Source organism: Sparus aurata, chromosome 21, assembly GCF_900880675.1.
Source record: "Sparus aurata chromosome 21, fSpaAur1.1, whole genome shotgun sequence".
In the NCBI taxonomy this organism is placed as follows: Eukaryota; Metazoa; Chordata; class Actinopteri; order Spariformes; family Sparidae; genus Sparus; species Sparus aurata.
In genome coordinates, this window is record NC_044207.1 from 14502019 (window position 1) to 14642390 (window position 140372).

A 140372-nucleotide genomic window follows, 5' to 3' on the forward strand; every position below is an offset into this window, starting at 1 on the left:
CATAGTTGTCTAGGAGAAATGAATGAGACGCTACTGAGATCTCTTTCCCAATTTTCGTTTCCTCTGGGTACTCATGGCAGAACAAGAAGCCATAATATTCTGAGGAGCTGCCCAGGCCCAGGTGGCAATTCTCGCTCTAGTTATGTGTTAAGTTGTATTTTATTTTGTTAGGTCACATTTCACCAGTTTACAGTTCAGTTCAATAGCTGTGTTATCTGTTATCAGAGGTATGTGTCATGGTTGTGTTATTTAGTTCCTGTTTTATTTTGTAGTAGTTTTTCTCTTGTGTTCTGTTTCTTATTTACTTCCTGTCTTTGTCTTTGCTCACACCTGTCATTTTGTGCCACACCTGTGTCTTGTTGTATCAATTGTTGATCCCTGCCTCCTAGTGTCCTACCCACCAATCTGTGTTCTCCTCATTCCTTCCCTTTTTTGGATTTTTCCTGTACTCTTTTTTTGTTTATATAACCAATGCTTTGTTCAAACTGTCTCGGCCTATGGTCTCTGCATTTGGGTCCACCCACTTCACCACCCCCAAAACCTGACAGTATGTGTATGTGTTACAAAATGACAATGTTGCAAATATTATGTACAGTAAGTAAGTAAATAGGTGTTTGGCCCCACTCACTGATAAAGTAATTACTTGAAACAAATTATTATTATTATTATAGTATTAAGTCTTTTAATTATAAATCACACTTGGATGAATGGGTCATTTTTGACCCATGTGTGTAAATTTGATGTAGTAATATAAAAACAATTTTTGTGCATAAAGTATGACAGGAAAAATTGAAAAAATGATTAGTGGTAATCAAAAACATGATATTTAAAGCATACTTGGAATATTAAATCATGATATTAATTAATTTCAAAAGATAGAACAAAGAAAAACTCAGGCAGCATGAAATAACCTGGAAAATGAATGCGGGTCATTTTTGACCCATGTTGTGCATTAGAAGGGGTGCGCATATGTTGCGCATCAAAGGGTTAAGAGGGCTTCAGTGTTGTCTGACCAGTCCAGATTGTGATATTCAACATTTTTCTCATTATCAGATCGGTGTTTCTTTGTTGTTGTTGTTGTTGTTGTTGTTGTTGTTTTTCATCTGATCGCAGATTAAATGTATTTAAAGCTGCTATGGCTCTGATGCAGCATGTAAACCTAAAAGTCAGTGGAATAAAAACTACAGTGTGGGTCAGTGGAAGTATAAAGGAGCAGGTCAAGTAGAGTACAATTACCTCGCAATTGTACTTAAGAACAGTATTCGAGTCAATGTACCTCCATCATTGAAATTGATTTTTATGTTTTTTGAATGAATATGAAAACATTTTGGACATTTATAAACTAAACATTAGTTTTAACACACCTTACTTGATTTATTACTGAATTATAGAGAAAAACAACTCCTTTTTTTTTTTTTTTTCTCCAATGGCATTGGATGAAAAAAAAAATATGTAAATCTCATTTCCAGTAACGGGGATCGCTAATTACCAAAATTGTTTTGTTTGGTTGATACAGAAAATAATCATCCTCAAATACAACTGCGATTTAGTAAAAACAACATAATGTAGCGTTAGATTTATTATTTTTTACTGCTTTTCACGATGCTGCCATTGAACATGTCAGTTAGGAACCCGATCAAGAAATACGACTTTTTAATGTTTTTTTTTTCAACGAGGGTGAACTTGTGGGTACACTGGGTGTGTGCCCTGGGCTGGAGCAGGAGCATGAGGAGGAGAGTTGAGACAGATGTGAATAACGGTGCAGACATTTGATGCCTAATTTGGTTTGCTGGGCGGGGAGCTGCTCCTCTGAGCTGCTAAGTGAAGTCTGAGAGCTGGGGAGTTTCACTCCACGACTCTCCACCGCTGGATGTCCCAGAGAACAGAGACTATCCGCAGCCGAGCATCAGAAAAGGTAACCAGCTCTTACATAAAGATGATTTCATGTGGTAAAGAAATGTTCTAGGAGCCGAGCTTGTGCAAGGGAAAGACCTCACCCAGCTGCAACTTGTTGCATTTTAGCATGTTAGAGGAAATTTTCACAGTGTTTATAAAGAAATAGAGCTTTTATTTTGACATTTGAAACGAGTTGGGATATATTTAAAAAGCGAATTTAAAATATATATTTTTTTAAAAAAAGGACTATAGCCTAGTTATTATAAGTTTCTCCTTGAGGAGTTTGAAGCAAGAATAATTTTTTTTATATACTTTTTTAGTATTTCATGTGATAGTGTTTTGTGTAATTTTGTCAAGAATTGCATAATGTTTTGTTTTTTTCTAAAAAAGTTCTGTCAAGTTTACTAGCCTGTAGTGTGGTGGTGTGGTGTGAGCTGGGTGCGGCTGGCGGCACACCCACTTCCACTGTCAATGAATGAACCTCTGCAGCAGCTGTCACAGCGACACACATAGTGTTTTATGAGGACGTTTACTCTCTCTTTCTGTGTGGCAAACATGCCTGAATTATGCTGAGGACACTGATTTAGATTCCCGCCAACAAGTTCCTCATTGTTCTTCATTTAAATGCAGAGCTGTGTCCTCTCGGTTGAGTAGGTGTGGCGGGTTGGTCTGGCCTGAAAGAAAGGTGATGACCCTTGAAAAATCATCCGTATCATGAGGGAGATTTGGTGTCTTGTGATGGTCACACACGCTGTGTCAGATTTTTTCTCGAGTCTTGGGGAAAATGCAGAATACTTGGCCTTTTGTTTTATGTTCAAGAATTCTGTCATTTTGCCTTCGAAACAACAGACCGGGAAGGTTAGCCAACAGAGCTCGCCCTGTGCTTCAACCCATGAATCCCCTGTAAGTGGATTATGGGTGAAATCGAGTTATGATGTTGTGTCATGACAACCAAACAAGCAGCACACATGACCTTTCGGCCCGAGACGAACAATTGCATCCTGAACATCTCGGTTTTTAAGACATTTGTTTGTGTGTGTGTGAAAAGTGACTGTGCGGGGGAGCATGAAGGATGGTGTCACATCCTGCTGCAGGCCTGATGCGGGGCCCTATTTTCAGCCACACTTGGGGAAGTGCCCCCCGTTTGTGTGATCCTGTCCTGTTTTCATGCTGGGCTGTGAAAGGACATTTTTTCCACACTGGGCTCTTGTGCTTTATTTTTTGTTTCATTCCTCTGCCATTTTCCTCTCCCATTTCTTTCCTGACTTGATTCCATAAGCGGCAAAGTTAATGGTGGCAGCGGGAGGGGCAGGATTGATTTTTCCATTACGACCCTCTAGTATACGTTTATTTTGAGTGGTTTACATGAAGCATAATTGGTACCCTGACTTTAAAGCTGGGGTGGGAGTTCTGAGGTGGGAGGAGAGAAGGAGAGGATGACTGATGGAAAAAAGAGGGAGTGGCTGCCAAATTAGACTATGAGGAGAGGAAATAAGTTGGCAAAAATGACAAAGTTACCAGTTGTTCGGCTGTAGCCAGACGGCAGCACATCTGGAACACATCAGTAAGTTGGAAAATCTTACAAGAAATAAGGGAGGCGAGGGGGGGAGGAGTGGTGAAAGAGAGGGGCCCGTGTGGTGAGTCACTCCGCTGCTATTCCACTCCATCACTGTGTTTAAACTATGTGTCCTTCTGCGGTCGAGGCACAGGGCTTCCCCCGTGTTTCTCCCTCATTTTTTTTTTTCTTTTTCACTCCCCTCTACTCCCTCCTGACTTCATGTGAGTCATCCTGCAGGAGTGTAAAGGGGTCTCTTTTTCCATTTCTGTCTCTTTTCTATTCAAACCAAGCCACCAGTTCAGCTTTTCTCGCCTCCCCACCCCTTGACTCTTTAATAAGTGTCTAATGGAGCTGTGTAAACAGGCCCGCTCTCCTTGTTTATAACTGTCTCTCTGTGTAAACTGGGAACAGGGAGTGAAACGCTTTATGGAGCCAAGTGGGTGATGGGTGTCAGGAGGGATGGAAGGGAGGACAGCTGGTGTGGACAGGGGGTTTCTGCACTGTGAAAATGACCAACATGTCTGGATCATGTTTGGATCATTCAATGTCTCTTGAAGGCTTAAATCTTCGCTTTTCCGAATGCAGATGAGTAAGTAGCGAAAAATCTTACCACTGTTGAGTTTGATGTCAGAATACGTTCAGCAACAAACATCAGCTGTCATCAGAATCTGTCCCTCACGATAAATCAGCAAGAGCTTCTTTAAATAGACACTGTCATGCACTTACATTCAGTAGGAATCCAGATGAAGAGGAGGTAGAGGAGGAAGAGGATAATGGCAGCATCCTCATTAGATCATGGCGTGATGCAGCTGCACAACAAGGGTTCCGCTTTGAGTAATTTGTATTGACTGGAAAAACCCTTCACTACTCTGCAGTAGGTGCAGTTAAATGCACCCATGTCACACTGGATCTCATGTCTCCAGGGCCTTCTGAAAACATGACATCAGCCATCAGTTCCAGACAAATTTGAGAGAGCAACAAACAAGGTTGCCAGCAAACATAGCATAACAGGAGCTGAGAAATGTCAAATAATTCCTAAGCTGATCACAAACAGTTTGGATGATGTAATGGAAAAAGTTATTTATCAAGTAAAAATGCTTGGTTTCAGACTTGCATGGATCCCAAGTAAATTATTGGCGATAAAAACACACATTTACTCAATCCAATATAGTGACTCAAGGGGTTTTGTTGCTGTAGCCTTACTTGGTTTGGTAGCCTATGATTAGTAGTTTATGGTGGCTAATGTTAGCTAATGTTTGCAATCATATGTAACCGTGAATTACTTTTCCACTTAAACTACCATAACATTTTACTACTGTCTAAAAAAAAATTGCCTATTAACTTTGATTTTTGAGATTTCCTCTTGTATTAGCTTTGACATTTAGCAATGTAGGAGGTTCCAACATGGGGACACGTAGCCTTGAACAAGATGCACTGCTCACTGCAAACAACCCTAAATCCTGTATTGTGCCTCATTACACAGAGGCACATAAATTCCCAAACAAAATGGTGACAGGAAGAAATCCAGACAAGCAGAGATACACTCCTGAAGAAGCTACTTGTCACTAAGCTAGGGGAGAAAGTAATGCTAACAAAGGAAAGAGAAGATGAAAAGGCAGGACATATATTGCATTAAATATTACTTACTAAACAATCAAAACTAAGTTTGAAATAAAACATGTGTAAGTATTATTTGTTTAATAGTTTGACAGCCAAGCCTAGGCCAAGATGCGTCAGAAGGTGCCCTCACTTCTAACAGCCCTTAATCCTGTTTCGTACACTATGTTAGATAGAAACATACAGATTTACAATATGACGCAGTGACATGAAAGGCCAACCAAAACATGGCGGCAGAAAGAAATCCAGAAAAGAAGGGAGAAACTTCTGAAGAAGCTACTAGCCACTAAGCTAGGAGGATTTTGCAGACAGGCTTCTGAGGCTATACTTCTATTGCTTCTTTTATTTCCTATGTTCAATAACAATAAATATTATGAAACATTCAAATGTGAACGTTTTAAATAAAACTTCTCTTGGTATTATTTATTAACAGTTTAATTAACTTAATTAACTAAATGTCCGCTCAGATAATGTATTGTTCAGGGCCTTGAAAATGCGGCTTCCTTTAACAAATATCTGAACTGAAGGGCTACTAGCACTCCTTTCAGAGCCTTGTTCAGATTTAGGATACAGTATGTTTGCAGTGTAGATAGGGTCGCTGGGAGTGGATCATGTAAAGAGGGCCATGTTTAGAGCATGATGACAGACATGCTGTAGGGTCGCTGGAGGTTGCAGGGCCACACGCGTCACCGAGGACCTGAGCCTGGAGGAATGTCCGAGTGTAACAGTCTGTCCTCGGCGCAGGAATGCTGTTGAGAAAGCAGTCTGGAGTTTGATACGAGGAAGAAGAAAACAGTAGCGTTCAGCAGATGATTAGACCCGATGTAAATGTGACCACAGTGGCGTCATTATTTGTTGACTGCATATTCATGGTCTCACTTATTGTTTCAACCATTCATGAAAAAACAATAACAGCATTGTGTGTTCGAGAAAATGGTGTGTAGGAGTACATAGCCTGTTTGGCATGGATTCTAACTGTTGCCCTCATGTTTTCATATCTTGTACTTCATCTACAGCTGCATGAAAATGACATAAACTTTACAGAAATCCTGCTTACTAATCCTTTTCACTGTCTTCTCTTCTTACAGTTTTCCCTGCCTTCCCTGAGTGGCTGATGGTAAAAATCTGAGGAAGTGACTCTAGAAAGGAAGAGGAACATTTTCAACTTGTCTCATCACCGACTAGATCTCGCATCATGGCTATAGTGCTCCACTCCAGCCCTCTCCTATGGACGCGGTTGGCAGCCATGGTCTTCGCCTGCGTGGCCTTCTCCGTTGCCGTACATGGCGGCAGGCTCTACCACGGCACTGGAGACTGGTGCATCTTCTGCTGGGCCTTCAGTTTCGCCGGGACTCTGCTCGTCATCCTGGTGGAGCTGTTCGGTCTTCAGGCTAGAGCCCCTGTTTCCTGGAAGAACTTCCCTATCACCTTTGCCTGCTATGCCGCCCTGCTCTGCCTGTCCGCCTCCATCATCTTCCCCCTGTACTTCCTCAAAGGCTCCACAGGCCCAAGTGAACTCCGCGACTACCGCATTGTGTCGACCGTCTTCTCCTGCCTGGCCACCATCGCCTACATGAGCGAGGTGAGCATCAGCAAGGCACGTCCAGGTGAGGTGGCCGGCTACATGGCCACAGCCCCCGGCCTGCTAAAAGTCTGCGAGACCTTTGTCGCCTGCATCATCTTTGTCTTCGTCAGTGACCCCGTGCTGTACGACCGCCATGACGCACTCAAGTACTGCATGGCCGTCTACTGCATCTGCTTCATCCTGTCGGCGGCCATCATCATGCTATGTATCGGCGAGTGCACCGGTTGCCTCCCCTTCCCGTTTGCCCGCTTCCTGTCTGCCTATGCCCTGCTGGCGGTGGTCCTCTATCTGTCAGCGACCATCATCTGGCCCATCTTCAACTTTGACCCCAAGCATGGCGGATCTAAAAATAGGCCCGGCAATTGCGGCACCGCAATAGGGTTGTGTGTGTGGGATAAGAACATGGCTGTTGCTGTGCTCACTGCTGTCAACTTCATCCTCTACCTGGCCGACCTGATCTACTCCACCCGCCTGGTGTTTGTCAGTGCTTGAGGGATGAGACACGGTGTTAGGCCAGCAGTATGCTCCAGATAAAGTTTAATTTGGCATGTTCTCAAAGGCTGTCAAATACAGTGCTGCGTTCGAACACGACTCTGGTCTGTTTGTTTAATGGCATCCGACCAGGGTGGAGAAGCTTGTGGATCATGATGGGAGCAAACTGTAGATTAGTCACAACTAGTATTTTATTGTAGTGAGGAAATAAATTTGACAAAATGGGAAAAGTATGAAGTGTAATCTTGTGTTTTTTAGCCCCAAACTCACAGTTCTGCCTCTGCAAACCTGCCAAATTTGATTTTGTGTAAAGCATACTGCCAGCCTGAGAACTGCAACAAGACAGGGAAGAGGTGGAGGTCAATGGCTATGTTTACACGTACAACAATATTCCCTTAAATTACTGAGGCTTTCTGTTCATGTGTTAGACCAAGTAAATGTCAAACCATGCATCCAGTGACCTGGAAAGATCATTATCTTGGAATTTGAGAGACCTGAATGTGATTGCTGGAACATGCTTATTTTACCTGAGACATTTCACAGTTTTAATGGCCGATCATTACCAATTCTAATACTCCGAATACAAGATAGTTTCATGTGTACAGAGTATGTATGTATGATTATGATCTGGATGAGAGTACGCTCTTACAAGAATCACCTAACAAGGACACAAGCTAACGCCTAAGATATGTGTGCATGTAAACATAGTCTGTAATGACAAATGAAGAAAAACCAAAGAAAACGGCGGTTTATTGTTGTGTTTTTGTCCATTTTTTTTCTGTAAAGTATATTTCAGTGCTCTGCCTTAAGTTTGTTTCCACAGCCCAGTCACCAGGATTAAATGTTAGCATTTAACGTTTCTGCAAGCCACAGATACATCCAAGGTCAACATTTAAACCAGATACATCATGTCAATACACATTATAATGGTCAACCACAGTTTTTCTAACACTTAACAAGTGTTTTTTGTGCCTAAACGTAACCTAACTATAAGCACAGTGTTGTGACAAGAGAGAAATAGAAATGCTCTTCTAAAACAAGAGTAGTTGCTACATAAAGAAACTTAAGTTTTAGCTTATCTGTGGTTTTGCTGAAACGTACTTAGCTAACATTTTTCTGGCGAATGAGTTGGTCGTCAATTTGATGTCAGGTATAAAAAGTCTGCCCAGCAGTCTTTCTGTTTTTAACTGCATAAAGACAAAATTTTGAAAAAGAATGAACATTAGCTGTATGGAGCAAAGGTTAGGTCAGCTGTTGGAGAAAATACATTTTGATGCCATGCAATTGGAGATCCATGAAAGTTAAAGAAAGTTAAATTTCATATTTTAGTAAAGGAATTGATTTTTGTGTTTCTCGACTGTATGTAAAGCAGCTGATCAGATTGTATAATTTGTCATTTGTCATTTTTACACAGCTCCAATGTTTTAAGACTTGAAGTAGTGCAGCATGCCTTCCATGATGTTAAGATTAATGCTAGGCTGGCTTTTTGCTCCTGTCATGATATATGTGTATCTGCATCTGCAAGCTACAATCAGTGGCAAGAATAAATATGTGGGAAGAACATATGCAAGATTGTGGACTTAAGAAAAGTATGTTAAAAGTGCACTTCATGTTAATAGTTTCAATGTCTGTTTAAATTTCTGTTGTCTCCAAATATAAATGGATCTATTAATCAAACCCACACCACAAAAAATAAATTCATACACATTATCGATTTGGTTTATTGGTTTTGCACTGCTGTCATAAATTCTCAGAGAAAGAGACCTAAAAAGATGCTTCTCTCTCTCTACATGTCATTCGTGCTATATTCTTCAACTTTTTTGTATTCCACTGTTCCATTTCTAGTGTGCATACCACAGTATTGTAGGAAAACGTAATCCAGTGTTTCAATAAAACCCCATGGTAAACAGATATAAGTGTGCTTGTATTATTTTGGGTTTGGGTTTGGTTGAAGGTGCCATATTACCGGTTTTTATCAGTTTACATCAGCTTGTCCACCACTTTGAATTGCCATTACATTAAGTTAATTCTTGCTCCCCAGATGATGAATCTCATTGACTTTGTTCATCCCCGACTTCCAGTGCCACCTAGCCCAGGCTGACATTTTTATTTTACAGTGAAACTTGTTGAGAACTACTGGATGGCTTGCCATGAAACTGTGGAGATATTAAAGATCTAGATATTTATGGTACCCAGAGGATAAATCCCAATGAGCTGGGGATCCTCTGACTGAAAGCACAATCAGCAGGTCAAACTTTTCATGTATCCAACTAAAATTTTCTCAACCTCTACTTGATGAATTGGCCCAAACATTTCATTTGTGCTCCCCAGAGGATGAACCCCACTGACTTTGGTAAACCCTGACCAAAAAAATCACCATGAAGTTGAAATTTTGAATCATTTTGACACGATATTGATTTGAAAGCTGTCTGTAATTCTGACATATACATTCTACAACAGCTTTCACTTTTCACAAGTGATACAAATGGATTTACTTTAAAAAGAGCAAGGCAGATTGTTTGAATTGAAAGTAAACGGAATATAAATCAGCATTCGGTCTGTGCACATTATTTATATTTCCCTGTTTACTTTATCTCTCGTCACACTGTCTACTTTCCCCACCTTCACCCTTCAGAGACACATTCCCTCCAGCTGCAGATCCCAGTACAGCCTGCTGGGGCTGGAGTGTGTCGTAGAGCCCTAGAGTCTCGACTGTCAGGAGCTACTACTGACTACGGCTTCTGGGGGGCAGAGTGGAACCGAGTAAACATTTCAGGCACCTATAAATCTACGGCCAGGAAAGGAGACGGCAACGACGCCCCGCTCCATCACAATGACATGACATGTAGTTTATTTTGGTTAAGGAAGGGTTGTATCCTTCAGCATGGGAACATGGCTACTACAATAGCAAGTCCAGACACTGGAAAGTAAGGAGCTTTTAGTGTTCCATGACTCACATTTACAATTGCAGATGTTCCTATTTTTATTACAAATATTCAAATAAAGTGTTGTAAAATTAAAGACAGAGGAAAGAGAAGAGGAGACAGAAGAAGAGATAACAGATCTCACACCTTAGTGAGTATTAGATTGAGTGATTTTGTTAAGTACCATGCTCATAAAATACATACAATTATGCTTATATTGATAATTGTTATGTGCATTTGCAAACAAGGAGACCACTTATCTGTGGTGTATACTGTTGTTGATATGATACTCTGCTTCAGTATCTAAATTAATTCTTGGCCGACCCACTCTGACCCATAAAAAGAACAAAGAGTGTAAGTCATGAGCACAACAATGGCTTGATGCAATCTCAAATGAAAGAGGCCACAGCCGAACGCAGCATCGGGTTTCCACTCTGTAAGCGGATTTGTTGTTCTCAAGACAGCCAAGAGTCTAGTGTGCCACAACAGGCACACTTGAGTGACAAGACAACACTAAACCAAAACAACATGCGGCTAATTAAAATAGACACACGGACATGATGAGTGGTTGGAAAGGCCCGACATTCCTTCCCCTCCTGTCCTGCAGATACAGCTTGTAGCTTTCTGCTGAGCTCGAGTCTGGAATCACCTTTTCCTTTCCAGCCAGGGTCTCCCGGGTAAACAGCTGTGCTAGCTGTTTAAAGTAGCAACTGACGTCATTTTAATGGGTTGTTTCCTAATATGCTCATTTTACTTCAACACATTTGTGTACTCTGACTCTCTGCTGAGTCTTGAGTGTATTGTAATGTATTCCTTACAGTACAGGATCTTTTGATTTGCACGGGTTACAAAGGGGAACTTAAATACATAAGTGTCAGCATATATATATATGCGTCATCATGGGGAGAACAAAAATTGTGAAAAAGCTATTTGTGGTTTTATAGAAGGGGTCATGTGGGGGACTGTTTTTTTGGCCAGGTGCAGTCATTTCCTCTTTGATGGTTGCCTGGCAACTTCACTGCAACATAAGAAGGAAGTTACTGCGCCTGTTGTACGTAATAAAGAGCCAAAGTCCCATTAGACCTTATTTCAGAAAAACTTTGTATGGCTGTGAACGGAGAGAGACAAATTATTAGTGTGAACCTGTTCTAATTGTCATGAATCACACATATGCTGTCTGTCAGTTTAAGAGGTTTTTTTTCCAAATCAAGACAGTCATAGTTTTGTCATCAAATTAATGAAATATAAGACTCTGAAAATACGTAATTGAAAAGACTACACAGCCAACAGTTGCATCAGTGAAATTGACTCATTGAACAGTCACTAAAACCTGTAACTTAAACCTTGTAGAGCTGGTCCTGTATTTTAGCAGCTCATAGAACTGACAAACCAATAATATATCTTTTGATTTTTGTCTTTGTTAGTTCCTTCTCTGTGCCAAGTTGGAGGCCATGTTGTTGGTGATGTCGTGTTGAGCAAGACGATGTAGTTTAATGAGTGGTTTAACACAAAAATAGATGATATCTTACTTTAATTACGACAGACTGCAACTTCCATGACTCTGAAGAATTATCTTTTTAATTTGACGAACATCATATGAGTGATTCATGATGCAAGTCAAGCGGGATCAAAGAATCATTTGTCTCTCTCCTTTCATTACCATACAAAAGTTTTCTGAAATATGGTTCCATGGGGCAAACCGGAAGGGGCGTGGCTTCAGCTCTCTTTCCCACATTCACACATTCCCACAGCATTTTTCTCTGACCTCACACCCAGGATGGGAAGCTCAAAAGTCATACTGCTGTGTTCTAGGGTCATATAACCGTCATTTCACTACTTCCTGGTGGATTAGCAACTGTAAAGACATTACCATATTTCAAGGTAAAACAGTTGATAACCATGAAACAACTGCTAACATTAGTATTGCTGTTTTATACTATTTTGAAGTGTTTTGATACAGTTCAATTCAGAAAAGTGAAAATTAGACCTTGAAATACTGCAGAATATTGATCATGTTCTCAGTTGCTGATTGAGAAGACGTAAAATGATAATGAACAATTTGTCAAATTTCCTACTTATGCCTACTGCCTACAGCAGCATTAGCCTGCATTATTCCAACATTCAAGTCTCCAATATTGGAGGAAAATGGCATTCACACTTATAAGTTGTAGTAAGCTTAATATATATGTATAAATATTTTTTTTTCTTTCATTCTCTAAACTAAACCTGGGCAAGAAACTGTTCCTTAAAATCTGTCTTCTGTGAGTCTGCCAAATTTTGTGAAAGTTTAGTCCTAAACCCTAAAATAATAACAAGCACTAGAATAACCCTCATCAGTCTGTGAATGCTGCAGATTGTTTCCCGACTGGCCCAACAAACATGCAGTAAATTACTTTAATGTGATTCGTCTGTGTTGTCCATCCTGTCTCCTACATCTGTTGTGTAACATGATACTGAGAGCAAGACTGTGCAGGCAGACATACAGCTAATGTTTTAAAATCACCTTCCTCAGTAAGATTCTGGTCAGCAACATCACAGAACCACATGGTAGGTAAAATAATGCCATTTCCATAAGGATTGTGGGAATTCAAACACAAAAAGCTTACATTTGTGCCTACATTAGCATTTGTCAGCTATTAGTATGGGTACTATTAATGAAATGATCAATATTATATAGTAATATAAGTATATTATATTATAGGTCTAATAATTTGGGTTTATTAACATACCAGAGGTTAATTCAAAAACTGGAAGTGAATGAAACTGTGCATTTCTGATGCTCACATCTCATAAAGGGCATTTAATTGGGAATACATTCCAGCAAAAAAAGTCCTTTTGAAAATAATGCAATGTTTAATGTTATTGATTACCAAAACATTGATTTCAATAATATTCATAATACACAATAAAAGCACTTGTGCCCCTGTAGCCCCTGCAGCAATGGCGCACAAAGTAGCTACAGTACTTGTACACAAGTAGCCTAAATGTACTTCATGACAATCCACCACTGCTATTAAGTCGCACAACAGCAGGCAGCAGCAGCCTGACATACCTCAGTGATCCTATAGTTAGCTTGTCTATAGGGGCTCCATTTTACCAGTGATGGAGGGTAGATTTAGCACTAATGGTCATTCTGTTATCACATCAGCTGTTTATGATCTAAAGAAGGCATTTCCATTAATGGTCTACTTGGCTGCTTCTTCATGAACCTGCATGTGTCACTCAGAGACTCAGAGAGCTCACTGCATGATGTTTGAGATTATACCTCCCCCTAGTGACTCTCACAGGGTGTATAGAAGAAGAAGATATGATGTGAGAAACAATCAGGGCTTAAGGCAGGATAAAGGCTTCCTTTTGTATGTACTATGCCTGATTCTTGAATCGAGATATGAAAAACAACATGAGGCAGTGTTTCCTGGAGCAGGGTTTCATGACGTCAATCAGCAGCTGTAAACCAGGGTGACCTTGCCTATCTGTTCATATTCTGGGAAAATACAGATAAAGTTGTGTATTGAGAGGCCACGTAAGACAGAATCGACTACACTGCTGCTGACTATGACAGAATTTGTGAGACTTGGAAAACGTGGTTTATCCTTGAACCCACACAGACACATAGTTGTGACTTAAGATTGTGTTCGGGGCAAATTAATTACTTTCAAGTATTTTGTGGGTAATAAAAAAACAGTGCCTATTAGTTCACACCGGGTTTAGGATTACTATTTTAGTTTAGTTTTTATTGTTTCTATAAATTTGTGTACTGTTAGTTACTGGGTTACTTTTTTTTTTTTAAGTTTAACCCTGATTCCCCCCAAAATGGGATGCTTTGTAAACCATGAAAAATAAAGCAGAATGTGATCATTTCCAATTTTTTTTTATATATATATATACTCAAATGAAAACAGTACAAAAAAAAAAAAGTACATTTACTGGTTCTCACCATCAACTTCATTGCTTTTTGTGAATATATGCTTATTCTGAATTTGATGCCAGCAACATGTTTTAAACAATTTGGGACAGAGGAGACTGGGAATGTGCATGCTCAAACACACACAACTTTCTTGGAATTGTGGTTGTACTATCAAAGTGTTAATTTGTTGAATATTTTGAAAAAAAGGATGAATATTGGATCCAATAATTGACCAAGCCGCCCCCTTATATACAAAAGGCTGGGGGGTTCCAGTTACTAATTACCAGTGTTGCAAAAAGTACCCAAAAGGCATACTTGAAATATTACATTAGTAAGAGTGAAAGTCACCCATACGAATAGTAATTGAGTAAAAGTCCTAAAGTACTGGATTTGACATGTACTGGAGTATCAGAAGTAATTTTTTGACTATAAATAAGTATCAAATGTATGTAGTGAAGACATTTATCTGATAATCAGCATTTATCTAATTATCAGAGTCAGTGTTTTTTATATGATTGCAGATAAATTAAACTAATTTACAAATGTGTTGCTTTGGCTCTGATGGAGTAATCTGCAAAGTAACTAGTAACTAAAGTTATCAAATAAATGTGGGACAGTAAAAAGTACAATATTGCCTCCAAATAAAGTTGAATAGAATTATAAATTAACATAAAGAGTACCTCAAAGTTGTACTTAACTACAGTGCTTGAGTAAACATACATTCCATTCCATCATTGCTAATTACCAGTTAAAACATAATCCAAATCTCACAATGAAAACCCCAATTAAAGTAATTTAAGAGAAAGAGAAAATAAATATCATAAGTTTTATTTAAACTTAATAATGAGTTGGTCTATTGTAAGAATACAGTGTTCCAGAGAAGTAAATCATTCACTTGTTTGTGATCCCCTTTTTGCTCAATGTATCTTTAGTCTGATAAAATCTTTTTCTGCAACTTTAACAGAACAGTTACTTTTTCTGTATCCTAATTGCATTATCCTGTTACGTGTATTCTGTTACTCCCCAAGCCTGATTATATAGTATGTATAATTTACCTTTACTTGCACTTTTGCTACTTAAGTTAATTTAATATAACATTCTGTAGGACCTTTACTCGTATGGGCGACTTTCGCTTTTACCAAAGTAATTTTTTAACACAATATCTTTACTTTTACTCAAGTATGACTTTAGGATACTTTTTACCACACTGTGATCACCTGGCTCAGTGGCTAGTGCTTGTATTTACCTTCCATTATTTCTGCACCATACGCCTCACATAAACTTTCCTGAGCGGCAGCCAGAGAGAAAATCTGGAACTACAATAGTCAGTGTCATGAAGGAGTTATGGCTTGTGATTCCAACATTTAGTTCTTCTTTGAAGATGTTCAAAGCTCTATGGCAACTATATCTATCCCTTACCATGAAAGCTTTTTTGGTCTGGAGCTCCCAACAGGCCCTTTTACGGTCTCCCTGATCCATTTAGACCCATAAAACTGTCAAGAAAACGTATAATGCTACTTTAGCGTCTTTTAGTTACAATGGTGCGTTTTATTGCTTTTTGCTTTTTTGCAGTACTTAAACGCTTTTGTCCAACGTACACATATCGGAAAATAAGAGCCGTGAAGTTTTACAGCAGGTTGAACAATGTCTCAAATAGTTGCTGATTTAGGGTTGTTGAAGCGTCCCGGTACCGAGTCCCCCCAGGTGGCACTGTTTCTTCAAGACATTAAGACAAACCTGCTCTGCTTAGAGAGGATCTAACAAACTATTTCTCATTGAGACCTTTCAAACAGCTCTAACAGTCCCAGCCGAGTCACATCATCCCTTTCGTGAGGTCAAACTACCTTTTGTCTCAACACTTTACCTTTACACCAGACACAGACTCAACATCTACTGAGATACAATGAATCAGAAACACTGTCAAAGCCTGATTTGTTGACTTATTGATCCATAATGTCTTTGTTTACAGACAGTTTCTAAAATGTTCTCTACCAAAAGGTTATTTTATTAAACTACTGCACAGAAATCTAAAAAAAAAGAATAAAATAAAAAAATGCTGCTTTTTGGCAACACAGGATCCTAAATTCTGTCGCCATTACTCAGAAAATTTCCATCCCATCCAGGAACTGAGCAGAGAAATGTGTTCTTACTGCGGGACGGATTACGTTTAATCAAAGTAAAGACAAAATCGTGGAAAGGTTTAACTTGAAACAAAGGAAATCTAATTTAATACTTATGTGGGATCATAGAAGCCACAGAGAATAGCTTGTGTATCAAACCATTTAGTTTTTCCATAAGTTTGAAGCTTTTTTCCGTCAGTCCCTTTCCTCTATTCTGGATTCACCTCGTATGCGTGTTTATTTTGGTTTTTGCAAGAAAAACACATCAAACGCGAGCACGTTCTTGTATAATTTATATTGAAAACATGTTAAAAACATTAGTTTCCCTTTATAAAACAATAACAATTTACCTGTGGTCAAAATTACAACAGTGTCCTGGCAATCAAATTCCCCCGGTCAATATCGCATGTAACCGGAGCGATGCACCTTTATACCGAGTGCATAATGGATTCAAAGTTATGCTGAAAATCAGGCGGGGATGAGCTGCTCTGAACTCAGTTTGGCTGGTTGTCCATCTGTGAGCCTGACTGGTACGACTGGATGTCCTCCCCGATGAACTCCGTCACTGTGGAGGGAGAGGAGAAGATCACAGTCCTGTTAAACTCCCCATCCACCTCAGATACTCAGTGTCAGTGGTGCAGTCAACTTATTACATTACGTATCATTAACATAAAAGTTAAGGTTGCCAAATGGCTTCTTTAGCAGCTACAGATCACTGGCGACACTTACTAAGAGCATTAAGTTGCGTCTTTTCTGACTCGATTTAATGGACAGTTCACTCCAAAATCCAAAATACATACCTGTAATGCTGTTTGTGCTTTCTTTCATTCTAAGGTCGATGTTACTGGATCACCAATCAATTAATATAAACAATCTGATCAACAGATACTACACATTTGCACTTAATAAGATAAAGATAAATGCATCAACTCACCTTCTTCAAATGTGATGTGGTGCATAGAGGCAGAGCTGGTGAACTCCAGGGGGCAGTCCTGGATCTTGGCATCCCTCTCTCCCCCATGTTCTATCCCCAGCACCCTTCCCTGGGGGTCCCAGCCATCGTAGTGGGAGTAGGGTGCTGTGCACATGTCCTGATATTGGTTGTTGTTGGAGGGAGGGGACGGACACACCTCCTGAGGATAAGCAGAGTAGTGGGGGTAAGGAGAGGTGGGGATGGGAGGCAAAGGGGAGGTCGAGATGGGGCTACCGGCAGGAAACGGGCTGAGAGAGGAGGAGTGGGAGGGAGAGGGTGAGGAGGACAGGTAGGGTGAGTCCAGCCAGGGGGAAGGGGAGGGGGAGGGAGGCTGTGGGCCACGGTGGTACAGGGGAGGGAGGAGCTCAGTGAAGCCCAGCTCCAGGTTCTCAAAGCTGGGGTGACGCTCGGACAGGGCTGCCCTGGACCCGCCGGGCTCCTCCACCACAGCGTCGGGTTTGGAGCAGTACTCCTCGTGGTAGCCCATAGTGGGGCAGGGAGGGGAGTATGTGGAGGGGTAGGGGGGCAGGTGGAAGCCCAGTCCTCGGTCATCAGCCACATGGAAGCCCCGGTCCATCCTGGGCTGAACCCCCACAGGACACACAGATCCCCCATCCAGAGGCAGCACAGAGGGCCGGGACAGCAGCGGGTCCTCCTCTTTGAACATTACTAAGAGGAGAGAAACAGGTTAACTGAACTGTGGAGGCAATGTTTCTATTTACTGTATTCTGTTCTCTCCAATGAAGACAAAGTATGTATCATACTAAGGCTTTGATTTTTTCTTCCTTTTTTTCTTATTTTAAAATGGTACTGAATATAATACATTTTAGGAAGAAGGAAAAATAAAATAAAAAATACAGAGAACAATAAACAAACACATCTTTTTAAAAATCTTTTTATGTAAATGTCTAATGACATTTTAATTTACACTGAGGATATATTTTTTTTAAAAAAGGTAGATTTTAGTGGTGAAACTAGAATAAAACCATGTAGAAAAATTTAAATTCATTTCTTCCCTTTCTTTCAAAAATTGTAGAGGGAAATATATGTATGTTTATATATAGACAGTATATAATATATTGAATATATCAATAAATTGTATATAGTTATATATTTTACAACCCCCAACGCTAACCCCCAATCGCCAGATGTTGGTAATTTACGCTTTTGTAAACCTCTGACATGTTGGAACTTTTCTTTACGTCTGATATTCAATGTTATGTTGTGACAAAGATGTGCAGAACTAGCTTAGGTTTCAAACATGATCATATTTCTGACCTGGTTCAATTGCCAAAAACACGCCTGGAAAATATCCAGATGTCTCATTAACAATATCCAATTTCTGGCTACCAAATGTTGAAACACCATCTTGTGGCCTCTCGCAGTGGCCTCAGTGGTCTCAGTGGTCTCTCGCCCGCCATCACATCCCCAAGTCAGCTCATATACATGTAATCGGAACATGATATGACACATACTGTACAAATGTTGTTGTGATTAAAATGTACAAATATTAAATATATCTGAGGTAAAATCACTATAATTATTCTGGCAACTGAGTTGTTTTTTTGTCTTCAAAGCTTTTCACTTTTGATCCTATTTGTGAAGAAAAGCTCCAGTGAACCTCAGGGATGTTACTGAGACTGAACAGGACAGAGAGGAGAGAACCTGTAGATGAATCAGGTGAGACCGCATACTCACTGGGGAGATACTTGAAGCAGTGAGTGCTGCTCCGTTTCCTCTTCCCATTGGAGACATAAAGACTAACCGACATCGGCCGGCTGATGGACAGGTCGCTGTAGGCGGGGACCCTCACGCACAACAAACACTATCACAAAAAAGAAGGTGTGGAGACAAGACCATGACTTATGTTACAACTTGAGCGGCGATATAAAGTTCATGTTGCTCTGAATTGGTTCTGTAAGGATTTTTTAATCGTATCATTCAAACGCTACATTACCTCGTTGCTGTTGTCACGGTCGACATGTGCCTCCTCCTCCCACTGTAATTTACCATCTAAGAGATAAGAACATACAGTAAAATTATGTGTGACCTAGACACAAACACACACACACACACACACACACACACACACACACACACACACACACACACACACACACACACACACACACTACCACACACACACACACACTAAATCAATTTGATGAACATAACTTGCTCTTGCTGCAAAACACCTAACACTGAAGGTTTTGTTTAAGATTTTTTACTGAAGTAAAAGTAGCTCACTGAATACTTACTTTACTTAATACTAAAGTTTAGAACAGCTATGTCAGAAGTAAAAGTGCCTCATTCGAACGGGCACAACATAAATAAGGGATTTAAATGTATGTGTATGTGTAATTTACTGTACATACACTATATTGCCAAAAGTATTCGCTCACCTGCCTTGACTCGCATATGAACTTAAGTGACATCCCATTCTTAATCCATAGGGTTTAATATGACGTCGGTCCACAATTGCAGCTATAACAGCTTCAACTCTTATGGGAATTTGTGACCATTCTTTCAGAAGCGCACCTGTGAGGTCACACACTGATGTTGGACAGGAAGGCCTGGCTCTCAGTCTCCGCTCTAATTCATCCCAAAGGTGTTCTATCAGGTTGAGGTCAGGACTCTGTGCAGGCCAGTCAAGTTCATCCACACCAAACTCTCTCATCCATGTCTTTATGGACCTTGCTCTGTGCGCTGGTGCACAGTCATGTTGGAACAGGAAGGGGCCATCCTCGAACTGTTCCCACAAAGTTGGGAGCATGGAATTGTCCAACATGTCTTGGTATGCTGAAGCATTCAGAGTTCCTTTCACTGGAGCTAAGGGGCCAAGCCCAGCTCCTGAAAAACAACCCCACACCATAATCCCCCCTCCACCAAACTTTACACTTGGCACAATGCAGTCAGACAAGGACTGTTCTCCTGGCAACCGCCAAACTCAGACTTGTTCATCAGATTGCCAGTTAGGGAAGCGTGATTCGTCACTCCAGAGAATGAGTCTCCACTGCTCTAGAGTCCAGTGGCGGCGTGCTTTACACCACTGCATCCGATGCTTTGCATTGCATTTGCTGATGTATGGCTTGGATGCAGCTGCTCAGCCATGGAAACCCATTCCATGAAGCTCTCTACACACTGTTCTTAAGATAATCTGAAGGCCACATGAAGTTTGGAGCTCTGTAGTGATTGACTCTGCAGAAAGTTGCCGACCTCTGTGCACTATGCGCTACAGCATCCGCTGACCCCGCTCCGTCATTTCACGTGTCCTACCACTTCATGGCTGAGTTGCTGTCATTCCCAATCGCTTCCACTTTGTTATAATACCACTGACAGTTGACTGTGGAATATTTAGGAGCGTGGAAATTTCACAACTGGACTTGTTGCACAGGTGGCATCCTATCACAGTGCCACGCTGGAATTAGCAGAGCTCCTGAGAGCGACCCATTCTTTTTACAAATGTTTGTAGAAACAGTCTGCATGCCCTGTTGTCTGCAAGGATGTTGTCCTTGCCTTTATACACCTGTGGCCATGGAAGTGCTTGGAAAAACTAATTTCAATTATTTGGATGGGTGAGTGAATACTTTTGACAATATAGTGTATGTGATATACTTCTTGCCGTGTAAAACTGACTGCTTTAAAATGGCTTTCATGGAAAGATCAAGGTCAGCACACACTGTATTGAGATGTATCAATTTTCACTGAGCGGCTAAATAAAACAAAAAAAAGAATAGAAAAGAAGCTCAAATGGAGTGCCTTAATATGAATCTGCATATTATTGGCATTCATTTTAATGTATACTCAGTCTCTGTGTTCATGTCTTATTTTTCTATTTTTGACTGCATTTTAGTCAGGTATTCTTCAAGACATTTGAGAACATATGATCACAAACAACATTAGAAAACTCTGTCCTCTGTGGGTCTTTACCTGTTCCTCTTTCCATGAAAAGGACTCTGGAGATTGGCAGGAAGTTCGAGCCGCTCAGCAGCAGCTCCTCCCCTCCCTCCACTGAGCAGGAGGTGAGACTGACAGACTCAATGACGGGCAGCTCCTGAGCTGAACGCTGGGCTGAAGAAGGAAGAGACAGGCGAATTAAACCTCAGATGTGCTTCTTGTATGAAGTGTCAAAAAACGTCAAGACTTCGGTGAACCCAAGCGGCGACGCATGCCACAAATCTGACACATAGCAGCTTTAACAACCTCTTTGCAGATCATGTGACCATAAAACAAGCTACTCACAGCATTCAATGGGCAGGGAGGCGACCTGCAGAGCCAGGACTCGACCAGGCGGGGCCAAAGGGGGCGCTAGAGGGAGGTGGGTGCGAAATACCAAACGGACACGTGTGTTCTTCCTTCCAACGTCTGTTTCTCCTTTCCTCAGCTCGATGTCCGAATTCCTCAGCTTCAAAATCCCGGCACAGTCGATGCTACGACACAAAGAATCATCTTGGAAAACTTTAAATTTATCAAGAGAGGTGCTGATTAACCTGTTTGTACAACATCCTGTTTCACTTTTATACAGTTAAACTGTACTATCAGTTATATATATATTTATATATCAATTATAATACTGGTTGTAGTAGGTATTCAGTGCCTTACGTATTGGCATTTAGCAGCTGTTGTTCAGTAGTCACATTCTTCAACCTCCAGTAAACTTGAAACTAGAGTTCAAGGCTGAATAACAAGCACAAATCAAAACTCTTGGAGAGTAAAAGCTTCCGGTCTGCTCTACTCACAGTGCAGTCATGTTGTTCTCAGGGTTGAGGGGGATGTCCAGCAGTTTGGTCCCCGCCTGGACGCTCTCATGACTGGCAGTACCCACCATCTTCCCCGTCACCCTGAAAGGTGAAGAAAATGTACAGACCACAATTCCTGAACAGGACAGGATGAAATGGATCAACAACACATTTGACCGTTGATCCATCATTTAAGTCATTATTCAAGCAAAAAGTCTAAAATGTACATCTTCCAGCTACTTAAATGTGAAGATCAATATCTTTGGATTTTGGACAAGCTTTTGTTCTTATCCTGAAAATCTGGCGTAAGAAATTTCCTGGACCAACACGACAAGCAGCTGGCGGCTGGTTACGCAATGGTTAAAGCCACATTGGTCAGATGACGAATAGACAGTATGCTCTGTGGCCTTGAATTTTAATGTTTAATAGAAGGATGCTTTGTAATAAGTTTGGTTTTTAAATAGAAGAGTACCTGTGAATCTGATAGAACGGATGTGGCCTTATCGATCGGTCGTCAGCTGTTCCGACGAAGACCTGAAGGGAGAGCGGCTTCCTCTCTGTGTATCCACACAGCTGCACAGAGAGACACAGTGTGAGGGATGGAGTCAAACTGTGAGGAGGCCAACGGCAGTGAGCCGCAACACGTATGCTCAGACTTTGTTCCAGTCTTATGAAAGCAACATTTCTACTTCAGCTTCAGTGGTGTTAAAATAATCACATTATAAAAGCATCTAGATTGTGAATAAATGTTTCAGCAGCTGCCTAAATCTGCAGGTTTGGGTTTCACCTTGACGATGGGATGTCCTGTTGGTGCAGCTTTGACGGCTCCTCTGCTGCCCTCTGTCTCGTAGTGGGCTCTGTGGTGTGGACGGGGCTGCACCTCGATACGCAGTTCGTACGGGTCGAACTGGGATGGCAGTGGCCAGTCGAGTGGCGGCAGGGCGTTGGACCTAAAGGTGTGTTATATCAGGGAAACATAGACAGTTGTAGTTAGAGTGGACATGGAGGGAGCACACCAGATGCTGATGAATATGCATCTTTGTAGGTCAAATAATGAGATTCACATATCATTTACACATGACAGGTGCAAACCAGACTTCCAACCAGACAGCTAAGGATGATTAAGTCACCTGGATGAATAAATATTTAACAATACAATTAAATCCCATATCATAAACATTCAGGTTGATATTTTTATTTTGGGTGTCCGCTAGAAAATGTTTACATGCTTTAATGTTCAAAAAACACGCAATGATTTTGCTCATACTGTCAATTGCTGCAGCACCTCTATTCACCCTCTGTTTGACGCTCCTGTCTCTTTAAGGCTCCTCTCCTGAAAAGCCCATTCTGCTCTGATTGGTCAGCTCTCACAGGCCTGAGCAGGCACCGCACACCGGGTTTCTGCATCAGCTCTCAGTGAGCTACTTCACTTGTCACAGTTAGTTCCATACAAACTGCTAACAGTATTTACCGCACGTTTTTTGCTTAAAGTGTTTTCATTTGTTTCGATAATCACCCCACTAGCTAAGTTAGCCAGTCAGGTATCCTAGCTGGATACTATGAATGTGGTAGGCTAACCCAAAAGTAAGCATCGCCTTGGTTCGCCTGACAAATAAACATAAGGATGTTGATGTTTAATGTACTCAACAATCTCTGTAGTCTCATTTGCCAATTGTTAGCAACTAAACACATAAGCACCTTATAATTAAATTGTGGGACATTTAAGGATGTATTTATGTCATCAAAGCCCCCATCAAAACTAATGTCATTTATACATCTGCGGTGTATCCTTGCCTGAACAGAGGACTGTGGGCGCTGGCTCTGGTCCGACCCCAGGCGAGAGCAGGGGGCACAGAGAGGTAGTCCATGCCCTGTGAGGGGATCTCTCTCCTGGGCTGCTGGGTCTCAAGCAGCAGGCAGGGGGTGCTGTGACCTGGAGCCTGCTCCTGGTCCACCTCCCTGGTAGACAGCTGGAGAACAAAAACCACAGCACAGTACTTTAGTGGGAAGCTATTTTTTTTTACCTACTATTTTATTAATCTTCACCTGTTCCAACGATGTCTTCCTGGTTTTCTGGGGGATGCTGAGCTCACAGCTGCTGGGCGGAGCTTGTGACAGAGTGATGGAGTCTCCACCGTCCAGGTTGCATCCCTGCAGATCCTCTGAGTAGCTGCCCCTCCGGGAGTTACAGGGTGAGTCCAAGGGGGAGTTTCTACGCTTTTTGCCCCCGGGGGAAGTCGGCCTCGAGGACGGCGAGAGCCCAAAGTTGATGGTGGCGTCATTCAGCTCCTCCTCCTCCACCAGCAGGGAGTCACAGCTGGAGGCGGGACTCAGCCAGCCACGGGAGGAGGGGCTGGAGGCGGGGCTCGGGCTGAGGGAACTTGGGCATCTGTCGCGGTAAGAAAAGGGATCCAGCAGGGGGAGGTAGAGGCGCTCTCGGTCCCACCCGCCACCGCTGCCCATGTCCCAGTAACTGGAAATGGTGGGTGTTGGGTCGTCCTCAGGGGAGATGGTGGTTATCTGGATGCTGGGACACTCGACCACACGAGACTCTGAAACCTGAAGGGAAGAGGAGAGTAAGACAGAGATACCTCAATTTTTCTCATACTGACTCAGCGTGAATAGACAGAAAGTGATGAATATTTTCATTTGGGAGTTCCTTCTGCCAAAGTAAGCTGCGTCAAGACATCACCTTGGCCTCCAGGAAGCTGAGATGGACATTTTTCAATGTTGTCTAACATAAAAGAAGAAATTAAAAATACATTTAAAAAAAACAAACAAACGACTGCCACATGAAACTTTCTTAGTTACAAAATCATTTCATTTTTAGCAGTCAAGACAAAACTTTTAGGGACACTGGATCTTTTTATTGACACTAGAAGCAGTCATTTATCTCACATGAAACATTCCCGATAAACTAAATCTAGCACAGTGAGTGTTTAGTCACCTAATATCTTGTAGCTAAATGTCGCCTGGCATCGACTCTAGTATCCCACAAGATGGATTGTTTAAATTACTGTTTTAGGTAATGCAGTTGTGAACAGGAACAATTTCAACATCATGTAAACACCCTCAATGTTTGCTTATAACTTGCTCTCTGGATTTTTTTATTCAACATCAAGTAAAATTGTGACATCACTATATTTTTAGCAGCTGGCTCTCAGATCTTTTATATTTCACTTTAGGCTCAATGCGACAACAAAACAGAGATTTCCATGCTTGTAACTGGAAAAAAAATCGAAGGTTCACTGCAATGGATTACATTGGGTTTCAAGACTCCACTAAAACTGATTTGATATTCAAAAATGTCTGTACCATTGACTGTATAAAAAGATTGCCCTCGGTAGCTGTAGTTTATAGGTCATAAACCATTCCAAGCAGGTGGAAAAAGGGCAAAACTGAAAACTTAAAGTACTAGTCATATAAACTCTTCCAAAAGATAGTTTCTGTCATTTTCTTTATATTGTTCTTGTCACGTCTTATATACTTCACTATAGGACCTGTAAACAGGTTGTCTCACCTGTACGGAGCGAGCTGGCAGGCTTTCATAGGTGCCACTAAACTCTCTGGAAGGGGCCCGCCGCGGGGGCGGGGAATGCATCCCAGCCCGCTGATTGGCCGAGGGTGGCGGACTTGGGATGCTGATTGAATGTCCTGCATGATTGGCTGCCGTGTGATTATCTGTAACTGATAGAATGAAATCATCAGAGTGATACTGGTATCATTACACATGAGAGCACCACAGTATGCAAAGAAATGCTGATAATCAAATGCTGCTAATAAAGAGTTTACAATGTGTTCATATTAAATATACACCTTTCCTAAGGCAAAAATGTATTTTTCTGGCTTCTTTCTCGTGAAAACTTTAACTTTTTGTTCTCATGTTCAAACACGCTGTCTTTTTATATCGCATCTTGTGGGTTTTTCGGGGTCTTGTGACCTCCCATTAATCTTTTCTTACAACCGCAAAATGACAGTTAGTTTCGAAAAACCCGCTGTGCTTTTACATCTGGCACGAGAAAGACTCATGAGATGTCAATCATACTACTATAAACACAATTTGTGGTAAGTGCAGATTCATTTTTTATCATCAACATGCCTACATCATTCATTGCACATCAATTTTCTTTATTTACAGCTCTGTAATTGTTGCCATGCAGAAAATGCATGCAACTGGAACGTTTCTTCAGAAAGTGCGCAGTCAATGTCTTCGAGGCATCTGCAGCAATTTATATATTCAAATGTAAAGAAGTAGTTTAACATTTTGGAAATACGCTTTTTCTTTTATTCACTTTCTTGCTGAGAGATAAAAGTATTATGATCACTCGATCATCAGTGTGGTAAGCAAAAGCCAGGATGTGGTTAGCTTTTTATAGCATAGCTTAGCATAAACAATGGGAACCAGGGAAAACAGCTAGCCTAGTTCTGTCAATAGACAACAAAATCCTTGTAATAGCACCTATAATATTTTTCTTGTTCATTCACCCTTTAAAAAAAACCTTGGTGTAAAAGTTACATGTTGTGGTTTTAGATGGGGTTCTGTGCACACTAGCTGTTTCCCTCTGTTTCAAGTCTCTATGCTAAGCTAAGCTAATTGGCTTGTGACATGAGAGCTGTATTAATCTGAACTATCTACTTCTCTACAAGAAAGTGAACATTTCCCAAAGTGTCAAACTATTGCTACGTTTTCATGTTGTTATTATTTATTATAAAGAAGAGCAGTCTTTATATTGTGATTTATTTCACCTCAAACCATTGAATACATATTCGGCATGTAAGGCAGAACAACACAGAACGTGTGGGTGATTTATTTTATAATGGTACATTTCTTTAAAAGTGGCTGTGTACTTGTAAATTATAAGTTTGAAACAACATGACATAGTAGGGTTTGGTTTTATATTCGATAATCTCACCATCAATATGGCAACAATTTACTAAACAGCCATTTTAAACTCCACTTTGAGCGAGAAGAAGTATCTCAATACATTTCTTCCGTGTATCAAAAATAGTGCAGTAAAGGGTGGAGTGGAGTTTACTTTTTAATCACTGATCCAAATCTTTCACTTCTAGGAAAGATAACTCTGCTGCTTATCTTGATACTGATTTTGTTCATCAAATTTTAGGAAACAAAAACTTTTTGAACCTTGCCAAACAATTATCCGAATGAGGACACGACCCCTCAAGGCCACGGTCCCCGCCATAAAATTTCCCCAGCGTGGTGTGGTCAGCCTCCACGCGGAGCCAAACAGTAGTTACTCTGTAATGAGCGAGGCTCCAACTGATCACTGCTTCTGCTGCAGCGGTGGCCCATACACGCAATTTTTGGGCAAAGCGGACACACAATAGCAACTGCCAACAAATTAAGACTTGGGGTAAAAAAAAAAAATCTCTTCAAATGTTTCCTGGCAACAAAAAATATTTCCAAGTGATTAGAGCTGCAGAGCTGAGGCAACTCTTCTGCTGGTGGATTTTTCACATGAAACAATGATTTAGATGTTGGTGAACAGACCAGCGGAGAGTTTATGAGCCAGCAAACGTACCTAACACTTATTGAACACAATAAAACTAATTTCATCTAACATACTGCAATATTTTATTCTGTGTCCTGAGGTGAACCTCTCTCAAAAAGCGTTGCTTACATCAGGTTCACAAGATGATTAACAGGAAAGCAAAGCAAGAACTACATGTTTTTGTTAACCTGAACACAAATGTTTACTGTAGTTTCTACATCTCTGCCCAGCTGCTGCTTTTTTTTTTTTCCTATTTACAACATTAGGCCACTTCTAACTTGTTAGGAAACAATCATTTGTTTGTGTTCAGCCCAGCAGAAGAGTGTATTACTATCAAAATGTACCTGACAGTAACTGTAAACAATCAGTTTTTCTCTTGGGAAGCCTCCACTAAAGTTTGACTGATAGAAAATAATATTTATATACTGACCAGTTCTGGACAAGCTAAATCTCTTGCCAAGTTTATGTGTGAAGTTCTTTGTAGCTATTAGCTCATTTTAAACTAGTGATTAACTACAACTTTTTTTTTTCATTCAGTGTCTTATATATGTTTCGTTGCATGTAAAAGTTCTGGAAAGTTAGAAAGGTCAAACAACTGAAGCTCATCTCTACCGCAGAAACTGCTCCTCAAAAGACTCGTCAGCAGTCCCGCCTTTATTTCTGTGACTTTGTGACGTCACACTATGTCACAGACTAAAGTATTCATGCCAAGTGGCTAGTTTGGCACATGAAAATGTATTTAGCGCAGCTGCTCTGTTACTGTTTGCAGTGCTGGGTCAGGTGTGTGAAAGCGGACCAATCAGAGCAGAGCGGTTGTTCAGGAGAGGGGCCTTAAAGAGACAGGAGCTAAATCGAGCGTTTCAGACAGAGGGAGAATACACAGCTACAGCACTGAATGCATTTCTTTTTAGCACTAAAGCATTTAAACCTATTGTAGTTGTCACCCAAAATAAAATGATGAACCTGAAAATGACCAAAATATGTCTCCTTAAAGGAATGTCCTATAGGAAAGACTTCAGCGTTATTTAATCAAAAGCAATCAGCTTCGCAAACAGGAAACTACTGTAGCATCCTCAGCTGTAATACACCTTCAAAAATAACATCTTAAGGAGGCCACATTTTTAAACTTAACTGCCAATCATTTGTAAATGTAGGTACGACTTATTTATGTAGAAATCTGTGTGTTAAGATTGAGTAGGAAACATTAATTAAGGTAATCTTACTGCAGTATTTTCTCTTTCAGTCCATATTGTTAACAAAACATCAGCATTTTGAAAAGGTTGTGACATGAGACCAGCAAATCGTGAGATGATGAACAGGACAGGAACGCAAAAAGCTAAAACTATGTCTATTTTGACAGATTTTCCTCCAACTGACATATTTTTCCTGTAAAGAAAATAGCAAGCTTTGTCTCTTCAGGACTTTATTTGTGTTTCGAAGAGTATATTACAGTTACCAAGATTTACCTGACAGTTATTAACCACAGTGAGTTTGTTACTTTGGGGAGCCTCCTCTTGAGGCTAATGAGTTTAATCTTCTGTCATACTTCATTCTGTGTCCTAGGTTTAACCTCTCAATAGGAGTGAGAATTAAACCAAAATATATAAGATCTATAAATATATCTATCTTTCATACCAACAACCATTGCTTTTAATGTGAATTGATGCTGAATTTCAACTCTTCAGTCTCTTTATGAAAAATCATTTCGTTGTTTGTGTCAGTTTTATGTCAATTGTTTGGGAAGCCCAATCTTGAATCCAACAAATCTAAACGGGTCCATAGTTCTCTGTTGTGAGTTGAACCTCAACAAGAAATTATTTTAATCATTGGTTCCTAGCCCGTTAGTCAGGTCATAATGTGATATACATGACTGGATGCATTCCTTTTGCCTAACTTTTTTCTAATAGTTGCTTTTTCATGTGAATTACGGAATAACTCCATCAAAGCCAAGACTGACTTCATATATAAGCTGATCGTGTATCGGAAATGCCTCCAATTCTGCCTAAAATGCAAGATCAGGTATCAGCAAGTTCATAAGTCCATGCATCGATCTGACACCAGATGATTTATTAGAAACAGGAACCTGCTACTTCCCAGCAGCATACTGTACACCTGTCAGCAACCTAAAGGGATAGTTTGGGTCCTCTGATAGGAGACTGTATGAGGTAGTTATCCCTACTCAGTGTATTTCCTGCAGTAGATGGCTGTCAGCTCTCCCCTTGTGTGGACAAGCAGTGCACAGCGCTGGCAGGTAGCAGGGCATTGTACTGCTGAGACCGCACCAGCAGCAAGACGTAATTTAGCCACCTTAAATAAATCCTACCTTAAATATATACATCAGCGTAAGTGTACGCTCATCTTTTAGCTTGAACTTTTTTGGTGTGTTTTGCTGTTCCCTCAATCATGCTACATCAGTATTCCAATGCACAGGTGGAATGTAGTGCCAAAGAAAAAGGCCGATTAACGCGAAAGGTAAAGTGCCACAAATCTTAAAACATGGTGAACACCTAAGCAGATAAATATATTTTAGGTGGCTTAAATGCATCTTGCTGTTAGTGTTGGTAATACACTGACTAGGGATAAGTATCTCACACAACTCCAAATCTAAAGACCCGAACTATCACTTTTACTAATTATTTTTTTTAAAGCATTAGCAAGAAAACAAGTTTTGTCATTTTCAAGCATGTCCACAACATAACATCCATCCAGGTAGTAAACAACCTAGCAAAAGAAATGATTTTACGAATATTTCTTTATGTATTCGTTCAGTTATCGTAACAGTATAGGGAAGGAGAAGCTGGTACAGGAACATCTCTAATACAGACTTTAAAGGTGCCATTTGTAAGAAAAGTTGATTTTTGAGACTCCATTCCCCACTCGTCAAATAATGGCGGAAAACCTAGAGCGTCATTATTTGACAAGTTGAGAGAGAGACTCAAAAATCAACTTCTCCTACAAATAGCACCTTTAAATTTGGGTAAAACAGAGCACTGATATTTGATCTGATGCTCCATCTCTACAGACACCCTGATTGGAGGCACCAGAAGAGAAAAAGTGGGATCGGTAATGATCTCCATTCAACCTCTCCGGAATCTAAAAGTTGTTCAAATTGCTTGAATTAAAGTATGTCACTGTTTGGTTGAAGTGGTGACAAATCGAACCAGTGACACAACTGCCCAAGAGAATTATAAAAGTTAAAAATGTGTATCCCTCCTTTTCAGGGGAACCCGCTGGCTCGGCCTAAAAAGTTTTGTCACATTGTGTTATATCCAGAGATGTGGAGGGCTGGAGAAGAAACTCCGAAAAGTACAACTACATCACCTAGAGTGAAGAATCGCTCTGCTGTTTCTCCTGCAGTTACTTTCATGCCTTGGGTGTGGTAATACAACTGTATGCCAGTGTGGGCGGGAAACAAATGAGCGAGTGGATGTGAGGATATGAGGTGTGTGTGTGTGTGTGCGTGTGTGTGTGTGTGTGTGTGTGTGTGTTTGTATGTGAAGAACTAAGGAGATGAAGGTTGAGGGAGAGAGGGAGGTGTGTGTGTGTGTGTGTGTGTGTGTGTGTGTGTGTGTGTGTGTGTGTGTGTGCGTGTGTGTGTGTGAGTGAGAGTGTGTGTGCGCGTGTGTGAGTGTTCAGTACACAAAGGTTGAGGTTCCTTCCCAGATGGCAGCTGTTAACTCTACTCACACGCACAGCTGATTGGAAACACATTGAGTCTGGGGCTGCACGCACACATGCACAAACACACAGATGCATACACACGCAAATCTGGAACACACTGAAATATGCACACGTGCACACAAAACAAACACACAATAACAACATACTCGGGCTCGCATGCTTACAGATGGAGGCACGCACGCACATCACATGCAAGATCAAACACACACACACACACACACACACACACAGAGAGAGACACACACACACGCATTCACACATAAGCACAGCATGCCGATGAAAGCTCGCGTTATGGCACATGCAACTGATCCTATGCGCACGCACATATGCGCACGCGCATTTAAGTTCCCATGCATTAGGCAGCCTCACTGTCAGGCCGCTCAGACCTCCTCTATCTACTGCGTCCCTCCACTCAAAGCATCCAATAAATGAATCTAACCCAGACTGCTGCTGTTGGAGGGGTCGAGATTCAGCAGGGCCACCTCACTTTCGTCCCCGGGAACGGAGCTCTCCGGCTCGGCTGTGCGCACCGGAGATGGTCCCTGGCTCTGCCGCGGCGGGTCCTCCTCAAACACCAACTTGAACTCGAACTCGCCCTCCTCCCAGCCCGAGCCCGGCGCGGCCCCCATCGCCCTCCCGACGGCAAGGACAGGATACAGATAGAGTGATACAATCTTATCTCCCTGCGTCGGATTCAGCGAGTCCAACGTGCCCGAAAGTTTCCCAAAACTCGACTTTTTTCCCCTATGTGCGCGTCATTGCGCAAATATCCCTCCTCCTGGGAAGGTTTAGATGTAACTTCGGCAACTTTTCCACGCTGTTTCCACACGATGGAGGCAGCTTCTCGCTCGGATTTTTGCAACTTTTTCAGCCTTCATGCCTTGCCTTCCAAACCAAATCTTCTCCCAGAATGCCTCAAAGTCTTTCCCGACACATATCTCCCAGATGAAGCCGCGTCTTTCATTCTCGCTCTATCGCCATCCACACAGCTCCTTCATCTTCCCTGGTGGAGACAGAGAGAGGAAAAAAAAGTTTATCAAATATTTTTGTCGTCCTTTACCCTTAATTGCCTTTGGGTGGGTTCCTCGGCTCCAGTTGGTCCGTTGCTCATTCCCCATAGGACCTCATGCCTGTCAGTCATGAATCCCCCCTGCCCAACCTCCCTCCTCCTCCTCCTCCTCCCCTCTCCTCACTCACTCTGGAGGTTTCTCTTTTAGTCACTTCACATTTACTTTAACACACATTTCAATCCCTGCACATGTGGCTTTTCATCACAGTTCACATCATATTTTGCATCGTCCGCACATCCGAGGATTCATCTCCACTTCATCTTCACCATCCCAAACTTTTTTTTTCCACACATTTAAGTCAACAATATGATTATTATTCCAATCATGAGCAGGACTCATGGCAAGCCGCTCGCTGTCTCCAAAACCTGCCAATGTAGGCCGGCTGCACGGCCACCAGGGCTGTGATGTTAGTGATGTCAGTTAGTGAACATAAGAGGGCTTATTTCCTGTGGCGATGAACATGACAGCCCCCCTTTTTTGGCTGTCACTCTCCCCTCTCCTCCCCCTTTCCTCTTCTTTTTTTCTCTTTTACCCCACTCCTCCTTCCTCCTTCCTCCTCGTCCCTCCTCCTCTTCGGTCCCCCCCTCCCTCCCCTTCCTCTCCACCAAAGATCTGTTTCTCATTATCCTCTGTAGTCTGCTCTCTGTCTGAGTCAGGAGACGAAAAACTTAAATAAACACACTCTCTCTGGCTCTCTCCGCCTCGGTCCAGCTCCTTATCCTTCCCCCCTCTCCCTCTCTCTTTCTGTCTCTCCTCTGTCCTCCTTCCTCGCACTCCTCGGATTCTCACAATCATTAGGCGTACGTTGTACTGGCGTGTAACTGGGGGCTTGTTTCACTCTCCCTGTCATCCTCCTGGGGTTGTGTGGGCAGGCCTTGGATCCAGGACTGATCTCAAGATGTTGCAGTCTGGTCGGGGAGAGAAAAAGTGCTACCAGCAGGGTCGATGCAAGACTTTTGGGGCCGAAGGCAGAATCTGATAAGACATACTCCTATCAAACCCCCACATGGCACTTTACAAAATTAAAGAGTTGGTTTGAATTTCCTAAACACGGGGAGTTCACTTTGTTTTTCTGGAGTCATTCGGGTTATTTAGGGGCTCTGTGGTGACTGAGGGCTCAGAAGCAGCTATTCATTTTGCTACTGGCTACTTTGTAACTTATCTGCCTACCATTCAGACATTATGCATCCGTAATATTTCCACATTATAGTGTGGCAAAACTACCAGACATTTGATGATGATAATGTTGTAACCTATGCAGGTGACCTACCTGTATAATCCTCACAACGGTGTAGGCCACTTGCAGCTTGTCGGCTGGTGGTGGCGGTGGTGATGCAGAAAATTACCAGCTGTAGTTTACCCAGTAAACACCCCTGCCTCTTCGGCTCACATCTGTGTCTCTAAGCAAGGTAGAGTGGACAGGCCAAGTGTCCACACACCTCCATACACACTCCTGCAGCTAAAAGCGGCTCCAGATGATGGATTAAAACCAGGAAAACCAGGGTTTAACTCTGTTAAAGACAGACTGCCAAAAGCTGAAGTGGTCAGTGTGTTTACTGGGGAAACTACAGGTCACAATAGCCTGCAAGGAGTGGTGTCTTAATGTGCACTAAAACAAAGTCAAGTTTATGAAAAACTAAAGTGAAGATCATTTTGCTGAACAAAACGTAATTGCAGAAAATAAGTCCTTGATACTTATCAAGGGCTTATTTTCTGCAATTATTTAAAATCTAATAAGCTTTGTTTTTCCAGCCTACAAAGATGTATCCTGCCTATAGCACTCTTTACATTTTACTACACGTTAATCAATCTGCAACTTGTAAAGTTTGAATTTTTAACTTTTTTTTTATTCACATGTGGGGTATTAACCAACATAATTTATGTAGTAGAACAAAACGTGAAAATCTTTTGTTTTCAGGCTATCCATAAAACCCACTGACTTCAAGAAGAGGGAACCTGAAGTGCAAAAATGCTAACTTATTTCAGGGTTCCAGGACTCACTCCTGCGACACTCTATGAATTCCATAATTTTATACAAGGTAATGGCGCATTTGATTCAGTCGCCTTTCACTAAAACCTTTAGTTAGATCACAAAGTCATCTAACTAAATAAACACCTGCTGACAACGACATCTGCATCACGTGATACTGAGAGTCAAAGTGAGTGTGAACGGCTTTCCTAACTTTACTGATGCTTTACTTTTCCATACTTTTTCTCTTAATCATGAACTTTGGAAATAAGGGAAGTTGGGCCAGAAACCCCTGTTCAAACTTAACCAAAGCCGGCAATAAGAGTAACTGGTTCTGGTGGGAGAAAGATACATCATCAAGGTCAAGGTTCAAGGTCAATAACAGGGTTGCACAGGGAAATATACTTGTAGCCTCCTCAAAACACACAGAAAATGTAAAAACAAATATTAATTTTGAACGAGAATAAAATGATAATCAGGCACAACAATAGAGCAGAGAGTTGGAATATTGGTGTACCTCAATAAAGCTGAACCTGTGTTTGAGAACCGGTGCAGGTTCCATATGTATGGACATTTTCAGTGGTTGAGACACAGTGTCTCTCTGGAAATGGAAATGTTTCGTGGAATTGTGAAAGTGTAGAGTTGAATGGCTAATAAATTGTTGCGATGTGATGTATGAGTGCAACACACAGGAGGAACTGCCGAGTGTCAAGTTTATGGGAGGAGGAGAAACAGAACGTCTCGATTCCTACAGTCGTGGCGCCATCATGTGGTGAATGGCAAAAGAGTTTTACTGTAACTTTCCACAGCAGTTGGGGCTGCTTCCATTAAATGTCATTGTGTAATTTGTGCTCCAGTGTCGTTTTTCCTGTAAACTCAAAAACAGCGGAACATTTTTCAGACATGTTAACAAACAAACATTCAGGCTTCAGGCGAATATAATGATATTGGCCTGCCAAATATTATCATCGCTAGGGTGGGGGGAAAAATATTCCTTTCAATATCTAATTATAGTATTTAATTGTATATATTTCATGTTGATTAGTGGTATCAACAGTATGAAAATCCTCTGGCATTTCCCTTTGGTATGACTGCTGGCACGGCTGCTACCTCTGCCTGGCTACTGTTCCAAGAAAAAACAACCATCAGAATCTCAACTGGACCTGTAAACCGTGATCCTAGCAATATGAAAAAGCTGAATAAAACACCTGGTTGTATTTATAAGCAGGCAGGTTTTGTAATTTACTGATGTAGTAGAAAGAACGGTTTTGAGCCGTCTCCAGCCCAGGTGGTGAGGCGAGACACATGCCAGCGCAGGAACAGACTTCGATGCACCACCGGTGCTCTCAATCGAGTGAATACCTATTAGTTCGCTCTTGTTTTATCTTGGTTTGTATGTCCTTCCCCTTTCACCTTCTTTGCCTTTCTTCCAGCGAGGGTTTTTTTTTATGTGGAAGTTTCCACAGTTGTTCCAGTTGTTTCACCGTCACCTGGGGATAGCGACCAGGGAAACAATGCCTCATCATGTTTGAGTTGTGCATTGGCAGACCCCATTTGTCCTTTGCTTTTAATACTGAAAGCAGGTTTATAAGGAACCAAACTATTCGTAAGTGGTGTAATAGTATTTACTACAGAATGATAAGTAAAGAGTAAAATAAGGTTGTCTACCACCAGTTTAAGGTCACATTTCACCCTTTATAATCGCTGCAGTGAGAAAATAAAACATTTGATTCATTTAATTCCTTAAACATATTATTCAAGACACCTGAAGTCAGTATATGTGTTCGTTTAACACCCAACATATCTACCTCGTAGGACTTCTGATGAAGAAACACCTCCAGAAAATCAAAGAACACACTTCAGGGAGCAGGTTAATACCTGTTTTTTCTTCTGAAATGATACCACGGATAAGACTGCAAATACACTGCCAACAGGAGCCTTGCCAAAAAGAAGTTGAGGGATGAACAACGTGCATTTTCTGGAGGCGTTTCTTCATCAGAAGTCATATGACGTAGATACAGTATGTTGGTTTTACCAGCATAGTCTGGCACCAAAGCGAGGTTTGGTAATACAATGACCTTTCCTTCTTTTTTAGGACCCTTGGTTTGTCTCAGGTAAAAGAAGCTATGCTTGCAGCGCCCTAAGATGGTCCGAGCCAAGAGCCTGTGCTTTTTCCTGTGACCAAAACCGACCTACTCAAGAAAATAGTTCCTATATGAAACTGCTCCCATAAGGGTCTGTGGATTATCTTAAGTAACCATGATATCTGGAAAGAGACATTGCTATTGAGTTGTTCAAATGTTATTTTTGGCGCTTTGAGCATCACAAGTCTGAGAACTCAAACATCTCTATAGCGGATATTTCCAAAACTGTCCAACTCACAACACAAGATGGACCAGTTCTACTGGTAAGAGGAAGAACATGTCATTTTGATTTGGGGGTAAACTGTCCCTTTCAGAGCCCTTAGTTCACATTTTTGAGCTTCTTAGTGGATGACATATAACTATCAGGTGAAGTTATCTGTCCATCTCCACTGTGTAGGAGGGAAACTACATGAATAGGAGCCATGATGTCACTGAACATGTTCGGCAGACCTTCCCTGAAGGAATGCTCATCCTGCTCATCTTCAGATTTGGGCTTCCTCCTCATTTTTCCGCTTCTTCCAGCATTCCCGTCAGAGCTGGAGACCTGTATGAACTAGTGATTGTGTGTGTGTGTGTGTGTGTGTGTGTGTGTGTGTGTGTGTGTGTGTGGGTGTGTGTGTGTCGAGGAGAGGCCACTCAGACAGTCAGAGAGGACAGTCAGTTGGATAATTGAATCTGAAACACATCGCAGAGAAATGTCGCGTCCAGAAAGGTCTGTAACTCTCACCACCTTGATTTCTTTGACTTCTCGCAGCTGGAATTTTTACCAACTTTTGCCTCTTTCCCATTCTTTCTTCCATCTTAAGATAATAATTTACTTTTCTTGACTTGAATTTCAAAACTCTGGACTGCAAGCTCGTTCATTGCTATCACCCTACTGGCGGGAACATAAGCAGTGTTGTGGTGATTTTCTTCCCATTCTTTTCATTAGTTGTTGTTGACCCAAACTATTGCTCTACGTTGTCCAAAATCATTTACATGCTGTAATTAACCCCATTTGTTGGTTTCTCTTGCACAAGTTGAATTGAATTACATCAGATTTTTTTTCCCTCAGCACACATTGTCCATCACAACAGTATATCTATGGCGTAAATTCCTTGCAACGTGAGGTAGTAAGTTGCCTATTTCTGTGGTTTCCTCTTTGGGCTGGAGCAGCTTCGTCATAACCTGTTTTTTATCATTAACAGCTGACATTTAAGTAAGTCTTCTTTCATGCACTGTGGAACGTTTGGAAGTAGCTTTTTAAGCCTTTTTAAATTTCTTCTAAAATATCCAACCTGTTCGTTTTTTTTACTACTTTACAACTACTAGTTATTTCACAACTATCGTTCATTATGTCAAAGTCATTAAAATACTTCTTATAAAAATAAGGATCATAATCACGATTCATCATAATTTTAAGATAAAGAAACTCATGAGGTAGTCATGAGAAAGGCATCAACATGTTACAGTATGGACATGGAAACATATTAGAATACAACCAAAAAAAACAGAAAACCATAATATTGTATCTGACCCAGTGGCCACTTGCGGTATTGCAGCAGAAAAAATCCCCACAGAGACATCTGTAAAGTTGTTGACCCAACACCTCAAGCTGCAAACAAGTTTAATTATGCCCCTTTCTATATTATGAATTGTGATACATGGTCATTTTTTATCTGCTTAACTTTCCTTGAGCTGAGAAAAGTGATTAAAAGATGTGTGACATCATCACAATGCAAAGTCTGGGGGCTGAGCTAGAACACGTGGGCCAGGGGTGGCATGCCTGGAAGCTAGAACATTTTTGTTGGAGGGCAATTCTCATTGGTTTGAATGGGTGCAAAGTTTGCATCTGGTATCTCGTTCATCTATACAAATCTTTGGGACTCTCTGAAAGTCTGCAGAAAGTCTGCTTAAGGCTCCTTGAGGAGTGGAAGAAACAACCCTCAGCACTTGCAGACAGCAAAGTCTGTGAATATGCAGTGCTGAAGCCCCTTTCCTTTTAGATTACTGACAAACGTATTGAGGTTCTAACTTTTGTCTCTCCTCTTCAGGATCAAAACTTCTTTCAGCATGGACATCAGTAATAACCGTTCCTCTGTCCTGGACGGAAACCCTGAGCATGACAGCATTGTGAGCAATGACTTCTCCACCACCTTAGGTGCCTTCATCCTCAGCTTAGTCTTCCTCCTGGGCGTCCCTGGCAACCTCTTCATCGTCTGGAGCATCCTGGCACGCATCCGACAACGCTCAGTCACCACCCTCCTCATCTTCAACCTGGCGTGTGCCGATGGCCTTCTCATGGCCCTCACCATCTTTTTCATCGTCTACCTGGCCAAGCAGACGTGGGTCTTTGGCGAAGTCATGTGTAAAGGCCTGTTCTACCTGTGCAACTCCAATATGTACGCCTCCATCTTTCTGATCACGTTAATGAGCGTGCACAGGCTGGTGGTCGTGGTGTTTCCGAGGAGAGTGTTCACTAAGCTTACCAGGGCGTTTGTGACAAGGGTGATCGCGGGCATGTGGGTGCTGGCGTTCCTGTTTGCCATCCCTTCAATTGTGTTCCGAGAAGTGAGAGAGGACAAAGATGAGAAGAATAGATTTAGATTGGTGTGTGCACCCAATCACACCCTGCCTACATATGTAAGTACACTAGGGCTGTGGTTATGTCCATTACGGTAAATGCATTACCAACTGATATTTTAGAACGAATTCACATCCTTGGCCCAGCTTGTGAATAGCAATTCTTATATTCATACAGACATAACTGTTTTTTGACTTACTTGTGAAATTGTGTAGTCTTTTTTTTAAAAAAAAGAATGGACAATAAGGATACCTGGTGGAATCCTTTATATCCTTTATATCCTTTACATTTATACACACACACAAAAAAAGAAACGTAACCGTATCGGTCATTCCCCACACAGCTTTTTGAGTGATGATTGCACTATACAGCAGCCTTTACAGTGTCAATGATTTGAACGATAGTCAAATCATCCGAAGGTAACATTAATGTGTCAAGTTTACACATTAAATGCTGGATATGCAAAATGCCTTTAACTTAAGTGCATTACATTGGCAGCTTTCCTTTTGAAAATTGCCTAATTTTCAGTGTTTGATATTAATCAGATTACATTTCCCTTATGTGCAATCCGATGATTATATTACTAATTATCAAAATGCTATATAATTATATTTAATGACTACATAAAGTAATCTGGCCCAACCCTGGGAAGAGATTATAAAGATATTCCATATTTTCAGGATGTAAATCATTTATGGGTGAGAGAACAAGACCGGGATTTATTCACGAAAAGCTGAAATATACCAAAAACCAGGAGAGCCAACGAAAATGAGTCCAAGGACCAAAAACAAAGTAGTAAATAAAACAGCTAAACAAAGTGCAACAGAAAAGCAATCTGTGACCATTTTAGAGGATGTTCATTTTTTGGTCCTTGTTAACCCTGCTGGAAAAACCAGCATAGACCAGCATGTTGTGTTTTGGTGCTGGTATGCTGGTGACCAGCATCCCATGCTGGTGCTGGTATGTTGATGCTGGTATGCTGGTGACCAGCATCCCATGCTGGTCACCAGCATGGGATGTGTCAACAACTTATTTCATATTGCAGAGTATGAGGAGGAGTGAATTTGTCTGTGAAAATCCAATACAGGGCACAGAGTCAGTGAGGTTGTCACAGAACACCAAGTTTATTGAATACAAGCTTCAAACCTGCAAGATGTTGGGCTCATTTGAGGGCACCTGAAACAAACTGCACTATAAATGCAACACTTTGTTTGTTGCTTCCATTTCTCTCACAAGTTTAAGTTAACAATTGTATAAAGTTTTTCGTTTGTATGTACACAAAAGAATTTCTTCTTTCAGATGTTGAGCACACATTTGTTAATATCCAATAAAATAAGCCATCCAGCTGACAGGTGTGGCAAATCAAGATGCTGATTAAACAGGTGTTCCCTGCCCATGCTGTTGCATGGGATGCTGGTGACCGACATACCAGCACCAGCATGGGATGCTGGTGACCAGCTTCCTCAGCAACATCACCAGCAAGACTATGCTGGTAGGCCATCCAGCATGGAAATCGTGCTGGTCTATGCTGGTTTTTTCAGCAGGGAAATCGACTTCTTATTGTAAAAACAGTAATTTGACAGTGTTGAGAAGGCGTTATACCGCCACCTAGTGACTGCTTTTAAAAAGTGTTTTTCTGTTCTGAATAAAGACATGTGAAACAACCACAGGTTATGGGCCCAGGAGCGTCGCTGAAAAGCCATTTTGTGATATAAACAGTGCTGTGGGATTCACAATGGAAGATAAACTGTTAGTTGACAAGCTGAGCGGACCAGAGAACTGGGTTACATGGAAATTTCAGATGGAGCACTTGCTGAAAGCAAAAGGACTGTGGGGCATTGTAATGGAAACGGATGTGCGAGCAGCAGATGCTAATGCTAATGCACGAGCTGAATTTGAACGACGGAAAGAAAAGGCATTTTCTGTCTTGGTGCTGAATGTAAGTACACCCCAGTTGTACCTGATAACAAGCTGTCAGATTCCAAAAGAAGCCTGGGATATCTGAGGACATTTTGAGAGAGACACTCTTGCAAATAAACTGTTCCCAAAGAAGAAATACTTCAGATGTGAAATGAAGGAAGGAGAAAGTTTAACTGAACATTTAAAACGAATGAAGGAATTGACTGACCAGCTTGGAGCAATAGGTGCTGTAATTCAAGAAGACCAGATTGTAACTCTCCTGGGTAGTTTGCCATCTTAAGCTATGCTACAATTGACACTGCATTAGAAAGAAAGATGGACGACTTGACACTGCCGTTTGTTCAGCAAGCATTAATAAATGAAGAACAGAAGCGAGTGCAAACTGATGAGAATTCTGGTGGTGTTGCATCTGGTGGTCCATCAGCCGTCAACACAAGTTCGTGGAGATATGCAGCCTAATTCTAAGGCAGTGGGAGCTGACAGATCCAGCTCATGGAGATGTCACGAATGTGGAAAAGAAGGTCATATAAAATGTGGCTGTCCAAGAAGAAAAGGGAAAAATAAAATCCACAAGGCCAAAAGCGTGATGTGTGAAGATACTGAAGACTCATCTGAGAGTGCTTTTGTGGTTAAAGAGACTAATCAGAATGACATGTCACAACAGGCTCAGTGGTTGATTGACTCTGGAGCATCAAAGCACATGACTTACGACACCCTGACGACAGGGTGGTGGATGCACTAGGACTTGTCAGCATCAAACTCAGAATGACATTCAGAGTCAGTGATGTATGTTCCCAAGTTGTCCGGGAATCTTTTCTCAGTGGGAGCTGCTACCAGAAAAGGAAATACAATGCAGTTCAAGAAGTCTTGCTGCTATATACGTGGAAAAGATGGAGCTCTTCAAGGGATGGGAACACAAAGGTCTGATGGGCTATATCAGCTGGATGTCAAGGGAAGTTTGCCTGTGTGTCACGGTGCATCAAGTGCATCAGTGGCAGCCAGCCTGTGGCATCAGCGCCTGGGTCACACCAGCAAGTTTAAGGAACTCAAAAATCTGGTAAATGGAGTGGATTTTACTGCAGAGAAAGAAGCTACCTGCTGTGAAGACTGTGTGGAGGGCAAGCTGTCTAGAAAACCACACAAGCCAGTGGGAGAGATTCGCTCCAAACATAAGTTGCAGTTGATTCATAGTGATGTCTGTGGACCCATGCAGACTGAGTCAATAGGCAGAGCAAAGTACTTTGTGACTTTTGTTGATGATTATTCTAGATGCTGCAAGGTGTACTTCCTGAAACAGAAAAGTGAAGTTCTTAGCAAATTCAAGGAATTTGAAAAAACATTCTCCAATGAGTGTGGGCAGAAAGTCACAAGGCTGAGAACAGATAATGGTGGGGAATACACATCCAGTGAATTTTAAGAATACTTGAAAGCTCAAGGTATCCACCATGAGATGACTGTACTTCACACACCTCAGCAAAATGGTGTTGCAGAAAGAAAAATCAGGACACTCATTGAAGCAGCTAGAAGTATGCTGTCTCATGCTACGTTGCCAAACATGTACTGGGAAGAGGCTGTAGCAACTGCAGCTTATATACAGAATAGGTTGCCCACATCTGTTCTGAAGAAAGAGACACCTTACCAGAGATGGAGTGGCAAAAAAGCTGGACATGTGTCACATGAGAGTATTTGGCTGTGTTGCTTATGCAATTGCCCCAGACACAGAAAGAAGAAAACTGGACAAGAAAGCTGTGAAGCTTCGCTTCATGGGATATGCAAACAATGTAAAGGGCTACCTTCTGTTGGAGGAAGAAAAAATGAGGATTCTCATTCATCGGGGTGTCATCTTCAATGAATCAGACTTCGGCTTGAAACAGGAAGTGGAAGTATCTTGTTCAGAGAATGAAATATCCATAAATACAGATGAACGGAGAACATAAGCTGACGAAGCCAGTGTCAGTGAATCTGCTAGAGAAAGCAGCAGAATCAGAAAGCCTCCAAAGAGAAATTAATTTGATGAGTTTGCTGTCATGTGTGTTGTGTTACAGAGCCAAGCACACTAAAAGAAGCATTGATGAGTCCCAATCCAAAGGAATGGCAGGAGGTGGCTGACTTGAGTATGAGTCACTGCTAGAAAATGAGATGTGGGACTTAGTGGATTTGCCAAAGGATCGCAAAGCCATAGGATCAAGGTGGGTGTTCAAAGTCAAGTAACACAGTGACGGACGAGTGGAGAGACACAAGTGTAGACTCGTTGCTAAAGGCTACTCACATGTATGGTGCTGACTATGATGAAACGATTCAGCTCGATTGGTACATTACTGTCATTTGCTGTCCAGAATGATCTACATGTGCATCAGACGGATGTAGTAACTGCATTCCTAAATGGACAACTGGAGGAAGAAATCTACATGGAGCAACCAGAGGGATACATCGAACCAGGGCAGGAACATGTAGTGTGCAAACTGAAAAAGTCTATGTATGGGCTGAAGCAGTCTCCTCGCCGCTGGAGCAATGCTTTCACAGAGTTTATGAAAGACATTGGCTGTAAACAGAGCACATCAGACCCATGTGTGTTTGTAAGATCTCGACAGGAGCTAGAGATACTAGTTGTGTATGTTGATGATCTGATTTTGATCATAGAATCAACAGAAAGCATGGATGAGTTGAAACATGCTCTCAAGAAGCTCTACATAATGAAGGACATGGGGGAGCTGTCCTATATCCTGGGTATCTCTGTTGTCCAAGACAAAGCAAAGTGTCTTTCTTCATCAGAAGCATTACATTGAAACCATTCTTCAGAAGTATGGAAAGAACAATGCTAGTCCCATTGCAACCCCTGCTGCCTTCTGAAGTTGAGAAAAGATGATGGTGTCAGTAAACCAATGAACCCAAGCACTGATCAGTCCATGGTAGGTAGTTTACTGTACACTGCAATGGCCACACGACCAGGCAAAGCACAAGCAGTGTGTGTGTTGTCAAAGCGCAATGCAAATCCAAATGCTGCACATCTGACGACTGTGAAGAGAAGTATGAGCAGGCAGAGTCAGGAACTGTGATTGGTTTCTCAGATGCTGATTGGCCGGAGATCAGGATGACCGTCGCTCAACAACCGGTAATATATTTTTCTTGAGTGGAGGAGCAGTGAGTTGGTTCAGCAAGAAATAGGCAACTGTTGCACTTTCAACAGCAGAAGCTGAGTGTGTTGCACTCAGCCAAGCAGCTCAAGAAAGGTACCTGGCTGAAGCGATTGCTGACTGATCTTGGAATAAGTGATTCGCCAACAGTGATCATGGAGGACAATCAAGGAGTCATCGCAATCGCATTGAATCCTGTCAATCAATCAAGGACTAAACACATAGACATTCGCTACCGTTACATTCGTGAATGTGTGCAGAATGGGCAAATACAAGTGCAGTATTGTCCAACAGTTGATATGAAGGCAGATATCTTGACCAAGCCACTGACAAGACAAAGGTTTGAGTACCTCGGAGGAGAGATTGGGCTTTACCTTGTTTAAGTCTGCTTAATATGCTTACTGTACAGTTTACTGTTCAATATTTTATGGAAACTGTAAGCGAGGTAAAAGGAAATAAAGAATTCTTACAAGTTTGAAAGGATTTATTATTTTGGCATTATTTGTGAGGTCAAGTACTGATCTTAGTTATGGAAATTGCTTAAGTGCTTAAATGCCAGTGTAAAATTAAGTGGGAGTGTTGTAAAAACAGTAATTTGACACAGTGTTGAGAAGGCGTTATACCGCCACCTAGTGACTGCTTTTAAAAAGGGTTTTTCTGTTCTGAATAAAGACACATGATAATTCTGGTGGTGCTGCATCTGGTGGTGCATCAGCCGTCAACACAAGTTTGTGGAGATATGCAGCCTAATTCTAAGGCAGTGGGAGCTGACAGATCCAGCTCATGGAGATGTCACGAATGTGGATATATTTTCCTGTGACCAAAACCGACCTACTCAAGAAAATAGTTCCTATATGAAACTGCTCCCATAAGGGTCTGTGGATTATCTTAAGTAACCATGATATCTGGAAAGAGACATTGCTATTGAGTTGTTCAAATGTTATTTTTGGTGCTTTGAGCATCACAAGCCTGAGAACTCAGACATCTCTATAGCGGATATTTCCAAAACTGTCCAACTCACAACACAAGATGGACCAGTTCTACTGGTAAGAGGAAGAACATGTCATTTTGATTTGGGGGTGAACTGTCCCTTTCAGAGCCCTTAGTTGACGTTTTTGAGCTTCTTAGTGGATGACATATAACTATCAGGTGAAGTTATCTGTCCATCTCCACTGTGTAGGAGGGAAACTACATGAACAGGAGCCATGATGTCACTGAACATGTTCGGCAGACCTTCCCTGAAGGAATGCTCATCCTGCTCATCTTCAGATTTGGGCTTCCTCCTCATTTTTCTGTTTCTTCCAGCATTCCCGTCAGAGCTGGAGACTTGTATGAACTAGTGATTGTGCTTCTCTGTGTGTGTGTGTGTGTGTGTGTGTGTGTGTATGCTATATGCTATGTGCATGCGTGTTTGCGCTTGTGTGCTCAGTATGCATGACACAGGAAGCTTGTGCAAGAATTTGAATCACCTATTCTCCTCTGCGCCGCCAGATTATGCAACAGTTGACTCACAGATCCTGAAAAGTGCCTCGGGAGATGGAAATGTGCATTTTGATACTTGACAGCGGGACGTGATCTCAGGAAAAAATGCATGTACGTTTATAAACATCCTGTCATGCATATAGTGTTAAAGCACAGATCCTTAAGATACACTCCACGGGATGATCATATATGGCGATTCATACAGATGACTTCTGATGGAGGGGAGAGTGAGAGTTTGAAGGAAGGACACACCTCTCTGCCTCCCTCTCTCTTACCACAGCGTGTTGCAGCCTGTGTCAGGATGTGATTCAGTTTATTATGGGCTGAGCTCACAGAGGCTGTCGCACAAGGGACGGGAGAGGCCTCTCAGACAGTCAGAGAGGAGAGCAGCAGTGGGATAATTGAATCTGAAACACATCACAGAGAGACATCGCGTCCAGAAAGGTCTGTAACTCTCACCACCTCAGTTTTCTTTGACTTACCTCAGCCAGATTTGACCAACTTTTGCCTCTTTCCCATTCTTTCTTTCATCTTAAAATAATAATTAACTTTTCTTGACTTGATTACTTGCACAGAGTAATTTTTGACAAACCTGTGACTCATTATTTCAAAACTCTGGACTGTAAGCTCGCTCATGGCTATTACTCTACTGGCGGGAACATAAGCAGTGTTGTGGTGATTTTCCAATTCTTGTCAAACACTTTATTTTACATTTCATTTAGTTGTTTTCCCAAACTATTGCTCTACGTCGTCCAAAATCATTTACATGCTGTATCTTTACCCACTTTGTCGGTTACTCTTGCACAAGTTGAATTGAATTACATCACATAATTTTTTTTCCTCAGCACACTTTGTCCATCACAACAGTATATCTATGGCGTAAATCCCTTGCAACACAGAGATTTGCTGATTTCTGTGTTTTCCTCTGTGGGCTAGAGCAGCTTCGTGATAACCTGTTTTTTTATCATTAACAGTTTTGTTGTCACTTCTGAGAAACAATACTATCACCTGAAAGCATCAACAAATCGCTACGACTCTTGCATTTTTTGTTAATGATGTAAGACGGGCCTTGATTCGCTTTGTTTACTCTCTCACTCTCTTATAAAGCCATCAGGGGAAACATAAACAGTTTGCTTTCGTGGGACCAGAGCAAGGAAATTGGTACTTAATAAGGAAATAAGGACATGATGTTCTCATGAAGGGAAATCTGGTTATGCAGAGATTGTCTCATCTTTGCACCAATTAAATTCTCTAATTTTCAATACGATGGTCAAGGATACAACCTTCTGGGACCTCTGCACTGTATGAGACTGATTTTCCATTGTGCTCAATGAGAACAGGCCCAATCAAGAGATAGAAATTAGGACAAGGAAAAACAAGAAAAGTGAATTGAAGACTGTGTCGAAATACTCTTCTATGAAACTGTGCTGCCAATGTTTGGCGTGTTTTAGCATGCTGCCTCTGACTTTAAGCTACGCTGTTGCCTACAGGGTCTGATGTGAATACTTTAGAGTCTGCGTCAGGATGGCAACCATCCTCTAATTCTAGAAACAACTTGTGTACCCTGAGTGAATAATGTTTTGGTCACCAGGCCCTAAGCCCGTGCATTCTGTGGTAAAGGTATTTTCCATCACTTTTTTCCCCTTTTTTACTACCTCTTTTCTTTATTCACAGTTAGAAGCCATTTCCCTAAAGAGTCAATTCCTTTTTAAAGCTAGTTCCTGTTGACCTTCAAGACAATTGATGCAACAGTGGTCCACAACGCAAAAGCGTGCAGACATCTAAGTGTCTGCCCGCCACAGTTTTATCAGAAGTTGTTTTTGAAGCCGACTGTTGCGGATGGCGACAGAAGAGCAAAGATCTTGCACACAATATTTTTAGGAAGCCTTTAAAAGAGATACTGTCTCTGAAATCAGGTTTCGGTCTCAAACTGGGCTTTTTGAAAAAACAACTTAAAAAAAAATACTTAAAATAGGTTAAGTTACTAATAATACGTTGTTTGCAGCATACTTCAACATATATCTGATTAGTGTTAAAAGCAGGCAAGCGACCACCACAGACAAAACCAATTCTACCATCAGTCAAGGAGAGATAAGATCCAACAGAGGATAAACAGCTGACATTTAAGTAAATCTTCTTTCATGCACTGTGGAAGGTATGGAAGCAGCCTTTTAAGCCTTTTTTTATTTCTTCGATAATATCCACCCTTGTTTTTTTTACAACTTACTTTACAACTACTAGTTAATTCGCAACTATCTTTCATTATGTCAAAATCGTTCAAAGGTTTCTTATGGAAATGAGGGTCATAATCATAATTAATCATAATTTTAAGATAAAGAAACTAGGAAGACATGAGGAAGGCATCAACATGTTACAGTATGGAAATTTTAAGGAAAAATTGAAGAATTTAACCAAAAGCTGAAAGGAAACCCTAATATTGTGATGAATATAAAGAATACAAAATATATCTGGCTGTCAATTATCACCCTAATATTGGGGGAAATGTATTGGTATCTGTGAAATTACAGCTGATAAATAGATACAATAATAATACAAAGTCAAAGTTCTATTAACTTAACAAGCGCAGCATCTACACACTGCCACACAGTGGGTGGTGGTTGGCCAAGAGAAAGAAGGAGAAGAAGAAGAAGTACATCACGCAACACATGTTTAATGGTTCATAGAGAAGGGGAAAAGTCTGCAAGTTTTAACACAACAAATGTTATTAAGCTGTGGAAGATTACATCATTCAAATGTGTGACATCATCATGATAAAAAGTCTGGGGGCTGAGTGGGAACACGTGGGCCAGGGGTGGCATGCCTGGAAGCTAGACAAGTTTCTTTGGAGGGCAATTCTTATTGGTTTGAATGGGTGCAAAGTTTGCATCTGGTATCTCGTTCATCTATACAAATCTTTGGGACTCTCTGAAAGTCTGCAGAAAGTCTGCTTAAGGCTCCTTGAGGAGTGGAAGAAACAACCCTCAGCACTTGCAGACAGCAAAGTCTGTGAATATGCATGAGTGCTGAAGCCCCTTTCCTTTTAGACTACTGACAAACATATTGAGGTTCTAACTTTTGTCTCTCCTCTTCAGGATCAAAACTTCTTTGAGCATGGACAATAACCGTTCCTCTTTCCTGGACGGAAACCCTGAGCACGACAGCGTTGTGAGCAATGACTTCTCCACCGCCTTAGGTGCCTTCATCCTCGGCTTAGTCTTCCTCCTGGGCGTCCCTGGCAACCTCTTCATCGTCTGGAGCATCCTGGCACGCATCCGACGACGCTCAGTCACCACCCTCCTCATCCTTAACCTGGCATGTGCTGATGGCCTTCTCATGGCCCTCACCATCTTCTTCATCGTCTACCTGGCCAAGCAGACGTGGGTCTTTGGCGAAGTCATGTGTAAAGGCCTGTTCTACCTGTGCAACTCCAACATGTACGCCTCCATCTTTCTGATCACGTTAATGAGCGTGCACAGGCTGGTGGTCGTGGTGTTTCCGAGGAGAGTGTCCGCTAAGCTCACCAGGAAGGTTGTGACGAGGGTGATCGCGGGCATGTGGATGGTGGTGTTCCTGTTTGCTATCCCTTCAATTGTGTTTCGAGAAGTGAGAGAGGACAAAGATGAGAAGAATAGATTAAGACTGGTGTGTGCACCCAATCACACCCTGCCTACATATGTAAGTACACTAGGGCTGCGGTTATGTCCATTATATTAAAATGCATTTCCAACCACTGAAACGCTAATAGTAGCGAATGGGCTGTTGCACAAGTCTAACAAATCATTATCATTTCGCCACAAAAAGATGAAGGTTAGTGAAATTCTGGTGGGACATCGGGCCATTTTTCATGGATAAACAACATATTAGACCCAACCCATTGGCTGATGTTTGCATTCAACCACTTCATAGCTAACAATACTGTTTGATTAAAGCCAGTGTGTTCTACTTCCAGGCTGATATTAATGGGACCAAGATGTGTGCTGATATTTTAGAACAAATTCACGTCCTACCTGTTGTATAGTGCACCACTATTAAAACAGAAACAGAGCTAAAGTCACACCCTTACGCTACACCCCATGGGACCTTATTTTGGAAAAACCTTATAGTTAGTGAATGGAGACAGATAAATCATCTTGTATCCCTTTTGAGTTGTGCCATGAACTACAAATTGTCACACCTTTAAGCTAGCATGGATGCTAACTAAATATCTGTCTGCTCAAGAACAGCTTGTGAATAGCAATTTTTATATTCATACAGACATAACTGTTTTTTGAAATACTTCTGAAATTGTGATGTCTTTTTTAAGTATTGCACACTAAGGATACCTGATGGTCAGATGTGTCATCAAAAATAAGCATACATTAATATATAGAGGGGAAAATGTATAACTGTAAAACAAATCGGATTTTCCAACCCTGAAACTTTTTTGCAGAACAAACTTATGCCATCAAAATCCTCATATCTAAAAGAAAAAGAACATACACTTTGTTTCACAATTCACTTTTCTCTTTTAAGATGTATCTTTGTTTGATAAATGCAAACATTTGGTAGGTTTTCTTTTTTTTTTTTTTGCTGTCATCTTGCCCTGCTCTGTTTGGGCAGTTCCATTCATGTCTACAGAAGAGTGTGTAATCATTTCAGTGAGCACATCTGTTTTGTATCCCTGTGTGTGCAGGTGAGGTTTCAGTATGCCTTTGAGACGGTGTCAGGATTCATTCTTCCTTACACAATCATCATAATCAGCTACGTGCTCATCCTAAAACGCCTGAAGCAGACCAAGTTCCGCAGAAAGGTCCGCAGCGAGAAACTCATCCTGGCTATCGTGGTTATGTTTGGCCTGTTCTGGCTGCCATACCATGTCATCAACATGATACAGGTGTGTGATGGCACATGAAATACTCATTTCTGATTTAAGATCAGTTACCTGATCATTTGAATGAACACTGAGTCTGTTTTGATCAAGGTGGCAGCTGAGTGGTTCGCTGAAGATTCACCCCGAAGAGAGTTGTGAGTAATAACATTTTCACCAACTTATTTTCATTGACATGCAGTTCTTTCACAAAAGAAACTTTAAGAGTTACTCATTCTTAATATTAACACAGTAGTCATGTTTATCTACTATTTAGTCATCTTGTGTCCCTTGTATTTGTGTTGTCTCTGTGTTCGTTATTTTGGAGTCATTTTGTGTGTCATTGTAGTTCCATTGTGTGGCTTTGTGGCTTTTTAAAAAAATCTTTTTGGGGGGCCGTTTTGTGTCTTGCAGTTGTTTTGTCGCTGTTTTCATTTTGTGTGTCCTTCTAGTTATTCTGTCTCTTGTGGCTATATTGTGTCTCTTTGTAGTTGTTTTGTCAGGGAATCTTCAGTAATACATCTTTGAGAATACTTAGTATTTCATAGTCAAGTGAAGCAAAAAAAATTGTATTTTCAAACATACAGTATAAACACATTATATAGTTGTAGCTGAGGTCCAAACCACTCTGTTCATCTGCAGGTTGGAACATATTCATAAATCCAGTCGTGCAGTGACCTCGGCTTTGGCCTTCATCAGCAGCTGTGCCAATCCTGTCCTCTACACCTTCGCTGGGAAGTCCTACATCCGGCAGAACGGCTTCGCCTTCATGGCTCGGCTTTTTGAAGGCACATCTCTGGACTCAACAGGAACCAAAAAGAGTCGGGTCTTGGGTACAGACAATGTGGGAAACAGCAATGTTGACTCAAGCAGCCAAGTAAATGCTACTTCACTCAATGGGATGTGAGTGTTGAATGAACTGTGTGCCTAAATGAGAGAAAATGCATAGAACTACATATGGAGTGTGTATATTTTGGGTAAAGCAAGATTTGTGAATGACTTTGCTGTTATTAAGAAATATGGACAATGCCAAAGTAGCAGCTCAGAGCTGACCATCAGGTATTCTGTTTTGTAGATAGTTTGTGATGAATGAAACAAAGCTTTGGCTGAATGTCAGTGGTGCAGCACAAGAAATGTAATTGTATGTAAATATTCTTTATCAATTTATTTTTCATACATTTTGTGTCAGTTACATAAAATAACGCTTGAAAAAGGGAAACAATAACAATTAACTATGGAATAACTACTTGAAATCTAGATCTGTATGTATTTGGGGAGCAACAAACTAATTTCTCAACAGGTCATACCTTACTTTACAACCCCCTATTTTCACAAACATTTAAAACTCATAATTATGCAGATATGGAATTCATGCATTTTTATCAATGTACAGTGGTCTTCAGCAATTATAAACACTCCCATAAATGTACAACTGGGTTTAACTGTACTGGTATTTATCTTTCTATGACAGCATCCACTTATGGTTGCTGACAAACACATAGTAACCTAAACACTGTATTAAATGTTTATACTATTTATAAATGCCAAATTCTGGCACTTAAAGTTTTGCCAAGTGATAAAAAACTAATGTTTCTAACTTACGACGCTTATTAACTCAATGTTTATTCCAGATTCCTGTTTGTGACTTTTAGGCCAGAGAGACACCTAAACCACTTACGTTTTCATTTCTTTTGCAGTTTGTTTTGTTGCATCAAAAACACTGAATACATTTGAACAGGATCTGGTGCAAGAGAACTTGGCTCCACTCTTGAATTACCTCTGGAGCTGGATTGACATGTGTTCAAATCTGCAGCATCCATAACATTGATCTGTTGTAAAAAACTAAATGGCTCCCAGTTTATTCCATATTGAAAACTTAAGGGCCTACTTTATCAATTATACTTTACAGTCTGTCAATTTGATGTCAAGTTTTGTTTCCTCCTACTTTCAAGACAAAAGGCACATGAATCTCAGCTTTGAAAATGTGATGCACTGAGTTGAAAGCACTGGGATACAAGTTTCATTGACCATGCAATTTTATTGTCCAATAAAGCAGAACATTTGTACTTGAGACTCAATTCTTACTTTACACGCCAAAAAAAGTAACCATAACAATCATTCTGCACATTGCTTTAAGGCATTTCGAGTGATGATTGTACTATATAGCAGCCTTTACTGTGTCAATGATTTGAATGATTTTCAAATCTGAAGATAAAGTTTACACATTAAGGTTATTTTCAGATGAATTGACAATCGTTTAGTTTATTGATTCGCTCCGGCCCCTCACATCTGCACTTTAGACTCAGTCCAACTACTGATGGACTGCATTACCATTTACACCCTGTACATGATCTGGAAAAAAAAAAAAAAAAAAAAAAAAAAACACACAAGAGTGTTATCCTTAACACTTTATTCAGCAGTGAATCTAATTTACAATCACATCACCAGATAACTTAAAGGTTGGAGCCCACATGTTCTTAGACAGGGTTGGTTCAAACAGATTACATCTAATTGACGTTACAAAAAGTGTATTATTGGAGGATTACTGACATCTTTTAAAACAACCGGCAGGTTGTACAAGGAGTACACCTGTAGTTTGTGCCAGTACTATGTGTGTTAAGGTCGTATTATTAAAACTTAAAGTAAATGCTGAATATGCAAAATGCCTTTTAACTTAATACTTTGGCGGCATTCCTTTTGAAAATTGCCCAATTTTGAGATTACATTTTCCCCATTGTGCAATCCAATGATTCAAAATGCTACATTATATTTAATAACTTACTACATAAAGTAATCTGTCCCAACCCTCTCAAGAGATAGTAAAGTTCCATATCATCAGGGTGTCCATTTATGGGTGAACTTGAATTCACAAATTGGGATGATCTAGCCTTGAACGTCAAACAGTGTCCGCGTTACCTGTAAAGCAAAAAGGTGAATTAGTTAAACCAAAAGCGTTTGACATTTATTCACTTTATTATCGGAGGCTGTAGATTAGCGGTGCTGTCACCCAAATCTATAGCAATAAAAGCTAGACTGTCACTTACTTCAGCTTTAACACAATTGCAAAAAAAAAAAAAAGCAAGTTTAAAAATATACAAATCAAAATACATTACAATGCTTTATTCATACACTGCTAATTTTACCACTTCAAAAAACACCAGTACTGACCTGATTCAAGATATTTCCAGTCCAGGCTCGTCAATCCTAACATACAAAAAAACAAGAACGATTAGTCTGAGCTTGCAAAACAAACATCCTCACTAGTATCTGTATGGTCAAACCCATCAGTGCAGTGAAAGAATAATCATCAGTTTCAGGTGAAACACGGACTCACATGCAAATCATCATTAAGGTTCGACGGTATAATGCACAACTAAAGCACTGAGTTCAATTAGCTGTGTAAAACTGGTTTATGCAGTCCAACATAAGTATTCACTTTGAATCAAGTATGACTTCTGGTACAAAACAATGAAAATAGTTTATTTCAGCACTGATGTGTTCAGATGCATTACTTGTTGTAAAAAACTGGATAATTGTCATACTTTTAAGTAACGACATCTGGCTATATTACTAAACTACTTGAGTAAGAGTCTTCAAACAATCTCATATTTAAAACGTACTTTACCACCAAATGTAAAGTTCTATGTATAGTTTCATGTGTAATATGGGTTGGCTGATGATCAGATATATAGCAGCTTCTTTTGTTTTTAGCCAATAACAGATGAAGACATTTTTTACATTTTGGCTCTGATGCAGGGGGCATTGTGCAAAGTAACTTGCGACTGAAATCTCTCGTCTGATAAATGCAGGACTGAAAAGAATACTTGCCCCCCAGCGTTGTTAAGCGAAAGTAAATTTGCACGTTGATAATCTTAAAACTAACACGAGGCTTGAGGCCTGCCAGCTGCACGTTAAGACAACGGACTTTATATTAAAACTATATTTCAACTGAGCAGTGTATGCAATACAGCAGATTACAAGAGGGTGGACTAATAGAATATTTATATCCAAAGACAGCATACACTTATCTGCAGCCTTTCAGCTCGATCATTACAACAGGCCATGTGGTCGGTGCGGTGCTACAGAAGCAGCGAGCTAACACTCATCATCCGAGCGGGAATAACCGCAACAAGCGGCCACACGCAGTTTAATAAACACATCCACGGCGACGTAAACAACATAATCTGATATATCGTGGGAATACATACCTTAATGATCGCTGCACACATGCTGGTGTTGGCGCTCCGCCGAAGGACAACCGACCGCCTTCACCGCAACAAGGAAGAGAGGCTGTTAATGAGGCTGAGGCTCAATTTATGTCTTTATCAAAACCACGTGCTGTCCCACCCCGTCACCAAACACAGCTTCCGGCTCCGGAGGAACAGCCCACAACTCGGCATGTTCTCCAATATCAAAACATGGTTTAAATACAAACTAACAGCTTCTCTTTAATGCGCCAGGAGTGTTTAATATCTCTGAAGTTAAATGTTGAACTGAACTGTATCAACAGACGTGCAGACGTCATTCATCCAGCAGCTTCAAGCGCTGAGCTGCGCGTAGAAACGTCATTTCAGACTAATACAAAATGAACGTAAGTAATATAACATTTACATAAAGATGATATTCAACACAAATCGAGAACACATTGAAAGGCCACAATGGTTGTTAAAAATAAGAAGGCACTCCTTTTTTTAAATTAAATTAAGACTATATTCTGTCATTAATTTCTTATTCTTAAAAGTCAACCTCATAATGATAAGATGCAATAATAATGATAATACATACACATAACTGCATGTATATGTGTAATTCACTTTTACTCCAAATTGCCAGTAAACATACTTTTGATATTAAAGTACCTCTTATACCGTATAATTTAAGACTTTTACAATTTGTATGGGTGACACTTACTTTTGCTCAAGTAATACCTAATTTCACTGGTGACTTCTTGGTTCATTTACAAACACTGATGAAAGTAGGATTGATGGAAGGGCTCTTGTGTAAGGTTGCATTTCTTTTAGCAGGTGTTGCAAAAAGTACCCAAAACTCATACTTGAGTATAAGCAAATATAACTGGCTAAATTACTGGGGGGAGAGCAGTGCCGGTTCTACACAGGGGCCTACAGGGGCCCTGGCCCCCACTGCGGCCCCCCCTGAGCTGACTGAATAATAAAATTAAAACGAAATAAATTGATCGAGTTATTACGATTTTACGCGCTAGCGCCAAAAGCAGAACTAATGTGACTCAGCGTTCCACACGTTCCATATCAGCAAGTCCAAGAACGATATAGCAGTGCAGCCCAAGTTGAACATATTCCCAACCACTTTGATGGGGACAGGAGACGGAGCTTCAGGCCAGACTGGTATGAGGAGTCAGGGTCCATGCCCACCTTTTGCAGCATTGTCCTACTGTATTTAATTTTTGATGGCCCTACCTCAGTGTTTCAATCGATGCACTCTTTATGTACAAAATAAACTTTTGTGTGATTTTAATGTAAAGCAAAATTAAAGTATTTAATGTTTAAATATAATTTGTTTCCGTTTGCCCATCTGATTAAACACTGGCCCCACCTTGCCCCCCCCCAAGTAAAATTAGTCTAGAACCGCCACTGGGTGAAAGTCACCCAAAGAATAAGAAATTAAAAAGTAATTTAAACTCAAAAATCAAACTCCCCCAGATTATTGTACAGTAGGCCTGGGAACCAGAGTATCTATGAGTCAATTATGTTTTTTTTAATGCAGCATTTAAAAAAAAATATTCACTGTTAAAATCAGGCAAAATATGCATACATATATAGGTATGTATATATGTCTACATATAAACGGATTTTTTAAATCCCTCTTTCGTCCATCAATCATATGTCGACGGAACACACGAACGGACATTTTCGGCAATTCACATTAAATTTGTCAGGGACGATGGGGAATAGTTCTCTACAGTTTTACTTAATTATGGAGGAAGAAGGAGCTGTTAGATAAAACAGCTGCAAACTACAGGCTGCCGTCAAAGCACGGTCACTACGGAAACTCCATTGGTCCAAAAACGCCAGAATCTACTCACTCACAGCACTCAGTGCGGTACAGTCACAAGGAAACTGTGCAACCTGCTGCGACGTTCGGTTCTTTAACGCAACATTGGACGACAACTGAATGACCATGAGAGTTTTAATAGGTGCGTACGTTTGTTAAGAATTACATGTTTTCATCGCTCGGAAAGGTCAATGATATAACGTTAGCAGCTAGCTGTTAGCTAATGTTACTAGTGCAGGCTTGACTTCAGTGTGTATCAGTATGTTACGTGTGCGCTATGTTCGTTCAGAAAATTATAGTAAAAAGCGTCCCAGCTGTGTGATTTATTCTAGAAACTGTCACTGTGTTTCTAAGGTTATTATCTAAAGCTGAGTTTGCTAAAATAATGCACAGAGTCCCTGTTTTGTAAGCATGCAAAGTACGCATGCGCGTTGTGCTTCTTGAGTGACAATCTGCTGACTGCCTGTGTTCAGTAAACTGTGTTTGTATATGTCACGCTGATGTAGTCCATTCAGTATTACATGTTAGAGAATTTCGGTCAAATACAATCTATATTGTGAAGTAAAAAAAATATTTTTTTTTTACTTCAGTTTTTTCTTTTTACTTCAACACAATCTTTCAGAAACCAGTATTAAATTCAAGGTTTTGGTTTTGGTACCGGTATTGGATTTAGATTTGTACACCCAGCCCCATCCTTGGGATCAAGTTTCATCTTAACCAAGAATCTTGCATCATAATTTTTTTTATTGATTATGTTTTGTATATGTGTACTAATTCTGCAATGTAACGGAAGTGGTTAATTAAATGCAATGGAGTTAAAGGTACAATATTTGCCTCTGAATTGTATTGGAGTACCTCCAAATTTGTACTATGTATACTGTTTGAATCATTACATTCCACCCCTGATAACAGATTTCTCTATATTGTTTTCCTTGCAGGAGGGGGATCTGGCTTTGTAGGCCGTGAGCTGACTCGCCAGCTCAGACAAAAAGGTCATGAGGTCACAGTGATATCCCGACAGCCTGGTCCAGGGAAGATAACATGGGTATGATGTCAGGTTAATTCATAGACAAACAGAAGGTTATTTTTCATCTTGGGGAACTCCTAATTCGGCACATTGATTTTTGATCTTAAATGTTTGCACTGCCATTCACTGTACAAAAAAGTGTAATTTATACAGTTCTGTACTTTTACCCTCTGTTATTCTGCAGGGTGAGTTGGAGTCTAGTGGCCTTCCACCGTGTGATGGTGCTGTCAACTTAGCTGGCGAGAATCTGATGAACCCACTACGATGGTGAGCATCAAGTAGTGGTCTGGGTTTAAAGTTTTGTATTACCCTGAACCCTATCCAACATCTTTTGGATGCACTGGAATACTTACTACAAGCCAGGCCTCATTGCTCAACATCAGCAGCTGACTTCGTACAATCTTTTGGCTGAATGGAAGCAAATAACTGGAACAAAGTTACGAGTTACTGTGGTGGAAAGGCTTTCCAGAAGTCAAGCATCATCATCATCATGTGTAATCATGTCTATAGTGCATTTGACCTCTTCAATCAACCAAAAAAGATTTTTGACAGGAACTTAATTGCGCAATTTCTGTACAAAATGAGTACTGTTCTAGGTACTTTTCCACCTGATCTGTTTTTATTTTTGATTTCAGGTGGAATGAAAGTTACAAAAAGGATTTGTTCTCAAGCCGAATTGACACTACAAAATCCCTGGCTCAAGCCATTACTGCTTCCCCCAGTCCTCCCCGCTCCTGGGTCCTGGTATCAGGTGTAGGTAAGTCTCTGCCAAATAATAAACCTTGACATTGCTGTTGGCGGCAAGCCGGTCTACACAAACTCTAAGATAATATAGACATAGAGGGGTGATGATAACCTTTGATAATCTGTAATCTGACTCTCATTTTTCTGTGATGGAATGAGTGGAACACATACTTTGCTTCAATAATGAACTTATTATTGGTCTTCTGAAAATCTGCAGGGTCAAAAATATACGTACAACAACTTGAATGATCAATTTAGGTGATTATAGAAAGTTGTGGCAATCAAATTTGGTTCCATATCCATGTTTACTGTTGAGAGGAAATCTGTAATTAAATGATTTAAATCAGATTGAAGAAATATTGTCCTTGTAACAAAAGCTGTTTATCTGTTGTTGTATATTTTTCTTACTTCACTTTCTGACCCTCAGCTTGTTACAAGCCCAGCCTGACTGCTCAGTATACAGAAGACAGTGAGTGGACACCATTTGACCTCCTTTCCAAACTTGTGAAAGAGTGGGAGGCTTCTGCGCTTCTTCCTGAAAATGTGTCAAAAACCACTAAACAAGTCGTCATCAGGCCTGGTATGTGAAAAGTGTCTTTTATTTATGCTAGCAAACCCTGGCAGTTAAACACCCAGCAAACATATATTTAATAAATAATATTGAGTATATGTTCACTGGATGGGGCTCTTTTCACTATTCGAGTCCAAGTTAAAACTTGAACTGCTAATCATCCAATCCCCCCTCCCTCCACCAGGGGCAGTATTGGGCCGCGATGGTGGTGCCATGAAGCAAATGCTGCTCCCCTTTTGGTTTGGCCTCGGGGGCACCTTAGGGTCGGGACGTCAGCCTTTTCCCTGGATCCACGTCTCAGACCTGGCAGGAATCATCGCCCACGCTCTGGAGCCCCCCGCTGACACCGACGCTCCCTCCCCTTCACCACAGGTGTTCAACGGAGTCGCACCCGCACTGAACACCAACTACGAGTTCACTAAAGAACTGGGCCGTGTCATGAGGAGACCCACCATTTTCCCTGTGCCTGGCTTCGTCATGAACGGCCTAATGGGCTCTGAGAGGGCCATCGTCCTTACGCAGGGCCAGAAAGTCATACCAAAGAGGACTCAAGAGGCTGGATTTCAGTATGAGTACCCGGACTTGAACTCAGCACTGAAAGAGATTGTTGGGAGTTAACTGTTCTTGATCTGATGTGTGCTGACGTTTCTGTAATTGTGTCTTCATATTTACTGTATTACAAGAATATAAACAAATATGACAACTCATCAATACTTGAACAAGAAATCAGGATTGCGAAAAGATATAGATCTGAGGACTGCTTAGGAAGTGCTTTTCACATCACAGAAGACCAGTTTATGAATCAAGTTTTAATAACTGCAGATTTCTGAGAGTTTGTTCACACTGTTATTAAACTAGATCTGAGACATGAAACCTTATACCTGAGACAATATGGACATGCCTACAGGTGTTATGGAATCCATGCTGGGATCTGTGTTGGGATCTGACTGTTCCAGCTGGGTTGCTCAGCGTTACAAGTTGGTCAGAGAGACAAACGTCAAAAGAATAAGTTGAAGTTTTGAAATCCTGTAGCGGTAGTCCATTTCTCCAGCTGTACCCAAGACCACAGATGACCTAATTAATTTCCTTGTTCTGTAGCCACAATTATTTGATTAGTTCATGAAGCACAAATGTCAAAACAATATCTGGTTCCAGGTACGTAAATTTGAGGATTAGCTGCTTTTCGTTGTCATTTATGACGGTGAGTGTTTTGGTTTTGGACTGTTTCTTGGACAAAACGAACAATTTGAAGATGTAATTCTGAGCTCTGACAAATAGTGATGAACATTTCCTCACATTTTCTTTTGACCATTTATAGACATGAACAATGAATTGATCAATTTGTGCAAAAAATGTGCAGATTAATTGATGATGAACATGTTAATTGCAGCCCTGTTCACCAGCATTTTTTACTCTAGTCTTTCACATAAAGGACTTCAATGCTGGGTTTGAACTGAAGTGTGTTTAATCTGGGCAGGCTGCAACTAACTACTGTTTTCATTATAGATTTATCTGATGATTATTTTATTGTTTAACTGTGAAGTCTATAAAACACCAGAGAACAGTAATGTCGTAGGCGAAGGCGATGACATCAAATGTCTTGTTTTGTCCTTAAGTGAATCATTTTAATATACGACAAACAATTATAAGGAATTTTTACATTTTAAGAATCATTAATTATATGGTGCTTAGCTTAAAAGTGACTTTATTCAACTATTTATTTTTTCTCAATCGACTAATCAATTTATCAGTGAATCGTCGCAGCTCTTCTGGTCACAAGATAATAAAGGTCTGACTGCATGTTTATAGGTCTTCATGCTGGGAGTGTCATCTAAGTTTCTTCTGCACTCCACACAAGGATGTGGTAACTGCTCAAAGATGCAGACAAAATCTGTATGACCGAGCCAAACATCCATAGGCCTCCACTTTACTGCTGTCCTATGCAACACATATGAATGATTAATTCACTTATAATCACATGAATTTGAGGTTTCAGCAAGATAAAGTTAACCGTAAAGATCAGCGGTGCTTTTGGACTTGATTCTTTCAGTAATTAGATGATACTCAAGTCCTGAAACATGCAGGTGGAAATCCCATTACTGTGCAAATTCAAACATAGTTGTAACAAGAAATGGATAATGATTTGTTGAAAGTGGTACACAATAAAGCTGGGTAAAGTACTTTTTTATTGAAGTGAGTCAATATTTTAATAGTTCCATTAAGGAAACAAAAAGCTTCCGTTGAAGCCGATGAGGAGTTGGACGGCAGTTTCCGTTTTTCCAAAAGTCTGAAGAACGAGTCTGTTTGCTCTGTTTTTCACTGAATCGTCACTCTGAATCAGTCTGGATGTCATCATCGACATTTGGAATGATTGGCACTTTATCTCCCCAGTCGCTGCTCCGAGCACAGCGGTACACATCTCTGATCAAAGGAAATAAACACAACTTTCAGTCAAATTAAGTAAAAATAAATGTACGAAAGATATGTAATCAAATCCAAGCTTAGAATCCCAATTACAAGTGGTAAACTGATGTCACCGCAGCCTGGCTCTGTGTGATGCAGGACCTTTACCTGCTGTGCTTTCGTGCCGTCACCACCAGGTGTTGTAGTTGTCCATCTGGGCAGCACATTCGACAGTGGACGTGCCTTGTTCTGCGTTGCACAGGTGCGATCAGCCTGGCCCAGTCCACGCCTTCCGTTTCTGCCTCTGCTGGCTCTGTCCGGGTCAGAATCAGGTAGCTGAACTTCTCTATCGCCTGATCACTGTGCTGAAATTGAACAAAGAAACGAGTGAATGAAATCTAATAAAGTACATGTAAAAAGTGAGTTTTACACAGGAACGTCAGTATAAGTGTTTGTACCATAGCTGTGCAAACGAACACAGTAGCTCCACCTACAGGTGCTTTACACCAATGTCTTCAAAGTCTGATGCTGGGGACGCCCCCTCAAAAACCATTGATAGTGCAAAATGGAAAAATATTATTGGGACTTTTTATGTTTCTCTGTCTCTACATCTATTCTGGGGAAATCCGTGCCCTTTCTCTAAGTTCTGAAACGTAAGTTCCTTTTAAACTTTGAGGGAAAGTACATTAGGTTACATTGTGTGATGCTGCAACCTGAGCCCTGGTAATTTTTGCCTTGTTACATTTTGGGAAATGGCAGAATCTAAAATATGTGGAATTAGCTTTAGCAGGTCCTATTTGCTGTGTGGTCATGGAAGTGCAGACAACTTTGACTGGATGACTTCGACACTAAAGAAAACTTAAAAATGTGATGATTCTCAGGCTGTAAGGACGAGAGTTTTCTGTGATTTCTTACCAGGATTTTTGGGAATTACCTTATATACATATATAAAGTGTAAATAACAATGAAACTCTAAAACAGTACACAGATTTATGTCTGTGTGTTCAGATTAGATTGAGTTATGAATAAAATCTTCATTGTTTGTATCCTTGTATAACTTTATGCTTGAAACACAGAGTGAGTCCAGACTTTGCGCTTACCCTGGGCTGAGGCAGAGGTTTGTACAGCTGCTGGAAGTTGCAAGGTGTGATGTGCTTAGCGGCCAGTTTAGGACACATCGCTTCATGAGGACACTGGAAAAACAACACAGGAGAGAGGATTGTGTAGACTGTGACACTGCTGGCTGAATGCATGACAGTTTAATTTTGACCAGCTGGGATTTAAACGTACCGGAGCAAACACGGACGCTGCTCTGGTGTCATGAAGGGTCTGCTCCTGTTTCTGAGAAAAGAAAACGAGAAGTCATCAGTCTGCTTCCATTAATCAATGAATCAAATACTTCACACAACAGCACCCAAGGGGGGTTTTAATGTGCTATCTTTATACCTTTAATAAAGTGTCTCTGGCCTCCATAAGCATCTGATGGCCCTCTCTGGTCCCATTTTCCACCAGAACCTAAGCCAAGAAATAGAGAAAAGATAATTAGATGTCATTAAATGTGACATGACTTCAAGGGGCCAGCAAAGACAAATTGCAATTAATACGCAAATTGTCTCTAGTCACGTATTACTAAAAGTTCACACACAGGAAATCAACAGTAAAGTGCACATCATCTGTAAGTAGGTTTGTCACAACTTTTGTCTGATGTTTTCCCAGAAATATTTGTGATAAATTATGTTTATCTTAAGGACCTTTAGAAGCCAATGATATAATGATAAAAAATAAGGAAATTACACCCTTTTAAAAGAGAATGTAAAAATTGAGCTGCAGTGATTAGTTGATTATTTGAATGGTTGATTGAAAGAACGTTAGTTGGCAACTATTTTTAGGAGTGATTAGTCGTTTCTGTGATTTTTCAAGCAAAAGTATCAATAGATAACAAGCTGATAAGATAAGATCTATCAGATGATAAAGTTATTATCACGATAGGTCTATCAGTAGTTGAAGTTTTGTCATTATTCAAACCAACCAGATACGAGCTTGTCTTTCTCCACAGAGTGTGCACGACGTCTTCTCGCTCCTTCACACTGGGAAGCTCTGAGAGGGTGAAAGCCGCGACCACCAAGTCAAACTGCACCTGTAAGGAGAAACACAGGACAGACGAGGCTTCTTATCTTAGAGGTGTGTGGGAATAAATACAATTAATAATTCCATAAATACAAAATAATCCAAACTCAGAACTAAATGTAAAAGAGGGAATCCTATTGAATCTCTTGATTTTACATGGTGCTTACTGTGGTGTCAATATACTTCATTTACTAGAAATCCCTTTTCACCACAGCTGTATGTGGGGCGGTTGCACTTAAACTATTAATGCACCACGATGCGATCGTTGAGAAAAAAAAAAAATCTTTTGACATCTGACATTTTTGTTGCATAAAAAGGCAAAAATCTAAGTTTAAATCTTATATTTAGAAGTCATGATCGAAGGCTAGAATTACTTTAACTTCTAACTGTGAATACAGAATGTGTTTTTCTGCTGCTGAAATGAAATTAAGGGGGTCTTACCTTCGGAGAGACGGGGAGGAACTGTCTGAAATAGACTTGTTTGATGTGAGGTTCAACCTGCTCATCATCACCTGCTCAAAAAACAAAAACAAACAATATTAAGATTTTCTGATCACGTATTTGAAAAAATCCCAAAGAAGCTGTAAGAAATGTTTGAGTGAGCACCTTTGAGAAGTCGCTCTGCGAGGATGTTCATCGGCCCAGAGCTGTCCACACACACCATCTCCTTTAAAGTGTCGCCCCAGCACGAGTGTGATGCCCTGTGGGAGAAAAACTCAAATCATAGTCTCGTAATTTACATGAAAACTCTCTTTATGTTTCATAAGCGTTTTTACACTCACCAGACAACTGTTCCCAGCCCTGAACCAAAGTCCAGGAGAGACTGAGGAGCAAAAGAGGGATCCCTCTTCTTTATCTGAAATGATTTAAAAAAAAAAAAAAGACATTTAGGACAGAAAAGAAGAAGTTGGACCAACCACCATATCCAGGACTCCTCAGTGATAAAGATATTTCTTTTGTAATTTCCCTTACTTTACTACAATTACATACAAGAATAAATACATGTTTTTTGAGATATCAAAGGCTATGATCTCCACCACTTGTTCTTTACCTCATTCATAGCTCTCCTCACTGCTGCATAGCTTCCAGCCATCCGAGCCGCCATGTACACCACACCTAACTCTTCATCATACCTGAAACACAAAGAGTGAGCTGTGAACACACTCAGCTACGTCTCAAAATCAAGCAGGAGAAATCAGCAGTTACCAGCTTCAACATGTAGATACATATAGAAGAATTCACAAACCACTGAAGCTCCACTTCTGACTTGGTTCAGACTTTTTGTCACTGAAATGATGAGTCTGAACATTATATAAAGCTAGTGTCAAAATGAAAAACTGTAAATGAGTTGCCATTTACCATAAGGCTATAAAAAAAAGGCATAAAACATCAACTGTATCTCGTCCGACATTGGGTACATAAAATGCTCTTTATTTTAACAAGTAGTTAAATTAATGAGATTACTTCATGGGAGTCCAGTGATATGTGGTTCTTCTCAGCTCTGAAAACACTCTCGTCCTGATGCGGTCCGCCAGTGCTTGTTCATCTACGTCTGCAATAAGAAGCAAATTTACTTTTCTCCAGCTGCTTCATCACATAATCTCCTCGCAGTCACTGCACAGCCACCCTACTCTCTGATTTATGTGTCACCCACCTCCTCTCTTCTCCATCGCTTTCTCCCAGAGTTCCCTCTCCAGGCTCACGGCTTTCTTCCTCAGAGTCGGATTCTCGACTGCTCGTTTTCTGCTCCACAGGAAGTTTGTGAGGCTTTGAGCGCGTTCAGTTAACCGATTCACCTGAGCTCCTACAGATGTAGATATTGAAAAGTTGCTCTGCATTCTTACTGATTTCAGGACCACTGGTGATACCAACTGACTGCCACATTATAAACTTAACCCACCATGAATAATCGACCTGGCAGCCATCTGGAGTTCTTCAGGTAGGTGCAGAGTTTTCAGGTTGGTCGCACCTGGGTGCTTCCTGTGTATTTGTCCTTTAAGGAAATCTACCTGGGGCTGTAGGTGTGCATCTGCACTCATTCCCTGAGGATGAATTATAAAACACATGCCTCTTTAAGCTCTAGTATATTAGTAACCAGTAACCAACCTCCACCTGCTCTAAGAATAAATAAAAATAATACACAGACAAGAAAATACTAGAGCCCAACCAATATGCAGTTTTTTGGGGGCCGATGCTGATACAGATAGTAGCGAGTAAACAATTCTGATATTGATATACTGGGTAATATACACAATGCCTTTGCAGTGAAAATGTGATTATGAAGCCGAAATATATTTCATTGAGACAGGATCTTTTACAGTTCATCAATAAACTTAACAGATAATCATTTGTTCACTAAAACATAACAGTTCTCATATTGGCCGATATCAACAACACATACACCGATATTTATCTGTGATGGACCAATAATGAAGTAACGATATGTATTACCCACCTTTACAATCACACACTGTATAAAGACCGTAAACAAAAAAACAGAAGAAGTGCTTCAGAAGCTTCTTATTTTTATTAGATAGTTCCTTGTAGAGTGACTGAAGGACTGGCTATAGCACTGGTAACACTACATAACTTAAAACATATATACTGTATATTTCCCAAAGTGTTACACTGAGTAGAGAATAGGCAAATGCGTTCAAATAGGAGGAGACTGATGTTATTTATCACATTTCTTCTAATGTGATAGACAAAGTAGTATGAATATTATTCTTATTAATATGAATAAACTCTGCGGTAATATGAGCTAAACTGTAGTCTATTGATCTCTGTGCTGTTAAAACAGCTTGTCTGTCTGACCTCCATGGTGAAGATGCTACGTTCAATGACACTTAAACTGCACTCACCCTGTACATCATCCTCACGACAGACACATTCTGACAGAGGACACAAGCGCCATAGCTCCGTAAGGCCATATCTTCGGAGTGAGCGGTGACTTGTTGTTTTTAAATAGCTGTAATTTTAACTTTAACTTTCATCCGCGCCTTGTTTAGCACGGAGGCACGTTAGGATTTCCCTACAATTCCCTCAACAAAATAATTCCGACCATCTGTTAAGACGGAACCTTTGGTCATGTTCTTTTCGTTCCATGCCTGCTCGCGCTGCCCTTGTTTCCGGGTACAGACCAGCAACATCTCCGATAAATGGCATACGTCTCGGAAATATTATTATTGGCATAATGAAGTAATTAAGCATTTATACTAAATAATAAAAAAAAAATAAGTCGTTTCAGGTTTATGCCCAAACCGTTGCCACGGTAACGGCAAATAACTCCACACGCTTTTTGACGAAGGTGTAGAGAGCGCATGCGTGAGTCTCCGCACCGGCCAGGAAACAGTGGCGGGGAAAGTTTTCCGCCTTCTTTGTTGTTATTCTGTCCCTTCTATCACTGTACAGAACTAGACATTTTGAACAAACCATGATGAGGCGTGCGAGAAGTTCCAGAAACAAAAGTCAGAGTGCACAAGAAAATGAAGAAGTTCAGTCTGAAACAGGTTGGTGCATGTTTCGCGATGGAGGACTAGCCTGACAGGATAGCTAGCTGATGTAACTACGTCACATGTGGACATGTCTGGGCAGAGAAAATCTGAAAATGCATGTTTTGTATTAGCTTAATTGTTATTGCAAGTGATGTAGGAATCAACCACTTTATACTTATACTATCTATGCCTGTTAGAATTTGGCCGTGTGAGTAAAACATGTCAACCTGTTGTTACCGCAAACCTAAAGGTCTATGGTGAATTACCCAATATGCACCCAGTTGCCAGTTAATAAGGCACAGCTGGTTGGCAAGAACAGCCCTGCACGAAGCCCTGAAGGTTATAATGTTTAGACCAGGGGTCACCAACCTTTTTGAAACTGAGAGCTACTTAATGGGTACTGAGTCATACGAAGGGCTACCAGTTTGATACACTCTTCTGAAATAACAAATTTGCTCAGTTTGCCTTTAGTTATATATCATTATTAATGATTAATGATACTCATCTATGTGAAGACACTGATAACGTGAATGATTTCTCACAATAATAATAAACAATGACTTAACAAGGTGGGAAACAGATAATATCAATATTCAATTTTATTTTTTTCCACCATGTTGGTGACCCCTGGTTTAGACTCTCTGAGTTTAAACCGTTTCAGAGAGATGTTGATTCACTTCTTATTATTGTTTGGGGTGCTGTTGAATCAGATGATGATGATTATTTCAACAGATATTGCAACATGATTATTTCTGTATCACAATTTACATTTTCATAGGACTACAGGACAAACTACACAAGCATTTTCATTCAGTAAGGTGACTATTGGCCCAGGGGAGTGTGATGATATTTTCAGTGCCGTCTGTCTGTAATTTGACCTGATTGGTTTACATGGGTCTACCAACCTATTTAAGATGGTCTCTCCCACTGTCTTGAAAGATAACCTGATGAAGGTCTTAGTAATGAAGCGTTGTTATTGGACTTCTTTGCAAGTGAGATGGACAGTGTACAGGAGGGGTATTTTTTCCTTCTCCTAGCACCTGTCTAGTACTTCATTATAATGCAGTTGTGTCAAACATATTACCTTTATCAAAAAAAACACAGATTCTGCAATTTGTGTAGTTTACTTGGCTATATTATGATTTTGATAGTATTTTGACAATTGTGCAGCCCTACAAAAAAGCATATTTTAAAAAAGTATTAAGTAGCATAAAATGGAAGTACTCATTCAAGTACTTGAACTGCGTGTACTTGGGTACAGTAAATTATTAAATGTACTTAGTTACATTCCATGCTGGGAATAAAAGATGAATAAGGAATCAGACTGACTTCAATGACTCGATGTAGAAATCATATCTTTATCATAATCATATGGTTGCATTGCACAACTATTTTTATTATTTATTGATTCAATGGCTAATTTTGTTTATTTTGGCAATAATTCTCTTTAAACTGTCAAAATATTTACTTGGTTAGTCCCACAATACCAAAACATATAAAAGTGCTAGTGTAATATCTGACTTGATGCAGTTTTAATAATCTAACTGTATTTTCTCTATGTGTGATCAGTGTGGCAGTGGAAAGGAGATGATGGACAGTGGGAACCGTACTTGCCTTCAGACTGCGCCTTGTTGGACTCGGCCGTCTCTTCAGGAGAAACCTCCGTCACTCTGTCTCTGGGCTCTGGGACGACATATGAAGTCGACCTGAAGAAGATGGTCCAGATTAATCCTGTGACGAAGTACAAGAGGAAGATTCGCTCCCAGACAGTTAAACCAGGCATGTGTGTGATTTGTGTTATGCCATATGGACCATTTTGACACAGTACTGTTTTATTTTAGATCAGTTATTGTATTTGAAATTTTTTATATTTAACATCTGTCATCCCCTCTGTTTGGATTTTTCTCCATTTCACACTTTTTTTACTACTTTATCTAGTAGTCAGTAGAAGAACTCATTTTAAAGAATTACTGAAGGAATTTAATATGTTTTTTTCTGTTGTCTTCTTTTATGCAGACCGTTCGAATGATGCCTGTGACTTAACAGCCCAAAATGGGAAACCAGTTCAAGTTAAAGAGGAAGAGGAGGAGACACAAGAGCAACCTGCAGCTAAGAGGAAGAGAGGACAAAGCAAGAGACAGACAAAAACTGAAGTAACACCCAAAGAAGAAATAAAAGGTGACGGAAGCAGTGATCTAATTTTTAATACCATTAGAAATGGTAATGGAATGTTGCTTAGTAATTGGTGATGCACAAGGTTGAGTAATTACAGCAAAATCGTCAAGTGATTTTTTTAGGACGTGGTTTTACCTATATTTCGTATTAGATGTCAGTTGACCTCAGTAATGGTTTGTCTCTGGTCTTTGGATTATGAACAGAGGTTGTGAAGACAGTAGTCATGAAAGGAAAAGCTCCAGTGGACACTGAATGCAAAGCCAAACTTGGAAAGGTACATTATCTATGTTTAAATGCATCTTTTAAATGATTGTTGTACCTAGAGCAATTATAATTATTATTATCTTCTTATCTCATTTTTGATATTTTTTTGAGCAGCATTGTACAATGTAGGGTGCTCAGGTTTAGTTAAATTCTTAAAAATAAATGTATAATCTTTCACAATCTCTGCAGTAACCTCTTGAGCTGAAAAATTAAGCCAACACATCAGAAAATCTGCCAATGAACTGCAATTCCTCAAACTGCCACTTGAGGCACCAAGCTGCCAAATGCCCAAATTAACAGAGGACATGTCAAACATCTTCTGTATGATCAAGCTGTTCCAGAAAAACAGAGCACTTACTTTCAGTGAACCAACCCTGAATAAAAAAAGGTTGGAAGGTTACTGCTAGTACAAACTACGTTGTTAGTTTCTATAGCTAATTTCCCCGCTCATAATAACTGAACGAGAGGTGAATATTTCACCAGCGCTTTCACTATATGTTGAGGTGGGCATTTTTTCACTATTCCTTTTGTCTGTCTCTTTGTATTTTAGGCTCATGTTTACAGTGAAGGAAATGATATTTACGATGCGATGCTCAATCAGGTAACGTCTTTACTAAAATTAACTCTAAGAGATCTGTTGAAGTGCTTTTTGGTCAAAATTCAAAAGCTGTTCCTTATTGGGTAGTAACTGACAGACTTGTAAATAGTTTGATAGATATTGTTATTGCAACTAATCGCCATTTTTCAGCTTCTGTTGATTTTAGAGCAAAATTTATTCAACTATGCTTCTTGCCCCCTATAACATCCAGACTATTTTCACTTACACAGCAATGTTTTCATCTGATACAAGATTCTTTTTTAGCTAACAATGCAGCTGTCATACTGTTGCTCAAAATCAACAAATCTAGTGAAAGCTTTAAAAGTATCCTGTCATTATATATTTTAATTTTACATTTTGATTTGTTGGACAGTGAGTATATATTTTTTGACTTGTAGCAACTGCCTTCTGTCTTATTGCAGACAAATCTTCAGTTTAACAACAACAAATACTACCTGCTCCAGCTGCTGGAAGACGACAACTCCAAGGCTTACAGTGTGTGGTTGAGGTGGGGCAGAGGTGAGCCGATGTGCCTGTTATTGTTAGCATGTTTGACATATCTATAGAAATGTTTGTTTTAACACAGGAAATTAAGGAAAGACTGCAGTCTGGAAGGTCGTTTCTAAAATGTAAACCAACTGGTTTTATTTATTTTGGTTTGTTTCCCTTACCGTTTTTTTCAGTGGGAAAAGTGGGTCAAAACAGTCTGACAGCCTGTGGTGGAGACCTGCTGAAAGCCAAAGATATCTTCAAGAAAAAGTGAGATAGTGCAAAGAAAAAGACATTTAGAGATGTTTCACATCAGATTAAGTTAAGTAAAAGTCTGAAACTGGTTTGTTTTGTCACAGGTTCCTTGACAAGACCAAGAATGAGTGGGACGACCGAGCAAATTTTGAGAAAGTACCAGGGAAATATGACATGGTGTTCATGGACTACAGCACAAATAAAAAGGCAAGGGACAACACAAAGAACCAACAACCTATTTATCTCCTCAGTGTCTTTGTAATTAGGACTGGCAACCTGGAAATAAGGGTTTCAGTTTAACTACAGTTAAGGTTGTCGTCGTGAACATGGATATATTTCATGGTTTTAGGAAGAGAATGAGACCACAGTGGATAGTGCGTCTAAAAAGAGGGCCTGCAAGCTGGACGTGAAGATCCAGTCTCTCCTGGAGCTCATCTGTGACCTCAAAGCCATGGAGGAGTGTGTGCTGGAGATGAAGTTTGACACTCGGAAAGCTCCTCTCGGTTAGTCTGACAGAATCAAAATCAAAATCACAACAGAAATAAAAAATATTTTTTTCCCGTTAAACATCCTTTACTGTCCTGTTCTTCAAACCCACCAAACTTTTTTGTCGATAAAAACAGTCATGTGACCTTGGAGAATATGGGAGTTGCAGTTCTAGCGCTACCTCAGTTGGTTAGTTTGTTAACGCCATTGTGTGACTTTGGTGTTTTGAAGGGTTAGTTAGGATTCATCATAGTCACACAATAATACAAACAACTAATCAAGGCAGCTGTAGACTAGCCACTCTCTTGTTCTACAAAATAATTAGATTGTTTTTGTCAAAGGGGTCTGGCAGCTTCGAAGAGTGTGATAAAACAGCTCCAATCTGATGGCAAAATATAAAGGCAAAAATATTCTAAATATAGCGTTCACTTAAACTTAAACCTTTTATAAGGTAGCTAAAATCAATCTGTTTAGCAACTGTCCCTGTCTGTAGTGGTACATCACTAAGCTTCCTTAGGTAATACCCTGACTATGGACAAGTACCTTATATAGCCACACTTAAAAAAAAAAAAAAAAAGAAACTACCCCTTTAAGATGCTACAGCATCATCCAAAAATGCAATAAAACAAGATCTCAAAGTCATTACTTTAGCACTAACCTTCCCCCTCACTGTAGGAGTATCTTCATGACCAGTACTTATAAACCTTTCATCACTGGGTTTCACATTTCAAATTCCCCATTTTCCTTTTTTTTTAATTGCAGGCAAACTGACCTCAGAGCAGATTCATGCAGGCTACTCGGCGCTGAAGAAAATCGAGGATTGTTTGAAAAAGAAGGGCAGCAGTCGTGATCTGCTGGAAGCATGCAACCAGTTCTACACCCGCATCCCCCATGACTTCGGGTGGGAAAATATGTAGCTGTACAGATGAAGATGCACTGTTACTGTCGAAAAGTGATGTCTGTTTTGCTTTAACTAAAAGATGTAATTCTCCAGGTTGAAAACTCCTCCAATCATCCGTACAGAAGATGAGCTGAAGGAAAAGATTGCACTGTTGGAGGTAAGAGAGTTCTCATATAGTTGAGGTCTACAATTATTATTTTATGTCCTCACTTTAATCTGTGATCCTTACTGTCATATCTATATATTTTTGCTTTCTTTTTCTTCTTTCAAGGCTCTTAGTGACATTCAGATTGCAGTGAAAATGGTGCAGGCCAGTGAAAACAGTGACGAACATCCCCTGGACAGACAGTACAGCTCCCTCAAGTGCCAACTGCAGCCTGTTGACTCCAGCAGCCATGAGTACAAGGTCCGTGTTTCAGCACTTGTAACTGTTATAATGGTAACAGTCAGGGTTAATCAGCCTGGACTAATATACTCCTGCCGTGTTTATGGTTGAACCTTCAAGATTTATATGCTGCATTTATTATCCAGGGTCCCCATTGATTCTTAAAAAATCTTAAAATATACTAAATATAGTTTTTGATAATCTTGAAATGTCTTAAAATGTCTCAACACAAAACAAATCTTTCACTGGATGATACTAGGCTTTTAAAATAAAAAATACATGTCCCACACTTCAACCCACACAGTGATATAATAAGAACAAACAACAGTAATGTGACAGTAGGTAGTGTCTTTGGCAACCTAAATGAGAAAAATTGCAGAATTTATATGTGGAAAAGTCGAGGCAACCTCCCTGCTTGAGTCTTTGGTGCACTTGCTTCCAGACAAAAACATCCATCTCCTGCGGTGAGAGCCAGACAGGTCCAGCTCAAGCAGGAGATTTACTTTGCAGTCTCTAGATAACAGAATCATATTCAGAGAGCAGAAGTTATTCCAAACTATTAAACCCGATGAATCTTAATCTGAAATAAAATGTAATTTTTCTCTTTTCCATGTGAAGGTAATAGAAAAGTATCTTGAGTCCACACATGCCCCCACCCATTCTGACTACAACATGACTGTCCTTGACATGTTCTCGGTGGACAGAGAAGGGGAGAGCAGCAGCTTCCTCTCACAGTTACACAACAGGTAATACACAGCCTGCTGCGTGTTATATTTGTATAAACAACCATTACAGCTTCAGATGATGTACTGTATTTGTGGTACTTCTTCATATTTGCCTGCATGATTATGGACAATGATCTAAGTGAAAATATTGTGTTCTCGAAAATTAACTTATGTTTGTCCTCTGCTAGGACTCTGTTGTGGCACGGTTCCCGTCTGTCTAACTGGGTCGGCATCCTTAGTCAGGGGCTCCGAGTGGCCCCACCAGAAGCTCCCGTCACTGGTTACATGGTAGGATAGACAGAAAATAACATGAAATATATACAGTTTTCATGTGATTGTAGATAGTTAGATACACACTTGATCTCAAGGGAAATTTAGGCATCCAGTGGCCTTAACGATGCATACCCCAATTAACACAAGAATTTCTGAAGAAAAAGTGACACCAGGGAGTAAAATCAAGAATATAAGAACACAGCAGTGAAGTGATAATCTCGCCACTGGAAGTACTGCAGAGAGCTGTCATTATGTGCAGACAGAGATAGTTCATCTGTAAGGTGAATACCAGTGCTGGTATTGCCAAAATAAGGTGATTAAAAAGTAAAAACTGCGAGAATAATCGTTACTCTGGATGATAAACTCAAATTGTAGATAAATATATTAACAATTCATGAAGCTCACATTGTTAGTCCAGCAATGCAAATGTGATTAAAAGTAAGAGGGAAACTGAAGATAAATATATACGGTTAACAAATACAAATACAAATACAAATGCACTTTGTGTTTCTCTTTCATCTAGTTTGGAAAAGGGATTTACTTTGCTGACATGTCATCAAAGAGTGCCAACTACTGCTTTGCTAATCAAAACAACGACACTGGACTGCTGCTACTGTGTGAAGTGAGTTCATTTATTATTCTCTGCGAGGTTATTAAATGTATTCTACCTCATTTCTACCTGTACTTAGTATTTTAACAATCCTGTTACTGAAGAAAGGAGTGTAAAAGAATATGTATGCATTGAAGGCCGTTAAAGCAAACTGCAACAGCTCCTATTAACAATGGACATAACATGTTCGGCCCAGATGTGATGCAGCTCTGTTTCAGTGTCCATGCTTTGTGTCTGTGTGGTTGCAGGTCGCTCTGGGTGACAGTAACGAGCTGCTGGATGCTGACTACGAGGCAAACAATCTGCCTGCTGGGAAACACAGCACCAAGGGCCTGGGACAGACTGGACCTGACCCCAAAAACTCTGTCACTCTGTGAGTCAGTCTCATTATACTGACACATTTCATACAGGCCAGACATTGATTCAGATGTGCTCAGTGTTACACAACAAAAATCAATACATTATCTGAGAGTTTGTTAATTACATTAGCAAAAAAAAAGAAAAAAAAAGAGGCGGGTTGATGAGCACAGAGAATTCTTTATTCTTTATTAGCCTTATGAATGAGCCCATAAATAATCTCTTTTGGCTTTAGAGACGATGATGTTATAGCAACTGGTTTCAGTTAATCTCAAGCACATCTTAAGTCAAACATTCGTGAAGGTAATTTATTATCTTTAACTCTTTAATCGAAAATCTTTCATATGTCTTCCTCTTTCTGTTTCTCAGGGATGGTGTGACTGTGCCGATGGGGCCGGGGGTGAAGACTGGGGTAGGTAAACATAACAGCTACTCCCTCCTGTACAATGAGTTCATCGTTTACAACCCTGCCCAGACTCGCATGAGGTACCTACTGCGGGTCAAGTTCAACTACTCTTCACTGTGGTGAGGCTGTGAAATCTGGAGATTTCCAGGGGAATTGCTCTCCATAAAGTGGGGATGATACATCACTTGGTCATTCTCATGTACAGTTAGATGCTGTTCAGCTCTTTGATCTGGGGAATAGGATGTTAAACCTGGCAACTATTTTGATAATCAGTCAATTGTTTTTTGTCATTTCTAAAGCAAAAAATACTAAATATTATCTGGTTGTAGCTTCTTAAATGTGAGGACGTTTTGCTCCTTTTCATATCTGATATCTTTGGAGTTCGGTTGAAAAAATTTTAATACATCAATTTCAGCTGTGGAAGGAGAGCATCTAGCATTTTTCACCGTAATGACATTTCATAGGCAAAACGATTAGAGCCGCAACGATTAATCAATTAGTTGTCAACTATCAAATTAATCACCAATTATTTTGATTTCGATTAAACGGTTTGAGTAATTTTTTTAGAAAAGATTGTCCAAATACTCTCCTTCCAGTGTCTCAAATGTAAATGTTGTCTGGTTTCTTTACTCCTTTATGATCGTAATACGAATATGTTTTGGTTTTGGACATTTAAGGGTGTGAAGGACGTCATAACAGATACAGTAAAAAGATAAATTTGCACTACTTTTCGTCCATTTTGCTATATCTCGTGTATGTCCTTGTTATAAATGCAAGATGTATTGTATTGCATGTTACATATTCATTGCATTTCGGTTTCTGTTTTGGTGCTTTAGGCAACACAAAAAGCCTTATGGATCTCCAGTATCAGATTTATCAGTCTCTGACTGAAATGTCATGATTTGGAAGTTCTCTTGGCAGGTTTGACATGAGCATTTACACTGACAATTTACCAAAATGTTAATGAATGTGTCTTATTGATGAAATGGAATGCCTTTATTTGTATGTGGGTAAAAGTGCAGTGTTTAACAAAAAAGAAAAATACAGAACAGCAATTTTTTAAATACATTTTCAAAGAACTGATGCTCATTCAATTATTGTCACTTAAAACAGGATTTAGTTTCATTTTATACATGATGATGATAATAATAATAATAATAATAAAGGTCATTTTCTTTGTGGGGATGGTTGGTCTGTGTTTGTTAATTTTGTGTCTATGTACAGTGTATATACAGTTTCACCTCCTCCCCAGCAGGTAGAGGAAGATGAGCACTACGTCCAAATAGAGGGTGAGAGCAGCGTTGACGTATTCCTCTGGATCCAGACGATAGCTCATTGTCCCCATGAGCAGCTGACAATCGATCATCAGGAACTGAGACAGAGAATATTTAGGACAGGGTGAGACATTAATACCAGATACCTAAGTAAATTATGGCTGTGAGTGTAACAGGCTTTATATTAACATGTCAGAGTATGAAAAGTGCATGTGTGAAGAATTAAATTAATGATAGCTGCATTTCAGTTTCAAGGTCCTGGTATTGTTCATGCTGACTATCACGCTGACCGTGTTTACACACACGATAATATCCTGCTATTATTCAAAACAGATGAATATTCATAATTTGATATAGGTCAATTAAGCAGCAAATTCTCAGTCAAATTGTAGCATTTTCCGATGCTGAAAGACAGATGGGTGTAAGACTGTAATTGTAGGCCTTATTGTTCCTGATGGTTTTGTGTGATTCTTTGACCAGTATGAGTGTGAAAACGGTATTATATTGTATTCTGCATGGGATTAAAAGGTATGGATAGCTTCGGTTCCAAAATCTCACTAAAATGTTACTTATAGCCACTTTAAATTCATGAAATTTTTAAAAGAAGCATTTATAATCTGTATCTGCAAAATAAGTAGTAATTTAGTAAAGTTATCAAATAAATGTAGTGGAGTAAAAAACAAAAGCTGCCTCCAAAATGTAAGTATAAAGACAAAATTATAGTACTTTTATTATAGGGTATCTTAGTTTTTTTCCCTTTACCAGTGAATACAGCAGAGCACCCAGACACCCGTAGGCAACTTCACTGATGTAAGAGTAGTAGAAGGTGCAGAAGATCCCGAACATGAGGAAGTCTACAACCAGAATCAGCAGAACACCATACCAGACAGTGAAATCATAGCGAGTCTGCAAAGAACACAGAAAGATATTAGCACATTGATTAATTTCATTGAAACGTACTTTGTCCGTATGTTGACTAACACAGCTGCTCTGAAGTACAGTTTTCCTTTTTTTTTTTTGAACCATGTAAGTTCTTGACAATGAACAAAGGAAATCGGGACAGTGCATCACATATGTCCATCAGTTTACATACATGCATTTCACATTTTCTTATATACTGAAACATTTCACAGCCCACCTACACTTTACCAATATACACTTAGCCTTTTAATACTTTTACTGCACATACAGTATTTTTGTGATTTTATTGTTGGAATATTGATAGTTTATTTCATTTTTTTAATATTTTTTTATATTTCCTTTTTTTCAAAACCTTTATGACCAGGATGGCACTCAGAAGAGCTCATACCTCCGCTTCAGTTCATAAAATAGTAGAAAAGAGTGAAAAAACCCAAGCTGATGTCATTAAAGGTCTTGGTTGACCGACAACAGTTTTCAGGGTTACATTCACATTCGCCTCTTTGGATATTATTCACCAGTTCAAACAACATGTATCATGTTAAAGCCAGGAGGAGGAGTCAGGGAGTGCTTAAACTTAAACAGTGATACACAAGGAAAACTGAAAAGTCTCCACGTTGCTTTGTTTAAAACAGACAATGATGAATGTGTGGAGGAAACATTTAGAAATGTTGCTCTCCAGGCCGGTTATCTAACCTGTGCAGAGAATGCAATGATTGCGACGGTGATGGCGAGCGTTGCTCCCATCGTGATGACTACAGCGACAGTGTTGTGGAAGGACGCGATGGCTCCAACCATGTATGACAAGCTCAGGGTGACCACAACCTGTAGGTACAAATTCAACATTTTAAACATCTCCAATATTATCTCGGAAAAGTTTTTTCATAGTTTGCCTAATAAATTCACAAGTTTCACTGCTTGAAAAAGAGTCTGTCTTCCAGATTCTTCATGTATTTTAATAATTACAGTCTTGTTTATGTATGATGAGTGTTTGTACCATACCCTGAATATTTAACCACAATACAGGAAGAGCCTTTTCTAATTTAACATGCCTACAAAACCTCAACGGCTAAAAAAGAATCTGTGAGCACGTGAACACAACAAGGAAACTGAGGTTTTTATTTGGAAACAATGAAAACGAAAGAAAAAAACTGCTGATAATGTACCAGTTTCTCACAGCCCCTTTACATGTAAATAGGAGATGTCTAAATGTCGAGGAAAATAACTGGCCAAAATGTATCATTATCACTTTTTTAAAAATAGCTTTGGGGCCTTTTCATGGCACAGGAAAGCTTAGACAGATGACAGGAAACGGGATGAGAGAGACGGGGGGACGACATGTAGCAAAAAGCCACAGGTTGGATTTGACCAAGTAAAGCAGCAGCCCGCCTGCTAACATGATAACATCTTTATCTTCTCTCTGTTTGACTGTGTGAGCTCAGATGTTTCATATCCAGTGCGCAATGTGTATCTCCTTTTAAATGACAAAGCTATGACTCTTTCATCATATAACTGTTCTTTTTGTCTATTATTCAAATGTTCTGTTGCATCGATTTAGGTATTAGAGCTGCACGATTAATCAGACATATACCATATACCATAATGGTAAAATGTGTGATAAAACTGCATTGTAACGAAGTATATGATGTTTTGATGTGAATTTTTTTAATGAAAGAGAAAAATGTAACGCAAAAAACCATCATTCCCAGTAATCGTTAATCATATCCCAATTGTAATAACTCTCATAATAACGGCAATATGATTTTTTTCCCCCTCCGTATTACGCAGCCCTTATTAGTCTATATTTTGTTACATTTTCTGATACATTTGGGATTTTAACCCACCAGTCCCATGATGTTCCAGGGGTGACGCCGACTGAAGGACTGGCAGCAGCTGAGGGCGATGGCAACCACGATGAAGATGATGAAGGAGCTGAGGTAGGCCGGCAGGTTGGTCTGCACCGCCTCTTTGACCACGTCGCAGAAGGTGAACACACACACCACGCTGAAGGTGAACAGCAGCTGGACGGTCAGGATGCAGAACACCTGCACGGGGAAATTCATCACTGAATCTTACGACCTCTGAGGAGGGTCCTGACACCAGGTTGGGAAATTCATATTTCACAAATCTCAGACTTACAGACCTTTCTGACGAACCCTCTTCTCACTGTCTTGTCGTCAAATGAAGATGAGGATATGAGTGGAGTCGTGTCCGACGGGGCCTCTGGGCAGATGTCCCTGAAAGACTCGTATCCACCGATGGGCTCATAGGTGCAAGTTGTCTCGGCTTTGGGTGGAGAATATGTTGATGGGGCTGCAGAGTAGGGCGGAGGTTGCTCCCCTTGGTAGGAGTATGCCGGTGGTGGTGAGGATGCATCGTAAGTCGGAGTGTCCTGTGTCTCTTTGGACGTGAGGTAGTCAGCTGTGTCTGACATAGTGGAGGAAACTGAGGGCCGAAGACAAAGTTCAGTCAAATACAAAGGACAAACGTGGGGCAGATGGGATACATTCTGTTTAGCAGCAAGTGGGAAGGTCCGGTTTCACGTAATTTAATGTTTATTGGAGCATAGTGTCGACAGGGTTCCTCACATAGTGTCTAACACAGGGTTTGCACATAATCACTTAAATTCAAAACCTTTATGACCAGGATGGCACTCAGAAGAGCTCATACCTCCGCTAAGGCCCAACAGTCCTCCTTAATTCAATCAAGCCTGATCCAGTATCAAATAAAACATATATTTATATCTGCTTGATATGGAATTTTGTTTCACGTAATTTAATGTGCTGTATGATTTACTAATTTCACTTGGGTTTCTGAACTACTGAGAAGGACGTGTCCATGTCAACCCATGTTGTTGATACTGTATATAGAAGTATACAGCAAAAGATGGCCTGTTTGTGTCTGTTCCTGTCTATCTCTGTTGTAGAATTGTGGTAATTCTTAGTATCTGCCCCCCTGCACGCACAGGGCTTCTTACATCAGATCTGGATTTTTAAATACAACCAGACTTGCTGCTGACTGGTTGCCAAAGAATGGAGTAAAGATACGGAAGTAAAACTTGAGCCTTGGGGCCACTTCTCTTTCACCCAGCAACATAGTGAGGAAGCCAGTGTTGTGTCATTGCATCTGATGTAAAAAACCTGGTAACTTCACTAAATTCATGTCAGTGTTCTTCTCAGGTTTGTGGAAGACTTACGTGCACGTATGAGCAGAGGTGAAAAGTAACAAATAGCAAATAAGTAGATTTAAGTAGATTTTTACATAGGAAAGCTTTTTTCTTTTCCTCCCTACATTTGAACACAATTGATGTACTTTCTACTTGTTACATTTTCAAAACTGGTTTGTTGCTTTAGTTTTAATGCATCCGAGGAGAGTAAACGATTATTTATGACGCTTTACCAACCCAAAATGTTGGTATTTGACGTCCTGTGAATGAGACTCATCAATCAGCTATCTTTCTGGTGTGTTTACAAACAGCTCGGATGAATCCTACTGATATTACCTTTAAGTTAAATAGTCTTTGAATTATATTATCATGACGTGAGGCTATTATTACTTTTACTTGAGGAAAGAATTTGAATCAGTACATTTTTTTTTTACACAACTATCTTTACTTGAGTGAAGAATGTGTGAATGTGTACTTTTGCCACCTCTGTGATAATGCAGTTTCACATCATTTTGGACCATTATATCTGTATATAAATAATTGGAAAAGCTAGAGCAGATAAATAAGCAACACACAAACAGCTTTAAAGGAGTATTGTTGACCCAGTAATGGATTTCCCATGTTAAAAATACATATAAATACTACAAGCAGAAAAAGCTGCCAATAATACACACAGAACAATTTCTTTAATGAAGAACAATGTGAATGTTCCACTTACCTTTTTCTCCTGGATTACAGTTGTGTCTGGGAACAATTACAGTCCAACACCTCACAGTGCTGTGTGAGGAGGAGACCACACGAAGAACCTTTCTTTATGTGTATCAACCTGTGGTGCTGAGTTTCACTTCCTGTCGACATGAGGTGGAGAAAAAAAATTCCTGTCTGTGAAGCCTCACAGTGCAGAAACTCCACCGTTGCTACAGACAAGGTTAGAGGTCATCAAAGTAGGGCCTCGGAACCTCCAGAGGTCCCCATGTTGGTCTTTCTGGGTCACCAATCAAAAGCTGCCTGTACAGACTTGAGTCCACATAAAGTACACATATTTTATCATAATATATTTTAGTTAATAAAATGTCAGAAAAGAGTAAAAAAATTGACCTTTTCTGTCTCCCAGAACCTAAGCTGATGTCATTAAAGGTCTTGGTTGACCAAAAAAATAAATACATTTTTTGTGTCTAGGAATACTCAACCTACAATTATTCAGGAACCACTTGTGTCAGCTGTTGCCAGGCAGAAATGGTAATTGCAGTAATCAGCGCATGGCCTGTGACAGACCACATCTCAGATTGTTTCCCATAAATTCAAACTGAAAGTGAAACGAAATGGCAATCGAGTCGGATTCCAGCATCAAGCTAAAAGGAGTGTTTGTTTCAATACTATATAGTGTATTTTTGATCAGTTAAGTCATTTAAGAGATTAAAAGTTGAATTATTGATTGTTGAAACACATAAATCTCACTACCACGTCCACTTATACCTCTATTGAATGGTGTCACACATTCTTCTGCGTGTAGTGTGGGTTTTATTTACACAGGGGAGCATTTGTAAACTTGAAACTGCATTTTTACAGCTTCACTGTGAAAGACTACAGTATTAGTTAGAGGGAGGAACAAACAGTAAGCACCTTAAAAATTGTTTTGTTTCATCCAAGTTAGTCAATTAATAAATGTGGATGCGGTTCTTTAACCTTTTAGTGTTTATTTCCTTGTGCCTTAATGTTAAGTGTAATTCAAATTCTCATTTTAACCAAAACTCTTCAGGACGTTGTGTCCTGTTTAAGGTCTCACTGAATGGCACAAACAACCACTTAAAAACACAAACAGACATTCACACAACGTCTCTCACACATATTTATTGTAAAAAATACATATAAAAACAATTTCTGAGACATACAAAAGATTGGAGCTTAGAAACAGTATATTGAACAGACAAAGACCAAGCCATTTTTCTTGAATTGCATTACATATTTACAATTTAATAAATAAAATTCAATTTGTTTTTATACCAGAGTAAAAGGCAGATTGTCCATATCTTGGGGATGCTGATACCGCTGTGGTGACTCTTTGAAAAACTTTCTCATCTAATACGTCGGCCTCAAAGCACAGGGCGCACAGGGGGCATCAGCACCCTGCGATTCAAAACCAAGGATTTAGGGACATTTATACAAAATACCGTCCTTGGTTGGAGAGGAGCTAGTTTACACACAGAGCGTTTAGTTAGCATTGGTAAAAATTGAGGTATTGCACCACACAGCTTAGAGGGGGTAAGAAAGAAAATGTGAGTGATGTGGGGTTTTAGATTGTCAATTATCTTTATCGACAACCCAACCACCAACATCAAACCACCCCCCAAAACACACACTCACACACAAACACCCCCCACCCCTCCCAGCCAAAGTGTACAACATTATAACTTATCACCACAACAAATGTAACATCTAATGATCAATGCGACTCGTCTTCCGCACTCTCTCACACAATGCCCCCAATGCACTGACAGACTTTTGGCATTATTTTTCTATTCACCAATACAAAAAATGAGAAACATGCACAGGGCTGCCCTCTAGTGGCGGGACAAGTCGTAGCACCTCTGACTGCAGAACACTGGGGGGGAGGGGGGAGGCTGGGGTGAACAAACCTGTCCACTGGGCCGACCTCTTCACCGATCCATACCGTTTGTACACACAGATTAAAACACATGGAACAGACTTGCCTTTTGAACAGGCAGCAAAAGCGATCAATTCATGTTTTTGTTCTTTCCCACTTTCCTCTGGCCTGTGCACAATCTGCACCAGACAACATCTGTTGAGCAGCTTTACATTTGTGCTTCCAGCCCTGAAAACTCTACAAATACCTGCTTGCACAAGAACCCCTTCACCAGGCAAAGGCAATCAACACACGAAAAAAGGCAAAGGAAAGCCATTTAACACATTTAGCAATAATCATGATCATAATGTGATGATATAATATCTAAAAACCTTAAAAAGAAAAAACAATTGGGGAAAGTGGTGGGGGCTAGTTATGTAATAATTTACCATCAGCTGTCCATAGCCTCCAGTGTTGGAAAGCGAGGCAGATGCCACATGGTGTAAACATGCCCCCAAAAATACATCCCTCAATCCATCCATCCCTTTATCCCTCCCAGATCTGGCATTAGTCTAACCAGATGGCAAAACTGTCTCTCGAGGGCAGGTCCAAAAAAATCCGGACGCCACCCCAGAGAGGGTTTGAGAATGAGGAGGGAGGAGGGGCTGGTGTTGCGGGCCAAAAAACCCAAACCTCATACAATGTAGAACAGGACCACATGAGCCACCATGTTGCATACCAATGCCACATGTTAGAGGATGTTCGCCAGAGTGACTGTAGTTAAAAACTAGCATTAGAAATTAAAAGGATAACCTGCTTGAGCAAGCAGATTTCTGGGCCACAGTTAACACACACACACACACACACACAAACATTCAGTCATGTTCAGGACATTTTATGTCCTTGGTCATCAGATCAACACACACAAACAAGCACACACACACACACACACACACAACCTTAACCCAGACCTTTTGTGGAAAAAAAAAAAGAAAAATCAGCCTTGACGGACAAAAGTGCTCAAATTGGTGCAAACACCAGCGCTACTATGGCCCAATGAAATACCTACAACCTTTCTAAACACTCAGCAAGTAGCAGCACATTAAACTCAGAGCTAACTAACCACCTACGGGAAAACTGACCTATTCAGAAAAACAATTAGCCCCCAAACTTCCCCTGAAATGTTTTACAGGTAGTAGAAAAAAAAAAAAAAAACACCTAGTAACAGCAGCCCCCATTCACCAAAAACAAAGCCTCAACCTCCAGCTGGTTCAAAGTAAAGCAATGTTTATGTGGTAACAGTTCACGCTTTAAGTGTGAGGTTGGTTCATTTGGGGTTAGCCGAGGAAAGAAAACATTCATCCGATGTATGACATGGAACAATACTCTTTCTGCAAAATACTTGATAAAATGACCAATCCCATTTGGAGGGAGAAAAAAATACACAGGAGAGAATCCAAAGTCACAGTTCAGACAGCTTTTTGTGTCTTCCACCCCATGTTTGAGATCTTTCTGGGGCAAGTTCAATCATTTTGGGGTGATAACGTTTGATTTTTCTGGGGGTTTTAGTTTTTAGTTTTTTTATGTTGCTCGTTTTCAGGCCAAGTCCGTAACACAGAAAGGCGAACCTCCACCGCTTCTGTTGCAACAAAGGTCTCAATCAGAGAAATTGGAGCAACTGTTTTTACTGTTGGAGTTTGGCTTGAAACGGCCTCGACCAAGTTCAAGTGGACTGATCCACATGGAGAGCGTCAGGTGTCGCTAAATGGAGCTTCCTCTTTGGATCTTCTGTCGTACACTCAAATACAGGGTTTGCGTCTGAGGGGGACAGTGGGCTTCGATTTGTTTAATTACAAATTTTTTATTGGGATTTTATTGGGATTCAATGTAGTCTCCTGTAAGGGTGGAAAAACACAGAGTGACCATTAGACAATGGAATGTATACTGTAACAGCTGCATTCAAATAAAGTCTGCAACAGATGTGGGCAATGTTGTTAATATCAATACCAAATTAATAATATTTTTTGCATCATTTATCATTTCATGATATGGCAAGTGCATTCAATATCACAGACCGTTCTCACAAACATGGCTTGTGTATTTCTGCTGAACAATACAGTCGTTCTGCCTGATGCTGAAATTAACTAAATGTCCTGGTCATTCAGTGAGTCGTACACGAACATACCTGAGTCAGGTTGGTCACTGTGTGGAATACATGTGAACCTTCAGTCAATCAAAAGGATGTTCGGGGCAGCAGGGTTTCACCTTGGACCAGGAATCAATGCAGCTACATGGACACAGACCAGAGATGAGGGGACACCATGAGATTACAGTCTGATTCATTCATGTTAAAAAAAAAAAAAAAAAGGGACCTGGCTAAGGATAATCCACAAACCTTGTTGTAAGCAGTTTCATGTCAGAACGCTTCTTTCTGCACTGTGATAAGGTGTTTTTTGGTAGAAACAAAACATTTCATACATGAAGCTGCTAAAAACAACCTCTGTGAATTATCTCGAGAGAGTGGGTTATTAATTCTGTTAGCCGTTATTGCTGTTGAGTTTTTCAAATGTATTTTTTGGGTTATATTATATTTTTAGAGAAGACAGACATCTCTCAAACTTGACAACCCACACAAATACAATCTACATGGATAAATAGTAATATAGGTAGCAATAGCGCATCTGAGGGTGTGCTATCGCTTTAATGTGCCATAATCTCTATGATGGGAACCAAATCTAAAGGGAATCACTGCAGCTGGTTGTGAATAATTTCCAGGGATCTTTGAAACCGGATATCCTACTAACCCTACTAAATTTTTTGGAAAAAAAGTGCTGTATTTTTTTTCCGTTCTTTCTTTTCTCAGGGTTAACTGAGAACATTTGGGTATTGGATTGTTGGTCGAACAAAATGAAAAGTTTGAAGACTTAAGGTCAAATTTGACAAATCAAGAAAGAAGTAGAAATGGAAATATTTGTTCATCGCAGTCTGACACTAACACATGAACATGCACTATAATTATTTCTAACCCCGTCATCTTTTAGATTCTAACATTCCACACTTTTTCCAAATCTCTGTTGCTCGACTGGGTGGATCAGAATGTCAATTACACAGCCAAACAGCCCCACCTATAAACTGTGGTACAAAACTGAGAACTTCTTGTTCTATGACCGAAACAAAAGACCGACATGTTGTGGGCTTTATCTGAGATTAACTTGTGCTGCAACTCAATTTCAGTTGTCTCTCTGCTGGTTATCCATCACAGTAAAACACCAGAGTGCTGTCTGGGTCACATTGTTGTCCTGTGGAAACTGAGTGTGGATTTTCAGATCAATAAGCACTTAAAAATGCTTCAACACATAATGAGATGGATAACATAATCTTGGTTAATTTCGAATCCCAACAAGTCCAGTCTCATGCTGCACTGAAATTATGGGAAACCAATGGCTCCTTGTGAGTGAGGAAAGACCACAAGCGTTACAGCGTGCTTTGAAACTGAAAATTAGAAGTAAATGGACTGAAACGCGCATAAACACTCATGGTCCTTTCACAACATCATGATTATTTCTTTTTCAAAACACTTACACAAGACTTTGATCTGATACATCTGCGAGTATGTCTTGTTCAAACATAATGACACGGCACATTCTATACGTGTAAAAGCTGGAGTGGAAAATATTCACACCATTTAACTTAAAACATAAACTGTTAGAGAACAGAAACACGCAACCTGTTGATATTTTCATCTTCACATAAAGTTAACAGAGTTACACCGTTATACTATACTAATTAATTTTATCTCATTTATCTCAAAATAATGATTCTTAATGGAGGTATCACACCACTGGCTGTCAAGATTACATTAATCATATCATGGAAAATGACATTGGGTCTGTAATTATCAGAAATGTGTACATCCACTAGTACAGAACAAGCATTGCTTCCTTATATTCCAAACTCTTTAGACTAGTAACCACTGGAAATGCTACTGTCAATTATTTTCTTTAGTGATAAATCTGTTTATTTACAAATAATTAAATGTCTTAAATGCACATCACAATCTCCCAGCACCTATAGTGATGCTTTCATGTCGCTTTTTTTATCCAAGGAACGGTCCAAAAGCCCTAAGACTCTTCATTTACTGCCATAAATGACAAAGAAAAGCAGCAATTTCTTACATTTAAGAAGCTGGAAACAGTAAAAGTTTGACATGTTTGCTCTAAAAATGACTCAACATTTACATGATGGCGTGCAAATCAAGGAACCCCTTGGTTCATTGCTATGTAGACATTGAATGTTCCCCTAGTTATAACTCTGCTGACATAATTAATATCTGTATTCTGGAAGAAGTAAGAGAACTGGTGTTATCCACTGAGCCACCTTGAATTTTTTGTTTGTTTGTTTTTTCAAACAGGAACAATTGTATGAGCGAGTAAGTGTGCATGTGTAAATGTATATACCTGTAAATGTGTTCATGTGTATTTACATGTATGAGGGTAAAAATACAACTTAATATGGGTATTTATGTGTACATGTTTAGCTGTGGATGCATCGACAACATCTTGAAATCCATCCTTTTTTTTTATCCTCCTCCTGTATTTAATTTTTCAGGAAGCTGTTCATGTTTAATAGAAAAAAAGGCATGATAACATTAAAGATAAACATGTAGTCTTTATAAAAGAGAGATTTAAAAAATAACAGCAACAATATACGACTGAACAATTAATCAATTATCGGAATTGACTGAATCACTGTGACTTCCCGAAAACCAAAGTTAATTCTGAGTAGAAGACTTGAGGTTGATTTTGCATTGTGGAAATAAGGGATATCATGCACTGCTTCAATTTGCTTGGGTCTCTGATATCCATCCAGCAGCGCACGTAAGACTAACTGCAAGTTGTAGGTAAACTCAAGCTGTCCTTTACTTTACTTCATTACTTCTCCAACTTCAAATTAGTGAATGTGTCAGTATTAACAAGATACGACAGCATCAAACATGCATTTTGATTAATTAAATACATACACTTTGAAACAGCATCTTTACAAATGACAATTAAATTGTATGTAAGCTAGTGTGTATGTGGGGGTATTCTACACAGAAGTACCTGTAATCAAATATTCTGAGTCAGTCCATAATTGGCAACTAATTTTCTTTCGATCCATTAATCAATTAATCTGCTGCAGCTCCAGCTTCCACATTTTCTCAGTTCAGGAAACAGCCAAATAAATGTTTCCTGTCATACGCACGATGTCTGCTTTTAATCTCACCTGCGCTCATTTGCATCTTTACCCCCCTCTTTTCATTTGTATCTGTCTGTATTTTATTGTTATGCAAATATATCAACTGAACTTTGTTACCTCTTATGGTAGACGCAGAGGCAAGCCAGCCTGGCAATGGTCTCTCCCTGTACCAGATCCTCCAAACAGATGGAGCACTCTCCGCTGTCTTTACTGAGCACATCCGCTGTGAACACATGCACAAAGCAACCATAAGTGTTCCCAGTCTTTTTTAAAAACACATTCATTTCTGTGACATGATACTTACTGTTGTAAGGTAGGGGAGGAGACGTGAGGCAGCTCAACAGGTGATCCTCAATCCGACCTCCCGGGAAGGGCTTTGAGCAGAAGGGACAGCGGATATCTGCAGAGAGCAGACACACAACAGCGCAGAGATTAACACACTGTCACAGCTGGGATATAAATGATATATGATCTGAACATCACATCAAGTATAACTGCTGCGTTAAGACAGCTAGATTACACAGGCTGACTTGGCGAACTGTGGAGTGGAATGAAACACAACCAGACTGCATGAGACAGTGTGAATGATGTAACCTTGAGTATAACTGACCCAAAATAGTTAGAAACTTAATTTGACTGTATGCACTGCACACTACAATGGTGAGGGCTGGAGGGAAAGCCACCGCTAGAGCGAAGAGCTGATGCGACAGACAGGCAGATACAGTGCCTTGCTGCCCTACATTCTCCTCTTCCTCCATCTATGAGCTGCTGCCAGCAGTGAGCGGGCATGTGAAGTTGTGACCCATTTCCCTACACTTGCTAGAGGGCTGGCCTGGGAAACCCACCACACTGTTGTGTTTTGGCTCGCGATCTCATGTTTGCCAACACACCACCATTTCTGTGTATCTGATTGTCGAATGCAGACCAAGAATGCGTTTTCGCTTCCTCTGCACAGTTCCTGTTTTAATGCACTTCTACAAAAAGGGGGGGTTCGGTTCTTTAATATTTTGGTTGCTGCAAGAATTACCACTGACAGCAACTGTCAACAAGCCTTGAGACATGAAAGAGCCAGTTTATCACCACTTCCAGTTTTACGCCATAGCTCCGCTTCATACAATAGGGTCTCTTATGATTTTAGTCAGCATGCAAGCACGGGAAAAGAGATTATCTGTTCAGGAATGTAAATTCCCCAAATAATCCATTTTAATTTCCGAGTGGGTAGTTACACTAGGAGATATTTTGATTTAAAATTCAAAGTGTGATGTGAGACTAAAATGTCTTTGAATTTGTTAACTATTAAAGCAGTAATTTTTTTGTCCTTGGGATTATGTAGAGTTAAGTGAAGCATTTCTTCTGACTTGATCTTAGATTTATGACTTATTCAAGGTGACAGTTAATAGGTATTATTTTCCATGAATACCGGTACATACAAACATTCATGTCTCCTGCTGAACATCGGCTGTCTCAGTCATACCCCAAATGCCGTAATTTTTTTTACGATGAGGTATTGAGTCATTTAATGATGTTCATACTGTCAGGCTCCAACACATCCACAAATTCCTTGTAACTTCTGTGGAAAACTCAATGTTCCTGTAAACGTGAGCTGTCTAAAAGCAAAAAAAAAAAAAACTATTGATGAAGACCAGATAATTGGGCAAGTGCTTTGAATGCGCCACAAATGTTGAAAATATATATCTATGGAAAATACTAACGGACAGTGTAAATGTATTAACTTACTGCCATGGCGGTTGTTGACACGGTACAGGCCGATCCAAGCCTCTGACACCGGCCGCTGGTGTGTGCCTCGGACCCGGGCGGATCTTGCGCCAACGCTGCGGGCGGAAGAGTGCCGATTGCCGGGCAGGCGCTCGGAAAAAGTGCGGTGGGGCGTGCGGCCTGTCTCCTCTCCGGACTGATGTTCCGCTACGACGGGGGGCTCCTGGCTTATGTTACCGTCTTCCTCTGGTTTGCCCTCGCTGTTGTTGTCGTCCGCAGGTGACGCTTGGCTAATGCTAGAAGGGATGCTGTGGTGGTCAGCGGGGCTACCGTCGGCGCTCGCCCCATGCTGCCCCAGGTCCGAGTCGCTGCCCTCCTCCGATCGGCTCCGGTTGGCCTCCGTGTCCTCGAAGCTCCCCGAGAAGTCCACCATGAGACTGGTGGGTCTGGTACACCGGGGTCGCCGATAGGAATCCCGCTTTGTCCCATCTTTTCCGAAAGCAGAGGGAACCGGGTCTTCCTGTAGGCGACTTGCTCTCGTCCCCATCTCTGGCGAGCTAGCTAGCTAATTCAGCTGGCTAGCCGAGCTGTTTCCTCAAAGCGAACCACCACAGAAACAAGGGGACGAGTTAACCTCGAAACGACCCTTAAACTCCTAAATGTTCGTCTGGTAACTTCAAATACGCCTTTCAGTTGAGCCTAACTAAGACGATGTAGGCAGTTCAACGGTCTTTCTCTGGCCTCAGTTTGTACTAACTGTCCACATTTTCCTTTCTTTTTTGACGTGCCCGTTCTCGCTACTGCAGCGGAAATAGAGCATTTTCGCTTCCTCCTTTGAGCCGCACACCAACCGTTACGGTAACGTCACTATGTCACCCGACAGTTTGTAATTCAAACATTAAACCATATTCACGTGTTTGTATTAAATGGATGTGTTTGTTTATGATTATTGTTTTTCTCAAGTCCTGGAAAATTCCGCCACCATTCGACTTAATATTCGATTATTTGAGCGTAGGGACTCGTATATGAGGTATTACGGTAAAAAAGTACACAATAATACTGACCAATCAGCGCTCTCGATGGAGTAGCCAGGCAGCTGCTCGGATGAGGAAATTTACTGTAAACCAACAGCCGTACTAAGCTAGCAGAGATAGTGTCGGAGTTAGATGCTAAAACCGCAGTTCATCAAACAGAAACTGTATACACCAGAGGACACGTCTGTTTAGGGTCAGCTCTACGCCTGTCAACCTTAAACTGAGGTGAGTTTCCGCGTCTGAACTGGTTGCTCACAGCTAACCGCCACACCTACTCAAAGTATTGAGTCATTGCAAAGAAATAAACCACCAGAAAGCCCCATGACCTATGTTTAATGTTTGAATATTGACTAATGTCCGAGTTGGATTCATATATGGCAGATAATACTGGTGGCTGACATTGGAGTAGTGCCGTTAGTTAGTTAGTTAGTTTCTGATAGTTAAAGGAGCACTATGAAGTTTTTGGGCAAGGGATTTTAATCACAGGTGGGGAAAGATCTTTATTGACTGAGCAGTCTTTGTTTTCACGACTGAGAAACAAGCCGACCTTAAATGAAAACACAAAAACACACGCAAAAAAAACTTAATTACCAGAGAGAAGAAAGGCCTTGCAGTTCACCAAATAAACTTGTTTGCATTGTTTTTTTAAAGATTTTTTTGAGTTTTCATTAGGTCTAAAGCAAAGTTTTTGGTTTGCAGCAAGCTTTTGCATGGTTGCCAACGTTCGACCAAGGCCAAACTGATTTGTATGGAGGTTTAAATATGAGTACCTTTTGCATTTTATCTATGCATTACGGTGCTCCTGGTATGATGTTTTTTTTAGACTTTGTACCCTTTTATGGATGCTTTCAATTGATGTCCTCTACACGCCCATAACTACCTTAGCACACACTGTTAAAGCAGCAGTAAAAATGCTGCTGGGCTGCTTGTGTCAATAGTTCATGCTATCTTGGATTAGGAAGGATTGTGTCTGTGAATGAGGGGAGGAGCTCAAACATGTGACAGCCGTTGACCTTCTGATTGATGTGTTTCTTTGCAGGGATGAGGGCGCTGACTTTGCAGCAGCCAAATGTGGCCCAAGGAGAGCAGCAGCTGGCCACATGTGGGAGAAGCTTGTCTTCCAACTATGTTCCTCTGAGTCTGGAGAATAAGTTCTTAGCACAGACCTCCACACTGATGCCTCAGCCTCGCTCTCACCTCTTAGATTTTGCAGCAAATCCTTCCTCTTGCCCCTCTCTCCAGCCTTCCAGTCTGTCTTCCACCTCATCATCCCTTCTCTCCAGCTCTTCCCTCTTGCCCTCCCTCACCTCCCCTCTCCTTACCTCCCCTCTCCTCACCTCCCCTCTCCTTAGCACTGACAACAAGCTCCTAGCTAGCATCTCATCGCTCTCCTCTGCCCCTAACGCATCTTTGCTCTCCACATCCCTGACCAGCAGTGCTCTGCTCAATCGCTTTGCTCACGCTCCTTCATTCCTACATCATGCGCTGGATGAGGAACAGAAGACGGATGATGGCGAGGACGAAGCCAGAGAGGAAACATCTGAAGTGATGCAGTCCTGTTTTGAAGAAATAAGCCTGGTACATGAAATGTTCCGTTTTAACCTGCTGAATTCACCTTTCCTGCTAACATTCTTATTTTAAATGTTTGACAAACATCATATTTGATTAATCTTTTTCTGTGTTAATACTATTTTTATGTCATTTATTGTGCATCAGACACATTCTGAGGAAGATGATGATGTTTTACCTGAAGAGGAGGAGAAAGAGATGGAAGAGGAGGATGCTGGTACAACCATGAAATTACCTGCCCTGGAAACAGTTAACCAGGAATTCGAACATGCTTTGGACATCAGACAGGAGGAATTTGCTGAGGTTGAGAGAGGAGATGATAAGATTGAAGAGGAGCGGAAAGACAAAAAGGTTGGAGAAAAGATTTTAAGCTGCATATGTGTACATTATATCCTTATGTTTATTTTATGTGTTGGTTTAATTTTACACTCACGTCATTGTCTTTCTGGCTGTTCCACAGTATCTGCTGCTGAACTCTGTGTGTTGCTCCTTGGTCAATAAGAGCAAAGCTCCAGGTGAAAAGGACTGGAACTCAGACAACAGTGATTGGACCAGGATCACAAACCTGGCAAAGGAGATTTCTGAGTATGACCCAGAGTTTCTTCTCAAGGTGTGTATACATTACCCTGCTGGAGGGTGGGTACTGGGGTATTTATCTGAAGCCCTTTTGTTTGTATCCCCAAACTAGATTATTGCTCCTGAACTTTTACGTTAACTTTATAATGGTAATGTTTTAACCCTACTAGGACTTCATCATCAAGCCACTATCAGGGTCAACCAATCAAGAAAAAATCAGCCCAGAAAAGGACTACACCGTGTATCATAGAAATTACAAGAATTGATAGAAAACATTTTTAAAACACTTACCAAAACCTGACTGTCTTAAGTTGGCAAAATTCAATCAATGATAGAAAACGATTGTAATCATTTTGGTTGGTCATGTAAAGTGTGCGTGTTGTTTCCTTAACCATTCAGGTGGCAGTTTACACTCGACAGCAGTTGAACATCCGCATCACAGCAAACTTCATATTGGCACTGGCTGCCAATCTGCCCTCCACCAAGCCACATGTCCGTAGGTACTTCTGCGCTGCAGTGCAGCTGCCCTCAGACTGGCTGGAAGTCATTAGAATCTATAGCACGGTAAGGCTTAATGAGTGTCTTAATGAGGAATCTGGATGCATCAGTTCTATCAGTCTTAACAGTGTTTGTCTGTTTCCAGTGCTTCAGCCGCTCCATGCCAACTTGCCTGAAGAAGGCAATGGTTGACAAGTTCAAGCAGTTCAACGAGTATCAGCTGGCCAAATACAACACACGCAAACACCGCTGTAAACACAACCGCAACAGGCGCAAAGCCAAGGTATAGAAGCATTCATTTAATGACTAAGATGAAACCAAATAGTACAAATATACCAGTGTTATTGACAGTTATTAAGTTTGTTTCTCAATTGTATTGTTTCTTGACTGAAAATGGATTAAAACTTTGTGCGGTTTCTATTTTGGTCCACTTATTTCTCTAAATGAACACTCCACTGTAAATTTCTTCATTGTTTGCTCTATGAACACTGTCTTTGATTTTCAGAAACCCACTGATGAGAAGCTGAGTAAGTGGGCAGGGTTGCTCAGATCACATGAATCTATGCTGAAGAAGTATGTAAGTTTATATACTATACTTTTCTTTGGTGTCACTAAATGATTTTTTGGTCAGTTTTACATTTCGAGTTACAGTTTTCAAAAGTTTAAGCTCACATACCCCTCTGCTATATATGCAGTTATGGGCCTAGTGTAGATTGTGATAAAAATATTCAGTATGTGTCCTGGTGATTCAGAAGAAACCTCTTCTAGGTTCTTCTTTATTTATTACTTATTGAACTTCCTCTCTCTGTGTGTTACTAACATTCTTTGTGTTGCTACATACTCATGTTTAAACACTGGTTTTTGTGTGTGCTTGTGTGCAGTTGCAGTTAGAGGAGAAAAAGGTGGTAGATAAAAAGCAGAGTGAGTTCAGTATAAAGAAGATGATCAAGAGGCTTCACATTAAAGAACCAGCTGAACATGTTATGGCCATCCTGGGAAAAAAGTAAGCCACACAAACACTTAAACGCTTGATAAGTTCGTTGAATTTAGTTGCCGTTTAGATAGCAGTCTCAGGCCTGTCGTGTTATCTCAGGTTTTGCTAGAGGCGAGTAACTCTTAATGCTGGACTTGTTCCCCTTCCAGTTTAAAATGTGTTTGTGTTGGCCACAGGTATCCTGCTGACCTGAAGACATTCACCCACAGTGGAATGAAGGGCAACTGGGAGAGGGAGAGAGCCGGGAAGCGAATGAAGCTCAAAGAGCCGGAGACATGGGAACGGCTGGTCAGTCTGGAGGGCAACAAGGCCGCCACCTGGGAGAAGCTCATAGGTCTGCTGAGCACATACAGACAGGCATTCTTACCATCCAGCAGCTGTTTGAGCGCACCGGTTCAACTGATTTCACCATTTACACCAGAATTATTGAAGAATTAAACATATTGCTCGTAAACATGACAAATATTACAAATACAGCAAACAATAACTTTTATAAGCTACAATTATGTTATCGCCACACTCCCTTAAAAAAATGAGACTTGCCGTGGTAGGAGAAACGTTATATAGACTTTGGGAATTACTGTCCACAACACATTCTTAACTTGTTGGGCCTACTTGTCATCAAATGTTATACATGAAGATTTTTTTTTTTTTTTTTTTTGTAAAAAACCTAAAAGGTGCTTGTCAGACATACTTAATGCCAGGTATGAATTGACAAGCTTGAGGGCTTTCCACTTGTGATCAGATCATTCAGGGTGGACGCTAAAACCGAATGTGAACAGGTGCTTGCATATTCAAAGATACAATTAAGTTGCATCTACAGAATATATTTCAAAGCACACGCATTGTATGTATGTAAGATAAATGCCTGAACACAAACATGACCTCGATCATCATGTTGATGATTTACGTCTCTATATTTTAGACAATAAGTCTCTTCCATTCATGGCCATGCTGAGGAACCTGAGGAACATGATCATCAAGGGCATCAGTGAGGCTCATCACAAGAAGATCCTCAGCAGACTGACCAATAAGGTTATTCATGTTTTATATAATAAAACACTTGCAGAACATGTTATTACATGCTTTGTGTAACTTTGTGTTTTTGATGTGCTTACAGAATGCTGTTATCCAGAGCCGACAGTTTCCCTTCCGGTTCCTTGCTGCCTACAAAGTCATCATGGAGCTTCACACTTTGGGTGAGATACAAACACATCAAGTGGCTCTAATTCTCTTAACTGAAAGCTGATCAGAGAACTTTTAGGTAGCTTGTTTTTAAGATGTTGTATTTTATTCAACTCATTTAGTTTATGGAAAAAGGCTGACAGTCCTACCATAAAATGTATTTTGAAATGAAGAACAAAAAAAATCCAGGTTATAATTGAGAAGCTATATGTATGTATGTATGTATGTATGTATGTATGTATGTATGTATGTATGTATGTATGTATGTATGTATGTATGTATGTATGTATGTATGTAGACTTATATTTCCTGTTGCTGTAAAGGACAAGGCTGGTGATATTTTATATTTTTCTTTATTAACAAAGCTCATTAAAAGAGTAGGATGGCAGCTGATTATCAATGGATCTGCCGATTATTTTCTTGATCAATTGGTTAATTGTTTGGTCTATAACAGATCAGAAAATTCTTCGCCACAACATCCTAAAGCACAAGGTGACATCTTCAAATGCCTTGTTTTGTTTGGCCAACCATTCAAAGTGTAAAAGCAGGAAATTCTCACATTGGAGAACCTGAAACTAATGAATATTTTTTTGCCAGAAAATTCTTTATGTCATCATCCACAGTTTTAAATCCCAGTTGCCCCCAGTGCCCCCATCGTTTTTTTATGATGTGAAATATTACGTTTCTAATCCATTTTTAAAACAGTAGGAACCAGTGAGCTTCGACCCAAGTCAGCTGAGTTATTGAAAGACGGACTAACATTGTTGGTTTTGGCTCTTAATGGAGTGTTTTGACAACCTGAAAAATGTACAGTAACGACAGCCTCATCCTGTAATATCAGTAGTGTTTCATATGGTGGACCAACTTTTAATATTGAACCAAAATATGTTGATAAAGTAACGTACCTTAACAAGCCTTTCTCACTGAACATGAATGAAGTAAAAAAAAAGAACAGACAGAACCCCCTCTTTGCCTCTCTGTCCTCCAGCCTCTGCATCACAGAAAGCAGTTCCCTCTGTTGCTACGACCCTGGCAGAAATCCTGAAGAAGATTCCGAAGAGCAAGCGCTTCAGTAGTCTGGAGTGGGATAAAGCTCCAAGAAGTAGGATCAGGGTGGCACTTGGAGTGCCCTTTGTCTATCGACTCTACCGACTGAAGAGGGCCCAGTACATAAAGGCCAAGTATGAAAATGTCCTTTGAGTTTCAGTGGTTTGATAAAAAACAATAATCTACATATTTATTTTTAAATATAAACCCACATTTGATTTTTTAGGGTCCCTTCAAAGTCTTGAAAGTGCTAAATTTCAACCTTTGTTTTAAGGAATAGGCTTGATTTTCAACATTATCTGGTCTTTCAACTACACTGTCATTCATATGAAACAAATATCTTTTACATTTTTAATGAAATGATCCATCCTCGTTTGTTTGGTGTCTCCTTAAAGGGTAACCTTTTGTGGCTTCAGAGGAAGCTGCATGTAATCTGATAAATTGCGTCCAATGATGTCACTCTGTGGCTGAGTTGCATTGTGGGTAATGCATGCGCCAGGTTTTGAAAAGGAAGAAGAATACGTGGAATAAAAAAGGCGAATCTCTGGTTCTGTTGTATTGACTTCGATAATTTGTTTTTAAACTGTCCATAATGAGTCCTATGGGGTTATAGGAGTGCAGTGCAGGCCAGTGGACTGCTTTCCAAAAGCTAGCACCTACCTTAACCTAGATGCAACTTAGCCTATATCACTGGAGGCAATTTTTAGATCTCTTTAGATCTCTTTTTCTGGGGCCACAAAAGGCTTTTAAAAAAATGTTTTCACATATGCAGTAGTACTCCCCACCTTAATTTGTTAAATTGGGGGATTTAACCTTTAATAACCATGTGAAAACATACAGTCAAATTTAGCGACAGTATATGTTGATTGGTGTGGGTATAAAAAAACTATCTGCATTTATAATAACAATTCAGGTGTGATGATTTAGGCTTCAAGAGTCTGGAAACTGTTCGTTTGGGTACCTTGAAAGTACTTGAATTTTACTCTTCAAAAGCTGTACAAAATCCATTTTTTGTGGTCTGCAGCTGATACAGCACAGTATCAATTAGGATTTTTTACAGTTGATTACTTTTTGGGGTGTCAGTGACAGCAGAGTGTTTGTTAGTTCTTCACCAGCAAAAATGATCACAGGGAAGCATGAAAACATGACAAAACTGCTTTTCAAGAAAAAAAAACAAGCTGAATCCAATGTGCACAGTTTTTTTTCGCTCTGCTGGAGAATTTGTTGGTAAGATCATATCCGCTTGGATTAAAAAGAAAGTGTACTCAGTTCTATTATATATCTCTATCTGCGTCTGTGCTTTCATCCAGTCAGAAGCTGTACACTGTTGATCTGTTGGATCGTTACCGCAAAGCTCTGGAGACGGCAGTCCAGATCTCCTGTCGATTCAACCTGCCCCCCCTCCCTGGACGCACTGTTATCGTGCTCAATAGCAACATGAGGACTGACCCGACTCCAAAAATCGACTTCTGCTTACCACCAGACCCTGAGCAAAAGAAGGAGGAGGAGGAGGAGGAGGAGGAGGAGGAGGAGGAGGAGGAGGATGGGGAAGGCAAGGAGCCCCCAAGCAGACGGAGGAAAGGGAAAGTAGATGAAAAGCTTACTCCTTCTGTAAGAGCCTGTTTTTTTATTATTGCCATTATCACTGAGTATATGAGTCATTTGACTTTATACTAATGTCTCCGTATTTTAACATTTTCTCAGATGAGGGAGGTGGGAGCTTTGCTCTCTCTGATGATTGCCAGCAGTGCTGAGGACTGTCAGCTCTTGTTAATTGATTGGTGTTGCTGTGAAGAAGTCAAGCTGAAGTCTGATGTTCTTTTGGATAATGTCAGGACTGTAGTGAAGCAAATGGCCAAAGACAGGGTTTGTTGTTTTTCACCATGGAATCCTTCTTGCATTCATGTAATAAAGTTCTTCTCATCCTATTTTAAACCCTCATGGAGAGGGATTAAACAGAAGTGAAGTATATCCAAGAAATGTACTTAAACAGCGTTTTAAGCAAATCAAAAATTGTGTTGGTAGAATTACAGATTTGCCCTGTTTTGATGAAAGTTTCTAGTAATAGATTTTTGCCTTAATTGATTTATTAAGTACTTTTTTTTTACAGTCCGGTGATGAAGAAAATGATTTCATCGGCACAGTGTTCAACAAGACCAATAAGGTAGGTTTATTTCTATATATGAAAATATATTTTTATGTTTGGCTGAGTTTTATCATTAAAACAGTCTAAGTTGTTCGTAATTGCACCAGGAAGACAGGTGATTGCTGAGTCTCATTCCCAGGACATAATAGCCACATTTTGGGTAACTAAATCATCCCAAGCAGCAACAAAGTGAGAAAATTAAAAAAAACGTGGCAGAGGGCTACAGGTTCTCTGCAGAGACTTACACACACTTTCTCCCCATTCAAGTCTGTCTCTGTCTTGATGGGTATCTTATGTTGTTTCCTCTTACTACATTCGGGGTGCTTGATATGGTTTGGTATGTTTAAATCATTCAAATGACGCAAAAGTAATAGTAATAGTAGTATAGTAATTATCTGTAACAAGACTGTTTTTAACATGTAGGGAGAAGTAAGAACAGATATTTGTGTTCAAATGTGGGGAGGAAAAGTCAAAAGTTGTTAGAAAAGTAAATACTCAAGTAAAGTACTGTCCCCTGCTTAAGTACTGTAACAAAGTATTTGTACATTGTTACAGAAACAGATATTTGATGTTTTCTCATTAATAGTTTAATTTATTGTATTCTTTTCAGGTTGCACACATTTCAGAATGGCAGCACTTCCTTAGATGCACTTGATTCTCTTCTTGAGCTGACAGCACAGGACAGCTTCTTGTCACCCTTGACATCAGACATCATATGCTTTTGTAACCTAGGTGGACAACATCATCATGGTGACTGAGAACTGGATAGATCGTGGGATCGAAGCGACCGTCAACAACTACAGGAAGGAAATAAATGACAAAGCCCTCACGGTGCAACTCTTCTTGTCAGCAGACAGGTAATGCTCCAAACTGCTGCTGTAGCTGCTGTTTCTCCTGTATACTACAGACAGTACTGGGAAGCTAAAGCTGCGCTCAAACCAATCACAATCACTGATGGAATTTAAAATTGATTTAAAAAAGTTTCTGTTTTCCAGCTACATTATTTCAGCATAGACAGGTACTCAGCTGGTTTCTGGTTCCCTTCCTGTTTCTATCTTATTCTGAACGCATTTTTGTATTGTTGTATTGACTACTTACAGAGGAGAGGAGCTCTCCCCTGACAGGAACTGTGTGAAACTGACAGGCTTCAGTGAACAAATGCTGAGGTAAAGTGTCTGCTTTTGCATTTTAAGAACAGATTTATATTATTTTACATTAAATGTATGTATTTACTTACTTGCTTATTTGCTTGATGAAAGTTAGATGAGATGATAGACTCTTGAAGGTGGAGTGAGCAGCTTGTTAGCTTAGCATAGCATTAGCCAACTAGAAACAAATCCCACCTACCTGCATCTCTAAAGCGCACTAATTAACAACTCATGTGTCCAAACAAAATCTGAAGCATGAAAATTACATGGAGATCAGACATTTCTGTATGATTTAAACAAACAAGATATCATGTCAATTAATGAGCTTCAGAGCTGTTGTCATGGTATGGTGGATTTTGTTACCCTTCATCTGCAGGAGGTTAGCTGTCACCCACTGTTGGCAGACTGTATGCTAAGCTAAGCGCACTGGATGTTGCCTGTAGCTTTATATCTATCTTACAGACATGAGAGTGGTATCGACCTTCTCATCAAATTCTGTTCAAGAGAGCAAATAAGTGTATTTTTCCTCGATTTGTAACTATTTCTGTGAATATGTGACCAGGTTTGTGGCAGAACGAGGATCATCGAGGCTGCTGGACCATGTAGAGCATTTAGACAAACTGTACAACATCCCACCACCAGACGGAGCTAAAAGTCCTGAGGCCACAAATAACGTTGTGGCAATACCAGCCAGCCCCACGTTAAGGTAAGTTTTATTTAATGGCAAAGAAGCAGGTCTGAGCATTTCTTTTAATTTTTAAAATTTTTTTTACATTGATGGTCTACTGTCCAGGACGTTTTTTTTTAAAGGTAAGCAGCACCAACTCCTTCCTCTGCCCTCAGGTGGCGAGGTGTGCGCGTGTTTATCTCCTCCACCTTCAGAGACATGCACGGCGAGCGCAACATCTTGGTGCGGAGCGTGTTCCCGGAGCTTCGGCGTCGTGCCGCATCACACTGCCTCTACCTGCAGGAGGTGGAGCTGCGCTGGGGTGTGACGGAGGAAGAGTCAGAACGGGCCACCCAGCTGTGCCTGTCGGAGGTGTGTCGCAGTCAGATGATGATAGGAATCCTGGGGGAGAGGTACGGCCTGGTGCCTCCCAAACCTGACTTGCCCGACCTGCCGCAGCACAGCTGGGTGAGACTACTGATGCTTTATCCTGTGGATGTTTTATTAAAATTGAGATTAAAATCAAACTACCTTTAAAACTTAAAAGTGACAGAGCCTTTTGCCAGTTTTTAAATGTGAATTCTATTAAATGCTGACAAAAGCATAATTTTATTCTTTGTGCGCAGCTGGCGTCGGCCCCAGCAGGCCTGTCTATCACAGAGATGGAGATCCGTCAGTTTGAGGCTCTTTACCCTGACACAGTGCACCAGCGATTGCTCTGCTACTTCAGAGATCCAAACATCATCAAGTATGCAAAACATACGCACATTCACGCATCACTATTTGCTTTCCTTTAACTTTTCTATTAACTTAAGCTTTTGCTTTCACTTTTCTAAAGTTTGCTAGAAATCGAAATTTAAGTAATTCTTTTGATTTCATTTTCTTCTTGTTGCTTTCAGATCAATTCCTGTTGCTTGGAGATCTGACTTTGTTCCTGAATCAAAGGAGGCTGAGTCTAAAATGGCGTCTCTGAAGAAAAGGATGCGTGACAATAAAGTCAAGGTCACTGAGAAGTGAGTTATCTTGGTCATAGTCCAATCCAACTGCGCTAAAGCTGAAAAAGAAAAGTTAACTTGACTTGTAGGACAGTACAAATTTAAGACTTATTTAGTCTTTTTTTTAGTTTTCAAGTAACATTCATTAGACCTTATTTGTGTTTTTTCAGTACTGACAGGTGACATACACTATTATTAAATGTCATTCTGAAATGAAACCACTACAACATTTTAAATGTCTTTTTAGTTGAGGCCTCCATTTTTCTGTCATAGTTACCCATGTGCATGGGGAGGAGCAGTGGATGGGAAACCATATCTGAAAAACCTGGAGGACTTTGGTAAAGCAGTGCTGGAGGACCTGTGGATGGCTGTCGTGAAGCAATTTGTGGAAGTGAGTTACTCTGACACAATCACTGTCATTTCCAAACATCTCATTAACCAAAATTAGCTCTGTTGTGGAAGACACATTCAACTCATTTAGATAAATGTACTTAAAGGATCTTTTAACTGGTTAAGAAACAGTCCTACTATAGCACTGATGCCTCTCTATGACCTGCGTGAGTGAGAAGATTAGCTATTTCTACAGTATACAGCTATAATTGTTCCTCTTCGTCATAAACTATTTTTCATGGTGGAGTGGTGAGGGTGAATTATGTCTTCTCACAGCCTGAGGAAAGAAGCTACTCTGTAGTCTGGTGGTACGGCACTAAAACAAAACATTTTTAATTGTAGCTTCATCAAAAATGTCAAGAGAGCTAATATACAGTAGACCGCAAATAAACTCTCTATTCTCCACATAGCAGGAAGAGGCTGAGACCGAGGCTGTGTCCGGTGTGACAGAGCAGGAGGTGCACCAGGGGGCGCTGCAGAGGCAGTTCTTTGGCAGGGCGAAGCTGCTGGCCGGGGCGGTGGATATAGTGGAGCAGCTCCGGACCAAAGGAGGGATGATGGTGGTGGAGGCAGGACCTGGAGAGGGCAAAACTGTCTTCATGGTAGATTTCTCAAAGGAATTCTACCTTATTCTATTCTACCTGAGTGTAAATTCTCTCCATAGAAACCCTTTTTTTTTTTATCTCTCTCCACGCAGGCTGCTCTAGCAGACACTCTCAGGACTGGAGAAAAGTCTAAGAAAAAGCTTGTCTGTGACGTCTTCTCCTACTCTACAGCTGCTAGCCAATCAGCACGCTCTGTGGAAAACCTGCTCCAGTGCCTCGTTCAGTGGTTCAGAAAGATGCAAGATGCTGAAAACGAATCACCTCTTCCCCATTCTTACAAGTGGGTATATTTCAAATTTCCTTTGAGTCAACATTTACAGTTTAATCATATTGTCTGTACACTTGACAGCTATTTCCTGTCATCACAGAGATTTGCTGTCAGAATTTCATGTCAGATTGGGTGAGATGAAGAAAAAACCTCTGGTGCTGCTCGTTGATGGGTTGGATCTTGTCCAAGACAGCAGAGGTCAACTCAGCTGTGATTGGATTCCACAGCAGATTCCATCGGTCAGTTACATGGACAAAAAACATTGATCTTTATAACTCTGCTTGGTTTGGACACAGGACAAAAAACACTGTTAAAATAATACCCACTGAATTCCTCTGAAACAGTAAAATTGAGATTCTCTTTTTCTTGTCAGAATGTTTGTTTAGTCGTGAGCGTCACAGGCAAAGCAGCACAGTCACAAACCCTGATGAAGAAAAAAAGAGGTGTCTTGATTGAACTGGGACAGCTTACCATGCCAGACCGCAGGGAGATAGTTCAGAAGGGACTGGACACCTTCGGGAAGAAACTCAGTGACTCTGCATTCAACAACCAGGTTCTTCTCACATGTTTTTGAGCTGTCGATATCACAGTGATGCAAGTTTTGTGAACACCGTCATGACATTTTCAGTGCATGATTGTGCCATTGATACTGATAACAGACACTCTTTAAGGAAAAAATAAATAAATACGAAGTATGGACACATCAAACTTTGCTTTGCCTGCTTGTCCAGCTCCAGGTCCTGACAATGAAGAAGGGAGCAGTGAATCCTCTCTACCTGCACCTGGCCTGTGAAGACCTGAGGAACTATGCCTCCTTTGATAAGGTTTAGTATCACTTTTTTTTTTTTACATTTTCAACCGATACCTTGACTTTGATGACGGTTCCTGAACAATACTTTTTTTATACCAATTTAAGGAAATCCATATGAACAAAAGATTACATTACACACACACACACACGCACACACACACACACACACACACACACACACACACACACACACACACACACGATGAGCCTCGTCACTGGGCACAACCTAGTATATTTCCTGTATGCCTCGAGACAGCTAATCATTATTAGATCTTCATGCAACAAACATGCTGCATGCTTACTGGCTCACTGATGCTGACGAGATTAACTCCTAAGGCATTGAAATTTGGTATTGAATGACATTTTTTGATACTCAGTAGTAGTCAAGTCAAATTTATTGTCCCACGTAGGGAAATTAAGTTGCAGCCAGGTATTAAGAAACACACAACCAACAGCACAACACACAACCAACAGCACAACACACAAGATAATAAATATCAATGGAGACAGCATTACAACACAGATAGACAAAGACGAGCACATGAAATGCAATACAGTGCAAGATCACTACATGGAGATCGTATCAAGGCAATTCAGTCAGTGCCATAAAAAGTTCGATACCCAGCGGTAGTGATATTCAACGTACTCTTTGTGTTTTAGTTGAAGGAGAGCCTCGAGGACTTGCCTCAATCTCTAAGCCAGTTGGTGCAGCACAGCCTGGACAGACTCTGCTCACAGTACAGATACTTGTTGGGACTCCGCTGGGCTCTGGCAGCACTCACCGTCAGCACCACTGGTAAGATGTCTTAACGCATTTTGGAGCATTATTTTTAAACTTTATAAAGTGCTAGTTTATAGTTAGTAGTAGTTCAATACTGTGGATGCTAGTAGAGCTGCAATGATTATCAACTAGTTGTCAACTATTGAATTAATGACTTGAGAAATAATTCAAGAAAATGAGACAGTTTATTTGACATTGAAAAATTATGTGGGTAATCTGCTTAACTGTTTTTGGTTGCCTAAAAATATTCACCTCCTGATCAACAGGCCTGAGGGAGAGCGACTTTTACTCTGTGCTGAACACATGCAGTGACCTCTCGTCACGGGACGAACAGGTCACATGGCAGAAAGTATTGCAACTGTCAAGGAAGCCCAAAGGACGTATTCCCATGGCACCTTTCACACACATGGTGCAGAGTTTAAAAAGGTATGAATCAGCTGAAAGCAAAACTGCAAGAAGTAACGATCTCTTCCAGCAGACTGTGGCAACATGTGAAAATTCATGTCCAAGTTAAAAAAAAATAAATACATATTTCACTTTCCACTAAAATTTAAATCCCCAAAATGGTTTAAACAGTTGTGGGCTTTTAGATGTCTTTTATGTCTGAGGGACTAATCTCAAACAATCCTGAAGGACGAAAAGTTATTCAACCTGTTTGGATCCCTATTTGCAGTCTGATTGGTTTATCTCATTGCCACGACACTGACAACCTGCTGGCTCTAACCAATCGGGAGGTGAGGGGGGCCTTTGAGGAATTTCTCCTCCCAGACAAAACCGACAGAACCAGAGCTCACCTCGTTCTTGCGGGTAAAATACGCACACGTGTCTTAAAAATCAGTTCAAGTAAGTACAGTTCACGGTATATTTTAGTTAATCTTGTGTCACTGTGCTGTCTATTTATACAGGTCATCTGTGGGCACTAGCTGACCAGCAGGGCACAGATACCTTCCTTCATTGTGAGGCCAACTCTGTCAAGCAGCTGCCGGCCAACCTGGTTAGTCGTCTCCCGACACCGCACATCACATAAAAAGTTTAGCATCCTGAGCAATGATATGTAAAAAAAAATATATAGTCGCAAGTCTATTACAATACAGAGAACAAACACTGTGCATGTCTTCGCTAGTGAAAAACCCTGGTTTAACAATCAGAAATCCTGAACACTGATGGTCGTATGTGCCTGCTTTGTTTAATCCACTGGTTCAGTTTGTAAACCTTCATCAGGTATTTTTAATTAAACTTTGCCTACCTAATCTCACTTGCTGCTACTGTATTAGTTTTGAGAATTTTTGGTCTTACACATCCATCATCATGTATATAATTGTTGAGAGTTTTTCCCAGTTCACATCCAAATCAAAAATACACATTTTTCCTCTTACCTGTAGTGCTATTATCCGGTTATGTTAGGAGTTTTGGAGATATCTGCCAAAGAGATGTATGCCTTCACTCCAGTATAATGGAACGAGATGGCACATTGTGGTGTTCAAAGTGCCAAAAACAACTCAACAACAATAACTATTTCCACAAATCATGACCTGGTGACAACCATGACCTATGATCAGTTACATTTTCTGTTTGTATCAAACATATTCTGTTTGTTTATTGTTTTTATGAAACTGTTTGTCGAAGCTCTGTATTGGCTGTGAATTATGCTTAATCAGCACTTTTGTGCAGAAGGATTTTGTGCAAAGAAATCTTCCCACAGTTACTCTTAATATCTCTTGTAGATTTGAGCTCTTTCCTTTTTGCTTTTTTCAGATTCAAAGTGGCCAACTGGAGGCACTTTATTCTCTGCTCGCCAGCTATTACTTCCTGTACGCTAATGTGCGCCACGGCCTCCTACACCACCTCCTTGAGATCTACAGCTCCTGTGGTGAGTGTGAATGACAATGCTGTATGACAAATGTGGTGACAACTTGTGACAGTTGGGCTGCTTTGTTGACAGTTCTTCCCTTTAATCCTTCACATTGTGTTGTGTGCATTTGCTGATGAATGATGGTTAAACCCAAAATCCTAATGTTTGTGTCCTGTGATATTTTGCCTTTCCTGTAGATGACAAAAGCAAGTGTGTGCAGTCATGTAAGTGCTTAAAAACACATCACTTACAATTTTCTTTCATCTGTGTTGAATTCCTTCTTCATAAAAAATGATCTTTGTGTTCTCAGATGATGGCTTCGAGGGTCGTCTAAAACTGCTGGAGTGCTGGAGTTTCCTGCAGCACCACTCCTTCCTGCTCTCATCCTGGCCGGCTCTTTGCATTCAGCAAGCCCTCAACGAGCCTCCTGAGACCTCTGCTCACACTTGGGCACAAGGCCTGATAGGAAAAGGTGGAGTCCGAGTAGTTGAGTGGCTGAACAATGACTATGAGGAGAAACTTCGAGGGCTCAGGTGAGAATCATGTCTGTCGGGTTGTTAGAAGAACTGTGCAGAAATGTTCCCAAAATCCACTTTTTATTGAGGGTTTTAGTTTAATATGTGTTGATGGTCTTGTGTGTTTCATTACAGGAAGCTTGTGTCGACCTTCTCCTCTGCACCGACCTGTTTGGTTTTGAGCTCAGATGAAGAGCAGATGGTGGTTGGCACCAGTCAGGGAACACTGCATTTCTTTAACACAAAGACCGGACAGGTATGAAAGTATTTTCCAGTATAAATGTCCCCTCATCCTGTCATTAATTTTAAGACCTTGTACATTAACTGGGTAGTTTGTATTCATGGTTTCTGTTTTTTTCAGAAATGTATTGTCAAGCATGTGAACACACAAATTTTGAATGTGTCTTGTTTTTTTTTTTTGAGAATAATTACTGTCCAGTTTTCAAACGTGCTGAGAAAAAAAGTCTCACATCACTCTCTCATGGATGTGAACAGGAAGTGAAATCGCTGGTGAGCAGCTGTGACGGCATTTCAAGCTCCGTCTTTCTGAAGGATGGACGTCTTGCTACCACCTCCTTTGATGGACGAGTAGAGTTTTGGGACATCGAGAGTGGCTGCAGGTTAAATACACCTCAGGCTGAACTAACCATTCTTGAGATACAGCACAGGCTAATGATGTTTGAGTTAACTGATTTGTGTTCCCTGCAGGTCTGCTCTTATTAAAGCCCACACTTACGCAATAACAGCAAGCGACACCACTGAAGACATGAAGCACCTTGCAACTGTGTCTCTGGACTCCATGCTTAAAGTTAGTCTTAAACAAATCGCATTAGAAAATCAGTTCCTTTTTCTGGTGTTTGCGTTTCTAAATTTACTGTGATTTTTAAATACCCTTTAATTTTTATTTTTTATTCTTTATTTTATGTGGTACAGGGAAGACTAGACACAACTTTTTACAAATCCCTTAAACAGTCAACGATAATCTTCCTTAATCATGCTGACTGAATGTTTTTCATCTATCAGGTGTGGTCTTCAACTAAAGGTCATGAGGTAGCATCCCTGCCCGGCTCTGGCCCTATGAACTGTGTAACCTTTGACCCCGAGGATCGCCTGCTGGCTGCTGGTTGCTGGAATGGAAATGTGATCATATGGAACTGGCTCCAGAATAAAACTCAAGCGGTGAGTTATTGTGAGGGGAGGCCAAAGAAAGTCATGTGGGTTTTTTTGCGTACACACATGCTGGCTCTTTTCGACTCAGTTCGACTCAGCATGTCAGGCCAGCACAACTGGGATTTGCCTTTCCATTTCACCAGGGCTGCCCGCTTGGAAGGAGCGGTTGGACATACTTCTTCCCTCCACAGTACTGTGGAAGAAAAGCATCTTACAAAAGCTCCACTAATTCAGTGACAAACATGTTTCATTACCCATAGATTCCTCACAAAGCGAGCCCCGGTTGCTCAGTTGGTAGAGCAAGCGCCCCCATGTACAGAGGCTATGACCTCGCCATAGTAGCCTAGAGTTCAAGTCCAACCTGTGGCCCTTTGCTGCTTGTTATCTGCTGTCTCTCTTCCTGTTGACGCTTATGTAATAAAGCCATAGAAAAAAAAATATTATTCACAACAAAAATCCTCTGTTATTCAGCTATGAAAAAAGCTTCTATTACGGAGCTGCAAAATCAGGAAATATTGGGATTTCACTGGCAGTAACTTAGCAGGAGTTCTTTCAAGCTGAGAGCAAGCATGGTGAAACAGCAAAATATAGCAGATGTCTCAAAGTACGAACAGGGACACTAGAGAGAAACTAAACTTTAGACCAAACAGATTCAGTAAGAAGGTACAAAACGACTAAGTTCTGAACACAGACACTTAAAAATGTCTTTCTCTCAGGTTTCCTGAACAGAGATGAGTTGTGTCTGGCAACTTGACTGTGGCCAAGAGCAACATTACATAACTTTTTTTACCTTAAAATAACAGCTTCAGCATCATTTTGATGATACAGTGTTTGTATTTACAACAGTAGTGTTACACACAGAAACTGTGGGGGGCACCAAATCGCAAGAAATGCCAATTTCATGTTGGGCAATTTGGTGCCCCCTGCAGGTTCTGAGTGCAACACCGCTGTCATAAAATCAAATCCCAGGTCTGTAACAGTTTGTCAAATGTAATGTAGGTACTACCTATAAACAGAACTCATTACATCATAATTATGTAACGTGTTGAAAACTTGTATCTTAAGGAATGTATAAGTTACACTGTGCAGAAACAAGTGATGGGGGCGGAGTGGCTGAGACAGAGACAACATTCACCTTATTACATGACACCTTACCATCAAAATGATTCTGAAGCTATTTTAAGGCAAAAAAAAGTTACACAATGTTGCTTTAATAAAGTCAACAACTCAGTAACCAAGAGCAGCTTTGCAAGTAGTGTACAGAAAGGCTAATTTCAGAAAATTACCTCTCAGCCATTACCTTATAGTACATCAACTCAAGATGAGCAAAGCCTTAGGCCTTCTCAATAGGATGTAATTGGGCACATGAGAGCAAGAGAGAAAAGATAAAATTATAAACATACTACAATCTTGCGGGTAGGTGATCACCATTGTTGCTGTTTATTTTAAAACACAATTACCCTCTTTCTTCTCTCTGTTCCCTCAGTCGCTGTCCGGTCACCAGTCCTCAGTGCGCAGTCTCTCCTTCTCCTCCTCCTCCATGCTCTGCTCTGGCTCCATGTCTGGAGAGGTCAGGGTGTGGTCAGTGCCCACCTCCACCTGTGTGGGATGTTTCCAGGCTCACACCGGAGCCACAGAGGCCCTCACCTTCCTGTGTGAAGGAAGCATGCTGCTGAGTGCTGGCTCTGATCACATGGTGAGTCGTCGCTGCATGTACATACATAAATCAAGTATTTCTGATTAACCAAGACAAACTTAAAGGGACAGTTCACCCATAAATAGAAAATGTGTGCTTTTACTCTTACCTTTAGTACTGTTCACCCTGTTTACCCTCTGGACTGTTTTAGTGTTGGTTGAAACTTCTTGTCACTGATTTTGAAATGAACCAAACTCTCCGTGTCTTCTTGTCTTTCTTTTAAACAGGTCCAGCTCTGGTCAGGGGGACTTGGGCGTGCAGACGCTGCATTAATAAATGATGAAGTAAGCTCCTCATCCATCTTATGTTTTAGGGTTAACTTCATGTTGCTGAGCTCATCTTCATAATTTTTAAGCTAGGCTATCGTCTGTGTGTAAACATACAGTTAGACCAGTTAGAGCTTCAACAACAAAGACCAGACATAAGTTTATATTTTTTTTGTCATTTGGCACTGAATTTTGTCATTTGATCTTTTAGTACGAGTTTGAGCCTCCGAAGAAGAAACGGAAGTCTGTATCCTCTAGGCCTGCTGCTCTGTGTGTGGCTGTTAATGGACAGTATGCTGCTGTTGGATACCATGGGGACGGCTTCAAAGTCTTCAGTCTTGACACGGGTGTGTTTATGTGCTAGGAATGTCAAAAAAAAAAGAAAGTACACAGTACTCGATTGAATCACCGGAAGGCGCCATCTGATGGAACAAATACAGATATGCAAGTAATGCCTACAAGAAAAATCAGACAGAATGGCTTCATATTCTTTTTCTTTGTATTAAACATGTATCCATTTGTTTCAGTGATGTAGATGTTTATTTAGGCATTAGGTCACTTAAGCAAGACACAGTTAATGTCAGGTGTGAATTGACGCTGTCCACTTGTGATCGAATCACTCAGGTAAGATTGTCAAACCAAACATCAACAGCCTCTCTGTTCGTTCCCCGAGTACACAGGGCTGCATCTTTGTGGAGTTTTCTGTCCTGATTTGATGAAAAAAATATTTTTTTCTTTTACCGCAGGGGAGCAAACAAGGGAAGAAGTGACGTGGATCGAATGTCTCCCACAGGGGGTCAAAAGAGGTACATCTTCTTCTGATAAATAATCATCAGTAATGTGGATATAATGACCAAGTGGGAAAATAGAAGTATTAAAAGAAGTAGAGCAGTCTGGTAAGCTGGTCTGGTATGATATCTTTATATTGCCCAGCCCTACAAGGGTTTTACCAAAGATCTTGAAGGAGCTAAAAGAGATGATATAGATGTAGACTTTGATTGTGCTGAATTACAAAAGTTACTCAAGTGAAATAGCTCACAGCAGACAACATAAACATACTGCAACAACAATGGAAAAAAACAAAAGACAAACTAACACATCTTCCGAGAGAACATTGATGGAGCTCTTGTCCCACCTAGACGCTAAATTAAAAGATGATATATTCATAATATCAATCCACAAATACAAAGCAAAGAGATGCTCCTTAATAGTTTTGCGAAATGAAACCAGTACAATTGTAACAAAGCCCTGAAATGTTAATGAAGATTGTATAGAATAACAAAGATACCAAACATTAACGTACATAGATAACCTGCCTGATGCAAGAGCATATACTTAATGTACTTCATGTTATCTCCTCTTATTCCTTTCCTAACTCTCCTCCACCCTATATGAGTATTAACAGGTATTGTAAAATCACAAAGTAGATCTTGTAAACAGACTATAACTGTTTATGTTTATTTATGGATCCCCATAAGAAGCACAGAAATTTGTCTCTACTCTTCAGGGCTCTTGAAGATAAAAAATCCAAATGCAATAAAAAGTACAATCTATTCTACTGAAGACAAACAAGCTAATCAGACACATGATGGAGTACAAGCAGCACTTTTATGTATAGTATCCGAATAAATGGGGAAAAAAAATGCTTCACATGTATGCTGTGTATATATGAATAAGACTGGAGCAGACAAATTGACCTGACAATGGGCCTCAAGATACTGAGAATATATCTTTTTTGTAATTGTAGCTGAGAAGATTTGGGCCCCCAAACATCTTGACGTGTCCGTTCTGTGCATGCTGTGGGTCGTTCTGGACGCGGAGAAGAAGGAACCTGAGCTGCTGCTGACTGCAGGAAGTGACAAGCGTGTGAGGGTGTGGAAGAGAAAAGAAGGAGAGGAGGGGATGCTGGGAGGTCTGGATGAGTGGGGATTATTTAATGCCCAATCAGGCGTCGTCCTGGCATTAGCGCAAAACTCCACATACCTGGCCTCAGCTTCAGGTAAGTTTTAGAGAAATGTCCATATATATGTATAGAAAGCACCATGACATATGTTTCAGGTAGAAGGTGCTTTTAAGGAACAGACATTTTCTGCTGATTACTGTATTATTATTCTCTGTGTTTCCCATTGAATTAGATGACTGCACCATTTGTCTGTGGCTGCTCAGCAATCTGGCTGAAGACCCCTGTATGGACCCTCATGCAGTTCTGAGGGGCCACACTGGAGGAGTCACCTGTCTGGCTTTCAGCCCCGATGGTGGACAGCTGCTGTCTGGGGGGAAAGATCAGGTACAATATATTTGAGCTGCAGTTAAGTAAGAATATCAGGATTTTGTTTTTGATGCGAACACTGACTGTATTAATACAAAATAATTGCTGTAGGGATGTTTAGAGTAACTAAACCCCAAGTGCCTCTACCCTGGAAATTAAAAAATGCCTCAACATGGGCATGAATAGAAGTGGGTACCCTAATCGATACTATAGATATGAGTCTGTGATTGTTCAGTGTAGCGCAGCACCAACAGCTGTCTTTGTTTCAGGCCCTGATGGTGTGGGATGTTACTGCGTCTCCTCCTGCTCTCTCCAAGTCGCTCCCCCACTCTCACAGAGACTGGATCACCTGCTGTGTTTGGACTCCAGACTGTGTGGTAAATTTTCATTTCTATCAGTGTTGTAAAGAAAAGTAACTGCTAGTCATACTACTATACTATGTTAAGGGATCCTTATCAGCTTTCCTGTTCTCTTCCAGATAAGCTCTTCAAACGATGGGAGGCTCTGTTTATGGGATCTGCAGGCAGGCGAATGTCTTAAAGAAATCTCCTGGAGGAGCCCTCTTACATCTGTCTGCAGTGTGGTGAGCAAATTAGGCATCTGTCAGAGAAAATACAGAATGTGGTGTTTCCTTCTCTCCAGAAAAACTTTTATGCATTTAATGTATTGGTGAAGAAAATGAGCTTCATGTTTCGTGAATATTGAGATTTTGTATTGACTTGGTGTTTCTTTGTGCAGGGTCAGTATGTGATCGCTGGCTGTGCAGAAGGAGAGCTCCACGTTTGGACCTGGAAAACAGGTGTTGAAATCTCCCACCTTGCTGCACACAAGCAGCGTATCCATCACTGCTCCCTCCTGCCAAATACAGGTAAGCTTTCTAGAAAATGAGTACAAGCATACTTTCAGTATTTGAAACTGCATCTCCCTTTTAAATTCTTACTCTACAATATGATAAGAATCCAAGGCTGAGTTTTTTTTTGTTTTGTTTTTTACCACAGAAGTCAACCCAGAAGAGATGTCTGTTTTTACTGCGTCTGACGATGGTATAGTGCAGCTCTGGAAACCGCTACAGGTCTGTCAGTGAGAATCAAAGTTTATGCATTTTAGTTTGTTTATTTGATCTCATCTCTAGTTGTTTTTTAGTCTGGATGCAGAGCAATAATGACTTCCTCATGGTTTTTGAACATAATAACAGAGTGGATACTGTCATTTTTTTTCTCTGTTTTCCTGTGTCTTTACGTTCAGGTGGAGCACAGCATGACCTTCCAGGGTCACAGCGGTGCAGTATCCGCAGTTTCTTGCCTTGGAAGGTTCCCAGATTTCTACACTATTTCTGAAGACCGCTCGTTGCGATCCTGGTGTTGGACAGAACGTAATACTTGATACTCTGCCTTTATATATTGCCATAAATATATATTTTATGCCTTACACTTTATGGATATACAAATATACAACTGATCATGCTGCATATGCATCTTTAAAACAAAGTCATCTGTGTTTTACTGTCTTGTTTTTGACTGTTGTTGAATTCCAGCATCTTTCAAGAGATGAAGGAACACATTACCCAAATGTCTCCTTTTTAACATCCCAACCAACCTGTCAGAGTTTGTTCATGTCTACAGAATAATCTTGTCAATCTTTCATTAATCAAGTCATAATGTTCCAGGTCATCCTCATAATTTGAAAACACTCTTTTCTGTATATATTACGGTACTCTTCGCAGAAGTCACATGATGCTTCATCTGTGTGTTCTGTCTTTCCAGAGGGATCTCCAACACAGAGAGGCTCAGTCACAGCTCTCTGCTTCTCTCCCGGAGATGATCTGCTTCTTGCCGGTTATGAATCCGGTTTGCTCAAATTATGGAGGCGCAACGCCGTGGTTGGACAGAAGCAGGTGAAGACATACATCAGTACACAAGAAATAAACAGATGTACACTGGACACATGTATGTTTTGGTTAGGTTTTCACATGTCACGTGTGTGTGTGTGTGTGTGTGTGTGTGTGTGTGTGTGTGTGTGTGTGTGTGTGTGTGTGTGTGTGTGTGTGTGTGTGTGTGTGTGTGTGTGTGTGTGTCAGACTTCAGACAGGGCCATCACAGCAATCTGCTCCATGCCTGACAACCACTTTGCTGTCGCCTACATTAAACCTGTTGTTGATGTGTGGAAGCTGGTGTGGAATAAACAACCCGGCTCCGCCAGGTAAACAGCAGCAAAACAGTCACACTACTATATGTTCAGCTGCACCAACCTCCTTTTTTGTTATTTTATTTCTTGAGATGAGACATGTAATGCTCATTTTAGGTTCATAATTTAATTTTGGGTTATTACTAGAATAGATTTGCATGCCTTAATGCTCAAAAAAACACATTAGTTTTTCAAAACTATCTAGTGCTGCAGCTCTGTATTCCCCCTTTGTCTGAAACACTCTATTTTAGCTCCCGTCTCTTTAAGAGCCGCATGCTGAGTACCCACTCTCCTATGATTTGTCAGCACACACATGCCTGACCCCAACAACAACAGCAGCTGTGTTAAATTGATTCCTACATGCCAAACTAGCTGATAGGCAGAAATTATGCAAATATTTGACATGGTGACATAGTGTGATGTCATAAAGTCACAGAAATAAAGGCAGTACTGCTTTGACGTTGCGTTTTGGAGCAGTGTTTTCTGTTGGAGAGAGGAGCTTCTGTTGGTGTGGACTTCGATCTTTTTATCTTTCAAGATGTTTTAACTGTACAAGAACAAAGATAACATGGTGAAGAGGAAAAAAATTATAGGTCTCCACTAAACATTATTCAGTCACTGCCTTTTTCTTTGTATTAAATTTAAAAAAATAGTAAAGAAATATGTAGATGACAAAATGTATTTTTTGTTTTCCGACCTTAAGATTGCAGTTAATTGAAAGCAGTGATAAACTGTGAATTGAGAAGTGCACATTATCCAGATAATATTTTAAAATCAATACATTATCTCTTAGAGTGCCCCATTTACCTAAATTTAGTTTTCATCAATATTTCTAAGATAGGTTTGTAACATCTCACTCCCACTCCCTCTCAACCACTCTGAGCTGTCAGTGTAGCTACAAAACAGTAATGATAATTTACAAAATGATAATATTGATAATAAAAAAAATAAAGTACCATATATACATTTCCACACGTACCCAAATGTATGAATATGTAATACATATAAGTATAATTAGATATAACTAAAACATTTTTATTAAAGGTAAAGACAAATGAAAAACAGAAAAACAAAACTGTATAGTCTCATTCAGTTAAAATATAATTTAAGAAGTTAGATTTTCAGGTCTTTAATCCAAAAATGCAAGAATTGATTCCCCTTTTCTTATAAACATTGCTTACAGTAATCAACCCACTAACCTAAACAAAGATCCAAAATGAAACCCAATGCAATCCCAAAGTTTAAGGAACATTCAAGGGTATTATAACAGCTCACTGTTGATGTTTGGAAACTGTGATGTACGTGTCTTGACTTTAAGAACACATACAATAAGATGTGAAGTTGAGAGCGCCTTTTCTGTTGGGACAGCAGATGAATTAGGATGAGTTTGATTGTCAACACTAACCCGTCCTGCTCTGTCCTCCTGTTGCTTGCAGCCTGGTGAAGGTCAACACGTACAAAGTGTCTAAACCATTGATCCACCTCAACTACTGTTCAGTCCTGATTGGTGTGTCACGCATAGGACGAATATTCAGCGTCTCATCTGACAATGACGACGACGCGTGGAACAACAGAGTCACATCGTAACTACATACATGATCAGTTGATGATGATTAGGGTTTTTTGACTGTGGAGAAAACGAATTTCTTAGATATGATAAGGTGCTGCTGGGTTTCGTCTCCTTTCGCATTGGGGATTTTTCTTTTTGCCTGTATTGCAGTTGGGAGGATGATGTCCGAGTTTTGGGTATCATCCGTAACGACGAGAAAAGCATGTGGCTGGTGGGCGAATCAGAGGGACAAGTTCACATTGGCTTCATTGTGAGTTTCTAAATGATGATAATCTAGTAAAACAACATATATTAAAAGTAAAAAAAATAGTGGAAGTATTTAATGAAACGAAAATGTTTCATTGTCAATTAAATAATACTATTTGGCTAATCTGTTTTATAGAAAACAATATCATCATTGTTCCAGTTTAGATAATGTGACATCAGTTTGTTAAATGAACATTTCCTTTTTGTCTCAGCTGTCGAAACGTTTTAGCGAAAAATGAAGTCAAACCTTAAGTTAAGTGCACCACATACTTTGTTTTCAGTAAATGTGATTGTTGCCTGTGTCCGCTCCTCCCTCAGTTTGGCATGGGCCCCAAAAACCACATCAGTTCAGCTTTCAGTAGGTTGAACCTGGAGACCGATGAGGAGGAGAAGAAAGGGAGCATGATATCAGCTGTAATGGTGAAAGAAGGTACAAAAAAACAAAACTAAAACTGTTCGTTACTACTCTTTCTTCAAGCATTGTCTACTTGAGCTACTGCTACCGTTTTGATTTGTGTTGTTTATTATCCAATGTCTTGTATGTTCTTTCAGATTTTGTCGTGTGTGGAGACATAAAGGGCAACATGTGGTTCATTCAGCCTCCGGAGCCTTCGACATGGAGCAACAGAAAACCTGTAAGAGCTCAGACACTCTGAAAGAGAACAAAAGAGAAAGAATGTATATTTTTATAAAAAAGTAAAAAATAAAAAAAAAGTAAGAAATCCAGCATTCAGACTCTCACATCAAGGTCCAGTGTGCAGGATTTAGTGATGTCTTCGTGACTATGTTTTTTTAATGATGACGTTTTTTCCCAGGCCCACAGTGACAGGATCAGTGTGCTGAGACTCACTGACAGCATCATCATCTCCGCCTCCTACGACAGGACGGTGAAGCTGTGGGACAGAAAGACAAAGAAGCAGGTACATCACAGTCTTCAAAGAACAGTCTGACATTTTGGGAAACATACTTACTCGCTCCATGGTGGATAGTTAGATGACAAGATATTTGCTGAATATGAAGCCAGCAGACAGTTGTCTTAGCAGTGACTTAACTGCTCTGTCCAAAGTTAAGAAAGTTAAAAGTCAGATGAGATATAAGGTGTTAATTATTGAGCTTTTAGTGGTGCTGGTAGATGGATTTTATGAACTTTGGACAGAGGGAGGGTAACCGTTTCCCCCATTGCCTGTATTTATGCTAAGCTAAGCTAACTGGCTGCTGCCTTTTAAGAAAGAAGGTTTTCTTATGCAATAGAAATACATTTTCCTTATATGTAGATCTAATAAGTTAAGATTCTTGGTTGTTTTTATTTGTTTCAACTTATTTATTTATTTTTTATCTTGCAAAATACAAAGGGAAAAGAATACAAAATAAATGTGAAAATAAGTGAAATTAGAAATGAATAAAATAAATATAAAATGAAATGGAAACATGAATAAATAAGTGGATTAATACAAAGGCAAGTAAATACAAGCAAGCAAATTAAAACAGAAATATCAATGTATGTCATATTTTGTACATTAATGAATGCCTACATTTATTTTTAATGTAATGGTTTGTGCATTTAATGGTTTATTTTTAACCTATTTATTTTAGTTTGTTTGTACACATGCTATGTCATCTTCATATGTATTATAATACTGTATATCTTTTATAATACATTTGCAATGTATTATGAAAAATATCAGATTACATATTCTCTATATATTGACAAAATATATTGGTTATTGACATTTTTCATATATTTTAAAAAAGATTAAACACATCCTGACAAAAATATATCATTTAGTAATATGCAAAATAAATGTTAGTAAATATATTTTTGAATGCATATCAGTGTATAGTACCATTGTGCTATTAAAATGTACATTGATTATATTTTGTAATATATTCTTCAAGCAAAAGGAAACTTTACGTGTCACTATATGCTTGTTCATAGTGCTTTCTAATGGTTCCCTTCTCTTCTTCTGCAGCACTCTTACTGATTCATTCCGTCACCTTAATTTTTTTAAATTATGTAAATTGTTTTTAAATGTCTTTCAATGACTGTCACCTTCTGTTCTCTATCTCTTCCTCCAGGTGGGAATGTTTGTGTGTGAAGGACCTCTCGTGAATTTGGAGGTGAACCCTAAAACACCCACCGAGCTGGTCTGTGGTGACGTGCAGGGAAAGCTCTACTTCCTGTCCTGGAAAGAATGAGCCTTAAGATACTAAACATTTTATTCAGCATTCAAGGAAATGTATCTACACAAACCAAAGATGATTTAGCTTCGTCTTCGCTTCCATGATAGTGAATGTGCACTGCATGCATTTACAAAATACAGAAGGTAAATTATTTACTCCACAATACAGGAGACCTATGTTTACATGTGCCTTTAATTTAGATAGTAGGTGAAACTTGCAAATGTAACTAGCAAGTGTAAAGAATATGTTTGAGCTTTGATAATATCAAATGTTTTGTGTTAGCTGAATTATTTCTTTTAGTTGGAAATTGTGTGTAGAAACAGAAATGTGGGATATGAAACACCTGAAGTGGAGAAAGTAAGTGAAAAATAAAATAATCTTTTCTTTGACACTAAAATTATATTAAATCTGCACTTTGCTGTTGTTTTTTGGACACAATGAGACGACCCCCTAGAAATATGTCTATATATATATTTCTTTACTGTTGACACATCTAGATTTCTGATTTCTTTTATAATGGTGGGACAAAAGCAAAGGGGGTGACAGCCATGTTTGATTGATTGATCATATTTAAAGGTGGATTAAACCAAGACCAAAGGGTTACTTGCTGTTTGACACTTGTTTTTTGGAGACTGTGTGAGACATCAGTGGCTGACATGTAAACACAGCTAATGCTTTTACAACTCTGTTATCTGCACCGAAGTGCTTCTGTTATATTGACACTGAGCCTACCCTAACAGCAAAGACAAATATAATGCTCTTGCCTAAAAATCAGACTGATCAATAATCTTGGTGCATTTCTCTTAACTGTATGGAGCCACTTTATGTTCATTCTGAATGATTTTTTAAAACAAATCATCAACGGGTGTGTGTGTGTGTGTGTATAAAAATAAAAATAGTACAATATGTTACATTCACATTTATGCTATAGAACAGATATTAATATATATTTAGATAATATTAAGAAGTGCGAAACAAAGAAAAATTGTGCAAAAGTTGTACATTAAAATGTGTAGAGACAACAAGTAGAGATGCCATGGACATGCCACAGGTTGCTGCAGACTGCCACAGACTGCTGCTGCAGTCCCACTACCTGCCAATGCCACTGGGAGGATCTCGGTGCTGTTGACTTAAACTTCTAAAGAAGACTTGACTGATCAGAACTAAACATGTACAGTTCTGTCGCATGAAAATATTGTTACATCCACCATTATATCCACTTTTATATGATCAAAAGTTAAACAACATCTTAGGAATTATTTAAATTTAAAACATTTTTACATGGGGCAGTGATGAGTGTTCTGTGCTTAAGTACAATTGTGAGGGATTTGTCCTTTAATTGAGCATTTTCATTTATGCTACTTTATTGAAATCAAATATTGTGTTATTGTATAATATCATTCTTATATTACAAATAGAGTGTACTTTTTACTTAACTATGTTTTAAATAAGTTTAGTTAGAAGTTACCAAGAGCCAAAGTACAAGATTTTATTGAATTTATTGGCATAAAGAGAAAATCTTAAAAATGCTGAATATCAGATCTGACAATAATTCAACTTATACTGTACATCATGCAGTTAAAACATACATCTCCATATATGTATAGCTTGCTTTTAATTGTACTGAATGCATATTTAAAATCAGATACAGTTGTTGTCAAAAGTGTACATGCACTTGTAAAGAAATTGTATATCAGAACAGTCTTCAGCTCCAATGATTTATACAGCTCTCATATTTCTGTGATGGAGTGAGAGGAACACACATTACTTTGTCACAAAAAGCATTCATGAGGTTTGCTTCATATCTGAATTTATTGCGGGTCGTCTAGTGGGCTTTTTTGATACACCCACTAGACTCAGCTACAAACACTACAATGGGAAGGTCTTAAGAGCTCAGCATTCAAATAAAAGAGCACATTATTGGTTGAACAAGTCAGAGAAGTCACTTGGAGTCATTTCAAAGCAGTTACAGGTCCCAAGATCGACTGTTCAAACAACTGTTTCTAAATACAAAGTTCATGGCACAGTTGTGTCACTGCCACGATCAGGAAGAAAACACAAACTATCACCTGCTACTGAGAGACAATAGTCAGGATGGTCAAGAGTCAACCAAAAACCACTATAAACTAAGTCTGCAATGAATTAGAAGCTGCTGGAAGACATGTCAGTGTCCACAATCAGGTGTGTTTACATCAATATGCGCTCAGGGGCTGCTGTGCAAGACAGAAGCCCTTGCTCCAGACGTGGCATTTTAAAGCTTGATGGAAGTTTGCTGCTGATCACATGGACAAAGAAAAAACCTGAAGGTAAACTCTGTGGTCAGATGAAACAATATTTTTTTGTCGTTTTGCCACAATGGATTGCAATATGTTTGGAGGTGATAAGGTGAGGACTTTAACCCCAAGAACACCACGACAACTGTCAAGCATGGTGGTGGTAGTGTTATGCCGTGGGGCTGTTTTGCTGCCAGTGGATCTGCTTCTCTAAAGAAAGTAAATGGAATAATGAAGAAGGATGATTTCCAAATTCTTCAGGAAAACCTAAAATCATCAGCCAGAAGATTGGGTCTTGGATGCAGTTGAGGGTTCCAACAGGACAATGATCCCAAACACACATCAAAAGTGGTAAATTAATGTTAGAATTGAGGATTTGGAATGGCCTTCCCAAAGTCCTGACTTTCACTTGTACCAAAGTACACTACTCAAAATAAGTAAGGGGTTTGGAGATTTTCAGTATTTCACCTGATTGTTTGTGACATTCTGAATTTTTAATTTGTGTTCTGGGAATATTTTTGGGCCCCAAAAATAATGCGACACATTTCATTTGACTTTTACATCCACGCACATGCACATATATACTTAACTAATATTGAGTAATGTAATGTTTTAACACGATATCTTTACTCGAATATGAATTTTCTGTACTTTTTACATTTCTGCTTACAAAAAACAACATTTTAACACAAATATATTTATTTACCCTTGTTAAGGTCGACATTAGGAGTTTCCGAGCAGTACTTGAAAGCAACATCAGCTCATCTCAGACTCCCAGGTGAGTCTGACACGCCCTCTCCAGGACAACAACACACAGGTAACTAACAGAAGACAAAACTGGATCTGCCGGTTTCAGTGAGAGCTTTGTGGCCACCTGCAAGTCACAAGAATCTGTGGGACGTCTCTGACCGCAAGCATTTTTTCTTTTTTTCCTCCTTTTTTTCTGAGGGAGGAGTGAAAACAACCGGCAGTGTAAACACGGGACGGACAGAAAGTCGACAAATCTTCACTAACAACACTAAACAACTGCGGGATAACTTAACACTAAACAGCTGCAGGATAACTAAACGCCACACAAGGGCGGACGTAGAGGAGCTAATGGTGAGTGAATGTTCACATTCGTCATTCAAAAACGTGCCAATGTTCGTGTCGAGACGTCTTTCTGTCGACTGTCTCGAGACATTGTTCAAAATGTCGGTTAGCGTAACGTTAATGTTCGAATAATCGTTCATGACGATGTGTGTTTGTTTGACAGGAGCGATACGACAACCTGGATTTGGACTTGGAGTGTGATGGAGGAGGAGGAGGAGGTGTAGCTGTGAGTAGATATCTTGTGTTTATGATCATAATCTAACTTGAGCCGGTTAATGTTTGTGTTTAAAGGTTTACTGTGCTGCTGGAGTCACAGTTTTCTCCTCGCTGAGGTCAAATGAGTAGATTTAATCGATCTGACCTAAATCGATGTGACTGAAACTCAATACAAGCCTCTAATACACAATGCAGTCCATAAGTATTTGCTCAGTGACATATTTTATGTTGCTCTGGCTCGAAACTCCAACACAATGGACTTTAATATCAAATAATAAAAGGTTAAATGCTGACTTTTAGCTTTAACTGGAGTGCTCCGTGTAGAAACTGTTCTTTCTTCATGGCCGGATTAACATTCTAGGTTGCTCCAGGGCAAACATGTGCCATTGGGCCCCCTATAGCCCCCCTACACCAGATTAGCGATAAACCAGTGATGGAATGTAACTAAGAATATTTACTCAAGTACTATACTTAAGTGCAATATTAGTTTACTTATACGTATTACTTTTTTCTGTGTCTTTTTTTTAATTGTTCACAATAAAGAGTGAGTGTCTGTGGCAGCAGGTGCCACCCAGAGAAAAGGCGCAGGTCACAGCATCTTTTTTCTACTTCACTGTGGCTCTTTTTCTTTTCCTGGCCTAGGCGACAACATTCATCATATTGTTGTCTTCTACGGATCATGTTGTGAACCGACATCCTCCTTGCTCTGATGTCAAATTAAAAGCAAATAGATGGTATACCACAAATGGGCAATGTGGATCATACTGCGGCAGCTTCATAGAGACAAGACACACGTGCAGCGTTTTTTCTCTCAGCACACAATTGCTTAATTTAATTGCTCCTGAGCACACAGCCAGCAAAGGTTACTTGTAACTTTACAGATTGCATACTTCATCCGAACTATGAAAAATTAAAAAAAAAAGCAGTAAAGTTTGTGTTTAGTATGAACTATCTGTAATGTTTTGCCTCTGGGTGCTGTTTTATGTGATTCTTAAACAGGCAAATTAGTATTATGAACAAGACACAACATTCACATAAGACATACCATTCACATAATTTAATATTCTCATAAATTAACTGTCATCAAGGTTTCAAGTCCAGACATGAAACCAGCCTCAAGTCCAGGCTTGAAATCTAGATGTGAAACTGGACTGTGAGAAGTAAACCAGTCAAGGCTCTCATCCATAAACCCATTAGTGAAGTGTGGGTACTTTGCAGCGTCTTTTGCAGTTTAGTCTCCATGTGGAGTGAAAATTATGCTGCTGACTCACAGGTCGCTGCAGTGAATATTTGCCCTGTGTTAGTCACTCGTTTTCAATGATGCCGGTATGTCAGAACTGAAACCACTTTAGAGATTAGTTTTATGTAATAATCCTGAGTGGGTTTTACATGTATATCAGTTACTGAATGTGTTTAATTTTCCATTTTCACTTCTCATGCAGCAAAAAGCGGCGATATTTGGGGGGATGTTCAAAAGATCCTCCAAGATTGCAGAACCATCTGCTCAAGCACAGGTGATGTTATAGTTTTATCTTTGTTTGATTTAAATGTAGAACTTTACATTTAGTGAGCCAATACACTAAAAAGGGATCTCTCATGAAAAGCTTACTATTGACTATTAATCCCTGATACTAGTGTTTAAGATGGTTATTCATTCTTGCATTTTTGACATGTATGACAATAAAATTACAATAACCGCTGTCTTGTAAAACAAGTATTTAGAATTCAGAAATGAAACGTGAAATAAAATGTGTTTATAATTTGATTTGCTTCTGCATCTACTCACATCAGTTCTATTTTGTCTTTTCAGGACACGTTATCAGTGAACAGCGACCTTTCAAAGAGCAGCGACAGTCTGAGTGACTACAGCACAAAGGTGATGCTCACTATCTCATTCTTCTTTCTAATCTTATGTCTGGTCATCACAAACTGTGATCGGTGTGTTATAATTTAATTACAGTGTTTTTTGAGCATGTAGACAGACTTTTACATTAATCTTTCAGGAAAAAGGAGGCGTGTTTAAAGGAATGTTCAAGAAGACGACCAAAACCGCCAAAGAGGGCCAGTCACAGGTTCGTAGTGGCCTTCTTGAACTCAATGTGACATACATGTTGTTGCTCTTATTCTTTCTTTAAAGTAATTTATATTGAAGTATAACTGAAGTTATTAGTAGATGGCTTAGTGTTTTATTGTTAAAGCCATTCATATTTATCAAACATATGTTAAACATTTGCTGCTTCCAGCTTCTTAAATGTGAGGATTTGGTGCCTTTTCCCCCCTAAAAATATCTTTGGACTTTTAAGTCTGTAAAAGTCCTTTTGTCATTACTCTAAAAATGCTGACTTGAGTACTCACAATGTATTTTGAAAAAATGGGAGGTAAAAAAGTGATGGTCCCAAAATGCTGAAATATTTTAATTTGCAGCTCCATAATTGTATAGAAATATGAGCGGTTATCATTTTTTATCTTTTATAGGACACGCTCTTGCTACAAAATCCTGAACTGTCTGTCAGTAGTGACAGCTTAACAGATAACAAGTCCTCAAAGGTGAGTTCACTCTCTGCTCTGTGATGTTTTCCCATGCAGAATTTTGTCTTGTCAGTCTTTAAAACTAATCCTTTCTCTACACTTTTAGGAGAAATCAGGTGTGTTCGGTGGGATACTCAAACGAACTGCTAAACCAGGACACGCCCGGAGGCCTTCACAGGTGAGACAGGATCTTCTGTTATGTGTCAGAGATATTGTATACCATCTCGAGAATACAGTGATCAGCTTAATGCCAGACATGTAAAATGTGTATAATTGTAATGTAACATTGTGTGTTTCAGGATCTGTTGGACAATGACTTTACAGCCAGTAATGACAGTCTGTCTGAAAGCACTACAACTAAAGTGAGCCTCATCAGCCAAGTTTTTTATTTAAAGAAAACAAATAACAAAGTCTATGTTCTTCAATGCTCTTTTTAGATATTCTGTTAATAAAATCAGTGTATATCAATCAGATCACAGCATGAATAAAAAGTAGAACAATAACATACCAGAATGAGACTTATCAAAACAATATAGTATAACAACACACAAAAATAACAACAAATGAAAAATATATAGTAATGATATGGAATAAAGGATTAAAAACATGAAGAAATAAGTTGATAAATTAAATAAAATACCTAAGAGATTTTATCTGATGTTTTGCAGTATGATATCCCTGTTTTAAACTCTTTCAATTAATCCTGGCTTATTATAAGAATAATAAGTAGCCAAAACTTGAGGAAGATTCAAAAGAAGTCTCCTTGCAATGGTAATTTTTTATTTTTTATTTGTAGTTTTTATTATTTGTAACTTATTGTATTATATTTTACATCCCAGTGTGGTTGCTATATGAGATGTGAGTTTTTTGTTAGAGCTCACCAAACTAAATTCTTTTGAACTATATTTGATGCCAACAAAGTTTTGAATCTTGAATTTGATTAATTTATGTTAAATTATAATCAAATAGTATATTTTTAATTGCGAGGACTACAGTCAAAGTAAGCACAAATGTCTTTTGTTGTTAGTAAAGTGTGTTCTGTAGCTAGGTTTAAGTATTTCTTTAAACTTTAAATTTAACACTTATCAAGTGAAAAAACACATCACTTTGTGTCCAACAGATGTTTCTTAGGACAAGAAACTAGTGTACCAACACTGAGTGTTCAGTATTATTAAGCTACATCAAGTTGATATTGAAGAATAGAGACATACAGTACATGTGAGGGATTTTGCTTGGTGTTCATTAGTGACATATGATGGTCTTTCTGATGTTGTTTAGCCTACAGTAGGCATGTGAACCTCAACTCAGTTTTGGAAGGGTGTGTTTTTGTTTTTGTGGGTGTTTGGAAGCGTGAGCTGAACCTGCGAGCATCAGCAATGTGAAAGAAATGCTAGCTCCTGTGTGTAAGGCACAAAAGCCCTGCCCGTCCATCTGACAGCTGCATCAGTTCAAAAGACAACAGAGCTGGTTTTATTTTATATTATTTTATTTCAACAAACTGTATATATGTTAATATGATGTGTCTTTTTCCAGGAGACAGGAGGAGTGTTCAGTGGGATGTTTAAAAAAAAGCCTTTTGGAGCGAGGACACAATCTCAGGTGAGATTTCTGCATCTTACTCTACCTCTGTTACACTATTTGTTGTTAATAATAATAATCAGATGGGGACTTTTGTTTCTTGCCTGCAGGAAGATTTGTCTGCTCCAAGCGAGCTCTCAGGCAGCACTGACAATCTCTCTGTGAATAGCAACACTAAGGTAAAGTTTGTGAAGCTTTACCTTACATCAAACATATACAAAGTCTGTCCTCATCTCGTGATATTAAAGCTGCCATGACAGTTCCTAGCAGCACAGTTCTTCCTTGTTTTCATTCTAAACTGAAGGTGCACTCATGTTACATCTCTGTTTTGGTTTACATTGGCCCTTTGTCCATCCACTTCAATTTTAAAATCTAAATAACGGATTTAAGCATGCATTTCCTGTTCTAGTGCAACTCCTACCTGCACCATCAACTATTTTAAACACTGGTGCTTTGAAATGAATAATGAATGAAGTCATAATACTTGAATTTATATTTATTTCTTCTTTTACTAAAGCACAAGATCTTAATATTCTTCCATGTCTTATACTTTTTCGGAGCTGAACAGTTATATTGAACTGTGCAATAATGTGACTGTCCCTTATTGTTTGTATAGAGCTGAAAGCATTGGACGAAGTGCAATGTGTTTCTGTTTTTGTTTTGGTGTTTGTTGGGAAGGTTAGAGGTAAACCTGCATCCATCAGCATTGTGAAGAAAGTACAGGCTGCAGTGTGACATCCCTGCCCATCCATCTGCCACCTGAAACCACACAAATCTATTAGTAATTTTTTCTTTGATTTGACTTTTGTTTCCAGGAGACAGGAGGGATCTTCAGTGGGATGTTCAGAAAATCCCCAAAACCTTTTGGAGCAACAACACAGTCTCAGGTGAGAATTGTGCTTCTCACTTGTACCTCCACGTCATTAGGAGATATGGTAATTGAAAGGGGATGTTGTTTTTTCGCTTTTAGGAGGATTTGTCGGCACCCAATGAGCTCTCAGGCAGCACGGAGAATCTTTCTGTGAATAGCACCACTAAGGTGAGGTTGTGAACGCAGAGGAATACGTTACTAAATTCCTCTATTGTTGGCAAAACTTCATACACTATTTTCATGTGACTTTTGTTTCCAGGAGGGAGGAGGGATTTTCAGTGGAATGTTTAAAAAAAAGCCTCTTGGATCAAGGACACAATCTCAAGTGAGCATACGATATATTCATCATTAAACCATGTTACCATAAATTATAAGAATTTGAAATTAATTGACATTTTTTTTCTTGCCCTGAAGGATGATTTGTCTGCTCCCAGCGAGCTCTCAGGCAGCACCGACAATCTGTCTGAGAGTAAAGACACTAAGGTGAGGTTTGTCAAAACCACCCACGTAAATCTTCAAGCAACACAACACGTTAAAGTTAAATCCATAACAGTAAATGTGCTCATATTAAAGGTGAAATAAATGACATTCACTGCCATTAGACATGGCACTAGAGCGCTAGCATCTCAGACCAAAACAAATGCGATCTTCGTTCACTCAGTAGATTTGAAACTCAGATCAGATTGTCAAACTACATAGGCAGTGCTGATCAAATATGAATCAAGCCTCTGTTGCTACAAAGCCTTTGCTGAAAATGTTTTCAGAAACATACTTTGGTGAGCTGTTTAAGCTTTGATTTGAGAAAGTTCCTCACCAGGCCACCATGGTGAAAACGGAGAAATTCACATTACAGCACACACGGGCAGATGTGACAAAATGTTCTGCGCAGGATGCCATTTTTACTTTATATAGCAAATGCCTGTTTTCTGCTCTATACGTGTTCAAAATGTTCTATATTTAACCTTTAACATTTCACTTAATATTCTCAGGAGAAAGGAGGAATCTTTGGTGGTGTGTTCAGAAAAAAAGTCACCAAATCTCAGTCTCAGGTAAGATAATGATAATGAGGTTTTCAATTCAAGTATCTTGTTAAAGGGATTTTTTAAGAAAAGTCCTTATGCTGATGTGAAATGATACCAGAGTTATTTTCTCTTTCAACCTGTGTCTGTGATTTGTAAGGGGTGTTTTCAGGGGAATTTTGGTTGAGATTTTCAAGACACTCTGCCCAGTCTTCAATATTACTTTGGAACCCTTTTTTGGTGGTGTAAAAAAAGATGGGGATCAAACCAGAGATGTTAAGAATAAAGTACGAATACAATATGTTGCAGCAGTTTTCAACCACAGTTTTTTTCTTGCCAGCTTTTGGTACCAACATTTTTCCTCCAATAATGACAATAACAACCCTGATCATGTTTTCACATTTCATCACATTCCCTGAGACCTTTAATTTCTGAACACTAATCTGTTTTGCACCATTGCCTACAGTCCTTGAGAAACGTGGTTGATATTTCACCTATTAGATAAAACACTTGAGCATTTTCGTCTTGGTTAGTACATTCTGACTGTATCTTTCTGTTTAGGATGATTTGTTTGCCGATGGGGAACTCTCTGCCAGCAGTGACAGCCTCATAGAGACGTCTTCAAAGGTAAGAGATGAAGCTTTTCGCCTTTTATTGTCATTTCACTTGGACATGCACTGCATCAACACTAAGATATATACAGGAAATATATTAGTTTGTAACTGCCTTGAATTGTTTGCATTATAAAGGACTTTACAGCCAGTACATTGCACTTCTGGTCATATTCTGAGATGAATGACATGCTGGTAATGTATTGTAACAGGAGAAGGGAAAGACTGAACAATCAGGAGATTTAAAGGAGAATACAGAGAAGCCAAAAGCCAAGCAGGTGGGTTGTTATGCCAGAGTAACTGCATATCCTCTCTAAATAAGATCTGCTGTAATGATATGATGAGGGTCATGGTTACAGTCTGTTTATTTTTGTGACAGTAACGGTATCTTTGTGTTTCTTCAGAATGGTTTCAGTGCGATGATGAAGAGCACATTCTACACTGAAAAACAGGTGAGAGGTGGCAGACTGTTCTTTTGACATTTACTACATGTCATAGTTCATCTCTTCCATTAATTGATTAGTATATCTGGCAGAAAAGGTTGAAAACATTGTATGAAATTGCAAATTAACCTACACATGATGTACTACTGTTGCTATTGTCTCCTGTTTATATTGTATATTACATTTTGGCTCGATGTGCAGGAGAAGAACGTTGACTCTGAGGAGATATTGGACAGTGAAGATGACCAGCCCAGTCACAAACAGGTTTGTTAAGTGTCATGTTTTAGTGTCAATCAGCAGTTTATTCTCTGAATGTGCTTCTTATTGTGTTGTTTACTCTGTTTATTTTGTTTCATATTCAGAAAAAACTCACTGATGCGATGACAAAACTGAATCCATTTCGATCTGCAAACAAAGTAAGAAATTATTACATTCTCTTTTGAAAAAATGATTATTGAAAGAAATTCTATGTGTTTTTTCATGAAGTATGGATTTATGTGTTCCCTCTGCAGCATGAGAAGCAGGCTGGCTCAGATGACGAGGATCCACCTGTGAGCAGTGAGAAGTCATCAGGCAACAAACAGGTGCTTTAATATTTACTTGTTCCTGTTTCATTGTGTTAAATTTGGCATCAGGTTTTTTTTACATTTAACCAGTTATTTTTATTCAGCGCACACCTGTCACACTGAGAGGTGGAACAGCCTGTACAGTTTGACTGTTATTACTCAAGACGAAGTTTAACACTTCATAATAACCATCATTAAAAACAGGTACATTTATGGTTAATTGATCTTTAGTTAGTAGTTCACAATAATTGTAGAGGTTTATAAACAGTTGCATCTTTATATTGGCTAGCCATATAATGTTTTTACATGAACTACACAGTATTTATTAACCACAAACAAAGTATTTTAAACATCACGAGCAACTTTACAATGAACAATTGCTGATTGAATGGTTTATCTGGCATTTCTCTTTTTGTTAACAGCAAACAAAATTATTGTGTTCTTGATAAAATTCAGGAGAAGGGACAGACTTGATCAATGTAGAATCATGGGTATCACGTGATTCCAATGACATCATACTATTGGTTGACGAACCATATTAGAAGCTGGAAGCATCAGAATTCTCACACAGATATAAACAAAACAATCATTTTTGACAAACATTTTTAGATTATTGACTCACATCATGATAATGTTTTTAAGGAAAAAAGATTCTTTTATTCTTTTCCTCAAGCTTTGTATTTATTTATTTATTTATTTATTTTTATGATTTGTTGATAGTCTAGAGTCATGAGTCAAAAGTGAGGTATGTGACCCTCAGGCTCTCTCTGCAGTCCAGCCTCACTTGTCGTGCCTGGTCTTGTTGAGGTTGGCATACTTTAAGTCTTTCAAGTTACATGAAACAGCTCCAAATACTTCAGACCAGGCATACTTGTTTTACAGTACTGTGGGGTAACATTGACCAATATGTCATCTCGACCGACTTATTGGTGTTACTTAGTTCCAATGTTGTTTCCCACCACCCCCTCAGAACGCCGTGGTTGGAGCCATGTCCAAATTGAACCTATTCCGCTCTGCAAATAAAGTAACTATGCTGTTGATTGTGTTTGGTAGTGGTGGAGGTGTCAGTGTGATGGTAATGATGTTGTAGGTGATGGGATTGTCTGTGGTGGTCATGGGTCTGTGATAGTGGTGACGGTTCAATGTTTTATTTCAGAAAGTTGTGATAATGTGCTGCAGCCGTAAAGGACCATTCCTGTGATTTTTGCTTTTTGTACCCCTTTCTCCACAAATAACTTTTATATTGAGACCCAACCATTTTACAAAACAAAGTTGATGTCATTTGAATTTTGGGTTATTAGTCTAACCACTTTAGGGAACCATTGTTTTACATGTACTTTAGTACAATATTAAAATCAAGAACTCATCACAATTATTGGCAAAAATTAAAACAGGATTGATGTTTAACTGTGATAAATAACACAACTAAAGTACAGTAGTTTCAAGAGTCTGCCTTTTGATTGTCATACCATTCAGAAATGAATGTAAACCAATGGCTGCCAGTCACAGAGTTAAAGGAACAGTTAACCCAAAATGAAAATTCAGTCATCATCTACTCCCAGGCTGATGGAAAATCAGATGACATTTGGTAGTCCACAAAGAGCTTGAAGAGTTGCAGCATTTTCTTCAACAACTGAAGTAGATGGGGATTAGTTTTAAAACAAAACAAAACAAAAAAACAGAAAAATATAAAATGGATTTATACAGCTCGTCAGGTGTAATACAAGTCTCCAGAAGCCCAGAGATCCCAAATTGATTTGATAAGACCTTTTTTACATCTTAAAACCGAAATCTTCACTGTAGCTGCTAAGATTAAATCATTACCTTAAACCCAGTTTACAGTGTAAAGTAAACTTTGTCAGTTGTTTAGGTGAATGATGCAGCCCTATTTTGCTGTAAAGCTCCTGAAATGTTTTGTGGACTACGCAACGTCACCTGACTTTCCGTCATTTCTGGGGGAACTGTTCCTTTAAACTTGCAAAAGCAAAAGTGGTCCTTTAATGGCTGCACAAGTAATCAGATATTGGTTGATACAACTGATTTAATGTCCTTTGATTAGAAAGACACAGAAGATACAGAGAAGCTCACGGAGGACGAGAAACGAATGGAAGAGAAGCCGAAAGCGGTCAGTCTATTTTTTGCATCACTTATGAGTCATCAGTGACCACACACACACACACACACACACATACACACACACACACACACACACAGCTGAGCTGATCATCTTCTGTCAAAAATACCCTCTACTCTCACACATCCTCTTCCCCACCTTCACCACATCCTCCTCATCCCCTTTAAATCCTGCCTGCTCACTGCCATACGTCCCAGTCCTCCTGCTCCACCACACTGTGTGACTCTGTCTGTGTGTCCTTGTCAGGTCAAAAGCAACATGATCCAGCAAGAGAGAAAAGACAGAAGTGAAACACCAACGGTCCCGCCCAGACCAACTGAAGAGGTCTGTAAGCAGTTGAACACAGCTTAGTGACATGTGGTCTGAGTGAGACTCTTCTCACTTCTGCTCTGTCTGTTATAATGTGTTGTTAAGGCTGCCATCTCTCCACAGGAGATGAAGAGGACGTCTACACACAACAAAGGAAAACCAATAGGAGCTGAGGATAATAAGGTAAAGTTTACCCTTCTCTGATTTAGAAGGTGTTCTGTGGGTTGTCTGTTTATTTCTGCTTAATCAGAGTTTGAATATATGAAGGTATCTGTATGAACACGAGTTAAATCAGTTAATGGTTAATTTATTTTTCAGTAAGCAGGAGGCCATTATGAATGTGCTTTAAAATGTCAGGCTTTCACTGGAGTCTATTTTTTTCTCATTATTTTGTCCTCTGCAGAATAACAATGATATGACCTCCAGAGAGAAAAAAGCAAAACCTGAAAAAACTCCTGTAGTTCCTGACAGACCATCAGAGGAGATAGTTTAAGCTTTCAGTCTTTAGAAAATAACTACTGTCGGTATCAGTTTGGAGCAGATGTGTATCGGTGTGTATCGATGCTGCTTCATTAGGTCTGTGGTTAAAGAAACTGCTCTGGGTTGATTTCAGGAGCTAAAAAGAGCAGACAGACAGCTAAAGCAGAACAGCAACCATTAGGTACTGACATGTAGAAACAGCATTAGACTGATGTATCGGTTGACTGATATTTTGGACCATTATTGTTTATTTTAATTGAATATCAGCTTGTGGATATAAGAGAGGTTACGGGCGTCCTTACTCAAAAATCACTTTTTGACCTTGAATGTGGAAAAAGATGTCAGTGCAGAGTTTGACTCTAGAAGCCCGTTTTTACGTACCCACATCTGCTGTTTGTGTCATTGCAATCATTCAACTCAGATGAGTATGATAGGCAACTAAAAACACAGTGAAAGTGGACTTTTCAGTGAAATGGGAGACATCTTGTTTCAAGCAGTCAAGCTAAGATCCTCAGGCAGGAACTTGCTAACTGTTCCCAGCTCACGCCTTAAGACAATTGGGGACCGAGCGTTTACTGTCAGGGCTCCTCGGCTGTGGAACGACCTGCCTGAGGAACGACAGCTGGGTACATGAGCGTGCTCTTTAAAATCACTTTGAAAGACTTATTTTTATCCATAGGCCCTCCTGACATTACACTTAAGACTTGCATGGCTGTTGTAAATGTCCAGGAGGTGGGGAGCGAGGCACCAATGATCTCACCTGCTGCAGTCACTATGCACTGCAGGGTTTTGTGATTAGAGGTGCTGCAGCTTCCAAACCGTGCAGTGATGCAGCTGGTGAGGATGCTTTCAATGGAACAGCGGTAGAAGGAGCACATGATGGGTGCCGGGGCTCTTGCCCTCTTCAGTTTGCAGAGAACGTAGAGGCGCTGCTGTGCTCTCTTGGCAAGTGATGCAGCGTTGTTGGACCGAGAGAGGTCCTCCGTGAAATTTGGTGCTGCTCACCCTCTCCACAGCAGAGCCATTGATGGTCAGTGGGTGGTGTTGGATCATGTTCTCCGGACGTCAGTGACCAACTCCTTTATTTTCTCCACATTTAGGGAGAGGTTGTTGTCGCTGACCACATCACTTTCATGCTCATGCCTGCATACAGGCCCCTGGTGACAGTCGCATTCATAGGATTTTAAACAAGGGAAACAAGTAGATGTAATTTTAACAAATAATTAGAATCAGAGCCGACACACATTCAATTTATTCTTTTTTTTTTTTTAATTATCAAAGCTATTTCAAGTTATTTCCAGTTTTTAAGAGATACAGTTATGAAAGACCCTGAACAGTTTCTGGCATGAAATCTTTACATTTTTAGACTTAATATTGGCATAAAGCTTTGGCTGTAAGACTAAGAATATTATCACCATTTGCTTTTAGACATCAAAGTCTGGCATGCAGACAGAGGCACACCTTATACATGAGCTGTGGCTCAGGAGGCATAGTTGATCACTGATCTTATGGTTGGTGTTGCAATTAACCAGGTCCTCCTTTCCTCAAGTTGAAGGATCCTTGAGCAAGACAGTGAGCCCTCACATTGCCCTCACAATGTGGGGCTCACATTGTGTGAGTGGGTGGCAAAAACCTAGTCAAGTGCATTGGTAAAAAGTGGTATATCAGTATTGTCATTTACACTTTGCTAAAACATTTTTAGTATAATTTACATCTAATACATTTAATTTACTGCAGAACAAATCAGATGATGAAGGCCTCAAAAAAGATGAATCTGCTGAATCCAAAGACGAGTCGAACTATACAGAAAGCAAAACAGTAAGTTTATCTCTTTATTAGTGATGGGACGGATTAATTACTGTACTAATCTTTACTATCAGAAAATAGTTTGATACACACAATGAAATATGTGTTTTGTATTTGTGTATTTGTATATGTGTGGTATGAATCCACATTTGCTGCAACGTGCAGGTGAAAAACAAGCATGAGTATCTGCTCCAGTTATTCTGCCTAGATCGTATCATTCCACTTCCTGTTTCCTTCTAATTAGTTCTTTCATGCTAGAGCCATTCAAATAACACGTGGCACCTCTAGGCCAGGTGTCAGTATGAGGTTTGCAAAAGCTCATGCTTTTTATTTCCACTTGTTCCCATGCAGCTATTCAGGTTGTTAACGTAGTCCTATTTGTTTCTGTCTTGGACTATTGTATAATTTGCTCATATGGTTCTAGCTCGTCTAGCTTGTAACTCCTATCCCACTCCAAACAACTGCTTGTTGAGGGGTTGTTTAGTGGGATTTGTAAGTCTTTCAGCGATAGGAGTAGATGGTAATAAGATCAGAGTACAACTATTTTTAACGAGGGAAGAAACGGACACATGAAACAGATTCACAGAGCTCTTTGACTAGAAGATTTTAAGCACAGATGTAGTTCTTTAATTCACTTGTTAGTCTGCAGCAGCTGTAATGAAATGTAGTTCTTCCAGTTTTTGTTTTTCATGTCAGCTGACAAATTCTCACCGTGCCATTTCTTTTACAGACCAAGGTGAAAAAACACAAGCATAATCCATTCATGCTGCGAGTTGCAGCCAAGGTATGTGACAGTGTGTGTTTTGGGATTTTGCAGTTCATGTAGATTCATGAAGACATTTATATTTTAGAGTCTGCATCAACTGGTCATCATCAACACTTATTGTTGTTTGCTTCAGGCTTCGTCTGATGATGAAGGGCTGAAAGAAGACGATGAGGAAAAGAATGATGAGGATGGCAAAGACAAAGCTGAGGAGGTCTCTAACTTTTTTTTGCTATTTTTGCTTGTAGATTGATTTAAATATACACTGTTTGATTTTTACACATATAGTCAGCAAGACCAAATATTAATATTACTGTAATTACACGTATTTGACCTCTATCTTCCTCAAAGTTACCAAATTTTTCTTTTCAGACCAAAGTAAAGAAACCCAAGAGACACAATCCCTTCATGCCTCGGGTCAAGGTAACATCCAAACATGTACAAACCCTTATGTTACTGTCATGTTTTGTACATGTTTATTTATTTCATTGTTATGTTTATATGTTCGTTGCCTCAGGCTTCGTCTGATGATGAAGGTCTGAAAGAAGAAGAAGATGATTCTTCATCCAAAGAGGAAAAGAATGATGAGGAGGGAAAAGGCAAAACAGAGGAGGTCTTTAAACTCATTTCCTTTTGCTGCATTTTTGCTTGTTGATTGATTGAAGTGTTCATGGTTTGATTTTGACAATGAAAAGTTATCAAGAACAATTGTTAATTTTACCTGGAAAACTCTGAATTTGACTTGTATCTTCCTCAAAGTGATGCTGAAACCATGATTTTTCTTCTTTTTAGACCAAAGTCAAGAAACCTAAGAGACACAACCCCTTCATGCCTCGGGTCAAGGTAACATCCAGACATGCACCATTGTGAAAGACTATCAGTTAAAGCATTTCTACTTTCAATAAAAAAAACGTGTGTTTGTGTTCAATGGTTTCAGGGCAGAGTTAAAGCGAGGGGAGAGGATGGAGCTGCAGGCAACACAGCAGAGGTAGAGAAAATAAAAATCTCCTGATACACCCTCTCTTTCTTTCTTTTTTCCTTCTTTCTTTCTTTCTTTTGCTATTTCTTTCTTTTTATTGCTCTTTCTTTCTTTTGCTCTTTCTTTAGCTTTTTCTTACTTTCGCTCTTTCTTTATTTCACTCTTTTTCTTTTAATTCTTTTTCTTCGCTCATTGCCTTTTCCCTCCCCTTCTGAGTCAATATTCCTCCACCATACTGAAGTATTGTAGTCTTACTCATTGTGGTTCAGGATTACAAAAGGTCTGTTTCAGTCACCTGACCCCTCCCTGTAAACCACTCCTGTCTTTTGTTTGTCTCCAGGGTGTTCACTCAGCTCCCAGCAGAGACTGATATAGTCATCCTCTGTTTTGTTGTTGTTGTGTTTTTCCCCTCCACTGTCGACATTAAACCCACCCCCACACCTTCACTCCACCAAGCAGTTTTTGTGCATGCCCGTAGCTTGGAAGATAATGTGGGTTTAAGTTGCAATGTGCCCAGACTTGTTTCTCTGCTTCCTTTTTCAACTTCTGCAAAAACAGCAGAAAAATGTCAGCACAGTCAGAATCCCTTTTATCATCACTTCCTCCTCTTTATCTGAGCATGTAAAGAGAAAAAGTGAAACCAAGGATTTGTGACATTTGATATATTAATTGTATTGTACTCCTATGTTTCTCAGTCTTTTGTCTCACTGATATACACTTCAGCAACACTTTAGACAAAGGAAAACAAATCTTGGTGTCAGTGTATGATTTTAAAGCAGTATTACTTCTTCTTGTTTCAGAGTGAAGGTCCAAAAAGGACCTTGTTTGACCGGCTGGATGACTACCGTATTGACCCGGCACAGGGTGAAGAAGGACAGGTTGGTTTCTGAAGAAAAATATACCTTCAAGTAACATTTCAGTATAATCTGATGCCACATTATTAACCATTCGATATGCAGCCATAAACATGCAAATCAGTACAAATGTAATGGTGTCTTTCAGGATGTGGAGGATCTTATGGAGTGGTGGGACACAGTGGAGTGTAAGTCAAAAATTATTTTTTAGGCGAGATTTTTAGTTTTGGGTTATATCACATCCATAATATTACCAAAGGTATGCGGACATCACCTGTTTATGTACTTCAGTGTGCTGTTTCTTATGTTTTTTGCCCCAAAGTTCCAATTAGAGAAAATGTTCAGGTTGCAGCATACAACTATAGTTAAGAAAATAGTCGGGGAAAGACCCTTTCCTGTTCCAACAGTTAGTGGATTAATCAATTAATCCAAATAATCAATTTTGTTGATCAAAAGAAAATTGATTTCCAACTATTTTAATAATCAATTATTTGTTTTAGTCATTATTTAAGTAAAAATGTCAAACATTTGCTGGTTCCAGCTCTATATCCAAATGTTAGTATCTGTAGAAAGTAAAAGGTCTAGGCTATTCAGGAAGAAAACATATTGTGACAAAGTTGCTCTTTGGTAGGGAACACAGAGGTTCAAAATCTTTGTAGACTTTTTAACATTTTTTTCCGGATGAGTGCCTTGGATTTTTCTCTTTTTTGTATCCCAACATTAGTGTTTGTCCTCTCTAATGTGTCTATTGTGGCTGAATAGGTCCAATTCTCTGCATGCAGGTTCTAACATTGGGCTGAAAGTCTGAAACCCGAGGAGTAGAGCCTGTTTTGCTTTGGGAATAAGCAGTTCTGGATGTTTTTTTTTTTTGGTGTAGTTGTTTTTTTTTGCTGTCCACATACTTTTGTCCATGTAATATATGTAACATTATTAGAAAGATAAATGTAATTCCTTATTCCTTCTCCAGCTTGGGAAGACACAGCTCAGGATGATGACATGACAGAAAAAGAAGAGGCCAAGTAAGTGTATGCTCATATAAGTGATAATGCAGTATTTCACTCCCACATTTTAAAATGTCTTCTATGACCCCAGTATAATGAACGAGAGAAAGAAACAATGTCATCATTACTCTGCATAATCGACAGAATATGCTGTCTGCAGTTTTCATGGAGACTATTTCTTCAGAGAGAGAACTCAAAAGAGAAGGGTTGACAGCAAGCTTCATGGATTATCAGAGTGATCAGAACTTTAGTTATAGAAGAGACATTGCTGTTTTCTAAATGCAGTTTGTCAATGCTTTTTGCAACAGAAAAATACAAGTATTTTCTTCTATTATATTGGAGAGGAAGATATTTAAATATAGATATTTAAAAAAACTTGGTCATATTAAACCACCACTATCTGCATGGCTAGATATAAAAGGGTTGTAAGAGTTATAGTCTGTATAATTCCTATTAACTTGCTCCTCTCAGGGCGTTTGCTGTGACCGCAGAGAAAGTGCAGAAGGGCATCCGTGTCTTCAACAAACTGTTCTCGGAGCGCGCAGAGAGCCTCTGGCAGCACGTCATTGACCTCAACAGCATCGCAGACGGCCTGGACAAGTTCAGCAAAAAGACCAAGATTGCCCAAATCACTGGTGGGTCCACCAGTGCCATCGGAGGCGTGGCCACAATTGCTGGCCTCGCTCTGGCACCAGTCACCCTGGGAACCTCCTTGATTGTGACAGCAGTGGGACTGGGTGTTGCCACAGCAGGCGGTCTGACATCAGCAGGGGCCGGCATCTCCAACCAGGTCAACAATTCGATGGACCGCAAGAAGGTGGAGAAGATCATTAAGGATTATCAGGACAAGATGGTCGACCTCAACAAGTGCCTGAAGTTCATCAAGCAGGGGATTGAGAACCTGAAGAAGTTTGACCTGCTCAAGATGAAGGACAACGCCTACAACCGTGACTTCCCTGTGCTCACTGCTCAGTTCTATGAGGACGGTGCCATGGCAGGAAAGGCGATCCTCATCAACGCTAACGAGATCATGCGTGTGGTGCAGATCGCTAACGTGGCGGGCAGCACAGCCGCCAGAGCAGTCCAGATCGCCAGTATGGCTACTGGTGTACTCACCGGTCTTTTCGTAGGTATGGACATCTACTTTGTGGCCAAAGACTCAAAAGAACTCAAGAAAGGTGCAAAGTCAGAGTTCGCCAAGAAAATCAGGGAGGTGTCCACACAGCTGCACGATGGTCTGGTGGAGCTCAACGGGATACGAGAGGAGCTGCAGTGCACGGCACCAGAAAACAAGGACGAAGGCGATGATACAGCTACTCTGGACAGTGACAAGAAAGAGAAAGACGACAAATACGACAGCTCAGAGGAAGATGAAATCGACCGCATTAAAAAAGCCATCAAAAAGGACTATGAGAACCGAGAATACGTTTGACAGAAACCCAAAAACTGGACAAGGACTGAAACTGGGCTCTAATGTTGAGGCTTCAATGTGAGGACTCGAGCATTGTCAGTTTCCCTACAAAGTGTTTTTGAATGTAGAGGCTCAAAACTTCAGTATACTTCTGCTTTGTTGGCATTGATGAGGTGGAGGGTGCCAATCTTTTTAAAATGGTTTCTAAAGCTTCAGGACTTTTCTTTATTACCTGACTTCTTGAATCTAAACAGCATTTACAGTCCTGGGATGAACTGAGGTTTTACGGTAGATTTAGTATCACATCTGCTGCTCTGGCAATTGTGCCAATGTCTTAAACTGCCATGTTGTTTTCAAGAAAATGAGATTCAGAGATTTAACCGATTCATGTATTTGGTTAGTCCAGTTTTAGATTAATTAAATCAATAGATGCAAAATATTTTCTCTACTTAATAATTTAGACTTTAAACTGCTGCTTAGAGTTTAATGTTTGTTCATATTGAAACACATATATTGACCGGGTGTGGAGACTGTGGGTAAATAGTGCCTTTTATTATTTATAATTCAGAGTGCAATGTAGTGTTAGTATGTTTACTTATGTTGTTTTATTTGGTTATCAGGGCTGCAAAAAAAATATTTCCCCCATGATGGAGGTTTTGAATCGGATGTGGAAGATTTTGTTGGGCTTAATGAAATTTCTCTCGGACTGGATGTAATAAGCTTAGTTTTAGATTGTCTTTACAAAAGAGCCAAAAGTGACAAAAATGACAGTGCTAAAGAACCAGGATGAGGTTGCACCAGCTGTTCGTAGATCCATTACTAAGATGTGTCTAAAGCCACAGTTAGTAGCCACAGTTGGCGGTTACTCTAGCGATATGCTACCAGAGTATGAATTCAACAGGTGGCCAATTCTTACATATTGGTACTTTTTAAAACTTAAATGTCTTAGAAATTAAAGATTTTAGAAATGATAAACAGTTGTTAGGAAAAGTGTGTAAACAGGAAGTCACAAGCTGAAGCAAAACGTTTAAACATTATGCTAACGCAGCTTATGTTAAGGTCATTGACTTAGTGTAACATTTTGTTGTTTTTTTTTAAGTAATTTTCGGTATATTGAGTTTCTTCCCACTTTGTGTAATTATTAAACAGGATTTTAATCAAGTCTCAGGTCACATGTCAGTTATATTTCATATTTTCTCAGTCACATATTTTAAACCTAATGTTCTGTTAGCTACATAACATGCACTTCTCACATCTACTGGTTGTAAATATTTAGTAGCAACTAAGGTTGGAGCTACCAGTTTTAATTCTGTGTTAGGAAGCATAAATCAGCACTATGAAGTGTGAGAGTCATTTTGAGTTTTTGCACAGCTGGTGCAACCGGCTCCAGGAGACAAAAAAACAAAAACCAGTCTGAGGTGAACTTAT

The 140372-nt window shown here is 39.9% G+C and overlaps 11 protein-coding genes and 3 long non-coding RNA genes across 21 annotated transcripts in view; 9 read left to right on the forward strand and 5 right to left on the reverse strand.

The window, feature by feature from the left end:
* The first annotated feature begins 1798 nt into the window (after positions 1-1798).
* Positions 1799-9059, forward strand: myadmb (myeloid associated differentiation marker b). Its single transcript, XM_030404044.1, has 2 exons — positions 1799-1915; positions 6160-9059. Exon 2 carries the CDS (start codon positions 6267-6269, stop codon positions 7146-7148), a length of 882 nt encoding a protein of 293 aa, XP_030259904.1. The 5' UTR covers positions 1799-1915; positions 6160-6266; the 3' UTR covers positions 7149-9059.
* A 7316-nt stretch (positions 9060-16375) lies between these two features.
* On the reverse strand, positions 16376-32073 carry nfatc4 (nuclear factor of activated T cells 4). Of its 4 annotated transcripts, none has more exons than XM_030404204.1 (14): positions 31442-32073; positions 25332-25492; positions 24504-24545; positions 23858-24370; positions 23606-23781; positions 22599-22761; positions 22284-22384; positions 21812-21913; positions 21315-21502; positions 21003-21143; positions 19030-19085; positions 18771-18897; positions 17034-17741; positions 16376-16664 (listed from the first exon to the last, which is right to left on the reverse strand). In XM_030404204.1, the coding sequence occupies exons 1-14, from the start codon at positions 31629-31631 to the stop codon at positions 16594-16596; spliced, it is 2739 nt and encodes a 912-aa protein (XP_030260064.1). In that variant the 5' UTR covers positions 31632-32073; the 3' UTR covers positions 16376-16593. The 4 variants fall into 4 exon arrangements, with proteins under 4 accessions (XP_030260064.1, XP_030260062.1, XP_030260066.1 ...); XM_030404202.1 differs by having other exon boundaries at positions 25332-25498; XM_030404206.1 differs by lacking the exon at positions 24504-24545.
* A 4358-nt stretch (positions 32074-36431) lies between these two features.
* On the forward strand, positions 36432-39928 carry LOC115572371 (leukotriene B4 receptor 1-like). Its single transcript, XM_030402373.1, has 3 exons — positions 36432-36448; positions 38219-38807; positions 39794-39928. The coding sequence occupies exons 1-3, from the start codon at positions 36432-36434 to the stop codon at positions 39926-39928; spliced, it is 741 nt and encodes a 246-aa protein (XP_030258233.1).
* Positions 39929-40400: 472 nt separating this feature from the next.
* Positions 40401-44607, forward strand: LOC115573189 (uncharacterized). Its single transcript, XR_003982236.1, has 2 exons — positions 40401-42857; positions 43005-44607. It is a non-coding gene; the product is annotated as an uncharacterized LOC115573189 (long non-coding RNA).
* A 970-nt stretch (positions 44608-45577) lies between these two features.
* Positions 45578-52196, forward strand: LOC115573187 (leukotriene B4 receptor 1-like). Its single transcript, XM_030403866.1, has 5 exons — positions 45578-45728; positions 48377-48959; positions 49957-50157; positions 50245-50288; positions 50773-52196. Exons 2-5 carry the CDS (start codon positions 48396-48398, stop codon positions 51035-51037), a joined length of 1074 nt encoding a protein of 357 aa, XP_030259726.1. The 5' UTR covers positions 45578-45728; positions 48377-48395; the 3' UTR covers positions 51038-52196.
* A 327-nt stretch (positions 52197-52523) lies between these two features.
* LOC115573188 (uncharacterized) lies at positions 52524-54475 on the reverse strand. The gene is made up of 3 exons (XR_003982235.1): positions 54339-54475; positions 53299-53334; positions 52524-53046 (listed from the first exon to the last, which is right to left on the reverse strand). It is a non-coding gene; the product is annotated as an uncharacterized LOC115573188 (long non-coding RNA).
* A 1655-nt stretch (positions 54476-56130) lies between these two features.
* On the forward strand, positions 56131-60302 carry sdr39u1 (short chain dehydrogenase/reductase family 39U, member 1). Its single transcript, XM_030403535.1, has 6 exons — positions 56131-56302; positions 57099-57205; positions 57372-57454; positions 57823-57944; positions 58359-58511; positions 58687-60302. Exons 1-6 carry the CDS (start codon positions 56281-56283, stop codon positions 59118-59120), a joined length of 921 nt encoding a protein of 306 aa, XP_030259395.1. The 5' UTR covers positions 56131-56280; the 3' UTR covers positions 59121-60302.
* Positions 60303-60670: 368 nt separating this feature from the next.
* mettl17 (methyltransferase like 17) lies at positions 60671-66198 on the reverse strand. The gene is made up of 14 exons (XM_030403534.1): positions 65894-66198; positions 64933-65074; positions 64687-64836; positions 64497-64584; positions 64084-64165; positions 63815-63888; positions 63639-63733; positions 63474-63544; positions 62935-63042; positions 62352-62420; positions 62196-62246; positions 62006-62098; positions 61074-61270; positions 60671-60923 (listed from the first exon to the last, which is right to left on the reverse strand). Exons 1-14 carry the CDS (start codon positions 65960-65962, stop codon positions 60830-60832), a joined length of 1383 nt encoding a protein of 460 aa, XP_030259394.1. The 5' UTR covers positions 65963-66198; the 3' UTR covers positions 60671-60829.
* Positions 66199-66345: 147 nt separating this feature from the next.
* Positions 66346-75633, forward strand: parp2 (poly (ADP-ribose) polymerase 2). Its single transcript, XM_030403533.1, has 17 exons — positions 66346-66541; positions 68096-68305; positions 68543-68704; positions 68905-68975; positions 69516-69566; positions 69986-70082; positions 70247-70322; positions 70412-70514; positions 70657-70810; positions 71556-71694; positions 71788-71851; positions 71966-72100; positions 72698-72825; positions 72993-73092; positions 73601-73699; positions 73936-74060; positions 74414-75633. Exons 1-17 carry the CDS (start codon positions 66466-66468, stop codon positions 74571-74573), a joined length of 1950 nt encoding a protein of 649 aa, XP_030259393.1. The 5' UTR covers positions 66346-66465; the 3' UTR covers positions 74574-75633.
* LOC115572985 (protein lifeguard 1) lies at positions 75430-80960 on the reverse strand. Its single transcript, XM_030403536.1, has 6 exons — positions 80527-80960; positions 78786-79087; positions 78487-78687; positions 77339-77467; positions 76487-76630; positions 75430-75822 (listed from the first exon to the last, which is right to left on the reverse strand). Exons 2-6 carry the CDS (start codon positions 79074-79076, stop codon positions 75688-75690), a joined length of 900 nt encoding a protein of 299 aa, XP_030259396.1. The 5' UTR covers positions 79077-79087; positions 80527-80960; the 3' UTR covers positions 75430-75687.
* Positions 75709-79385, forward strand: LOC115572988 (uncharacterized). The gene is made up of 2 exons (XR_003982194.1): positions 75709-75848; positions 78490-79385. It is a non-coding gene; the product is annotated as an uncharacterized LOC115572988 (long non-coding RNA).
* Positions 80961-81639: 679 nt separating the features above from the next.
* LOC115572987 (E3 ubiquitin-protein ligase ZNRF1) lies at positions 81640-90186 on the reverse strand. The gene is made up of 5 exons (XM_030403537.1): positions 89368-90186; positions 87935-88030; positions 87748-87853; positions 84578-84679; positions 81640-84287 (listed from the first exon to the last, which is right to left on the reverse strand). Exons 1-4 carry the CDS (start codon positions 89891-89893, stop codon positions 84622-84624), a joined length of 786 nt encoding a protein of 261 aa, XP_030259397.1. The 5' UTR covers positions 89894-90186; the 3' UTR covers positions 81640-84287; positions 84578-84621.
* A 58-nt stretch (positions 90187-90244) lies between these two features.
* On the forward strand, positions 90245-118612 carry tep1 (telomerase-associated protein 1). 2 transcript variants are annotated; one of them, XM_030403531.1, is made up of 57 exons: positions 90246-90605; positions 91420-91958; positions 92097-92300; positions 92410-92559; positions 92925-93089; positions 93169-93306; positions 93529-93600; positions 93905-94026; positions 94194-94351; positions 94943-95052; positions 95138-95216; positions 96191-96383; positions 97560-97860; positions 97954-98115; positions 98360-98413; positions 99128-99252; positions 99496-99561; positions 100106-100249; positions 100387-100678; positions 100837-100958; positions 101110-101223; positions 101479-101596; positions 102006-102197; positions 102293-102480; positions 102569-102707; positions 102842-103021; positions 103200-103292; positions 103940-104075; positions 104327-104486; positions 104734-104867; positions 104966-105054; positions 105816-105930; positions 106110-106136; positions 106223-106445; positions 106563-106683; positions 106923-107047; positions 107136-107235; positions 107451-107606; positions 109084-109293; positions 109521-109577; positions 109771-109906; positions 110306-110365; positions 111307-111558; positions 111695-111846; positions 112098-112205; positions 112307-112411; positions 112567-112696; positions 112827-112900; positions 113074-113200; positions 113592-113722; positions 113906-114027; positions 115449-115595; positions 115733-115832; positions 116147-116258; positions 116381-116463; positions 116644-116748; positions 117905-118612. In XM_030403531.1, exons 2-57 carry the CDS (start codon positions 91422-91424, stop codon positions 118022-118024), a joined length of 7935 nt encoding a protein of 2644 aa, XP_030259391.1. In that variant the 5' UTR covers positions 90246-90605; positions 91420-91421; the 3' UTR covers positions 118025-118612. The 2 variants fall into 2 exon arrangements, with proteins under 2 accessions (XP_030259392.1, XP_030259391.1); XM_030403532.1 differs by lacking the exon at positions 106110-106136 and having other exon boundaries at positions 90245-90605.
* Positions 118613-121047: 2435 nt separating this feature from the next.
* apol1 (apolipoprotein L, 1) overlaps positions 121048-140372 on the forward strand; it is a 19717-nt gene continuing 392 nt past the window's right edge. Inside the window, exons 1-37 of one of the 4 annotated variants that reach the window (XM_030404087.1) lie at positions 121048-121099; positions 121235-121383; positions 121538-121600; positions 123033-123104; positions 123401-123466; positions 123594-123662; positions 124066-124137; positions 124226-124297; positions 124419-124481; positions 125653-125718; positions 125808-125876; positions 126513-126584; positions 126668-126736; positions 126828-126893; positions 126983-127051; positions 127558-127617; positions 128149-128214; positions 128411-128476; positions 128603-128650; positions 128843-128905; positions 129004-129057; positions 129154-129225; positions 130178-130231; positions 131267-131332; positions 131588-131665; positions 131774-131833; positions 133868-133948; positions 134667-134720; positions 134836-134913; positions 135072-135122; positions 135217-135312; positions 135492-135542; positions 135637-135687; positions 136479-136556; positions 136681-136720; positions 137500-137551; positions 138005-140372. The exon at positions 138005-140372 is cut by the window's right edge and continues 392 nt beyond it. In XM_030404087.1, coding sequence (XP_030259947.1) covers positions 121381-121383; positions 121538-121600; positions 123033-123104; positions 123401-123466; positions 123594-123662; positions 124066-124137; positions 124226-124297; positions 124419-124481; positions 125653-125718; positions 125808-125876; positions 126513-126584; positions 126668-126736; positions 126828-126893; positions 126983-127051; positions 127558-127617; positions 128149-128214; positions 128411-128476; positions 128603-128650; positions 128843-128905; positions 129004-129057; positions 129154-129225; positions 130178-130231; positions 131267-131332; positions 131588-131665; positions 131774-131833; positions 133868-133948; positions 134667-134720; positions 134836-134913; positions 135072-135122; positions 135217-135312; positions 135492-135542; positions 135637-135687; positions 136479-136556; positions 136681-136720; positions 137500-137551; positions 138005-138965 — 3171 coding nt within the window. In that variant the 5' untranslated portion in view covers positions 121048-121099; positions 121235-121380 and the 3' untranslated portion in view covers positions 138966-140372. The other 3 variants (XM_030404088.1, XM_030404089.1, XM_030404090.1) reach the window with 3 other exon arrangements.

What these genes read in the sequence shown, in the direction of transcription:
- myadmb (XM_030404044.1), top strand. Translation starts at nt 6,267, where the DNA reads ATGGCTATAGTGCTCCACTCCAGCCCTCTCCTATGGACGCGGTTGGCA.
- nfatc4 (XM_030404202.1), bottom strand. Translation starts at nt 31,631, where the DNA reads ATGGGGGCCGCGCCGGGCTCGGGCTGGGAGGAGGGCGAGTTCGAGTTC. An exon ending in CCGTTCTATCAGATTCACAG is followed by an intron (nt 21,914 to 22,283) that starts GTACTCTTCTAT and finishes TTCACCTTTCAG; the next exon opens with GGTGACGGGGAAGATGGTGG. An exon ending in CCACATCACATTTGAAGAAG is followed by an intron (nt 16,665 to 17,033) that starts GTGAGTTGATGC and finishes CTCCCTCCACAG; the next exon opens with TGACGGAGTTCATCGGGGAG.
- LOC115572371 (XM_030402373.1), top strand. An exon ending in ATCACACCCTGCCTACATAT is followed by an intron (nt 38,808 to 39,793) that starts GTAAGTACACTA and finishes TTCATATTGCAG; the next exon opens with AGTATGAGGAGGAGTGAATT.
- LOC115573187 (XM_030403866.1), top strand. Translation starts at nt 48,396, where the DNA reads ATGGACAATAACCGTTCCTCTTTCCTGGACGGAAACCCTGAGCACGAC. An exon ending in ATCACACCCTGCCTACATAT is followed by an intron (nt 48,960 to 49,956) that starts GTAAGTACACTA and finishes CTGTGTGTGCAG; the next exon opens with GTGAGGTTTCAGTATGCCTT. An exon ending in ATGTCATCAACATGATACAG is followed by an intron (nt 50,158 to 50,244) that starts GTGTGTGATGGC and finishes GTTTTGATCAAG; the next exon opens with GTGGCAGCTGAGTGGTTCGC.
- sdr39u1 (XM_030403535.1), top strand. Translation starts at nt 56,281, where the DNA reads ATGACCATGAGAGTTTTAATAG. An exon ending in GTCCAGGGAAGATAACATGG is followed by an intron (nt 57,206 to 57,371) that starts GTATGATGTCAG and finishes GTTATTCTGCAG; the next exon opens with GGTGAGTTGGAGTCTAGTGG. An exon ending in CTGATGAACCCACTACGATG is followed by an intron (nt 57,455 to 57,822) that starts GTGAGCATCAAG and finishes TTTTGATTTCAG; the next exon opens with GTGGAATGAAAGTTACAAAA.
- mettl17 (XM_030403534.1), bottom strand. Translation starts at nt 65,962, where the DNA reads ATGGCCTTACGGAGCTATGGCGCTTGTGTCCTCTGTCAGAATGTGTCT. An exon ending in TCGTGAGGATGATGTACAGG is followed by an intron (nt 65,075 to 65,893) that starts GTGAGTGCAGTT and finishes ATTCATCCTCAG; the next exon opens with GGAATGAGTGCAGATGCACA. An exon ending in ACGGCACGAAAGCACAGCAG is followed by an intron (nt 60,924 to 61,073) that starts GTAAAGGTCCTG and finishes TCCTTTGATCAG; the next exon opens with AGATGTGTACCGCTGTGCTC.
- parp2 (XM_030403533.1), top strand. Translation starts at nt 66,466, where the DNA reads ATGATGAGGCGTGCGAGAAGTTCCAGAAACAAAAGTCAGAGTGCACAA. An exon ending in ACCCAAAGAAGAAATAAAAG is followed by an intron (nt 68,705 to 68,904) that starts GTGACGGAAGCA and finishes GATTATGAACAG; the next exon opens with AGGTTGTGAAGACAGTAGTC. An exon ending in GCAAAGCCAAACTTGGAAAG is followed by an intron (nt 68,976 to 69,515) that starts GTACATTATCTA and finishes TTTGTATTTTAG; the next exon opens with GCTCATGTTTACAGTGAAGG.
- LOC115572985 (XM_030403536.1), bottom strand. Translation starts at nt 79,076, where the DNA reads ATGTCAGACACAGCTGACTACCTCACGTCCAAAGAGACACAGGACACT. An exon ending in GAAGAGGGTTCGTCAGAAAG is followed by an intron (nt 78,688 to 78,785) that starts GTCTGTAAGTCT and finishes TTCCCCGTGCAG; the next exon opens with GTGTTCTGCATCCTGACCGT. An exon ending in TCATTGCATTCTCTGCACAG is followed by an intron (nt 76,631 to 77,338) that starts GTTAGATAACCG and finishes TGTTCTTTGCAG; the next exon opens with ACTCGCTATGATTTCACTGT.
- LOC115572987 (XM_030403537.1), bottom strand. Translation starts at nt 89,893, where the DNA reads ATGGGGACGAGAGCAAGTCGCCTACAGGAAGACCCGGTTCCCTCTGCT. An exon ending in TCCTCCCCTACCTTACAACA is followed by an intron (nt 87,854 to 87,934) that starts GTAAGTATCATG and finishes ATGTGTTCACAG; the next exon opens with CGGATGTGCTCAGTAAAGAC. An exon ending in CTCTGCGTCTACCATAAGAG is followed by an intron (nt 84,680 to 87,747) that starts GTAACAAAGTTC and finishes GTGTCCATGTAG; the next exon opens with CTGCATTGATTCCTGGTCCA.
- tep1 (XM_030403531.1), top strand. Translation starts at nt 91,422, where the DNA reads ATGAGGGCGCTGACTTTGCAGCAGCCAAATGTGGCCCAAGGAGAGCAG. An exon ending in ATGGCCATCCTGGGAAAAAA is followed by an intron (nt 94,027 to 94,193) that starts GTAAGCCACACA and finishes TGTTGGCCACAG; the next exon opens with GTATCCTGCTGACCTGAAGA. An exon ending in AGCAGCTGCCGGCCAACCTG is followed by an intron (nt 105,055 to 105,815) that starts GTTAGTCGTCTC and finishes TGCTTTTTTCAG; the next exon opens with ATTCAAAGTGGCCAACTGGA.